This window comes from Suncus etruscus, chromosome 10 (assembly GCF_024139225.1).
Source record: "Suncus etruscus isolate mSunEtr1 chromosome 10, mSunEtr1.pri.cur, whole genome shotgun sequence".
NCBI classification, from domain to species: Eukaryota; Metazoa; Chordata; class Mammalia; order Eulipotyphla; family Soricidae; genus Suncus; species Suncus etruscus.
In genome coordinates this window covers 72,131,669-72,254,492 of record NC_064857.1, presented here as the reverse complement: position 1 = coordinate 72,254,492, position 122,824 = coordinate 72,131,669, and the positions used below count along the sequence as shown (strand labels likewise).

The window sequence follows — 122,824 nt, the reverse complement described above, 5'->3', positions numbered from 1 at the left end:
GAGAGAAATCACAAAACTGCATTTGGGGTTGGGGGAATCCCAGAGCCCAGTTGCAGGCAAGAGCCTTGTTGGTCTTTATCTTGTGATTCCTCCATATTTGTATCCTGGGGAATCACAGTTGGGAGCCTGGGAAGACTTTCTTTGTAACCCATCCACCTGGAGGACCTTTCCTTGTCCTTTCCTGTGTCTCTCTGTCCCTAAAAAAAGACCAGGTCTCCAAAGAGCCCCTTTCAGGAGGGTCTTCCTAGATGGGAAGCTCTGAGTGCATTTCAGCCTGGCTATTTCTGAATAGTTACTGTGTCTTGGGACCATGGAAGTGCTTTCTCCAACCCCCAACTGGGGAACAGTGAGTCTGCTCAGTGTTCTCAGTGAGTCTCCGGTTTTGGAGTCTCTGGGCTCCTCTAGAGAAATCGAAACACCAGAGCTAACTTTGTGACCTGACATTTAATTGCAGTTTTAACCAATGCTGGTTGAACCAATGCCAGTTCAGTTGTCACCTGTGTACTTTCGAAGTCCCAATGACCAGAGAAAGATGCCAGGATGTGGAACAGGCCAAGCTTCTCACCCCCACCCCCAAAGATGTGGGACAGAGGTCTCATAACAGATAATGTCACATCAGTGAAAAGTGCTTGCTTTAAAAATTACATCATAAACCCATGCTGCTGATATGTTTATGTATCAAAGTTTTAATCCTGCCAATCGTCAGCATTGGTACAAAACTGGGGAAATTTTTTCTATAAATTGAAAAGTAATGAAATTTGATCCAGTGAGTTTCTTCAAGCATTAAAAAAACATTTGTTCATTTAATAACTTCGGAGAAGATAACCACCTGTCCTTGGTTATCATTTAGAACCCATTTTCTCAACCCAAGGAAAAAAGTATCTGGGCTTGCCTAGTTATCAGCACAGAAGAGACAGAGTGAAAGGACAAGCATTCTAAAGATGCTCTACACTGGAAAATTTCTACCTAATTTTCTATTTGTCTTTTTTAGGTAAATAGGCATGTTTTATTTTTGTTTTCACTGTGATTTTGGTACAGGGATATACTTCTTTCATTTTAGGATATTTTCCCTCCCCCATTTTAGGATATTTTAAAAAGTATCAGTATATCTCTTTTTTTAAAAATGAGGAAAATGGCAACAAAAAAAAACACCAGTAGTCAAAGGCTTTCTAACATGAAAGTCTCTCTCTTTCACACGCACATACACACAGAGACATTCCTGCATTTTTGTAAGTTAATGCATTTCAAAGTCAACTACAGATGTCTTTCAGATGATCCACTTTGACCTTAGCTATGCAGGGTACCCTTAGTATATATATTCAACTTGAGTTGAGTTAAATGTATATTTATGTATGTATTCAGTACAGGAAGGGAAAATTCCCTGCTTCTGATAATGCTGATAAAAAGTGTCTATCTGATAACCAAAGTGTCATGACTGTCCCCCTTGTGTTGACCTCAGATTTTTGGAGGCTTCCTAGTTGTGAAGTAAACTACAGATGAGAGGAACAGATTGGACTCCAGCATGGTGGAAGCATTCTGAACAATAGTGAAAAGAGGAGGAAAACAGCTTTTGAAAGTGGAAGCTCAGTTCCTGGTGTGTGACCCCATAGTAGACACAGGCCCTTTGAGGAGTACTGTTAGGATTCCTAGCAGAGCCGAGCTGACTTCTTGTTGTTGTTGCTGTGATGATGTGTGAATGGGACATTTTACTAGGAAGAGGAGTGGAACATAGATAGCACAGTGAAAAGCAGAGAGCTAGGGACTGTTTCATTCTGATATTTAGCTGCGAGATGACTTTGTACCAAATACTGAGAGCAGGTCCCCTCTGAAACAACAGGAGGTTCTAATTGTTGAAGAAGGGCATACCACAGTCCTTACTTTAAAAAAAGTTCTTTCTAAATACCAACACCCTCTTCCCCAATGCTTATTTTCTTCCATTTCTTTCTTTGCAGGGAGTGGGGGTGGAGGAGGGACAGTCATTTCTTTCAGAGTCTTAGAATGAGTTATAAAATGCAAAATAATTATTAAAATAACATAAGGCCTCACCTAATTAGGTGGATGCAAAACTTTAACTGAGACAGACAGACAACTGGATGATCCCAGTGGACTGGAAACACTCACTGTTCTAAAATACCAAAAATAACTCTGCCAAGTGGGCAGCCAATGAAACTCTAACCCACACTCTCCTTACAGATGTTTCAGTCTGGTTAACTGGACTTAACCCAGCCAGTACCTTCTCATTGGAGTAAGTCTTTAAGGAAAAAGATGTTGTTAGAGGTTGGTTCATTCCATCTAAGTCTTCCACTGCTCCCTCCTGAGCAACCGGCATTTCACATAGAAAACCTTCACAGCTATATTTGCCTCAAACCATTATCGTGTGTCACATAGTGTCTATGAATGTATCTCATACATGTGTTCTCGTAGAGGAGACATGCCTTACCTACGGGTGTCTCCTGCACAGACATCTGCATACATAGTATATCCTTGCATACATACCGCCATCTGCTCTGAGAAATGTCACAAATGTAATATGTATGTGGCAGTCATATAGTGTATACTCATCTCATTGTCTGTTGTAAACTTGAAAACTCAAGTGCAGGAGGAAAAAAAAGTATCCCTGCATCTTCACTGAATACACAAGGAATCACTTTCATTCAGGCACCTCCAAGATAAACTTAACTGTCAAAAAAAAAAAAACAAAAAAAAAAACCTTAGCTATTATTTAATCATCTGTGTATGAATGGCATATGCTTGATGACTTCGGTTGAATAGCTTTATTCTGGATTTCTCATAACTAAAGCTAAATCCAAAGACCTGAAAAAAGGATACCAAAAAAAAGAAAAAAAGAAAAAAATGGGGAAAAAAGAAGAAAAAAGAAATTTAAGGGAAAAAATAGCAAAGTAAAAAAGCAAACTGATAGGAAAAATGGACTCTGATTTCCAGGTTGAGACAATAGTGACATGGTATTGTCGGGGCCAAGTGCCAGGGGTGGGGGGTAGTAATTTCTTTTAATGCTTGTCACATCTCAATGGCCTTGATGAATGTGAGAATATTTTAAGTTTATAATTTCCTGCTTTAATTTTGTTTTAATTGTTATGAAAGAAATTATGTGTTTTGTGTACCAGGAAAAAAAAATGAAGATAGTCAAGAGAAACATTTTTCCTTGTCTCTTTGGGGTATGACCCAATAATCTTAAGTATCATGAATATGATTAATTTATTGACATTTGATTTTAGTACACAAATGTATAGGGTTTGGGTAATTATTTAATTGTCCTTCCTTAGTTTGATTTTATTCCTTGTTCCTAATGTATCCAATAGAGACCATGGAGCATCAGAGATGCAAGATCCCTTTAGAATTCTCATCAAAGATTTGTTTGCTTTATAAAGCAATGAAATTCTGTTACAGACAGGGAAGAAATACAGGTTACAAAAAAAATGTTTTGAGGTATTTTTCCTTCTTGAATTAACTTTTAAAAAATAGTTTTAATGTGTATTAAATTATTTAATTTAAATTCACAGCCCCACCCAGAACCAGGCGACCTTCCCCCTTTTAATTATTGGGGCCCTCAGAGCCTTCTTAGTGTAACTTATTTATTTAACTTATTTGGCATCTGCAGAAGGTGCCCTGTATAGTTTATGTTTTTTATTTAAGACAACAGAGACCACTGCAGTTTGTTTGCTGTCAGAACAACCAAGCAAAGTGTGGACAAGCAATGACTATTCAGCCCGAGCCTGTGCATTCAGGAACCATAAGCCAAGACCCTGTTTTACCAGCCTGGACATCGGGGCTTCTATACAGAAACTGGAAAAAAAGAAAAGAAAAACTATTTAAAAAAATATCTTAACAGCAAAAAGAAAGGAACCCTTATACTAACTGCTTCCAAGAATGAACTCTGTGTGTGTGTAAAACAACCAAAAAAAAAAAAAAAAAAAGGAAGAAAAACCAAAAAAAAAAAAAAAAAGCAGAAAAAAAGGAAAAACTTTCTATTTCTAGTGAGAACCAAAGAAGGCTACCTCACTGACTTTTTCCATTTGTAATTTTAATCGTGTTGATGACACCAAAGATACCAAAGATTTCTTTCTCTGTGCGGTCTGCGGTCTGCTTGTGCTCTAGTCTGATGTCCCTCTCCTCTCTGACGAATGGCACACACTGCCACGCTCAGACACCCCCCCAGGAAACCCCACCTATGCGCCAACATCTGCTGATTTGGAACAGGATATTTTCTGTGTTGCTCTTGTGTGTTCCCCTCATCCCTCCCCATGTCCAGGGTACCAGTTCTACTGCTGCTACTGTAATTGGATTCCTCAAATTCCAGTTCCAAACTGGGTGGAGAAGACCAGTTGGAAGGAGTGGCCTTCAGTACTAGCGACACCCTCTTCCCCTTCATAACCCTCACAGTCCAGAACACCCAATCCTACTGCCTCCAGTCATTGAACAATAGGGCTAGATTGGGGCCATAAGAATCATGGAGCCCAACTCTCAGAGGCTGGAGGAGAGAAAAAGTTCCCCAAGCAAAATAGAGAGAAACTTTGGCTTCCTGCTCCCTCCACAGGAAATGAGCCAAGGTCCCCTCTATAAGAAATGGGATCCAGCAGGGCCTCAGGGTGGCATAGGGAACCAGTCCAGTCAACACTTTCTTTCACTCTGTCTGAATATAAATAGTCTCTGGTCTGTCCAATTAGAATCTCAGCAGCTTGTCCTATGACCTTGAGAAAGTGGCCAACTCGGCAATACTTGGGCTTGCCAAGGGCAGTACGTGGATCCAGGGTGACCCTTGAACCTCTTTGTTGCCAAGTCCTCTAGAGCCAGGCTTTGAATCAGGCTAAGGAGCTGCTCGCTTTAAGTTTTGTGAGTGGCATTGTTGTGGCTGCTTTTAGCTCAGTCTTTATCAGGGAAAGGAGAAGCCAGCTGTTTGCACCTGTGACTCTTCCCCCATTGCAGCTTTTCCTCTTGACTCTCAGAACTTTCCGTTACCCTTCAAAACCAGCTCCAGAGTTAGCGGAGTGCAATAAAGCCTCATATCACGGGCCGTGATTATTGTAAATGAAAGATGAGCCCAAATGTCTGAGGCCTTGAAATTGCCTGTTTAAAGAAATGATCATTTGAAGTGGCTTCTCTCTTCCCTTCTTGTGATATTAATTGGTCTCTAAATCTCTTTTGATCCCGTTCATCCAAGTGGTTTGTACATTAGCAGTGAGTGAATCTTTCTCAGCTTTGGGCCCAGAGGGTTTTCGACATAGCGAAGATCTCCTGTTCTTGAGCCTAATGAGTTTGCATCTCACATATTAAGTTCTATCTAAATTCCTAAGAGCTCATTTAGACAAAGAAGTGAAGGACAAAGATCAGCTTCTGTTCTGTGCTTCAGTCGAGTCAGGAGGCACAGGGACCAGCTTGGATACAGACTGGTATCCCCTTCTCTGCAGCACCAAACAGACACACTGACACTTTTCCCTTCCACTTACATGCAAGCTCCAAGTCCCATCTCCCTTCCCCCTGTGAAAAATACTTGCAAGGCCCTCCTTCCACACAGCAGACGACTTTGGTTTTCTCCACCCACCCGCCAAATTCCTCTTGAAAATAGAATGTTGAGAATCTGGGGGCACCACCCCCAAGACCACCCAGTCGTTGAGCAGCATAATATACCTCCCCCTTATACCAACCACCTCCCCTTACCCAGCCTTCCTCTGGCCAGACCCTCTGGGAGGGAATCTGGTGAGAGGGAGGCACAGACCAGTGAAACACAGAAGACACCCCCAATTGGCAGAGCTCTCCTCAGCAATCCCCAGCCTCATGCTTCACTTGCAAAGTGTGACGTAACCACGGGACGAGTGCCTTGCTTGAACCAAAGCAACGATTTAGCCAGTCTGGACCTCTCTGTGCTTTTTTTAATCCTTCCTGTGAATACCTCAGCTTCAACTGGGCCCCCATACAGTAAATTGGTGGGCTTATTGTACTGTGGTGCTTTGCAAAGCTACCCCACAAGGAACAAGATGTGTACTAATACCAAAGGTTCTTTCTCTCTCTCCTCCTCCTCCTCCTCCTGCCTTTCCCTCCCCCTTCTCCTCCCTTTTCTAATTCTTCATGGTTCCAAAGCTTTAATATGAACCTGGGCATGTTGGCAATGCAGACCGCACAAATTCCTTACCGACTTTTCTCAGATATACCTCATAGATAATAGTGTTTAGAGTAATGTTATTATAGCGTATGTAATAAATTATTCACTGTTTCTTTTGGTAACTGTGATTTAAAAAAAGAAAAAAGGAAAAAAAAAAGCTTTATACGTTTTAGGTTGTGCTTTTGTAATAGACGAAAAGGTGCGCTTAAAAAAATAATAATGTATGTTCATTTTCCCACCCCGTTTGGATTTTATTTATTCTGGATTGGGGAAAGTTGCAGAATGAGCCCAAAGTTTACAGTTTCATATTTTGCTGAAGAAACAATCTGTGTTCATTTGCTCTGTTGAAAAGAAAATAATTATTTTCTACCTTTGTGCTATTTGGTCTGAACAATAAATTGTTCCGTGTTAACAGTGTAGTATTATAATTAGCAACTGCCAATCAGTGCTATAATTTTATGCATGAAGCTAAAAAATTTAGCAGTGTGATGCATTGTGGTCTTAATAGCAACACTTTTCATTTGAAACTCGATCTTCCCTTTGGTTCAATGGACTTTCTTTATGCATGGACGCCTCTTGTTTGTTAGCCGTTGTGGAACAGTTGTGTATACATTAAACTGTGAAAATGTACACAGTTCAGCCTCAGACAGTGGTAATATTGGTTTTATTGGGAAATGTCTCACCTTGAAAATACCTTTCCATTCTGTTGGGATTTCCAAATGAGTCAGACTGAATTGAGTTCACGTTCTCTGAGAAAGGTCATTCCACTTCGGAGTGAACCAACTCAGAATCCATACATCAAGATCCTCAAAACCCAGGTGGATCACTCTATGTAAGAGGCATTTAAGAACAAGCATTGAAAAGTCACTCAATTCTACATTTTCTTCTTCCCACCAGAAGTTGTCATTTTGGCTTTATGTTGATGCCCTGGGACTCATTGGCCATGTATATGGGGAGCAGCTCTGGCCGCTCCTGGACCTCTGCTTGTGGAGAAGGCCACTTTTGTGGTTGGGTTCCACAAAACATTTTGGTAAATGGGCCAGTTTTTAAAGGGACACAATTGGCATCAATCTGAGTAAATGCTCTCTGACCTTTTTTTTATTTTACTCTGGGCAATTCCAACAAGTGTTCAGTGATCTGGGCAGAAATTGATGGCCATCCCTTCGTTACACACTAAGGGTCCCAGAATGGTTTTTCCTCCCCAAATTTAACTCTCACTCACCCTTCCCTGCCCAGCGCATCACTTTCATCCAGTGGGGAGGAAATTTTAAAACCCAGTTTACGGAAACCATCTTGATTTAAACTCCTTAATTACCTGAGGCCTCTGTCATTCAAAGATGTTTTTCATTTTTGAGGGTTTTGGTTTTTCTTTTTTTGTCCTTTTTTATTTTTCTTCATTGCAGGTCACTTGGGCAGACTTGTTCTTTCTTCTCTCTGGGTCCTGAGACCCATTCCCTGAATTCATATGCTTAACATAAAGCCAAATCAACAGCCAAGCACACTTTATTTTGCACAGGAGAGGGCAGCTTAGGAAAAGTGTGGGGAACACAACTTTGTGTGCAGAATACTGAAATCACCAACGGGAGTTTTCACAGTACCTGACAATGGGAACATAATGAGAATGCAGTTTCATTAATAATACAAGGAGACATATTTTCATTTGGCCTTATAAAATAGAGTGTGATAATGAAAGCTTTGTAATATATAGTCGGCTTTACTTTCCCCCCTTATTAATTTGCCAAAGATGGGAATGGATACAAGAATTTTAAGTTGGCTTTTGTAAGACAGTTAATGATTGTAATAGTGTTTAATCTTCCAGAAAGCTTTATGTGTTCTTCCGCAATAAGCCAAATCGATATTTGTTTCAGCGAAGTTCTCCTCACACTCACAAACCCACAAAGGATTCCTCCTGATGCACATATTGTAGTATCTACAAAGTTCAAGTGCACCTTCCATCCGAGGGAAACAGAGGGGTATTTGAGACATGCGCATGCCCAGCCCTGCCCCCTTTAAAAAAATTATCATGAGCAACGCATGGGTCTGGCTCACTAGGATTTGCCATGAAGACTTGTCATATGAAACTTGAGGTCTATTTTGTTATGCCATTTTGCTGTCTTTTTTTTTTTAACTTTGTGCAAAGTGCTATGTTGAATCAAGTGTAAGCTGAGTTTTCCAGACAACTGAAGTAGCTACATGGTGAATGTTATTTTGCTATTAAAGGGTTTTTACTCAATGCTTTGTGCCAGTGCATGTCCTTTTCCTCCAAGACACTATCCAAGACACAATCCTGCTAGACTTGGATTTCTCTCCTGCTCACAGAGGGAAGGTGGGCCTGGTCTGGGAAATGGAAGTCTAGGGATTGGAAAGTAGTCATTGGCATGAGGATGAGCTTTCCATCACTATCAGCTTTAAAAAGAACTGGACCAAAGATTTCCAATCTCACTCTCTGGACTCCAACATTCCTCAGATCTTAGCCTTGAACATAGGCCTGGGTAAAGACCTTTAGAAGGCCTTTAATTCAGGCTTTTAAGAAGACCTGAATTATTTTGGGAAAGAAAATCAGGGAGAAAAAAAAATAGTAACTCTAAAATCTATGGCCTGCTTACTTATAAGTTGAACTCTACCTGGCCAGGCATCTGGTCGACCCTATCTGCACTATCACTGAGGGTGCGTATTCTTCAAAGTATTCAGGTCTCCACACTTTTGTGGAACTCTTCCAAAATCTGAGGTTTACTCCCTACCCTTCCTCTGCATCCCAAGTTAGATCTTCTAACTAACTTTGGGGAATTTTTCAGTTATTTAAGGAACAACCTAGGCTACTGAATGTCTTTTTTTTTTTTTCATCTGAGCTATAATTTAGCCCTATCTAGAAAAATACAAGAAGGAAAGGAGACCACTACACCTTCTCTGTGCCTTGTTCCTGTCTCAGGGAGCCATATGCATAGCCTTGCTAGTGACCTTGCTTGGAGACAGGCTGAACCACAGTGATGAAACCAAGAATGTGACTGGGAGCTGGAGCAATAGCACAGTGGGTAGATTGTTTGCTTTCCATGCAGCCAACCTGGGACCAACCTGGGTTCAATCCCTGGCATCATATATGGTCCCCTGAACCTGCCAGGAATGATTCCTGAGGAGCCAGAAGTAATACCTGAACACTGCCTGGATGTGGCCCCAAAACACAAAACATAAACAAAAGAATGTGACTGGTTCATTCATACTAGAGATATATGTTCAATATAAAACTTGGGATTTTTTACCCTTTCCCTTGGTTTGGCTATTTGGACATTTAGCTTAGGGGTCAGATTATTGTCTAGGTAAGCTTTTTTTTACCCATTTATGACAAGGATCATGCTACCTGGAAAAAAATTAGTTAAGAAAGATTAAGTACTTGAAGACAAATTCTTGGGTAGGCCACCCCAATAACAAGCACTCAATTCAAATATTTTTTTCTTTCTCATTTCATTTTGTGACACACATTGAAATGGCATCAGTAAACTTGCTAGCATGGAAATTAGTGAGAAACCTAGCCAGCTGGTATACCTGGGGGGTGGACCACCTTCACCCAGTTATCAAGTTCATCTACATGTGGCAGACAGGGATTATAATGATGATGGAATGTTGGTGCCAGGTTCTCCTTTTATTGATCTCCAATATCCAAATGCTGTGTCTTCTTTGTGTGTGTGTGTGTGTGTGTGTGTGTGTGTGTGTGTGTGTGTGTTTTGGGTCACACCCAGCAGTGCTAAGGGGTTATTCCTGGCTCCAGGCTCAGAAATTGCTCCTGGCAGGTACGGGGACCATATGGGACACCAGGATTCAAACCGATGACCTCCTGCATGAAAGACAAACACCTTACCTCCATGCTATCTCTCCGGCCCCATCCCCTCAATTCTAAAGTAGTTCAGGCCTCTATTCCAAGGAGTCCAAAGAATATTTTGAGCAAAGATATTTAGTAACTGTGGGCCAGAGAAAGAAAGTATAGGGGCTAAAGCTTTTTCCTTACATGTAGCTAACATCAATTTGATCTCCAACACTATATATATAGTACCCAGAGTCACCAAGAGTGATCCCTGAGCACAGAGCTAGGTTTACCCCTGAGCATCATCAAGTGTTGCCCACCCCCAGAAAATAATTAGTGACTAAACAACAGTTCAATCTGTTGTCTTCTCCTTTGCTTTCCTAAAATAATTTTTCTTTCATTCTGATTCAAGAAAAATGCCAGTCAATTGGCTGCTTCCTATTCTAATAGCTTTATCCAAATGAATACTGTACAAGCACAATCTGTAAAATATTTGACCCATAAATTTTTACTAGAAAGGCTATCCTTTGACCAATATAAATGAGAGCAAGTTCCCCGGAGAGATAGCACAGCGGTGTTTGCCTTGCAAGCAGCCGATCCAGAACCAAAGGTGGTTGGTTTGAATCCCGGTGTCCCATATGGTCCCCCGTGCCTGCCTGGAGCTATTTCTGAGCAGACAGTCAGGAGTTACCCCTGAGCAATGCCGGGTGTGGCCCCCCCAAAAAATGAGAGCAAGTTCAAATATCTTTACTTTTCATGACTTTTCATTTCTGAGTCAAGTCAGTTTCATCTGTTTTCTTGTTTGAGACCCTGACCTCAGGTATCTTTATTTTGGGGACATTAAAAATGCCCTTTTATTTTACAGGCTGGCCCCTTGCAATTTGGATTCTTGCTTTTAATCTATTGGTTCCTTTCTAATGTTTATTAGGGATGCAATGTAGGGAGGGAGGAAGAGGTAAAGAATTTGGCCCCAGTTCTATTTAAAGCTTTTAAATGGAAGAAACTCATTAAGCCTCAGAGCCGTTAGCCCAGTCCAAGCTTTGCCACATGGCTTTTAGAACAGCTCTTCAAGATACCCAGCCCTGAGCAGAAACTGGGCTACTTCTCAGCAGTCTCAAGCCAAGATGACCAGGGACTTGAGGGTCAAAACCCTCTTGTTCCAGTTCCTCACTTTTAGTTATTCTTTCCTGGAAAAATCAGAGGGTGTGAGGTGGACCTTAGCCCCCTTCCCCTTTTGTTCAGCTGTGACTTTGACAAGGCCTTTCCCATATAAAATCATGAAAACACACCCTTCAAATTGGTTGTTCCTTGTGTTTTGAAAAAAGAAGACCCACACACTTGTTTTTCCATATTTCCACTGGCCTCTCACCTTGAACTAAGGATTTCCAAGGCCTGTCACAATCCCAACTTTTCTCTATTTCAGACGCAAAAATCAGACCCATCTGAAATATTTCCTGTGGATGAGCCACAGGTATATGTTCAGTACCCGCCCTCCAGATCCTGGTGGGAATGAGGGTCATGCCCTGTGAAAGGGCTGCTCATTCCTAGAAAGTGCCCAACCTTTGGGAAGAGACCTTTGAATGTTAACTGCCTTTTCAGTTTTGCTCATTTCCCACCCTGATGTTCTGTCTGCAACATTGCTTCCACTGGATTCTTTCTAGTTTGATTCCTATCATTAAACAGTAGTGCTGTAAATTCTGCGATTATTGTCAAATAAATTGCTTTCATTCGTTGACTCTGGCTCCACTGACTTCTTTCTCTCTTCCCACCAGACTGCATCTTAACATGGTTCTAGGGAAAAAAACAAACAGTGAAATTACTCTGCTCTGTAAGAGCTCAAACACGCTCTTGCTCTGACAGGCGCAGTTTCTAGACAACAAATTGGCCACCCATGTTTTTTAATCACAAAGGGTTAGGGCTCACCTTCAATCCTGGTGAGTTTCAGAGATAATCTGTCTTAATCTTTTTTTTTTTTTGGTTTTTGGGCCACACCCGGCGATGCTCAGGGGTTACTCCTGGCTGTCTGCTCAGAAATAGCTCCTGGCAGGCACGGGGGACCATATGGGACAACGGGATTCAAACCAACCACCTTTGGTCCTGGATCGGCTGCTTGCAAGGCAAACACCGCTGTGCTATCTCTCCGGGCCCTTAATCTTTTTTTTTTAATTTTTATTTTATTGTGAAACATTTTAATGAGACCACAGAGAAAGACTTTGGGGTTAGACAACTTAACATGCCTGGAATCCTGGTCTTTGTGTTGTGTGTCTGTGTGTGTGTGTGTGTGTGTGTGTGTGTGTGTGTGTAAATCTTTATTTAAGCACCATGATTACAAGCATGTTTGTAGTTGGGTTCCAGTTATAAATAAAATAACCCCCTTCACCAGTGAAACATTCCCACCACCAATGCCTCCCCTCATCTACCCCTGCCTGTATTCACAACAGGCATTCCACTTTTCTCATTCTTTAATATTGTCATGTTAGTTTTAGTGTAGTTATTTCCATAACAGAGTTCACCACTCTTTGTGGTGAGCTTCAAATTGTGAGTCGGTCCTTTCAGCCCTTCCAGCCCTTAATTCTATTGTCTCTGGGCCTTATTACAGTAATGTCTTTAATTTTTCTAAAAACCCATAGATGAGTGAGACTATTCTGTGTCTATCTCTCTCTCTCTGACTTATTTCACTTAACATAACAGATTCCATGTACACCCATGTATAAAAAAATTTTATGACTTCATCTCTCCTGACGGCTACATAATATTCCATTGTGTATATGTACCACAGTTTCTTTAGCCATTCATCTGTCCTAATCTTATCTGCATACAAGTTCACAGTGAACCAAACACAAAAAGGATGAAGTTATTGTCACTGGGTAGAAGACTCAAGAAAAATAAATTGGAGAACCAGGAGAACACATCTGGAATTGAGAACCTGCCATGGGGTAGTTACACAGCTTTGACCAAATCATGTCAATTATGGTGGGAAGGAAAAGAAGGAGCATAGAAATGAAGATACAAAGGTGGGCCAGAGCTATCATACAGCAGTTTGCCTTGCATATGGCCAACCTGGGTTCCATCTCTGGCATTCCTTATGGTCTCCTGAGCTCTGCTACGAGTGATTCCTAAGTGCAGAACCAGGAGTAAGTTATCTCTGAGTTTTGCTGGATGTGACCTAAAAAAAAAAAAAAAAAAAAAAAACCAGGGGGCCGGAGAGATAGCATGGAGGTAAGGCGTTTGCCTTTCATGCAGGAGGTCATCGGTTCGAATCCCGGCGCCCCATATGGTCCCCCGTGCCTGCCAGGAGCAATTTCTGAGCCTGGAGCCAGGAATAACCCCTGAGCACTGCCGGGTGTGACCCAAAAACCACAAAAAAAAAAAAAAAAAAAACCCAAAAAAGAAATGAAGACAGAGACCAGAAGCTGGTTCAAATGGCTGGAGTTTGCATGCAGGAGGCAGGATTTCCAGGCTCGATTCTGAGTAGTTTGTGGTCTCCTGAACATTGCCAGGAGGGCCTCCCCAAGCACCTGATGGTTACACTGTGCTGGTGTTTCCAAATCTCCAGTTCCCCTCAGGGAAGCCAACCAGGACTCATGCCTGGAACTCCACAAAGCTGGCAGCCAGTCAGTGTGGACTTCATAGACCACAGAAAGGCTGAGAGGAAGGGGCACAAGTAAGATTTCTTTTTTTTTTTTTTTTTTTGGTTTTTGGGTCACACCCTTTTGACGCTCAGGGATTACTCCTGGCTATATGCTCAGAAATCGCCCCTGGCTTGGGGGGACCATATGGGACGCCGGGGGATCAAACCGTGGTCCTTCCTTGGCTAGCGCTTGCAAAGCAGACACCTTACCTCTAGCGCCACCTCACCAGCCCCCACAAGTAAGATTTCATCTTTGGCTGCATGTCCTTCAAGTGCCCACGAGAGCAAATGTGAAAAGGCTACTCAGTAAGGGCTGCGAAATTGAAACCACAAAGAAAGCTTATTGTGTTGCTATGATCCCACTGCTCCAAATCCCTCTCCCAAAGAATGCTTTGGAATAACCTCTTTCGAGCTTGAAATGGTCCTCGGCTCAGCAGCATCATTGTTTCATTGTCATCATCTTCACCTTCACCTCTCTGCCTGGAGACCAATAAATCACCTTTTCATCTTCTCCTCCTGAGTTCAGAACTAATTCAGAAATAAGACACAAAAATGAAGCCAAGACTTTTTTTTTTCAACCTATGTTATTGGTAGATCTGAAGGACTTGAATGGGGAGCTAAGGGACTCTCTAAGACAATTCTCCTGAGTTGAACTTACTCCCCCCCCACCTCGCACCTCGAAACGACTGGCCTGCTTTGCCCCAAAAGTACATCCCAATAAACCTCCTGCACATGAGTCTTGAAATCTCAAAATCTGCTCCTGGGGAAATCTAACCTCAGGCACTTATATGCTTTCTCTGCTCCATTCTCCCTACCCCTCAAAACAACCCAGATACTTTAAGAATAGGAAGGAAAGGGAAGGAAATCAGAAAGACTAAGTTATTTTCTAAAACAGAATCTTGTAAACGAGCAAGAGTCAGAACTACCATAAAATGCTTAAGCTGTTTTCTACTCTTAGGCTAGGGAGATGCTTGAAGGGCTGCAGCACAGGCACTGAATGGAGGATCTCTGGGTGTGATTCCCAGTCCCCCATGGTCTCTGAGCACAGAGGGGAATGATGTCTGAGCCCAGATAGTAGAGCCAGCAAAACTGTTTCTATACTATTCCCCAGACAGCTTAGCTTTTGAAAAATAAAAATAGAAAATGGAAAGATTCTACTTTCTTGAAGTATCTAAGATGTGAACAGAATTAAAGATATCACCTTTGAGAGGCCAGATCAATAGCACAGCGGTAAGGGGTTTGTTTGCCTTGCATGCGGCCAACCCCACTTCAAATCTTGGCATCCCATATGGTCCCCTGAGCCTATCAGGAGCAACTTCTGAGCACAGAACCAGGAGTAACCCCTGAGCACCACCGGGTGTGACCCCCACAAAAAATGAAGATAACACCTTTGGGACCAGAGCAATAGCACAGCAGGTAGGGCATTTGCCTTGCACACAACAGACCCAGGTTTTATCCTCAGCATCCCTTATGATCCCCCCAAGACTACCAGGAAAACTTTTGAACACTGTTACCCCAGGGCACTGCAGAGTATGGCCCCAAAACGAACAAACAAAAAAATTACATTTCTACACCCTGGTTCAATGGTCAGCATCCCTGACTACTACCAGGTGTGGTATTACACCACCAGGAGTCATTTCTGAGTGCAGAGCCAGAAGTCACCTCTGATCATTGTGATTTGTGGCACCAAACCAACCAAACAGAGTCCATTTGAACAAATGAATAACAAATGAGCATTCAGAACTGTACTCTGGAATGGGAAGGTAGACTGGAGACCTCGAGCCCTCTCTGATGTGGGGGGAGAGGTTGTAAGCACTCACTTCTAACCATTAACCTGTCATGTCCTCACAGCTCCAATGAGCATGAACCAACCCCTGTACTTCCACTGAGTGTGAAGCAGCAACCTGGGCTGGAGGAGAATCACTCTGTCTGAGTGTTTCTAGAAAGCAAGGAGGTTCAGGGGCAGGATCTTAGAATTTTCATTTCCCTGGCACCCTCCTCTCTAAACTAAATCTAGGCTGGAGGCCAGAGTGATAGCACAGCGGGTAGGGCATTTGCCTTTTACACAGCCAGCCCAGGTTGGATCCCATGCATTCCATATGGTCCCCCAAGCTTGCCAAGAGTAATTTCTGAGTGCAGAGCCAGGAATAATCCCTGAGCCTGGCCAGGACTGGTCCAAAAAATAAAAAGTAAATAAAAGTAAATAAATAAGATCCAGGATATCCCACCCCACTTAGGAACCACACTGTTTTTTCACAACTACCTTTGATGTCCTGCATTCCAGAAAAAACTCGACTGGGGAATGATCCAAACACTTGCAGGGTGTAACTCCACCCTGGATTTAGGTGTGCCTACCTGAGACCCGCCCTTTTCTGGGAGGGGTCTTGGGAACCGGATATTAGGTGTAACCTTACCTGCAAGACCCCTCCCATTCTGGGGAGTGGTCTTGGAAGGTTATATAAAGCCTTTGACCCAGGGGATTAGGGTCTTTGCCCTTTTGGCCTTTGGCGGGCTCTCCCCTTTTGGTCTTTGACCAGCATGGAGGTCAAAGGAAGATGGCTGGAAGGAGTTAAGATGCAGGGCTAGATAAGAATGGCTGAATGCTTGAAAGGTTATGATAGAGACCACACATGTGGTGGATAGGGTATGAATAAAGCTGATGCTTCCTGATGCCTGCCTGTGAGTGAGTTCAATACCCATCGTTTTCCTGAACCCCAGACCCGCCGGTTCATGGGGGATGAAGCCATGTGGCCGGGGCCTAAGGGCAAAGGCCGCCACCCACCTCCATCCATCGCCATCCAGCCCCATCTTTAATTATTTAACACAACAGCACGGGTCTTTTTACTTTGGTGTGTGCGAAGTGTTAGGGACAAAGTTAGGGCCTAGGAGGTAGGGAGGTGTAAGGTAAAGCTTCCCTTGCATGCAGCCATCTGGTTTCAATTTTGTCTGGTTTTAATCTTGGTACCTCATAGGGTTCCCTGAGCACCACCAGGAGCAATCCTGAGCACAGAGCCAGAAATGAGCCCTGAGAACTACCAGCTGTGGCCCCAAAAGCTGAAACAAGAAAAGCTTTCCTCTTTAGGCTCTCTGGGTAAGAAACTCCATATGTTTCACAAGCACCTCGTTGTGCTCACATAAGCACTCACAGGAGAGAGTGTCACAGAAGAATGAGAGATCTCTATCTCCTTCCAAAGCTCCTGATCCCAACTAGGAGGCCCGAGACAGGCAGAATTTGGATCTAAAGCATATAAAGGCGTTTGAGGGTGTTGTATTTAATTGGGGGGGCACACCTGGTGATGTTCAGGGGTTACACCTGGCTCTGTGCACAGAGATCATTCTTCCTGCTGTGCTCAGAGGACCATTTGAGATGCCAAAGACCGAACCTAGGTCAGTAGCATGTAAGACAAACACCCACCATGATCCCTTGAGGATGTTCTCAATCAACACCCTCATTCCTGATCCATTTCCATGGGTTCCCAGATCCTCAGAAATCCCCAGCCTGGCTCTTCACAGTTCCAGCTGGAAGCACTCCAGTTTTGCTCAATCCTCACAGCCCATGTGGACAGAGCATCAGCTTCCATGGTTGGGGGCTCAGTGCTTCAGTTTTAGGCACCAACTACAGGCCTGTGACATGCTGGGTTGCCCTGAAGCTCCTCAGTCTCTCTGCCTCCGCTGGACACTTCTCCCAGAGCAACTCAGAGCTACAGGAGCTCTGATTGGACTTAAGCTACAGCCAGTTTGGTTCCTTCTTCCTCTTCCCTTCCCATCCTTGCCGCTACTGCTCTGGCTGGGTGTGCTTGGTGATGGGACTCATAAACTTGACTGTAATGCTCATGAGGGGAGGGTTCACAGCCCAATTGTGGAACTCGAACTCACCTGGCTGTTGGTTTCTGGGGTCACACACTCTGTGGAAGCAACTGGGGTCCCAGAGAATAGAGATGCAAATTACACACAGTGCAAGGCTGATGCCTTCCCAGGCCCTCAAGACTTCCCTGTCCTGATCTCTGCCTTCCTTCCAGTCTTTCTCTTAAAATGAACATGACAGCCCCACCCCTGACACAAAGACATTCACAGGTAGCTCCATTCACTTTACTATGTATGAAGCCACATGAGGGAAATTGGCGGCCCAGGGCTTCTCCAGACAAAGCCCAGGAGCCATGTGGAGGCCGGACCAAGCCCACCCATAGGCCAGCTATGTTCTCTACCCTTTAAGCCACACCCCCAGACTTCTGTTCACTTTGGGGATGGAAGAGGCCTCTCAAGCAGTGATCAGTGATCCCATTGGCAACTCTCACCCAACCTGTCCAATGGTTTACCACAAAGAATGTGGTGAGAATGCGGTGTACAGAAAACCCAGGACACTACAGCAGTTCTGGTGCCTTTCAGGGGTACACTGAGGGTGTTCAGAAGCCTCTGAGACAGCACCTGGTCATGCTGAGGGACCATATGATGCCAGGAACTGAACTCAGGTTAGTCACACACCAGCTGTGCTCCCAAACATCTATCTCCTAGGCCTCCATTCACCTTTTTTTGGCCTATCATCCTTTCAACACTCTTCCTTCCTTCTTTTACTTATCCTTTCCTTTGGCAGTTGACATGTCCAAGCTGGAGACCTCTGCTGTGCTTTCACACTTCCCTGCCCATCTGTCTGTCTGCCTCTCTGAAACTTACCCTATAACTCACCAACATTCTTGCGGCTCTGAGCTGCTGGGAAGCCAGAATCGAGTTTCAGATATTGCTGAACCCCCAAAATCCCCTAATAGGGTAGCAGAATTCAAGACAAGTGGAAGCTAATGAGAACAAATAAGAAAGGGGAGACTCTTTAGGGAGGGAAGTCAGGAGCCTCTGTGGAACCTTCAGTGGTGGAATGAATGGGAGAGAGTAGAAGAGCAAGTGCCCTCCTGGGAGCTGGGTCTGAGCCCTGGAGAGCAAGCCACACTATAGAGTGTGCTGGACCATAGAGTGTGCTATTCACAAGAGTGAGCTTTACCATAGAGTTGGCCATATCATAAAGTTTGATGTACATAGAATTGAGGTACCATAGAATGTGTCAAATCATAGAGCATGTCCTACCATAGAGTGAACCATTCTATAGAGTGTCCCCTACCATAAAGTGAACCATATCATAGAGTATGTCCTACCATAGAGCGAGCCATGCCATTGAATGTGCCCTATCAACAAGTGTGCCCTACCATGCACCATTAAGCTCAAAGGAGTGAGGGTGAATGGGCCAGGCCTGGCTGGACACAGAACACTTGGGCAAATGCCTAGAATGACCCCAGAGCTGCAGAGTAGATAGAGACTGAACTAAGAGGAAAAGGCTGATTTAAAGCCGGGCAGGAACCCGACAGTCTCCCAAGCCCTGACTTTTCTCCTATTCCCAATGAAACATCCAAAGGTGCCTTGTCTCTCCAGTGAGTTCCCCAAGGTCTCGGGTACATGTGCTTCCTGTCTGGGACCCCCCCTTTTTGAGAAATATCTACACAAGGATCCTGACAAGAAACGTCCCTCTTCTGTGGGCGCCCAGCTCTCTCGCCCCTTCCCTAGTGATGGTGATACAATATTTATTAAGGCTTAAATAGCGCCCTTAAGTGCACACGTTGATTTAGAGTGATGGAGTGTGTCGGTGCAGAAAACAGGAACTCAGCCGCAGAGCAGGGACCCCCAAAGGACAAGAAGATACATCATTAGCTAAAGACCCAAGCAGGCGAATGTCAGCAGCAGGAGAGTACAGCCCTTTAATTAGGGCTTCTTTTACACCCAGTGTTAAAACCGGCTTTTCATGCATGTGCTCTCAAAAGGTTCTCAAGGAAGAGCTGAGAAAATGTAACTGGCACAGGCTGACTTTAAGGGAAAAATAGTGTAACCCCTTCCCAAGTCCCCCACTTCTCAGAAAACTCCTTTCTAACCCTTTGTTCTTTCATCTGCTAAGTCACTGCAGACTCACCAAGGTGCTTAGTTCTCTGTTTTTTGATGCACCAGTGCAGAAGATGGTTTTTAAAGTCAGTTCCACTGGCTCTGGTTGCAGAGGGATTCACCCAATCCTGGCTCCCACCATCTCCCTCCCTTCCAAGTCTTCTGATTCTTATTTGTTTACTCTGTTCTATTAAATGATGTGCATGGGCCTCTATTTTGTCTCAGCTTCTTGACACAGCACCCCTTCTCTTCTCTGTAAGTTCCATGGAGAGACAACAATCCCCCCAGCCAGCCCATCCCCCCACCCGCTCACAACTTACTCCTGCCCCCTGGGGATCACCTTCCCGGTATTAACGATTACTCAGACCCTCCATTCCCCAGCTGTAATGAAGTCTTGTCTCTCAATCATACAATTGAAACTAATAATTTCACTACAATTAGAGGTAGGTGATGATATAATAAGTCACTGCTGACACCGTGTGATTAGAGACATTGAAAAAGAAACGTGTGAAACTGGGGAGACGGTACAAGGCTTAAATGCCTGCAATTTAAGGTAGGCAATGTACCTACGTTGAAATCTCCAGAACTGCATAAGGTCCCCTGAACACAGCCAGGAGTCATTCCTGAGCATGGAGGCAGGAATAGCCCAAGGAACTACCAAGTATTACCCAACCCATCCACCTCACCCCCATAGAACAATAAAGAGGGTGCTTGCCTTGATGCAACTGACCTGGGTTTGATCCCTGGCTTGATCCCATATGGTTCCTGAAGCACTGCCAGGTGTAATTCTTGAGTGGGGATTCAGGAGAACCCCTGAGTACCACCAGGTGTGATCTAAAAATTAAAACAAGAACAGGTCCCATTTTTCTCACATTGCATTTGAAACAAAATTTGTTTTTTGGTTTTTGAGTCACACCCAGGGGTGCTCAGGGGTTAATCCTGGTTCTGATCTCAGAAACCTCTCCTGGAAGGCTTGGGGGAACCATATGGGATGCTAGGAATCGAAGCCAGGTCAGTCAGTCACATGCAAGGCAAACGCCCTACCTTACCCATTATCCTATTTCTTTGGCCCCCAACCAATCATATTTTCTTTAAGTAGAAAGTAAACAAGGTGAGTCCTGGAAGACTGGAATAGTTCAGTGGCCTATAGCACTCAACTGGCAAGCATAAGGTCGGAAGTTCAGTCCCCAGTGCCACTGCCTGTGCTAAGAACAGACCTGATGGATCTGCAGCCTGTACACTCAAGAGATATGTGTGGCACCATGACTAAAGAAGTGCTTGGAGCCGGGAGTCTAGCAGGAGGAGGTTTGGCAGGCCCCCGCCATGCCGGAGGTCTGCTTGACCAGGCCTAGTGGGGGTGCGGGACTTGGGTAACCCCAGCACCCCTCTACCGCCTTGCTCCAGATCTCCAGGGCTTTCCCGGGCCACATGCCTGGGCAAGCCAGTGAGTTGGGTCCCTTGGTGGAGCTTGAAGGTACCCTAGGCCTTCCCCCATTATCCATTCAGCTCCTTAGGGAGGGTCTGGGTGGGGCTCTGAACTTCTGGCCTCCCAGCTTCTTGAAGTCACTGGTAATCTCTGTCCAGTCTATATTTTCAGAATCGCGCGGGGGCTATTGCCTCCGCGCACACAAGAAACATTAATAGTACTCACACAAGAAACATTAGTAGTACTCACACAAGAAACATTAATAGTACTCACACAAGAAACATTAATAGTACTCACACAAGAAACATTAATAGTACTCACACAAGAAACATTAGTAGTACTCACACAAGAAACATTAATAGTACTCACTATCATTGAATTATGTTTTTATGTATGCAGAATGTCCATTTTGTACTCTGCCCTTTTGCATACCCCTTCATAAGTTCATATTTCTCTTTAACTTCTTTAATTCCTATCATCATTACTCCTCATTTACCCTTTCTAACTTAAGTACTGTAGAGTCCTAAGTCTCAGACCAAAGTGGTGCCCTGGAATTAACACCCACCCAACTATTTTAAAAGGCATAAAAAAGACACTTATATGTTTTCAACATTTTACGGGTGTTTTCTTTGACGTCTATAAACTTTTGCTGAATATTTTCTTATACAGTGAAGATCCCCCCCCCATGTTTTTTATCTTCTCTTTGTGAACTGCTCAATATGGAATTTGGTGTGAAAGAATCCCTCAGTTTAATACTTATGTTTGAACCAAGTCATGGGTCTTGTTGGAAATATTCTTATGCCCCCATATATCTGATAGCACCACGTGGCTTTATTTCTTGTTTGCTTAGGCACACTAAAATGGGAAAATACTATACATACCAATAGGTTCTTATCTAATAGAGATGGGAACACACAAATCTTGTAGTACAATGAGACCTTACACCCTGAACATTGACATAAAGACCAGGCACAGGCCTCAGAAGAATGGGCATTCTCCATTCACCCCTTGATCTACAGAAGACATTTACAAAACATCCAAGGTTGTATATAACATCACCTGGTGGCATTCCTGTACCAGGGAAGACCCTACAGCTGCCCTGACATCTATCTACTCAAAAGAAACACCCCTTAACACTGAGAAGACAACAAGAACAATGACCTGCTTACTGGACAGGGCTTGCTGTATTGCCCCTTAATTGTGAGGTTTGTCTATAACATCACCTGGAAGCAATCCTCTACCACGGAAGACCCTACCACTGCTCAGACATCGTCCTGCTCAAAAGAGACTTCCCTTAACACTGAGAAGACTTAACAACAACAACCTGCTTACAGGAAAGGGCTTCCTGCATTGCCCTTTCATGGTGAGGTGAAACGAGAAGACACTCCACATCATGACTTCAATGTAGGACATACAGATTCCAGAATCTTTAATACAGAAACATGATACCAACAACAGAGACTGTGTGAAAAGTGTGTTGGCACTACGGACAATGTCTTGGATCGGACGATAACTTGCCTGAAGCCTAGAGCTGGTCTTATGCCAGGAAACTTCAGGGGTAGGATCTCTTTGTATTTAGGCCAAGGTTATTCCTTTCCATACCTCTCATATTTTGGTGGACCTATGCAAACAACAATTGCCACTCTAACAACGTTTTTACTGTGCTCCTTTGACTCTAATCCTTAAAACGCACCCACTTAAAATTTGAGGTTAACTTAAGCTAATATGCATGTACATGGAAATGTAAAAAATACTATGCCTCTAATGTTTAAGGAGTTACGTAAGTTTGATGGCTTTAGATTGCCTTGTGTGCTGTTAAGAAATATTATAATGTACTACAATCTGGGGACTCGAGGGACAAAATAATTGCACATGGATTCTGTTTTATTTTATCTTAACTTTCTTTGGCTGAAAGTTCAAAGTTAAGATATCAGCAAGGGGACTTCTTCTGAGAATTATGTTATGGGTGATTGTCCTTCCACTGTAACTTTACCTTGTCCTCTTTCTTTGCATCTTTTGTTCTCATAATTCAAAATAAAAAAATTAATAAAAAAAAAGAAGTGAGGGCCCACGGAGCACCACGCCCAGTAAATGTGACTCATGAAAGCACCCCCACCAAGCACACAGGCACCGTGTTGATTAATATCACAGACCAGTGAAGGGCCAGAACCATAGCACAGTGGGTAGGGCATTTATCTTGCATGTGGTTAACCAGAGTTTGATCTTTGGAACCATAGATAGTCCCCACAGCCCTGCCAGGAATCAACCCTGAGCACAGAGCCAAGAGTCATCCCTGAGCATAACCAGATGTGGCCACCTCCCTCCCCCCAAAAAAAGAAAAAGAAAATGAAGATGTGACATAAACTGTAGAGTCTCTCTTTACTTCAATGGGTAGATGCAGACAGAGGATGAATTAAAGATTCACCCTGAATGTCATTGTCTCCACTTGGAGTTTCCAGTGTGTTTTCTACCTACTAATATACTCCCTCTCCTTCCCCTCCCTCCCCTCCTGGTTACAGGGCTGGAATCCTGATCATTCTGGGAAGACAAGCTACCTCCCCCCCACCAAGATTCTGTTCAGATGCCACTGTGCCATTTGAATTTTAACTGGACATTTAGGGGCTAAGCAAGTGTCCCAGAGCTTGGGCTTAAGTGGCTGAAATGAAAATGTGCATTTATGCTTTGTTGTTAGCTACACTCTACCACTTCACTTGACAATGGGCCCTTCTCCTGCAGCTCTTCTTTCCAGCACCCATGACTCCTCACAGGGATGTTCAAGCTCTTAGGCTAACATTGGTTCTCCTTCTTTGTCTCTTGCATTTTTATCCTTTTACTATTTTTTCTCTATATCCTGAAAAAATTTCAACAAATTCTGCTTCAGTCTATTCATTAAATTATTTAAATTGGTAGTTAGATTTTTTTTTTGGTGTTCTGGGCCACACCTGACAGTATTCAAAGGTTACTCCTGGCTCTGAGCTCAGGAGTTATTCCTGGCAGGATGTAGGAACCATATGGGATACTGAGGAACCAACATAGGTTGGCTGCGTGTAAGACACATTCCCTCCCCACTGTGCTATTGCCCCAGCCTGGTAGTTAATTTTTTTTAATTTAGAAACTGTCCCCTCTCATATCCCCCATTGCAGCTGGCTTTTACTTTATGGATAGAGATTGGATGGGACATCCCCAAAAATGCTCATCAGATATTTAAAAATCATCATTCCCAGGGCACCTGTCACCTTTATGTGTATTCTTTTGCATATTTTTGTCCCCTGTACCCTTCCCATTGGGGGCTGCCTGGAGACCTTTATTAATGAAGCACCAGTCAGTTACTGAGAGGAGTCATGATATGTTTCCCTGCTGGGCACCACCTCCTCCACCGATGAGTGCAGTGTGGCTAAAAGCAAATGTGGTTCTAAAGAGGAGCTCAGTTTAGCTGTCCCTTCTCAGGGACACATCGTCAAGGCTTTAGGCCTTTAGGCCACGGTAGCTGTGCTCAGAATGTACTCTAAATTTGAATTTTATGGCTCTATGATCTCAGATCACTCCAGGTGTGACTCGGGAAACTGGATGTGGTTCCAGGGATTGAACTCCATTGAATCACAAGAGTCCAGTCTGCTGTACCAACCCTCTAGATTCTTCCTCTAGAGTTTGCTGTATGCAGAAAAGCCCTCTACACTCTTAAGTTCATGAAAAAACTATTAACAATAGCCAGAATCTGGAAATAACTCGAGTGTCTAATAGGTGAGTAGATAAAGAAACAGTGGTAGATCTACACACTGGAATATTTCGCAGCTGTTAGGAAAAATGAAGTCATGAAATTTTCTTATTCATGGATGGATATAGAAAGTTTTATGTGAGTAAAATGAGTCGGAGAGGGATAGACGTAAAACAGGGGTGGCGGACACGCGGCTCCCGGTTAACATGAACGCGGCTCTTTGCCTCTTATCATGATTTTGTATACTGTGGCTCTTTGCCAAGTTTGGATTTTGTTCTGCTGCTTCTGATGATGGACCTCTGAGGAGAGATCTCCGAGCGTCTCCCATTTCTCAGAAACAACTGCATGGGCCAGCGAGTGGGGGGTGGGGGGGGCGGACCCGTGTATCACATGTTGGGTCCCATCTGGCTGTTAGTTCTTAGTGTGGAGGACACAGCACACCCTCACCATCACTGCAGGATTTTTACCCTCACTCAAAATGGCAAAATGCAATATGTGTTTAATATATTATTGTTAAAATTAGATGCTTTTGTGTGAGTGTTTGTCTGTTTTGGCAGGTCACTGCGTGGTGTGGCTCTCTGACTCTCACAGTTTAAAATTTTGGCTCTTTGTGTCGAACTTGTTCGCCACCTCTGACATAGAATGATTGCACTCATTTATGAGATATATAAAAAATTGTATGATAATATTATACAGAACAATATTGACAAGGGCCAGGAGGAAGCTTGGCTTGCCCCAAATAGCAGGGGAGTACAATAAGGACAAAGAAGGGACTTACCTTCACTAGGACGAGAGTTGAAAATGATTATTGTGGACAAGAGCTGGCACAGTGTCTAAAATAAGAGAGAGAGAGAGAGAGAGAGAGAGAGAGAGAGAGAGAGAGAGAGAGAGAGAGAGAGAGAGAGAATATCTGCCACAAAGGCAAGAGGGAGAAGCGGGAGGAAGTCAGGGAGGAGGATGAGAGAGAAACTGGGGCTGGCAGGAAATGTGCACTGGTGAAGGTATGATTGAAAGTCAAACACGATCAACTTTATAACTGCATATATCATGGTAATTCAAATAAAAAAATTTAGTTTTACTGTAGGGCAACAGCAGGCTGGTGAGGAACCTTGGCATTCTCAAGCAGCTGCACTCACCTCTGGTGATGGCTCTGGTTTGGTTTCTTGTTAGACTCTCTCATAGAAATTAGTCTTTTGGCTAGAGATGTCCTCCCTGCTTTACATTCTTGGTGGTGTTTTGTTGGTTTTTTATTTATTTGTTTACTTTGGACCATATCCAGCTGTGCTCAGGGATTACTCCTAGTTCTGTGCTCAGAAATTGCTCCTGACAGGCTCGATGGACTATATGGAATAGCGAGGATTAAACCCTGATTGGTCACACACAAGGCAAATGCTCTACCCGATGTGCTATGGCTCTGGCCCTCTTGGTATTGTTTTTAGATATATTCATTTGCTGGGGCCAAGAAACAGTTCATCAGGGCACATGCCTGTATTACTCTGACCCATATTCAATTTTTAGTGCCAAACAATCTCACAAGCATAAGCTGATGCAGCCCTGGGGTCCCCAGACTGACAAGGTAGTCCAGGAATCGCCAGCACTTCAGAGCCTGAGTAGCCCCACATCTTTTAGGCTCTTGCATGGAACCACCAGCCCTGTTGACTGAAAATCATCAGTGGGTACCCAGAGTTGAGAAAAGAGGGAAGGGAAGGGGAAGGGGAAGAGAAAGAGAAGAGAGAGAAGTGAAGAGAAAAGTAAGGAAGAAAGAATAAATGAACAAAGAAGAAAAGGATGGGGATGGAGGGAGGGAGGAGGAAGAAAGGAAAGAACAAAGCAATGAAGGAAGGAAGGAAGGAAGGAAGGAAGGAAGGAAGGAAGGAAGGAAGGAAGGAAGGAAGGAAGGAAGGAAGGGAGGGAGGGAGGGAGGGAGGGAGGAACGGACGGACAGAAAGAAGAAATGACGAAAGGAAGAAAAGTAGGACAAAAGGAAAGAAAGGATGGGAGGAAGGAAGGAAGAAAGAAAGGAAGAAAAAAAGAAAGGAAGGAAGGGAGGGAGGGAAGGAGGGAGGAAGGAAGGAAGGAAGGGAGGGAGGGAGGGAGGGAGGGAGGGAGGGAGAGACAGAAAGAAGAAATGACAAAAGGAAGGAAAGTAGGACAAAAGGAAAGAAAGGATGGGAGGAAGGAAGGAAGAAAGAAAGGAAGAAAAAAGAAAGGAAGGAAGGAAGGAAGGGAGGGAAGGAGGAAGGAAGGAAGGAAGGAAGGAAGGAAGGAAGGAAGGAAGGAAGGAAGGAAGGAAGGAAGGAAAGGAGGGAGGGAGGGAGGGAGGGAGGGAGGGAGGGAGGGAGGGAGGGAGGGAGGGAGGGAGGGAGGGGGAGAGGGAGGAACCTTGCACAGAACCTCCAGCTACTGTGACAGGTGTTTGGATCTCTGCAGTGACTTGAACCTGCATCTCCAATGTGGCAAAGCCTCTTCTCGCCCCTATAGGATTGGAGGCTGTCTCTTTAGAGACAGGAGACCACCTGGCCGGGGCTCACCTGTAGTGCTACTGCTTAACTGCGGATGGGTTCAGGCGGCTGTGGGAAGAACCGGAAGCAGCTGCTGGTGAGCTCGAGTAGAACCAGGGAACATTCTGAGAGCTGGAAATGCCGATTTACAGAAGCTGCTCCTAGAACACAGCCTGGAATATGTCTGTCTGTCTGTCTGTCTGTCTGTCTGTCTGCCTGCCTGTCTGTCTGTCTGTGAGTGACTGTGTATGTGTCTATGGGTAGCTGTGTCTGTCTATGTGACTGTGTGTTTGTGGGCCACTTACCTTGGTGCTCAGGAGCTACTCCCAGTTTCATGCTAGGGGTTCCCTGAAGTACTTAGTGCCCCCCTACAGTGCCAGGGTCTGAATCTGGGCACACCCGCCCATGCTCTGTCTCTAGAGCCATCTCTCAGCCCCCAACACCATGTTCTCTCTATTGTTTTGTTCATTTCCAGGCCACACCTGGTGGTGCTCAGAAACCATGTGTGGAGCCTGGATTTGAACCAGGATCCTAACTACAGCCTCATGCTTTGGACCATCCTTTGAGCTCTCTCTCTTGCTCCCTGTGTTTCTGAGACTCTGGACTATGACTATGACTGGACAGTTAGTGTCTATAAGAATTATGGAAATTGAATTCGGGATACAGAAAACACTCATCTGTGTTCCTCTCCCTTGAAGACAGCCTAGAATGAGTCACTAAAATCAGTCCCTACTATGGGGCTGGAGAGATAGTACAGCAGGTAGGGTGTTTGCCTTGCATGTGGTGCTAACCCAGGTTTGGTACCCCAAGAACCACCAGGAGTGATTCCTGAGTGCAGAGCCAGGAATAACCCTTGAGCAACGGCCGGTGTAGTCTCTAAACCAAAATAAGTAAGTGTACTTATTTTATTTAAATAATTTATTAAATAATTAATTGCTATTTATACAAATTATCATTATAATGATCTATTAAATAAATATTTAATATTACATCATATTACTGTATTTTCTGGCATATAAGACGACTTTTGAAACAAAAAAAAGTCAACCGAAAATCGGGGGTCGTCTTATACGCCGAGTATATCCCGAAAAATGTTTCAATATGCCGCTAAACAAAAATTGTCTGAATATTGCCACAAAAAAAATTTTCCAACTCGATCCTGCACCAATCGCTGCAAGGCTTCTTGGACTGCCTCTCTAACTCAGCCAATCCAAGCAGGCTTTTTATGCATGCAAATTAGACAATGTTCTGGACCCAAATCTACACTGTAAAAAGCCTGCTCAGATTGGCTAGAGTCAGAGAGGAAGTCTACTACAGTATAACCTTTGAACCTTTGCTTGTTGTGATTGGCTCACTGTGGTACATACAGTTGCAGCACAGGAACGTTCTGTCTGATACAGCGAATATAGGCCTAAATCTATGTTTTAACTGCAAAATTAGGGGGTCGTCTTATATGCCCAGTCGTCTTACACACCGGCAAATGGGTATATAATATGACATATAATAAATATTATTTAGTAAAATGTTATCAAATTTATTTACTAAATAATTTGTTTTATTTAAATAAATGCTCACTCCCAAGCATCCTGTCTCTTTTTTGTCACTCTCCCTGCCCTCTAGGTGTGGGTCCCCTTTCTAAATGCATCTGAGAAGCACTCAGGTTGTGCCCCAACCACCTGGTTTTGTTGATCATCCAAGGAGCTCTCCAGAAGGTTTCTGATGATCACCACAAATGCTTAAGGCAGAACCGAGAGTTTTGGCCAAGGCCTTCCCTTTATCCCTGGCCTCTGCCCATCAGCTTCTGAGGTTTAGAGGGAGCCTCTGCCTAGGAAAGAGACCTCCATCCCAACAGAACCTGGCAAGAACTGCAAAGGGAATCATCCATGGGGCCTGTCACTCTTGGATTGAGAGACCTCAGGGCCAGGTGGGCCCAGGGAGTCACAGCAGCCACTCTGAGTCACTGTTACAACCCACCTCACCCAGGACCTGCCTGCCCCAGTAAGGTCTCACTGTCAAGTGTTCCTTGAAGGTCCATGTCTCTGTCAGCCCTGCCTAGTTGGCCTGGTGAAACCACGCAGGACTCTGACCCAAGACAGTTCTGGGCTCCTGCCATTTCCCCTGACTGAGTTCTGGACATTCCTTTTCACTGACCTCTGGACAGCTGACCATTTCCTCCCTCCCTGCTTCCTCCTTTCCTTCCTGCTTTCTCCTTTATTCTTCTCTCCTTTTGTCCTTTCCTGCCATCCCTCCTTCTTTCTTCCCTCCCCTTCCTCCCCTTCCTTCCTCTCTCCTTCCTTCTCCCTCCCCTTTTCCTCCCTCTTTTTCCTTCCTTCTTTCCTTCCTACCCCCAACCCCCTTGCATCCTTCCTCCCTTCCTTCCAAGGAGGAAAACAGAGCCCTGTCACTTTCCAAGCAGGCTGACACCAGAGGGCAGGAGATGTCAAGGGACAGCTGAGTTCCAGAGATCTGGCATGACCATGGGGTGTGTTTAGTGTGTCCTAGAGATGGTCCTGTCTCACTTTATAACCTTGGTAACCAGGGGGCGTTTTCCAAAAGTGCTTGTGTCCTAGAGGTGGTCCAGACTCTGCTTAGCAAGGAAGGATACTTGGGAATTTCTGCTTCTGCACCCTCTACCAGCTGCCCGCAGATGTTTCACCCCTGCCAGATATTCCAGGAAATGGAACTCTGTTTTTATGTGGGGGCCATCTTTGGAATCAAAACCCAACTGGATCCTAGATCTGCAGGGAAATAAAAATGTGTCCCCCACATCTCAAGGGGTCCTGTTTGGGTTTTCACTGGCTTATGGTGGGAATTTTTACATAAAATACTTCCTCCCTTCTTTCCCTTCTTCCTTCCATTTTCCCTTTCATCTCTTCTTCTCTCCTTCTTCCCTTCCCTCTTTATCCCCTCCTTCCTTCCCTCCTTCCCTGAAGTAGCTCACCCTAATTAATCATCACACTCTCCATAGTCTTTCCTGATGGCAAATTATAAAGGACTTACTGAGGGCTCAGAGGTGATCATGATTTGGACGTGTTACAACAACATATATAATTCAAAAGTATATAATGGCCTTGTCTGTTGGTTTACAACTTTCAACTTGGTTCCAAAGATCATTACTGATTTCTTTGTATCTTTTTTACCCAAAACAGAGATTCTCCTACTTAGCATGCATCCCCTCTCTCTGTCTGTTTCTGCCTCTGGTTGTCTGTCTCTGTCTCTCCATCTCTGTCTCTCCATCTCTGTCTTTCTGTTAAACTGTGTCTCTGTCTCTCTCTTTTTGTCTCTCTCTCTCAGCTTGACAAAACAGATTGCTACTTGGCCACGTGTATTTCATTCTCAGCTTTGCTAGGATTATTTCCTGTGGTGACCCTTGCCCCAGACCTGCTTTCCCTGGGTAAGAAATCTGACATTTGGGGCCATTACTCTTATTGGAAATGAAAAGTGAGGGTTTATTCCGTAATCTCAACTACTTGCTCTGATTTCATTTGGTGGCACTCAGAGGTCACATCAAGAGCCTCTCAGATCAAGGTGTTTTTGTTTCTTTTCTTCCGTTCCCCTCCTCATCCCGTCAGGAACCTGCATGGCCACTGTGGGCACCAAAGTCTCAGAGTGCTCAACCCAATCCTGGGCTCACTTAGCCTCCCTAGGGCCCGGGGACCCTCCTGTGAAGGGTAATGGCAGGAAGGGAAACCAGAATCTCTTAAAACACTGGATGAAAACAAACAGGGCAGTTGGGATCATATTACACATCACTTTGACAACAGGAAAAAAGCTCAAAGGCGGTAAAAGAGCATCAGAGACCATAATGGTCTGACAACTTGGTGGTAAAAGTGCTTGTGGGAGCAGTGTGGGAGCCGGCTGCCCCTGCGGTAGGAATCACAGCGTCCCCAGACCCGCAGGGGCGCGCTCAGAAGCATTACCGCCTAAGTGCTTGCTCCAGACTTCCTTGGCCACGCAGTGCACTCACTGGAGAACCGTAATTAGGCCTCCAGTGTGGGCCATATTCACACACTGTGCATCATCCTTAAAGATGACAGCGGGGGATGGGGTGGGGGCAGAGCGACAGCACAGCAGGAAGGGTGTTTGCTCACACACTGCCTATTTGGGTTCAATCCCTGGCATCCCATATAGTTCCCCGAGCCTGCCTGGCAGGAGTGATTTCTGAGTACAGAGCAGCCAGGAGTAACCCCTGAGTGCGGCTAGGTATGGCCCCAAACAAAACAAAAAAACAAATAAGCAAAAAAAGATGACAGTGGGGGAGAGATGAGCAGGGTGGGCCTGAGTCTTTCTCTGCTGTCACCCAGCACAGAACAATAGCAACCTCAATGACAAAACTACATCTTTTTTTTTTGGGGGGGGGGGGGGGTTTCATACCTAGCTGTGCTCAGGTGTTACTCCTGGCTCTGTGCTCAGAAATAGCTTCTGGAAGGCTCGGGGGACCTCGGGGGACCATATGGGATATTGGAAATCGAACAGGAGATTGTCCTGGGTTAGCCTCTTGCAAGGCAAAAGCTTTACCGCTGTGCTATCTCTCTGGCCCCACAAAAACACATCTCAATCATCCCCACTACGCTGGACCTACGGTTCTCCTCTAAACAATAGAATTTTGGTTGGTTTTGAAATGGAAAAGGAAAAAGCCAGACGAAAAAGAGACAGAAAGCAGCAGAGCAGGCAGCCTGTGATTCTGGAAGATTCCAGATCTATTCAGAGCTGAGGAGTCACTGCATGTGAATTGAAGTTATCCCTACTTTCTGGCCCTGGATGGATGCTGTGGCAGGTTGGGTGGTGCCTCAGTTGAGGGGTTCACATACTGGATCCTGAGGCTGGCTGGGCAGGCCCACCCTGAGTTGTGGAGCTGGCATCCCTGGCTGCAAACAGTGAGACTCTGAAGACTTAGACAGCACAGCCCCTGGCTTGCACATGTACCTGCTGCAAGTAAAGTTTTCGAAAAAGCTCTAAGCATTGATGATGCAGAAAAAATGACCCCAGATGTCCAGGCATTTCTTCAGATGTTTTGCCTCTTCACTTCTCCACCCCAAATTCTTCCCACCTGTAAGTTTCTGCTCATCAGAAATGGCATTTGTAGGAATTGGCAAAGGAAAGAACGTCTTCCTCGTGGTCCAACCTCAAAATGTCCTAGGTTGGCTGCATCCTCCATTCCCCCCCTCCCCACTGGCCTGTTATTTCTCCTCTGGGATGGGTGTTCCTGGAGAATAGACCTGAATTCGGCTAAGGTCACCTTTGTTTGTAACTGGAACCAAGGGAAACTATTGTTTCATCTTTTTGTGGGGATGGTGGTTAGGAGGAGAGGTACATCCAGTATTGCTCAGAGATTACACCTGGCCCTGCCAGGAATCACTTCTGAAGTGCTCAAGGGATCCAATGGGATGCTGGGGATCGAATCCAGGTCAGCCATGTGCCAGGCAAGCACCTTCCCCACTGTACTATCACGCTAGCCCTTTATCTCTTCTGAGCCCCCAAAGAGATGGACTACTTACTGATTGTTTTTCTCATCACTCAGAGCATTTAAGACGCACCATGACACCTGTCCCTTCCAGGTTGATCCCTGACCATAGGTGACCTCGGTTCATGTGACTTTATCTCAGGTGACAAGCTCCTTTCCTCAAGGACATGGTACCTTTTCTGGGTAACTCTCGCACCCAGCAGAAGGTCCTAAATCCTCTTGCAGTTGATGAAGTGTTGACACCATCACCTGCAGAAGTGGAGGCCAAGAAACTCTTGAAAAGACTTGAGAATTGCTTATTTTCTTTTTATAACGTTTTCTTTTATTATTTATTTCTTTACTTTATTTGGGGGGGATACACCCAGCAATGCTCAAAGGTTACGCCTGGCTCTGTACTTAGGGATCACTCCTGGTAGTGCTCGGGGGGATCTTATGAGATGCCAGGGACTGAACCTGGGTTAGCTGCATGCAAGGCAAATGTCCTCCCCTTGGGACTACTGCTCTGGTTCCTGAGCACCATTTCTTTATTAATTTGTCTCTGGAAATTTAATGAATTTCTTTCCTAATTTGTCTCTAGATTATCAACTCCCCACCTTGGGTCAGAGAAACAATCCATCTTTTCTTCTAGCTTTGGCAGAGGTGACTGAGGGAGGGTAGAAAGAGAGAGAGAGACAGAGACAGAGAGACAGAAGCAGAGACAGAGACAGTTGATTTCAAAGGAAGAAAAGGTGAAGAATCTCTAACCCACATAGTCTGTCAAATCAAACCCAGGTGATCAATCGCTGGTTGGACCTCAAGGAAGGTGCACATTTCCTTTAGGGATAAAAGCTTTTCAGCATTAGTTTTCTCTTTCTCATTACATTTTCTTAGCCACCAAAGCATCTATTGAATTTTCCCAAGTTTGAGAAGGGAGTTTCCTACCTTTTTACCTCATTTGACACTCCTGGTGCCAAGTGACAGGTGATCATTGCTGCTCTCTAAATTCTAGATCTACACTTTCCTATGAGCCTCTTAGCCAACCAAGAAGATATTTCTTGTCAGTCAGCAAGAAAAGATTGACTTATTCAAATCAGACTTTAGAAAAATGGCTTTCCTGGTCTTGAGAAGCAGGTGAATTCTCATGTGACAGTATAAAATAAAAAACTTCAGACACATTAAAATCATAGTTCACAAATGCTATATTTTGTAGCTATTAGAACATGTAGACAGGGGCCAGAGAGATAGCATGGAGGTAAGGTGTTTGCTTTGCATGCAGAAGGACGGTGGTTCAATTCCTGGCATCCCATATGGTCTCCTGAGCCTGCCAGGAGTGATTTCTGAGCACAGAACCAGGAGTAACCCTGGAGCGCCACCAGGTGTGACCCAAAAAAAAAAACAAAACAAAACAAAACAAAAAGAACATGTAGATAGTTATTAAGTGGATTCTCACATTGAAATAAGTCTCTGGGGGCCGGAGAGATAGCATGGAGGTAAGGCGTTTGCCTTTCATGCAGGAGGTCATCAGTTCGAATCCGGCCATCCCATATGGTCCCCCGTGCCTGCCAGGAGCGATTTCTGAGCATGGAGCGAGGAATAACCCCTGCCAGGTGTGACCCAAAAACCACAAAAAAAAAAAAAAAAAGAAAAAAAAAAAAGAAATAAGTCTCTGAACATAAAACAGTGATGAAATTCACAATAAAAAGAATGAAGTGATTAGCTCTCACAAAGACCATACGTGTGTAGCCATAAAAAATGTAAAATAAGGGCCCCGCCTCTTCCTGGTTTATACACACACACACACACACACACACACACACACACACACACACACACACACACACCCGTGGCTCCGCTAAGTCCTCCCAGCGGATCTCGGCGGAGCCCCTCCCCTTCCCCTCCACCGCCCCCAAATTTTAAAAAAAATGTAAAATAAGGGGACTTGAGTGATAGCACAGTGGTAGGGCATTTGCCTTGCACGCTGCCAACCAAGGACCAACCTGGGTTCAATCCCTGGCATCCCATAAGCCTAAGCCTGCCTGGAGCGATTTGAGTACAAAGCCAGGAGTAGCCCTGAACACTGCTGGGTGTGGCCCCAAAAGACAAAAACAAAACAAAAAGTTAAAAAGTAAAATAAGGAGCAGAAAGATGGTACAGTGGGTAGGCACTTGCCTTGCACTCTGCCCATCCAGGTTTGTCTCCTGGCGACATACATAATGTCCCCTCTTCTGCCAGAAGAGGTCCCTGAGCACAGAGCCAGGAGTAATGCCAAACATGGGTGGTATGGTCCCAAAACCAGAAAATGAAACAAAACAGTCAGCTGGAAAGACATTAACCATGTATATAACAAGCAAACGGTTAATATTCTGACCCTGTGAGGCATCCATACAAATCAATAAGGGAAAGAAATAGAGAAGTTAAAAATCGATAGATGATTTACAAAAGGGGAACCACAGAGGTCTGCCCAGAACACAGAAGGAAAGCTATTCCAACACAAAAATATTCAAAGAAATTAAAAAACAAAGTAGCTGGCCTCAACTTCTTGCTTTCACATCAGTGGGGGGAAAAAAGGGAAGATTGATAGTAGCAGGTGATACTCAGGCGAAGTGAGAGGAATACAAATGACGTGACCTTTCTGGAATGTGCTTCAGCAAAATGCGCCAACAACCTTAAAAATAATCATTTTTTGATTATTTTGAGCTAATTGTTCCTTTCTCCTGTAAATTTGTCTCCCCCTAACAAAAAGCCCCAAGGATGGGCTACATGCCCCAGGTTAAAAAAAAAATTAGTTTAGGTCTTAGAGTGCAGAGGGGGCTGCAAATATATACCCAGGAGAGATCAGAGTGTCGGGAAAGAAAAAAATGACAAATAACTGCTTGAGCCAGGCAAGTAAGCCAAGTAAATACTCATAACCCATAGAGTAAGAATGGGTTATGGCCTGGGTGTAGGCTCAAGTGAAACAAAACAGAAGATGAAATTGTCAGGACTTTATAGATTTAAGAGCGCCTGCTGATTAGCTTGAGAAAGACCCCACCCTCTGGTCCTCATGTACTTACTGCACCTTAAATGTCTCTGTCAACGTCAACCAACGGCAGCCTGGATGGACAGTGTACTTGGCAGCCTATGAGCCCACTGATGGCTGCCCTGGTCACTTAAAGCCTGGTGTGTGTGTGTGTGTGTGTGTGTGTGTGTGTGTGTGTGTGTGTGTGTTTATATGCTTGTTTTTGTTTCCTTCTGTATTTGTCTCATTCTCTGTATCCAGTCTCTGTGGCTGCCCTGGTCACTTAAAGCCCGGGGAGTGTGTGTGTGTGTGTGTGTGTGTGTGTGTTTATATGCTTGTTTTTGTTTCCTTCTGTATTTGTCTCATTCTCTGTATCCAGTCTCTGTTAGCTAGAGACCAAAAGTGCCAATTGGAGCTGGAGCGATAGCACAGCAGTAGGGCATTTGCCTTGCAGAAGCTGACCCAGGACAGACTGTGTTGGATCCCTGGCATCCCATATGGTCCCCCAAGCCAAAGTGATTTCTGAGCACATAGCCAGGAGTAACTCCTGAGCTTCACCGGGTGTGATCCAAAAATTTTTTAAAAAGTGCCAGTCTGACTGGCATTAGACACTTTTTGAGAAACCCAGAAGCCACTGAAACGTGACCTGAGAGGTCTATGGAAGGTACTAAAGAGACCTGTATCCAGGAAGGGAGTGGTAGAATTGTAGAAACAATTGGCACACTCAGAGGATGGGCTGTTGTAAAGCCAGTAACTGACTCTATTTCTTCCTTTTCTTTTCTTTTCTTTTTTTTGTATTTGGTTTGGACTCCACACCCAGTGAAGCTTAGAGGTTACTCCCAACTCTGTGTTGGGGGCAATGGAAAATCACTGGAGCCAGGGATCAAGCTTGAGATGAAACATGTGAAACATACTGAAGCCCTTAGACCTATTTTCCTGCCCCTAAAAGAGCACAGTTTGAGTGATTGTGTGTGTGTATGTGTGTGTGTGTGTGTGTGTGTGTGTGTGTGTGTGTGTGTGTGTGTTATTTCTTATGATGCCAGAGATCAAACCCAAGTCTTATGTTTACAGACAAGGGTTTAAAAATCTGAGTCGCATCCTCAACCCTGAACATAAATACTGTTTTTGTTGGTTTGTTTGGGGTTGGGGGGGACCATACCCAGATGTGCTTAAGGTTTACTCCTAGCTCTGTGCTCAGGGATTACTCTTGGCAGTGCTCAGGGAACCATATGGGATTCTGGGGTAGAACCAGACAAGAGCTAGGCAAGAGCCTTACCCACTGTGCTATCTCTTCAGTCCAAAATAGTAGCTTGTGTTCTTGTTGTCGTTTAAGATTAATGACAAGAAAAAACATCTGGGAGCTAATGTTAAATGAGAAATTTGTGTGCAACATAATCTAGAGTATGTGATATCAACTATATAAATATAGGCCTCGAAAAGAGTGGAAAGCAATGCCAACAGGGGTCTGTAGATCAAAAGGATAGATTCTTTAAAAACAAAACAAAACACCTCTTTATATGCTGAAGCGATAACACAGCAGGTAGAGCTTTTGCCTTGAATGCAGCTGACCTGGGTTCAATCCCAGACTTCCCATATGGTCCCCAGAGCCTGCCAGGAGTAATTTCAAGCACAGAGCCAAAGTCAAAACTCACAATACATCATAGACCTTATGAGTTGGTAGAAACGTGGAGATATTAGGAATCAGGCCAAATTCACTCTTCTGCTTTTGCAGCTTCCTGGAGTACACTGGAGTTGGTGAGTACCACCAGTGGCTCACACTTGAATCTGGCTTCATTAACACAAACTGCAGCACCAGCACCAACATATTAAGGGCCATGCCAGCCTGGCTCACGGTATTTTAACCCCATGGCTGTTAACACTATGTACCCCCAAATCCTGCAGGCTTCATCCTGGTGACCCCAGATGCTCTGCAATTTCCAGAGAGGCCAACAGAGAGATGCTGTCTCTATGTCCCAAGCCTGCTCCTGAGGGACACTGGAGTCTTATGTTTGAATCTGCAGGTTGTTCATTTTTTTTAAATAAAAATTTACTTAAATCACCATGAAATATGCAAAGTTATTCATGATGGAGTTTCAGTCCAACACCCTTTACCAGTGTACATTGCCTGCCACCATTGTCACCAGTTTCTCTCCTACCCTTCCCCTGCCCTCCTCTCCATAAGCTTCTATGAATGACATTTTTCTTCTCTTCTTCTTCCTCCTCTCCTCCTCCTTTTCTTCCTTCTTCTCTTTTCCCTCCTCATCCTCCTCCTTTTTCTCCTCTTCCTCCTTCTCCTTTTTCTCCTTTCACCTCCTCCTTCTTCTATGCTCACAGTACATGCCTACAAAGATGGGGGAGAGTTTGTGGTATCTGGATCTGTTCTGCCACCCCCAGGCTGCCCTCCCCACACATCCCATAGTCACTGGGACAACCCTGCAGCTGGGGAGCGATGCAGTGGCCACATCTGGCAAAGGAATCGAGCTCCCGTGTCTTGGTGTCTTGGTCACAAAGTAATCAAGCGCCCACTTCTACGGTACAAAACAGGCTTTTGGAAATTCACAGCAGAAACTCTCATTTTAAGGCTGAAGTGGGGGTGGGATGGGGGGCTCGGGGTTTTGTGGGGGCTAGTTCAAAGCCTGGCAGTTGCCAGCTGAGAAGCCTCGGGCCGAAGGACTCGGGGCATGTGGAGGAGGCATAAATAATAGATTTGGAAGAATCCATGATCAGTCAGAGTTGGACAGCACTGCCCCAGGCTAGATGGAGTTTCTGGGGACCAGCAGGGTGGGGGAGCAGGAAGGAGGGGCTCAAAGGGCAGGGCCTTCGGCAGAGGTGTGAGAGGAAGCCAGAGGGGGCTCAGGAGGGTCTCCCAGCTCTGTGGCATGTGTAAGGATGAGTGCAGGTGGCTGGGGGTTACTGTTGAGCTTCTGGCCCTGACAAGGCAGAATCTACAAGGCTGGGCTCTCTGGACTGACTTGCCAGCCAGGGGAGTGAGCCTTGGACAGATCTTCAGGTGGGCGAGTGTGTTTGGGTTTGATCCCCAGCACTGCAGAAAGTAAACGATGGTTTGTTACTTCCATTTCCAAAAAGAAGATGAGCATGCCTGGATCCACACAGAAGGCAGAGGGGTGAGGGGAGGCCAGGGACCAGGTGTCCCCAGGCTAGATGCAGAGTTTGACTGCAGCCCTGCTTCACTCTCTGCTTTGTTCCGCTCTAGTCTTCTCTGTTCACTTGTCCATTCGGGGAGAGTTGCTTCTTCCCTGCAGGATTCTCCACCTGGGACCCCTGCTAGCTGAAGTACAGTCAAGTCTTCCCCCTTTATGCACTTCACCTGGGCACCAGCAGCCTAGGGGGCCTTTTTGGCCTTTCTTCTCTACCTTTTTCTCTCACAGGAAAAGCCCACATTCTCCTTAGAATCATGATCATTCTCCTCTCCAAGTCTCCTCTTCCTGTTTTTGTTTCCATAGAAAGGAGCCCAGATGGTAGCACACGTAGGTTTCAGGAGCATCCCAGAAGTCACATGTCCACAAGGCACCAAGTTCCCCACTTAGAAGTCCAGCCCCACCTTGAGACAAGGTCCTTATCTTGCAGGGGTTGTGGGTAGAGTCACACTCAGCAATACTCAGGGTTACCCCTGGCTCTGCTTTCAGGAGTCACTCCTGGTTGTGCTCAGGGAACCATGTCTCGGGGTTTGGACCCATGTTGGGCCTGTGCAAGGCAAATGCCCTCCCCTCTGTGCTATGGCCCTAGCCCAGGTATTGTATCCTTTTGAAAAGTCACACAACCCCCTGTAGGGCCACTTAAGCTGGGAGTTAAGATCGGAGACATAATATAGCAGAGAAGGTACTTGCCTTGCACCTATGTTAAATCCCGGCATCCCATATGGTCCCCCTGAGCCCTGCCACGAGTGATCCCTGAGCACAGAGTCAGGAGTAGTGCCTGAGCACTGTTGGGTGTGGCCCCAAACTTGCCCATGGGAGAAAGAAGAAGCCTCTATGGATGGATCACTCTTATCACCCATGATGTTTTCCTCCTTCGCTACAAAACTCCATTGCAAAACTCCAGGGCCAAGCCTGACCTAATCGCATCTTTTCTTGCTGACCTAGAGCTGAAGTGCAGGAACTTCAGGGGAAGTCAAGACAGCAGACATCCCCTACTCTGCTTCTAGCAAGGCCCAGTGGCCCTAACCCCATCCCGGCTAGTAGTGGCAGTTCAGTCTCCAGGATCAGACTAGTGGGGGGCTCCTAGTCCTGTTTACCCTGCACCTCTGCACCCTCACCCAGATCTCTAGTGCCCCATGAGCACCCACTTGGACCCCAGCCCTCTGGCCCCCGAGAATGCCCACCTAGATCCGACTCTCCAGCCTCCATCAAGTGCCTGCCCAGATTCCACACAGCTCAGCAGTGACCAGGGTCAGAGCTGCCCTTTGTGTCTGTTGGTCAGGGCTCTCAAGGCTCTGTCTTTCTCCCCAAAACAATGTGCCTGGCTGGGGCTGGCGAGGTGGCGCTAGAGGTAAGGTGTCTGCCTCACAAGCGCTAGCCAAGGAAAGATCACGACCATGGTTCGATCCCCCAGCATCCCATATGGTCCCCCCAAGCCAGGGGCAATTTCTGAGTGCTTAGCCAGGAGTAACCCCTGAGCATCAAACAAGTGTGGCCTGAAAAAAAGACCAATGTGCCTGGGAGGTAATTGTGGGTCACAGGGCAATATCTAGTGAGCCAAGAAATTGGGTGTGGGGATCTGGCAACAGCACAGCAGGTAGGGCATTTGCCTTGCACACGGCTGACCCAGATTCAATCCCCAGCATCTCATATGGTACCCCGAACCTGTCAGGAGCAATTTCTGGGCAAAGAGCCCTGAGAGCTGTCGGGTGTGGCTCCAAAACAAAACAAAGAAAACAGATGAGAGGGGCCAAGTGGGAGGAACTGCCCTGCGGGCTCAGAAAAGGCCTTTGATGATCCTGTGAGGGTCCCAGGGCTGACACCAATCCACAGGGCAGGGTTCCAGGCCCAGTATGGGCTCTTGGAGGAACCAGGCAGAGCTTGGACTCGGATGGACATGGGTCTGGCAGGGAAAGTTGCACTGGATGGGCTGCTGGGATCAGATCCTGGAGGCGGGATGCCCAGCCTAGACTTCTGCAGGCTGCCTGTCCACAGCTGCGGGAAGTCACACAAAGGCTGAGTCTCAGGGTTTGGACATGAGCTTGAGGCAGGGGTTGGCCTCATCTCATCACTGTGCTCACACAGACTCTAGTGACAGTGTACACGGTAGCTGCTCAAAGGGTGCAACTCTGCCATAGTGCTCTCACATCTTTCTCACTGTAGCACTTGTACACACCAAGCTGTGGGGGTGTGGGGGTAGAGATCTCGGGGAGCTGGAGATCACACACTGTTGTTCTTGTTGTTTGTTGTTCTTGTTGGTTTGGGGGGCTATATCCAGCATTGATCATGGGTTACTCCTGGCTCTGAGCTCAGAAATTACTCCTGGCAGTCTCAGGAAATCATGTGGGATGCTGGGAATCGAACCTGGACCAGTAAGGCAAATGCGCTCCCCACTGTGCTATCTCTGGCACCAAGATCACATGCTCTGTAGCAGCACTGGGGATCCCAGATAGCAGAGCTGCCAGGCCCACATGTGGCACATATACACAGCAACAGGAGTGGAACTTGAGGTCTCATGCTCTGAGGAGGAGGAAGGGACATCAGCACTGCCAGGTGTTCCATGCCTGCACTCTGTGACCCTGAGCACTGCCAGGCATGCCCTTGTGGAGGTTAAACTCACAGAGGTGAAGAAGTGGATAGCTGGTCAGGCCCAGGGGGAAAAAGGCTGCCTCTGCACAGGCCCTGGCTGGTGGCTCTACCCACTTGTTCCAGCCACATTCTCCAGACAGTTGCTTTCCTCATTCACTCCTGCACCCTGGGACACACACCCCCCACCCAAGACTCTCCCACTCCCCAAGGCCTGGGTGCTTCAACTCTGCCTCTGGCCCAAACACACACACACACACACACACACACACACACACACACACATACAATGCTCAGGTGACATGTGGGAGAACAGGGGTTAGAAGTCAGGCTCAAGGGTCAGGCAGGTGCCAGAAGCCAAAGCTCTGTCTCCTCATGCAGCCTGGAACTCAGACAACACCCCCCCAAGCCAGGCCAGGAGAGTCTGTGTGCACGGCCCTTGGTGCAATCGCCTGACCATGGTGGCGGCCCTAATGACCCCAGCACTACTGGCCAGACCATCTGGGCCTGCGGCTGAGCAACATCGAGTGGCCTGACCAGCTTGCATTCCCACCAGCAGTGAATGAGGCAATATGGACAGTCTTCAAAAAGCTAGAAATTAAGCTTCCATATGATTCAGCAATACTACTCCTAGGGATATACCCTAAGAACACAAAAACACAATATAAAAATACCCTCTGCACTCTTGTGTTTATTGCAGCACTACTTCCAATAATGAGAATCTGAAAACAACCCAAATGCCAGAGAACAGATGAGTGGCTAAAGAAACTGTGGTACGGACCCAGAGAGATAGCACAGCGGCGTTTGCCTTGCAAGCAGCCGATCCAGGACCAAAGGTGGTTGGTTCGAATCCCGGTGTCCCATATGGTCCCCCGTGCCTGCCAGGAGCTATTTCTGAGCAGACAGCCAGGAGTAATCCCTGAGCACTGCCGGGTGTGACCCAAAAACCAAAAAAAAAAAAAAAAAAAAAAAAAAGAATAATCTCACTCATATGTGGGATATAGGAAAAACAAGAGATAGGTTGGTAATAATATCCGGAGACAATAAAGATTAGGAGGTCCAGCCCAGGGTAGAAAGCTGCCACAAAAAGCCATGAGTGCAGATAAAATAGAAAAGGATCTACAAGGACAATGATAGTTGGAACTGATCATTCTGGACAAGACCTCTGTGCTGAAAGGGGAGAAAGTGACATCAAGGCACCCCTCCATTAACAATAGTGCAGACAACAGTGTCAAAAAGGAAAAGGGGACCGGGGAAAGAGAGACAGACAGAGACAGAGAGAGAGAATCAAATATAGAGACAGGTGGAGGGGGGTGGGGTAGAAGGAAAACTAGAGACATCTGTGACAGGAAGGGTGCACCAGTGAAGGACCGTGTATAATGTATGACTGAAACATAACAATGAACAATTTTGTAACCATGGTGCTTAAATAAAGCAATTACAAAGATAATTAAAAGAATGTTTTTAAAGAGTGGCCTGAGCCTAGCTTGAGAGAGACGGTGCCCTTAAAAGCAACACAAGGGGGCCCGGAGAGATAGCACAGCTGCGTTTGCCTTGCAAGCAGCCGATCCAGGACCAAAGGTGGTTGGTTCGAATCCCGGTGTCCCATATGGTCCCCCGTGCCTGCCAGGAGCTATTTCTGAGCAGACAGCCAGGAGTCACCCCTGAGCACCGCCGGGTGTGGCCAAAAAAAAAAAAAAAAGGCAACACAAGGCCCACTCCCAGCCACTTAGCTCCCAAACATCCATTGGGATCCTCCCCACTATCTTTCTCCCTGTTTGCAGGCTGTTGCCAGCTCCCCTCTGAATACCCCCAAAACTCCACACTTTCTCTTCCCTTCCCTAGCTGCACTGCACAGCATCATTGACTGGTCAGCTTTTTTATTGGGGTGCCGCATCCAGAGATGCTCAGGGATTACTCTTGAACCTGAGTTCAGGAATCATTCCTGGCTGTGCTCGGGTGGCCATATAGGAATTCAGGAACCACTCCAATTGGCTGCATTCAGGTTAAACAAATGTTCTACTGTGCTATGGCACTAGCCCCTATCTTGTTCACTTTTTGCCTAGAACTCCTGATTCTCTTGTGCTTCTGAGTCCTGAAGCCACAGTCTCCTGAGTTGCAGATCAAGACTGTGCCCTGGCCTTGCCCTTAGGGTGGAGTGTAGCACTCTCCCCTTCTCCTTCCAGCCCTTTTCTCTCTCCACTGGGTTTGGGCATCCGGAGAGCATCTGGGGATGTCCAGGGTCCCCCTGGTCCCCCTCCTGCAATGCAGGACAGCCAGATGCACACCTCCCCCACTTCCTCCTGATGGAGCTCCCTGCCCTCCACCCCACCCCCACCCCCAGGAGCTGGCAGCCGAGCTGCTTTTCTGCGGCTCCTTTCTGCTGCTAAGGAACATTTTCCATGTCACTGGGGAGCCTAAATGCTCCTCACATGCATTTTTGAAAGACCTCGGAAACCTCTGCATAAATCAGTCCAAGTTCGTTTATGGTTTCAGAATATTCTGGATAATTTATTTGGTGTCAGTGGAGCCTGGACTGGGCTAGGCTCCTCCACTCTGTGGCCTGGACTCCTTTTGGGTTACCCTAAAAGGGGCGCGTTTCTCAATCTTCCAGGGAGAGTTTTCTTTTTTTTTTTACACCACCCCCTCACTTTGGACAACACCCACTGAGCCGAAGCTGAGTCCCCTGTGACAATCCCAGCAGCGGGTCCCACTCTTTCTTCCAATCCACGGTGGTTCTCGGGTTTCAGCTCGGCCAGACTGTCCTTCCTGAGCTCCCACCGGACACTTGACACTGTGGGCTGGCTCTGGGCCACGCACAGAAAAAGGAGCCTGCTTGTGGCCATGCGATGAGCAGAACATCTCACATCAGACACTTCCGGGCCATAGTCTTGAGCCAGCAGGCAGGTTCTGTGATTCTGACACCCACCCACCTCCTCCCCTTCTGAGGGAGGACACTAATGTGCCTTGTCACCTGCCTGGTTTGCTCCCTCACTGAATCATGTGATCACGCCTTACACTCCCATGCTTGGAGGACAATCAGAAATGACACCTTTATTGTATTCTCCTGATTTTATGGCTTGATGATCTTATGACCTTCCTGGGTCAGAAGTCATGGCAGGCAGTAGGCAGGGAGGTTTTCGATGTCACCTCTGAGCTCCGGAAGACAAACGGACAGAGACCCACAGGGGATGATCCATTTGAAAATGACCCTGGATAGAAGGTTGACTCAATCAGCCTGAGCACAAGGCCGCCTCCTTGCCTTGCCTTTTCACGGAGGGCTGCGCCTCAACTCCATCCAGGCGAGGAAGCCAGAAGAAAGAACCAGACCCATTGTGCCTGACTTATAAATCAAAGCTGGAGAGAGACAGGGGAAGGCGCTCACCACAGCTTCCAATGCAGGACCTGTGAGGTGTGGTTGAAAATGGGCTTTCCACCCATTCCGCCCCTTCCGTGCACAAGTAAGTACGCTCACACACTTACGTTCCACTCACACACACGTACACTCCACTCACACATACCATTCACTGCACACACACATGAACTCTATCTGTATGCATAAATTCCACTCACGTGTATGCACCCCTATGTGCATATATTCCATCCACATACATGCAGCTCACATGTATACACACTCCACTCACACGCATGTATACTCCTCATGTATGCATTCTACTCCCACAATACTCAGTCATATGAACATGCATACCACTCATGTGTGCACACTACTCACACATGCTACTCACATGAATGCACATGGCACAGGTTTACTCACATGTGTTCATGCAGCATTCTGCTCCCATGTGTGTCACCACAATGTACACACTACTTACATGTATATAGATATGCACATACTTGCACACAGCTCACACTTGACTCACATGAAGGAATACACCACTCAGAACAGAGGAGAAGCCAGACATGGTCTGTGGCACAAACGATGGCAACCCCACAGAGCGGATCCCGCTCTGCCAGGACAAGGGAACCTCATTTACCACCCACATGACCAACCTCTCAGCCCAGGCTGGGTCTGACACTTTCTCATGACCAGAGAGCTGCTGAGTGAGGAGGCAAGCAGGGGATGCTCCGCTTCTCTGATCAGTTTTCTTTCTGCTCGGAAAGTAACCCCCCAAAGCGCGTGGTTCTGGATGAGATACCGTTCCTCCTGTGGGGAGATCTTGAGGAATTTGAGACCAAGTGATACTTCAAGGCATTTGCCTTGCCTTTGGCCAATCCGTTTGATTCCTGGCATTGTGTATGGCCTCCCTTGGCACTGCCAGGAGAGATCTCTAGGCACAGAGCCAGATGAAGACGGATGTTGTTAGGACCTGAGTTCTGAACAAGGAGGAATGCCATTTTGTAAAGGCCACATGGTAGGCTTCTTCTCAGGTTCTGAGTAGAGAGAGACGCCATTTTATAAGAACCACATGGTCTAGGATGGTCCTCACGAGCCTATTTCCATAGATCCTGCCCCAATCTACCTGGCCATACCATCTGCCTATCAGGGAAGGACAAGGGAGCAGTAGGAAGATACCCCTAGATGTTTAAAGAGCATCAGGAATCTGGAACCTCCCTATATCCCTTCCCTATATAATCTTCCTCATGATCGTGGGCGGGGCTCATCTCCTTGGGGAGGTGGCCCTAGCTGGCCAGTGTGGGGTGGGTCTTGTTTGCTGATGGAGTAAAGTATTAAACTTTATTCCAGTTGTGTGATCTCTTCCTTCTATTCTGGATCCAAGCAGTGTAACCCCCAAACAAAACAAAATCTTGAGAAATTGACCAAATAGATCTGAGCAAAAGTGTGGCCAGAGTAATACTTCAGTGGATAGGTCATTTGCCTCGTACACACCTGACTTGGGTTCAATCCCTGGCATCCTATATGGTTTCCCGAGCCTGCCAGGAGTAAGCAAGCAAGTGAGCAAGCTTCTCCACCAAGGTGCAGAGGCGATGATGGCTGTGCTGCCTCCATGTGTCATGCAGACCCTGGCTGTGGTGATCACATATCCTTTTTAGCTTCGGGGGCTACAACTCTTTTGGTCGTGTTTACACACACACTGGAATGCATGTGCGCACGCGCGCGCGCGCACACACACACACACACACACCTACCTTACATGTGGTCAATCTTGGTTTGGTTGCTGGTACCACGTATTGTTCCCCTGAACATGGCCAGAGTGGTCCCTGAGCACAGAGTCAGGAATAATCCCTGAGCACAACAGAGTATGGCCCAACCCCCTCCTCCACACACATACACAAAGGGGTCTTACATCTTTAAGGGTCTCACCCAATCTGGATGGGGATTTTAGAAAAATAAAATAATATATACATTTACATATATATGTATATATATACATATATAAGAGGAGGAACAAGAAGGAAAAGAAAAAGCTGAAGCTTGAAACCAGAGTGATGGCACAGCCAAAGGGCATTTGCTTCACACATGGCCAACCTGAGATGGATGTGGGTTCGATTCCCAGAATCCCATATTGTCCCCAAACCTGCCAGGAGCTATTTCTGAACACGAAGCCAGGAGTAACCCCTGAGTGCCTCTGGTGTAGCCCAAAAACATAAATAAATAAATATTTTAAAGCTGATGCTCAAATCTTGTGATAAAAATAAAATCACCTTAGGGCTGGAGCGATAGTACAGCAGAGAGGGTATTTGCCTTGCACGTAGCCAAACATATAGTGCCATGAGCCTGCAGGAAGTGCTTTCTGAGCTCAGAGCCAAAAATAAACCCTGCGTGGTGCTAGGTGTGGCCCCCAAACAAAAACAAAACAAACAAATAAAATCACCTCAATAAGGAATTCTCTAGGGCTCTGCTTCTGCCTGTGAAAGCTTTGGGAATGAACCATCTCCCTAGGCACTGGACAATCCTGGTGACTCAGAGGTTTGGGGCAGGTAAGAAACAAACCTTCCCCACGTTTCAGGAGAAACCTTCTCTCTGCCATCCATGACCATCCACCCTCCAAATACACGAACACACACGCACACACAATGCACAGGCAAAGGAAGAGAAATCAGTAATGAGAGCCCACTAATGGATTGGCTTAAGTATAGAACAACATCCCATTGCTGTTGTAGAAAATAATCAATCAAGCACTTAATTTTAAACATAAAAGTCAGCTGCCAGGAGACTGTTAATAGAGAACCAAATAAATTCACAGCTGTAGGTGGGATTTCAAACCAGGTCTGCTTCCCCTATCCCCCATGCTCAGACCCCTGAACACAAAGGGTCTGCCCTGACCTGCAGGCTGCAAGGTGGAGGCTCCTTTCAGCTACGAGCCCCTCTCAGCGGGTCAGAGGCTTCAGGGTACGTCCTTTGTGTGCGGTGCTGCATTTTAGAACCTGGAGACTTAAAAATATCGAAGGGCAGCTTGGCCCGAGCCCAGGCTCTCAGCAGGCTCCTGGGCCTGGAAACCCTTCAGGAGGAGCAGAAGAGTTGAAAGCGCCCATCCTCACAGCCTTTCCTTTAAGGGCCAATTGTGTCAGCACTGCAGCTACCTGAACCTGGTGCGGCAGGCATGCAAGGCTTGAGGACCCTCAAAGCCAAGAGGGGTAGGTAAAGGCAATATAGATTGCACCCCAACACACACACACACACACACACACACACACACACACACAATTTTCAACCTTCTTTCTGCTTCCAAACAATTCCCAGTAACCGAGGAACAGAAGGGCCAACTTCCTAGTCTATGTCTCCTCCCATTGCCCCAGACAAGTCTGAGCCCCACGTTAAAAGCAAGTGTGATCGTGAAAGGCGGGGAAACATTGCTGATTCTCAGTTCCTGGCAGCCTTGCTAGTGTGCGAAACCCACGAAACATCAAACTCTTTCCAGACCTGAGCCCCAAAAAAGCAACATAGAAGTTCCACTTCCAAGAGTCACTGAGAACAATACAGAAATCTAGGGTGGCCAAGAGGGGAGTCATTGTGCGATGCCAACTCTAGGTCTTTGACCTATGTACGCATGCGCACACACACAGCAAGTTGTGTGTAGTGCTAAAAATATAGCACTTCATGTGATCTCAGTATTTTCTCTTTTTTTTAATTCTTGGTTCTGTTACCAGTACTTTTTTTTTTTAATAATTTTTATTTTGACCAAAGTGAATTCCAAATCTTTCACAGTAAGATCTCAGTATTCTTAAAATCTTCAAAAAATATCCTTTGGGGGCCGGAGAGATAGCATGGAGGTAAGGCGTTTGCCTTTCATGCAGAAGGTCATCGTTTAGAATCCTGGCATCCCACATGGTCCCCCGAGCCTGCCAGGAGCGATTTCTGAGTGTGGAGCCAGGAGTAACCCTGAGCGCTGCCAGGTGTGACCCAAAACCAAAAAAAAAAAAAAAAAAAAAAGGAAAATAGGGACTTAAGAGAGTACAACAAGCAGGGCATATGTCTTGCATGCAGCTGACAAGGTTTTTTGAAACTAAAAAAAATTTCAACAATTTAGACAGTTGAATGATAATGCCTCAATTTTGTATAAATTTACATTTAGGCCCTATAAAATTCTTGTAAAATACAGAATGGGATGGGGGTCTAAAAGATAGTATAGGGGTTAAGGAGCTTGTCATGCATGCGATCAACCCTGGTTCAATCCCCAGAACTACAATTCCCTGAACACAGTACCAGGACTGATACATCCAGGAATACGTCCTGAACACTCCTGGGTGTGACCCAACCCCCTAACCATGAATATGGAATGGCAATAAAAGATGTCCATGAGATATCTTTTGTAAATAAGATTAGATATAAAAATGGGAATATGGGCATCCTTATAGTATGTGTTTAAGTACATAAATATATATGTGTACATACATATATAATGTGAGATTCATAAGAATGCAGGTGAAAACTAGGGATATACCGTAGGAACACAAAAATGCAATACAAAAATCCCTTCCTCATTCCTATATTCATCTCAGCACTATTTACTATAGCCAGACTCTAGAAACAACCAAGATACCCTTCAATAGATGAATAGTTAAAAAAAATTGTGGTTTACATATACACAATGGAATATTAAGCAGCTGTCAGAAGAGATGAAGTCATGAAATTTTCCTATACATGGATGGACATGGAAACTATTATGCTGAATGAAATAAGTCAGAGGAAGATAGATACACACAGAATAGTCTCATTTATCTATGGTTTTTAAGGAAAATAAGACATTATTGTAATAATGCCCAGGGATGTGGGCCTGAAGGACCAGATCATGCTATGAAGCTCACCTCAAGGAGGGGTGAGTGCAGTTAGAACACTAACAACTACCAAGACCATGTTAATGAGAATGCCTGTCTCGAATACAGCCAAGGGGTGTGGGTGGAGGAAAATGGGGTACATTGGTGGTGGGAATGTTGCACTGGTGAAAGGGGATGTTCTTTTTTGTGACTGAAATCCAACTACAGTCATGTTTGTAATCACAGTGTTTAAATACAGATATTAAAAAAAATACGGTTGATTTCTCTTACTTTCTTTTCAGCTGCTTTTTAACTTTTTTTAATTGATAAAAGGAGCTCCAGGATGTGGCTCAGTGGCAGAGAACATACCTTGCACCCTGACTAGTGGGAGGCCCTGGCCTTACTCTGGCAACACACACAAAAATACATTCACATATTCAAGCATCCATACAGGGGCATGTGTATAGAGTCCATAATTAACTGTTGGAGTATTCGGTTCTTACTATATTCAGGATAATTATAGTAAGAACCAATTGTGACAACAATTAACAGTAACAAGGTGTTTTTAGGGGCCGGAGTGGTGGCACAAGCTATAGGCTGTCTTGTCTTGCGCTGGCTAGCCTAGAACAGACCATGATTTGATCCCCTGGCGTCCCATATGGTCCCCCAAGCCAGGAATAATTTCTGAGAGCATAGCCAGGAGTAACCCAAGCATCACCAGGTATGGCCCAAAAAGCAAAAAATAAATAAAAAGTGTTTTTAATTATAACCCAGGTCCTGAGTGCCGATGTCACAGACACCAAGGCAGATATTTCCCACACCGCCCACACACACATAACCAAGTGTCCATATTACATGTCCACGCATCAAACTGTCCCCTAACACAACTAGTGAGGATCATCACAGGTGAACTCCACCACCATAAAAAAGCAACGGAAAGGGAAGAGGCTTTTAAAGGTGCAAGTTAGCCACAAAGATCCAAAAGAGGGAACTAATGCCCACAAATTAATTAGGGGTGTGAGTGTTGGAGGGAGGGAGGGAGGGGTCCCATGGTCTCTGGGAGGAGGGAGTAACCATGATGAATATAGTGTTGGGATTCTGTACATAAGGTTGTAAACCACAGAATCGCCAAAATTATTTTTTAAATATTTCTTAAACTTTTGAAAAAAGGTATGAAAGCTGGAGAAGGGGCTGCCCCGGGTTCCTGCCCTGCAGATCATATGCCTCAACCTTGGGCCAGGGCTGTGGGTCCCAGCTCCAAGGCCCATGTTCTCCACTGATGCCCCACTGTCCTCCAGAGCTTCTCCAGTACCCTATTCTACTCGGATCCAGAACATTCTGTAGCATAGTACAGTTTCTGCACAGGAACAGAGCCCACGGTGTTGGGAAAGGGCTCCTGCTGGCTCCTCAAAGACAAGGGAAGGTTGCTCTGCTTCTCCCTGACCCCAGTGGCATCAGGGCATGAGACAAGAATCAACAGGTGGAGTGTTTTGCAGAACCAGCTGCTGAAGTCTGCATGTTGAAGTGAAGATCAGCAGCTCTGGACCTACTCACACCTTGCTTAGTGCTGTCTACTCAGATGGAAGTCAGAGAAATGCACTATTTATTTGTTGTGGGTTGGAAAATGAGACTGGATGTACCCCTAAGCTATCTCCAAGACTCAAATGTTGCTTTAAAATGACAGTCTAGGGGCTGGAGAGATAGCATGGAGGTAGGGCATTTGCCTTGCATGCAGAACAATGGTTCGAATCCCGACATCCCATATGGTCCCCCGAGCCTGCCAGGAGCGATTTCTGAGTGTAGAGCCAGGAGTAACCCCTGAGCACTGCTGGGTGTGACCAAAAAAAAAAAAACAAACAAACAAAAAATATGACAATCTAGGGGCCATAGTGATAGCACATGGCCAACACAGGATAGATCCTAGTTCAAATTCCAGTGTTCCAAATGGTCTCCCGAGCCTACCAGAAGTGACTTCTGAGTGCAGATCAGAAGTAACTCCTGAGCATAGCTGGGTGTGACTCCCCCACCCCCAAAGAAAGACAATCTGGGGGCAGAGTGATAGTATAGGGGGTGGGGAACTTGCCTGTATATGACCTGACCTTCCCAGGATTCAATCCCCAACATCCTATATCATCCCCTGAACATTGCCAGGAGTGATCTCGGAGTGCAGAGCCTGGAGTCAGCCCTGAACAATACCAGCTATGTCCCCAAACTAAAAACCCAACAAACAAAACCCCAAAAATGGCACCATAGGGCTGGAAGAGTTACAATTACACAAGCATTGCCTGGGCATAGTGCTAGGAGTGAACCCTGAGCATAACTGGGTGTGGCCCAAACCCTGTGTCCCCTCCAAAAAAACGACCCAAAAAACAATGAGCTTTTATTTATAAAATTGTCAGGGGTGGAGCAATAGCACAGTGGGCAGGACATTTGCCTTGCACGTAGCTGACTCGGATTCCATCTCCGGGATCCTAAATGGTTTCCTGAGCACTGCTCGGAATTTCCGAGTGCAGAGTCAGAAGTAAGCCCTGAGAATCATGGGTGTGGTCCCACAGATATTTTTTTTAAAGAAAACTGTCTCACTATTTACTGCCCTTGCCAAGCTACCCACACTCTACCCACTTAAATGGGCCTCCTTTTGCTGTGCTTTGTTCAGAGTCGAAGACAGACCCTCTAGTGCACCGTATGGCTGAGTCTGTTGGGTCCTGTGGGCCCCGGGTCCATCCCTCAGTGGCCCTCAGGCAAGGAGGCCCCATCTACCTGTGTTCTGGTCCACAGGTCTGGTCCACCTCTGCTGGCACGGATTGGCTAGATAATCCCTAATCTCACTGCCCTGGTGGACAGTTCCTCTGGGAGTAAAATGTGAGCAGAAAGGAACCGGCTCTAGATGGTGCTAATGCAGGCACAAGTTCTGTGTGGGGCTGGGCAGTGGCTACTGCTGAGTGGACAAGAAGTGACAGGAAGTCGCAGCTGAAATCAGGGGAAAGCTCGTGTTTCCCAGCCACATGAGTAGCACTAGAGACAGAGAAAGATGTTCAGGGCCAGAGCAAAAGCATAATGGGGAGGGTGTTTGCCTTGCACATGGCCAATCCTGGTTTTCATCCCCAGCATCCCATTTGATACCCCGAGCCTGCCAGGAATTATTGGGGGGGGGGGACAGGGTTTGTTTGTTTTTGGGTCACACCGGGCAGCCCTCAGGGGTTACTCCTGGCTCTGCACTCAGAAATCGCCCCTGGCAGGCATGGAGACCATATGGGGTGCCAGGATTTGAACCACAGTCTCTCCTAGATGGGCTGCATGCAAGGCAAATGCCAATCTGCTGTGCTCAAGTCCAACCAAGGAGTGATTTCTGAGCCCAGAGCCAGAGAGAAACGCGCACATTCATGGGGATCTTACTCAGAGGTGGAAAATGAAGCAACGAAAGAGGCCATGGCCACCAGAAAAAAAGCCACAGAGATGAAATCAGGGGTGTCCTGAGGAAGGAAAGCAGGCAGAGCATCCTATGGACAGTGCGGGACATGTCATCACTTCCTGCTACTGATGGAGGGTGTGGTGTGACATGCATACCCTGAAAACATGCAAACTTTTCCACTCTTGTAAGTCAATATTACCTCAGTCTATTATTTATCTGGACTTGGGAACATACCTGGTGGTGTTTGGGGCTGACTGTGCTCAAGGGTTACTCATGGCAGTGCTCAGGGGACATATATGATGCCAGGGATCGAACTAGGATCGACAACATGCAAGGCAAGCGCTTTACCCATTGTACTATTTCACCAGCCCCAGTGCAATCTAAATTAAAAACAATAACAACAACAACGAAAAACCAGGGCCAGAGAGTGAGCTCAATGGTGTGAGGACATGCTCAGACACCCCTAACTTTGATCCCTGGCATCCCCTAAGCACCACCTGGGGTGACCCTAAGCTTCCTGCCAGGAATGACAACACGGAAACAGAGCCTGAACAGTGGCGCAGCAGTAGGGTGTTTGCCTTGCACATGTGGCTGACCTAGGATGAACTGTGGTTCCATATAGTCCCCTAAGCCAGGAGCAATTTCTGAGCACATAGCCAGGAGTAATACCTGAGTGTCACCGGGTGTGCCCCAAAAGCAAAAACAAAACAAAAAACCAAAAGCAAACAATGGGGGGGAGAGAGGGGAGAGGGAGAGAGAGAGAGAGAGGGAGAGAGGGGGGGAGAGAGAGAGAGAGAGAGAGAGAGAGAGAGAGAGAGAGAGAGAGAGAGAGAGAGAGAGAGAGAGAGAGAGAGAGAGAAGTGTTTGCCATAGAGGCAGGCTAGGAGGGTGGAGGGAGGACAGGAGAGAAACTGGGAACATGGTGGCAAGAAATGTGCACTGGTGAAGGGACAAGTATTGGAACATTTATTTGATTGAAACTCAACCATCACCAAATTTTTAGCTTTAGATCACAGTAATTTAAAACATTTTTAAATTTTATTTTATTTTATTGAAACCATTGATTTACAAAGTCCTTCATAGTTGGGTTTCAGAAATACAATGAATCAGGGCCAATCCCACCACCAGTGTCGACCTTCCTTCACCAATGTTCCCAAAGTACATCCTATACCACCACCCTTTGCCCCCTGGACTGCCAGAATAAAAGGCCCAATTTAAGTTTAAATTGTTAAAGTTTGGGTCTCTTGATTCCATTGTTGTTGATTTTTACTTATTTAGTTCTGTTTTTGTTTTTTTTTTTTTTTTTTTTTTTACCTCCCTTTGAAACTAGCAGTTTTCTGCCCCAGCACCAGAAATCTAACTTTTACTGGGACATTTTTTAATTAAAAACATACACACACATGAATAAAATGAGGGGGCCGGCACGGTGGCACTAGAGATAAAGTGTCTGCCTTGCCAGTGCTAGCCTAGGACAGACCACGATTCGATCCTCCAGCATCCCACATGGTCCCCCAAGCCAGGAGTGACTTCTGAACGCATAGCCAGGAGCAATCCCTGAGTGTCACCCGGTGTGGCCCAAAAACCAAAAAAAGAAAGAAAATGGACTGAAGATTTATTTTTAATTTCTTTTCTTATAATAGTGTCTTTGTTTAAGCACCGTGGTTATAATCATGTTTGTAGTTGAGATTCAGTTAAAAAAATAAAAATAAATTAAAAATTAAAAACAAAATTAAATTAAATTAAATTAAAAAACAAAACAAATGGGGCCGGAGAAATAGCTTGGAGGTAAGGCGTTTGCCTTTCATACAGAAGGTTATTGGTTCGAATCCCGGCATCCCATATGGTCTCCCGAGCCTGCCAGGAGCGATTTCTGAGCGTGAAGCCAGGAGTAACCCCTGAGCGCTGCCAATGTGACCCAAAACAAACCAACCAACCAACCAACAAACAAAAAACCCCACACACACCAACCTCATGGGGGTCAGGGATGTGGTCCACTGCATTTAGGGGACCTGGTTTTGATCCCCTGCATAACACTTACAAGAGGACAGAGAGGGGCCGGAGCAGTGGCCCAGTAGTATAGGGCATTTGCCTTGCAAGAGCTGACCTAGGTCAGACCGCGATTCGATGTCCTGACGTCCCATATGGTCCAAGCCAGGAGCAATTTCTGAGCACAGAGCCAGAAGTAGCCTCTGAGTGTCATCGTGTGTACCCCCCCCCAAAAAAAAAAAAAAAGAGGACAGAGACAAAGCATACCTGTGCTTCAGGGCACTCAGCATAAGAACCCTGAGCTGTGCTCCAGGCCCAGTGTTCTGCCTCATGGCAGGGCCCAGCAGGGGAAGATGCAAGGACATGGATGAGCCCTGAGGGCCAGAGCAGACACAGCCACTGAGGAGAGTGAAGGGTGCAGTCCCCTGCTATAGCCCCCTAGTGACAGATCACATAGTAGTCTCTCTTTGCTGCTGGGGAGTCCTTCGGACTGGAGCTGAAGTGCCCTTTGAGCACCACGGGCCTGTAGGCATCTAAGAGGAAAATACCTGAAGATGGGCATATGACTCACAGTACTGAGCTTGGCTCTGCATCCGATCCCAGACCTGCAGAGGCCCAAGCATCAAGAGTGACCCCCAGCAGAGCAGCCCCTGAGCACTGCTAGATGTGGTCCACGCACCCCAAAATAAATTCACTGGCAGTGAGTGATTCAAGCTGAATTCAGGTTCTTGAGCCGATACTGGGACAGCAGATGTCTGTAGCTTATGATGTCTTGATAAAACGAAATCTAAATGTCACAACCACTGGGACGGGGAGAAACACTGTAAGGAGCTTGTGACCAAGATGTCTCCACTCTCAGGCACTCCCAGGAGGCTTGTTAGCACAGGATGAGGCACCAAATTGACCTGATGAACATTCTGTTACTGTTCTAGGAGCTATAAGAGAAACCGACCCCTCATCTTGTCCTCGGCAAGGCTGCCCCGTGAACCTGAATGTGGCCGACCAGGGCACTGACACCTGGCATGCTCAGGTTTCTCTAGCCAGCTCTGAGCAAACTGATAGATCGCTGTGGCCACTGTGTGCCAGGACATGGTCCCCTTGTCCTCTTGTTTCTGATGGGGGGAGAGGGTGTTTCTGTTCTGCCTGCATTTCACCTCACCATTGTCATGTTTGTAATGCATATCCACAGTAGATGCACACACCAGACACTGATCAATAATGTTTTCAGGGGGTGGGGGGGTACTTCCTTCTCTACTCACTGTTGTTCTTCCTGGGTGATGCTCAGGGGACTAGATGCAGTGCTGGGGATTGAACCGGGGTCAGGCACCTGCAAGGTAAGTTCCTTGTCCCCTGACCTATCTCTCCAAGCTTGTGATCAGTGGTTTTTAAAGAATGACAGCACAATTTGTTGTAAAGCTTTATATAATGGCCATGCCCCATATTTGAAAATAAAAAAGGTCTTGATATAAAAAAAATCAGTGGTGATTGGGCCAGAGAGATAGAACAGTATAGGAAGGGCACTTGCCCTTGCAGCCACATGGGTTTGGTCCCTGGCACTCCATATAGTTCCCGGACTCACTACCAGGAGTGATTCCTAAGTGCAGAGCCAGGTGTAAGTCAGCCCTGAGCACTGCTGGGTTTAGTCAAAGTCAAAAATATATTTAAAAAAAAGAAGAAAAGAAATGGAGAAGCTCCTTCTAGAACAGGAAAAACAACCTGCAAATGCACACCAGTCTTCTCTTGCCAGGTTACAAAGCAAATCTCTCCAAATATGGGCTTTTTTATTATTGCATTAATTTGGGGGGGGGCAGGAACCAAATTGGTTAAGCTGTAATGATGCACTCCCACTTAATAATACAGTAAATCCTGGGTACAGAAGATCCCGGGTCCTGCTAATATGTCACTGTATTAACTGACTTTAGAAAAAAAGTTTTAGTGCTGGAAAAAACAAATGAGAAAGGAATCATAACATCTTTGCTATGAAGCCCACAGAGATTTGGCTTTAATCCACAGAAATCCAAGTAACAGAAGACCAGATTCTGATCTCATTACTCCTACATTTCGAGAACATTTTTTTTTTTTTTTTTGCTCACAAATTCAAGGTGACAGCGGTGTTGAAGATGTCCACTGGGAAAGCGCACACGAGAGGCAATGGCAAGGGTTTTCCTAAGAATGACTCCTGAGAAAGAAGTCCGGGCTACAGAGTCCTACTGGCTGCATAAAAGACTCCTTCATACAAATACAAAGCAGCATAAAAGGGATCCCTGGAAATTTCACCCTGGAATCCTGGAGTCACATCAGGAGCCCCCTCCCATCCATGACCTCCCACACTGTCACCTTGTGGTATGGGGTCACCAGAAGCACTTCTGGCAATCTGTCCTCTATTGGGATTGGAGGTGAGGAAAGGGAGAGTACCATGAAAGGGGATGTATTCAGGGCCAAGGCAGCCCCAGCACCCCTCCCCAAATCCCAGTCAAAGGTGATCTAAGACCCTGAGGTGCAGGAAAGGACAGGGACAGTGCAAGTGACATCTCCGTCAACACCTTTCCACCTTTCTGTGCCCTGCAGGGGGCATTCAGGAGCACATGCAGGAAGCCTTTTAGGCCATAAAACCAGAGAACTCTATTCAAAACTATATGCATAGCTTAGGAGATAAAAACAACATGTTAAAATTTACTTTTTAAAAACGGCTAAGGGACACTCCAAGTGAGGAACTTTACTGAGAGAAGATACCTAAACTCTCACTGCTGGGCAAACTGAGCTAGAACAGCAGGACACATGAGTCCGGTCCTCTAAGAAACATTTACTCAGCGGCCTGTGGCCACACGCAGCCCAGTGCCCAGTGCCACCTCCTTCCTGGATTCCTCGGTGCCCCCTCAGTGCAGTCCTCCTGTGTCCGCAGGTGTCCAAGTCCCCCAGTGGGGTGGTCACAGCTGCTGGCTGGAGAAGAAGGCCTTGGTGTCCCTGCACACGGGATTCACGCAGAGCGGGCAACTGAGTGTCAGCTGCGTGGAACAGCGCTCGTTGGACTGGATGTGAGCAAGCACCAGGTCAGCCAGGGCCTGTGGGACATAGGACAGAAGCTGGGGTTCATCTGAGGCACGAAGGGGCTCCTCTCCTCAGGGCCCACCCTGCTCCCGGCAGCCCAGTCACCAGGGCTTGGGGGTGTTCTGAGTCTGATGTGGGCATCATTCCTAAAACCCCATCCACTTGGCCCAGTTGCTGCATAGACCTGGTGCTGAAAGGCTCAAGGAAGAACTGGGCCTGGTTGGAAGTGGAGGAAACGAGGAGACGGGCCCAGCCACTCCAAGGGGAGGAAGGGGCACAGGTAGAATTCAGTTTTATCTCAGGTACCTTGGAGAACAATGGATTTCCATTCAGGGACTCAGCGCGGCGGATGCTCTCAGCTCCACACTGAATCAGAGAGAAAGGGAGGGGAGAGAAAGGGAGGTAAGAGACAGTGTGACTTCACCCTGTGGTTTCACCAGGACAGCTATGAGGAAGTACACACAGATGCACAGGCTCAAACACACACACATTCACACACGATTACACACACATACACTAACACTCAAATACACTGACACTCACAATTCCCTTACACACATACTCACACATTCACTCTCATACATTCACACACATTCATTCATACATATGACACCTACCCAGTTATATACATATATATATATATGCATTCATAATTAAACACTCATTCACACACTCACACTCACAGATACACACCTACAACTCAGTCTGGTTCAAACGTGCTCCCAGAAGTGCTTCTCCCGGGTACACAGAGGCTGCCCTGTTACCGTCAACTCCCATCCCATCCCTGTTGCGCTGCTGCCCACAGATAGTCACTGCTCAAAGGTTGATTCTGACAGTCAAGTGCTCCAGTGCTCCCTGCCCGGCTCTCTCAGCCTCCCTCACTAATGTGCCTCCGTCTAAGAACACACTACTCAGGGAAGCTTTTACACCTCCTGTGACTCCTAGTGAAGACAGAAGTGTTAACCTGATGTATATTAAACTGAGACTGGATCCAATGTAGAGTTGTCCAAATATAGTACGTAGGCAAAATAATTTACAGTAAGAGCCTGAGCCCTGGGGCTGGAGAGAGAGTCCTGGAGCACAGGCTTTGCAAGCAGGAGACCCACATTTGCTCCCCAACAGCTTAGGGTTCCCCCAAGAAGCACCAGGAATGACCCATGAGCACTGAGCTGGGTGTGACCCAAAAACAAAAAAAAAGGAAGAAAGTACTGAGAATTATTTCACTATCACTCCCACTCCCCTCTCTCTTAAAATATACAGTTATTACTCCTCAAATAGTTGAGATATAGCTTATCGCCATTTTTTTTTTTTTTTTTTTGGTTTTGGTTTTGGGTCCACACCTGGCAGTGTTCAGGAGTTACCCCGGGCTCTGCACTGAGAAGTTACTCCTGGCAGGCTCAGGGGACCATATTGGATGCTGGAGATCAAACCTAGGTTGGCCACGTGCAAGGCAAATGCCCTACCTGCTGTGCTATTGCTCTGGCTCCCTGACCTTATCACTATTTTTTAATTGGGTAACTATTATTTCTCTTTCTCTTTATGAAATGCCAATTGTCTACTGTTTTGTCTTCCTTAAATTACCACAGACACCAAGAGATTGCCACTGGAAACATGTTGAGAGTCTAAATTGGGTCTTTTTCCCTTAAGACCACCCCAACTTCCGGGGGGTGTCAAAAACTGTGGAAAGCTCTTGATGGCAAGTTGGGAGTTTTGTTTTGTTGTGGTGGTGGTATGTTTTAATTTAGGAGGGATTTATCCCCACACTTGGTAGTGCTTAGTGTTAACCCTAAGTGAAATCACGCCAGGAGTCAGCCCTGAGCATCGTTGGGTGAGGAACACCTTTAAAAAATACTATTTATCGGGCCCGGAGAGATAGCACAGTGGTGTTTGCCTTGCAAGCAGCGGATCCAGGACCAAAGGTGGTTGGTTCGAATCCCGGTGTCCCATATGGTCCCCTGTGCCTGCCAGGAGCTATTTCTGAGCACACAGCCAGAAGTAACCCCTGAGCATCGCCGGGTGTGGCCCAAAAACCAAAAAAAAAAAAAAAACTATTTATCAAAAGATTAATATTATTTCTGAAAGTCAAGACTGAGCAATGTCTACTCTACAGTCTTCTGAACTATTACTTTCACTATTTAAAAAATCAACACAGGTATTTTCTATATGGGGGAAAACTGCAGATCACTTTTGTGGACGAAGTGAGGAAGTTGGGGTCAGCAATGCCCTGTGCCCCTAGCTCTGTCCTCAAGGTCCACATCTAATATCTTTGGTGCCACGGATTGAACTAGGGTCAGCCACAGGCGAGGCCCAGCCCCTAAATCCTGAACTATCTCTCCTACGTTCATACTATCTTCTATATTAACAAAACAAACAAACAAAGCTCTGTTGGCCAAGCGGCTTCTTGGGTGCACCAACACGGCCCAATTCCAGGGAGGCCAGGCTATGAGTCGGACTGAGTGTGGGCAGCCTGCAGATGCCAGCAGTGGCCGAGCAGTTTTTCTCGACTCTGAGTGATACGTCACATCCATCTTCCATTACCAGACACGAGGGCTGGCGTCTGTGATTTCAATAATCACATTGATCATGGCACGGCCGCCAACAGCTAATTAACTGCATTTGCGAGAGGGGTCACGGGAGTCGAGCACACGTGGCTGGTGTGTATCCCTGGCTCTTTGGTGAGTGACATCCCCTACCTTCCTGGAAACTGGAGAAGGGACTGTGAAGGGACCCAGGAAAGGCTCAGCAGCCAAAGGGAGCTCTAGAACCATAACATTTTCTTCCTTCTGAACAGTAGGAAGTGCAATGATTTATTTTTTTCTCAAAAGGAAAATCAGGGGCTGGAGTGGTACAAGTGGTGAGGCATCTACTTTGCCAGCACTAGCCTAGGACGGACTGAGGTTCAATCCCCCAGCGTCCCATATGGTCCCCCAAGCCAGGAGCTATTTCTGAGCACATAGCCAGGAGTAACCCCTGAGCGTCACTGGGTGTGACCAAAAACAAAAACAAAAAAAGGAAAAGGAAAAACAATTTTTATTCATTTCCCTTTCTTTTTTTTTTTTTTTTTTTTTTTTTTTGGTTTTTGGTTTTTGGTTTTGGGGGCACATCCGGTGGCACTCAGGGATTACTCCTGGCTCTGCACTCAGAAATCGCTCCTGGCAGGCTCAGGGGACTATATGGGATGCCGGGAATCAAACCCAGGTTCATCCCAGGTCAGCATGTGCAAGGCAAATGCCCTCTCGCTGCATTATCACTCCAGCCCCATATTTCCCTTCTTTTTAAAGGTGAAATTTCAGGTAATTTTAGGCCATGCTTGGGGCTGCTCAGGGTTTACTAATCCTGACATTGTGCTCAGGGATCACTCCTGGTAGGACTCGGGGACCCTGTGTCATGCATGCCAGGGATCATACCAGTGTCTGCTGGGTGCAAGGCAGACCCTTTCTATCTGTCCTACTTACTTCTCAGTGCCAATTATCTGTAGGCGACCCCTATATTTTGCCCTTTCATTTTTCCTTTCCTTTAAAAATAAGTTTTTTGTTTGTTTTGTTTTGTTTTTTATGGGTCACACCCGGCAGTGCTCAGGGGTTACTCCTGGTTGTACGCTCAGAAATCGCTCCTGACAGGCTCAGGGTACCATACAGGATGTCAGAATTCGAACCACTGTCCTTCTGCATGCAAGGCAAACGCTCTACCTCTATGCTATCTCTCCAGCCCCAAAATAAGTATTTTTTAATTGACTGAGATTCTGTGATGGTTTTTCACATGCATAATTCCAACAGCGCACCCATACCTCCATCCCAGGGGTGGGTGGGCAAACCCCTCTGTTTCTAATGCCCACAGGCATGTTCCAGGGAGACAGAGCCTGTAGGGTGCAGGGCAGGGGCTAATGCCTACCTCGCGGGCCAGCTCCTGGCAGCACTCAATGTCCAGCTCGTACAGCGTCTCGATGTGGTCGCTGGTGAAAGCAATGGGCACCAGGAGGACATTCTTCCGGCCCCTCTTGCACAGCCCTCTGATGGTCTCCTCTGTCTGAGGACCCAGCCAGGGCATTGGCCCCACCTAGGAGAAAGAGGGTGCTATTCCAGACCTTACTCCACATGCCCTAGGAGGGTGCCCCTCACCATAGCCTGGAACCCACATGTGGCCTCCCAAAAGCAAGTGCCCAGCTCAGCACCTGCCTGCCTAGGTCTCTAGACTGACCATCACTGATGGCACACGGAAGTCTGTCTCCTTGCAGAAGCTGGCAGAATGTGCATAATAATTTCGATTATGGTGACTAAAAATTATACACATGGGACTGGAGTGATAGCACAGCAGTAGGGCATTTGCTTTGCATGTGGCCTACCCAGAACAAACCCAGGTTCGATTACCAGCATCCCATATGGTCCCCCAAGCCTGCCAGGAGCGATTTCTGAGCCCAGAGCCAAGAGTAACCTCTGAGCACTGCCAAATGTGGCCCAAAAAGCAAACAAACAAAATTATACAGAGAAGCCTGAGAGGCAGTAGAGCAAGGAGGTTGCCAGCTTTGCACACAATAGACCCAGGTTCCATTCTGGGAATCCCATATGGTCCTCTGAGTACTGCCAGGAGTGACTGCTGAGAGTGCAGAGCCAGGAATAAGCCCTAAGCACCAACCAGAAATGGCTCCCAAACCAAAAACCAAAAAAATTATACACATATAGAACTTAAAAAGCCAAAAACACAAAGAAGGCTAGAGAGTCAGGACAAGGGTTAAGGTGTTTGTCTTGCATGTGGTTAACCCTAGGTCGAATCCTCAGCACCATGTCCCGAGCCCCACCAGAACTACCCCGAGCACAGAGCTAGGGGCAAACCCTGAGCATAACTGGATATGGTACAAAAACCAAAACAAAAATTACTTAATAAATGGAGGGGAGGGTTTCAGGTCTTATCTGCTTATAAGCCCTAAACCAAACTGTTTTCAGGCTACCATATGAGGCTCCCCAAAAGCTGGACTTACCTTGGACTGCCACACTAGCCGGTAGGGGTTGGAGAAAGCCAGCTTATCCATGACTCTCTGCACAGTGGCTCCCACCTCCTGGGGGTAGGGGTCCCCCCTGTTGACCACCTGCAGCACAGACAAACGGCACTCAGGGACTACTGGGTAGGGTTTTGGAAGCCTCAGACTCCCTCAGATCAGCTGGCGGGTAAATGCAAGAAATGGGGGACATACAGACACTAGAGACAGACTTCTTCAGGCCCCATACCCACAGAGGTACCGGCATTAGTCAGTGGAGGAACTGGCCATTTGGGGGGGGGGGGGGGCGGCAAGATCACATCCCCAAGAAGTGGACAAGGATGAAAAATAGAAGCTTAAAAATTGACAAATCCAGGAGCCGGAGAGATAGCACAGCGGCGTTTGCCTTGCAAGCAGCCGATCCAGGACCAAAGGTGGTTGGTTCGAATCCCAGTGTCCCATATGGTCCCCCGTGCCTGCCAGGAGCTATTTCTGAGCAGACAGCCAGGAGTAACCCCTGAGCATCGCTGGGCGTGGCCCAAAAACCAAAAAAAAAAAAAAAAAAATTTGATAAATCCTGGGGATGGAGCAATAGTACAGCGAGGAGGGCATTTTACCTTGAAGATGGCCATCCCAGGTTCGATCCCCCAAATGGTGCCCTGATCAGCACAGGAGTGATTCCTGAGTACAGATCCAGGTGTAAGGCCCGAGCATTGCTGGGTGTGATTCCCCGAAAAATGAAAAAGTTAAAAAAAAATAAAATAAAATGATCTCCCAGCCTGAGCCAACAGCCCAGGGTCTCCACAGGCTCCTGAGACTGAGACACAGCACTGAGGGGCTTTGGAGCCAGTAAAACAGGGCCTCTGTGGAGCCAAACCAAGCTCCTGTGAGCTGACTGACTGACTGACTTATGGCCACAGCCCCTCCCCAGACAGGGGCCAGAGGGGATGGAAGGGATGGAGGGGACAGGCAGGCCAAGTTCTGAGGTAGGTGATGGAGGGGTAAGAAAGAACGGGCCAGCCCAGTGCTCAGTCCTGGGTCTGCCCGGGACACCAGGAGGTGGCCATGAAGCCTTCGGTCAGCAGCCTTAGCTTTGACAGCTAGGCCATCTTGTCACCTTGGAGGGAGACACAAGGAGAGGGAGGATGAGGAGGAAACTCTCTTGATGGTCTTGAGTTCGATCCCTAGCAGCCTCCCAACCTCCCACCAAAACAAGACAAATAAAAAAAAAGGGGGGGAATTCAGAGCTTTTCAGTTCCATGTGCTGAACCATCAGGTTGAGCATCCCAACACAGCCGGCATCGACCATGTGTTGGTCTGTCACTGCCCAGATCAGAAATTTTTGTACATCCATCAACTTCCCAGTGACTGTAAAGGGACTCAGGGCCATATGACCACTGGAGTCACTGCTAGATTTCGAGAAGGGCATCTAGTCAGTTCCGATAGAGGTGGATCTGGGGTGCTGTGGGGACATGTGTGGGTGGATGGGGGGGGGAATCCTTCAGAACCCGCCCCTGCCACCCTTCACCATTAGCTCCCCCTCCCGACTCACAGACAGTGGCAGTGAGTGAGCGGAGAAGAGAATGACCACCTCGTTCCTCTTCTCGGGTGGGAAAAGCTCCAGCTCCTTCTGAATGTTCTCTGCAAAGCACTGTGGGGAGAGCAAGAGATAAGGACCATGGGGATGCGGGTGGGAGGAAGGGGAACAGCGGGTGTGGAAAAATGATGGTTCTAGGAAAGCAAGGGCAGGATGGGGGCGACTCTCCAGGAAGGGAGTATGCTTTTTTTGTAAAAACAAACAAACAAACAAACTGTGAAAGGCTCCATCTCCTCCCCCTGCTTCTCAGGCCTCTCATCAAAAAAAACAGCGCATCAGGGTCTGGGGCCCGGGGGGATTGGATGGGAAACTTCTAAAGCCCACTAATGACTCGCTGCACCGGCAGCAGCCCCTTGGGAGGACCAGGCTCGCCTGCAGATGGGCAGGAAAGCCAGCATGGGGGGTGGAGGGGAGCTGCTGTTTCCAGGCCTCTGGATGGCTCTGTGAGCAGGAAAGAGCTTACTGTGTCTTTCTCGACCTCCCGACACTAGCTTTCTCACCCACCACTCAGAAACGGTGGGCAGAGCTAGAGGAGTCAAAATCTGGTTCTATTTTTACCAATGCCGCCAACCTCCCCCCCCCCCTCCCCTCCGCCCCCTCTCCACCCTAAGCCCTTGGGACCTACACTGAGACAAACTTCACGGAATCCTTCCTAACAGTACAGGAAAGGGGACCCCTGACTGGTATGTTCCTCCTTTCTGTGCAGCTTTTTTAATTAATTTATTTTTCTTTTATTTTTTTTCTGTGCAACGTTAGTTTGCAAACACCCCAAGAGCAAGAGTGCCACAAACCTGGCTTTTATTGCTGTCTGTCTGCTCTGACAGCAGATGCTGTGCACCCTTCTCTTTGAGAAGACCATAGGCTCTTGATTTATTTATTTTTAGATTTTTAAACATTACTTTATTTAAACACTGGGGTTTACAAGGTTGTTCATAATACTGATGTGTTTTTCCCCACAGTTACAAAGCTGTTCCTGATATAGTTTCAGTCATAAATGTCCAATACCCTTTACCAGTGCACATTTTCCACCACCAGTGTCCTCAATTTCCCTCCTGCCCTCTCCCCTGCCTGTTTTGTTTTGTTTTGAGGCCACACCAGCTATGCTCAAGGGTTACTCTTGGCAGTGCTCAGGGGACTGTAGAGGATGCCAGCGATCGAATCTGGGTTGGCAGCTGCAAGGCAGACACCCTACCCATTGAGCTATCACTCTGTTACCCATAACAGACACCCCCCATCTCCTTTTTATTTTCCTTTTAGATTCTGCCCCCACAGATTCTCAAGATATTATACTGCACTTTAGGGTTTTTTAAATACCAAATGTGGGGGGGGGGGGTCTGGAAAGATGAATAATTGTCCAAGATTTCCCTCGTGAATAATTTGTTGTTACAGGCATGTATTAAATCATTTTGCTCACTGTCCATCGTTTAAAGGAAAAAAGATTTCTTATTTGAAAATAACTCCAGGCACGCCCCAGACTGACAAGGTGAAGATCAGCACAATAGACCCCATCCACACTCCCTGGATACATAGACTGTAACCGCCTTCCCACTTGCTCAAGTGCCTGCTGCGTGTGCATGTGTCTGTCCAAACACACAGCAGGCCTTTGTGAGCTGTCAGTGCACACGTGTGCACACGGCCCTTTGCATAGCTGCTGGGGAATGTATTCTGACACAATCATGGCACAATATTCCAGTCGGTGACCCTGAACCAGCCTCCTCCAAGCCCATCTTCCAACATCGCTATGGGCCTGCTGATGGCCCTAGTGGCATCTGCCCCGGAACTCAAAGACTAATGAGAGAGAGGAGAGACACCCTCTGAGCCAGAGTGTTCCAGCATCTAGTGAAAGGGATGGGGCGATGCCAACCAGAGGGAAGGATAAGTGGGTCTGATGGAGGAGGCCCAGCCTTCCAGCCTGGGTTCTGCAGCTGAGACAGAAAACACTACCCCTGAACTTAGCAGCTGCATCTCTTTCTCCACCAAGACCCCTAGGGAAGATCAGGCAGCAGCCTGAATATGGGGGCCCACCCAGGCTCCTAAACCCCATATCTGCTCCAATAACTAGAGGAAGCAATACTGTAGGGTGCTTGCCTCACATGTAACCAACCTAGGTTCGATTCCCAGCATCCTGTGAGCCAGCTAGGATTAATTCGTGAGTGCAGAGCCAGGAGTAACCCCTGAACACAAAAAACCAAGGATTAAAATAAAAGCACTATTTTTCTTTTCCTTTGGGGAGGGGGGGGATTGGGGCCACACCCTGTGACACTCAGGGGTTACTCCTGGCTATGCACTTGGAAATCACTCCTGGCTTGGGGTACCATATGGAATGCCAGGGGATCGAACTACAGTTCGTCCTAGGTTAGCATGTGCAAGGCAGGTGCCCTACCGTTTGTGCCACCGCTCCAGCCCCCAAAGGGCAATTTTTCATGTTAAGCTACAGTTCTGGTTTTGGCTTAGGGTTTGAGAGTTTATGTATGTATTTGAGGGCTGGAGTGATAGCATAGCGGAAAGGGCACTTACTTTGCACGCAGTTAACCCAGTTCCGATCCCATACAACCAATATGGTCCCCTGAGCCCACCAGGAATCATCCCTGAGTGCAGAGACAGGACTAAGCCCTGAGCAATGCCAACTGTAGCCCCCCCCCCCCCGAAAAACAAAAACAAATAAAAACAGAAAAAAATCTAGAGGCTGGAGCAATAGCACAGAGGGTAGGGTATTTGCACACAGCCGACCTGGGTTCAATCCCTGCCATCCCATATGGTTCCACTGTTCCTGCCAGGAACAATTTCTAAGTGCAGAGCCAAGAGTGACCCCTGAGTATGGTTGGGTGTGGCCCCAAACAAAAGTAAATAAATAAAAAATAGGGCCAGAGAGATAGCATGGAGGTAGATCATTTGCCTTGCATGCAGAAGAACAGTGGTTCAGATCCCAGCATCCCATATGGTCCCCTGAGCCTGCTGGGAGCAATTTCTGAGCATAGAGCCAGGAGTAACTCCTTAGCACTGCCGGGTGTGACCCAAAAAAAATCATCTAAAAACTTGTTCTTCCAAAGCTGCCCAGTTCTCTTCTTCCCATTTTACAGAAGCACAGGCAAAAACACAATCTGCAGGGCCCAATGCAAACTCTCAGCCCTCGTCAGAATGGAGAAGCTGCAGGCAAGCAGGAGCACTTCTTGAATCACATCTGACCCATCTGCGGGGCTTCCCCACCCCTCAACCCCCACTGAGGCCTCAACCTCTCCTACAGGTGGCAGATAAATGCTCCAAAGTTCCCCTTTCATTGTATGGAAGGAGACTTCCTAGGCAAAGAGGCCTTTCCATCCCTCTGCTTCCCCCACCCCTTTTCAAAGGGCTGAATTTTAATGCAAATCTAATTACTCAGTGGATTAGGGCAGGCAGATGCTGTGAGCTGCTGTGTCAGGGCTGGCCTGAAACAAGTACCTTCCCAGCCAGGCCGGGAACAGGCCACAGAATGAACTCAGTCACAGAGCAAGGGGCAAGGCCAGTTCCTGAGCAGAACCAGTGGCTCCATCTCCAGCAGGGCCCTTCTTCCCTCTGCTCCTTCAGGCAGCGCAAGCCTTGTACCTGCAGGTTGCCAAGTGCCATCTCCAGCACCTAGTGCATGCATGCCCTACCCGCCTACCCTGGCACTGTGGGCTATGACTTCCTGAGCCCAGTATTTCCAGAACAGTCCCCAGTTCCTGAGCACTGCGGGCAGATCCTTTCGTAGTCACGCTCTGCTGGGTTTCACTCTGAATGCTAAGCCCAGTCACCACCCAAGGCCTAAGAAACAGGAGGGCCAAGAGGAGTTGGCAACTGCAAGGGCAACGCCACCTAGTGGCCAAAGAGCTAAGGCATGCCAGGATTTTTTACAATATTTTAAAGCTGGTATAATATATGTAGATATTGCCAAGTATTCAAAGGATGAAAACATAAATCAGATTAATTTCTCCTACCTAAAATAACTAAAAGTAGGAGACTCGCTGAGGCTGGAGGGGAGAGAGAGAGCGCAAGAGAGAAAGGGGGGGGGGGGGAGTACAGCAGATAGGATCCTTGCTTTGTATGCGGCCAATCTGGGTTTGAACCCTATGTGGTCTCCTGAGCCTGGTGCAGAGCCAGGAGTGAGCCCTGAGCACTGCCTAGTGTGACCCCCAATAAACAAAAGATGGTTATTAGCTGATTATTCAATCTATAGATACAAATCGGTTCAAATACTTTTTGCACAGTGACTGAGCGAGTAGTGGGGAGGGAGCATTATCTCACCTTTCACACCTGGGTCGACCCAGTCTGGGTCAAGGCTCAAAAGCAAAAGAAACACTTCACACAGTCTTCACCAGGCCCCAGTGATGGTGAAACATGAACCTACCTTGGATGGTTTGTTGTAAAGACAGGAAGCTGCCTCCCCTCTACCCATTTTGCAGAGAGTCAGGCATGGCACAAAGCAGGGCACAGGCCGAGGGAGACCCAGAGGGTGAGGGTGATAAAAGGAGGGTCCGGGGGCAAGATGGGCTTACCTGGATGAGGAGAGGGTGCGTGGGCCACCGGTCTATGGTGCTCCACTTCATCCTGGGCTGCCGGCCCGCCTCTCTGTAGAACCTGAAAATGGCGTTCAGGCTACTGCCTGAACAAGACACAGGCTGTTGAGCTGAGGCTTCCACTCACAGGGACAGGGGAGGCTGAGAAAGGCAGCACTTCTAGGCCGTAAGGCCCGGCCATCCCAGGGATGTAGAACATACATACACAGATTTGCCCTGAGCAAATCTTACAGCTACCCTTGTTCTAGCTCATAGGTTGGAGACCCTCCATGAGCAGATCTCGACAATCCCACCGAGCCAGAAACACCTGCCAGAAACACCAAGCTGAGAGGTTTGGGAAATACACACCGTCAGTCATTCGATGCAAAAACCAAGTCTTCAAGCTAAAAGCATGTTCAATTCTCCCCCTGTGTCCAAGGTCAAGAGCCCTGCTCCAGGAAATGCAGGTGTGGAAAAAGAGGTGGAAGGCAGGCGCTTCCCAGAGCACTAACAGGACAAGGTTTGATTCCACAGTGTCCTGTTCCTCCTCTCTTTATTCCTTTATAGCTATTCTGTTCTATACAGCTATCATCTTAGCACCTTACAATTTTGTGCCTTCAGTATCCTGGGGCAGTTTTACTTCATGTCATGACATGAACCTTTTCAAAAACAAAACTCTGCAAAAAACAAAAACAAAATAAAACAAAAGAAATCAGACATCTTGGGGCCGGGCGGTGGCGCTAAAGGTAAGGTGCCTGCCTTGCCTGTGCAAGCCTTGGACGGACCGCGGTTCAATCCCCCGGTGCCCCATATGGTCCCCCAAGCCAGGAGCAACTTCTGAGCACATAGCCAGGAGTAACCCCTGAGCGTTACCGGGTGTGGCCCAAAAACCAAAAAAAAAAAAAAAAAAAAAAAGAAATCAGACATCCTTTCTTTTTTTTTTTTTTTTTTTTTTTTTGGTGGTTTTAGAGTCACACCCAGCAGTGCTCAGGGGTTACTCCTGGCTCCATGTTCAGAAATTGCTCCTGGCAGGAACGGAGGACCATATGGGATGCCGGGATTCGAACCGATGACCGTCTGCATGAAAGGCAAACGCCTTACCTCCATGCTATCTCTCTGGCCCCAGAGACATCCTTTCTTATGGTTGACTGGTAACATGGGTTCACTGAGATTTGCCCTGAGTAACCTTCTTATCTGCTCCTATGAACATAACAGGAGTTCTTTTGATGGAGGTCCAGCCCATAACGGGAATCTAATAAAATGTATTTCTGGGGCCGGAGAGATAGCATGGAGGTAGGGCATGCAGAAGAACGGTGGTTCGAATCCCAGCATCCCATATGGTCCCCCAAGCCTGCCAGTAGCGATTTCTTAGCGTAGAGCTAGGAGAAACCCCTGAGCGCTGCCGGGTGTGACCCAAATCCCCCCCCCCAAAAAAAAGTATTTCTATAGCAACACTGCAATGTCAAAGTTTAAACATGGCAGAAGGTACCCACACAATACTGCTTGTTCCAGGACCTGAAGAGCTGGCATCAAGCCCAGCTTGAAACCCAACATGAACCCCAACACAAGAATGGACCTTGTCTTCAAGCTCCACCTTGAACAAATGTTCCTAGATGTTTGCAGGTTTCCAGACTTCAAACCAATTGCCACATGAATCCAATGTGCTCTCAGACTTAAGACTCGGTGTCCAAAAACTAAGGAAAAAAACAGGAACAGAGCCAAGTGGAGTAGAGAACTTGGAGACCATGAATCTAAAAACTGTCCACCACCATCTCTCCAGCATCCTATAGGCAAACCTCACTGTGCAGGTGTGTGTCATTTTCACCATCGAGGGACATCAGCTCTGCTGGGTCATGTGGAAGCAGTCAATGAACCACAAGAAAAAACGGGGAGGGGGGCTGGATTTAAGCTTTAAGGCACCTGTCTTACAAGCAGCTGGTCTTACTTTAAAATTCCAGGAACCGCAGAGGGTCCCTCTGAGCACCAACAGAAGCAACCCCCAAGCACAGAAAAAGAAGCCCCCACTGAGTACTGGTGGGTAGGGCCCACTTTCCAGCCCCAGTCCAAAAAATAACTAAAAAACAGCCGTGGTGGGGGCCGGAGAGATAGCACGGAGGTAAGGCATTTGCCTTGCATGAAGAGGTCGGTGGTTTCGAATCCCGGCATCCCATATGGTCCCCTGAGCCTGCCAGGAGTGATTTCTGAGTGTTGAGCACTGCCGGGTGTGGACCCCCCCCCCAAAAATAAATTTAAAAAAAAAATAGCCTTAGTGATCCAAAACCTGATACTACAGGTAGGCATGCTTGCCTTGCACAGGCAACCTAGATTCAACACCTGCATCTGCCAGGAGTGATTCCTGAGTGTAAAATGACACCTAGCTATTAACCCAAAACAGAGACGGTCCCCCATCTTCCTCTTTCCAGTACAGCTCTTCCTTTGATACGTAAAAGTTCACCTGGATCTTACTCCACTCTGTCCTGCCTGGTTGTATTTTGTACTGGGTTGAATAAAAAGAGAGAAGTTCTGGCTTTTGTCAGGTTCAGGGAAAAGCAGATAGATCCCCCACAAAGTGAAGAGCCACAGACGCAATGACCCTGTCATCACTGGCTTGGTTTATTAATCCTTCACTGCTACCCTGCTTCTTCAGACCCGTCCACTTGGGTTAGAGATATGGTACGTGGAGTGAGCTCACAAACTCGGGGATTTTATTTTACACCTAAGCACAAAGCCAGGAGTCAGCCAGATGTGGTCCACACAACATCCCAAATTGATCTTATGTGGGCCAGAGAGATAGCACAGTGGTAGGGCATTTGCCTTGCACATGCTGATCCAGGATGGACAGTGGTTCAAATCCTGGCATCCCATATGGTCTCCCATGCCTGCCAGGAGCAATTTCTGAGTGCAGACCCAGGAATAACTCCTGAGCACAGCAAGGTGTGATCCAAAAACCAACAACAACAACAACAAATTTGCTCTAATGTATGCATAGATAGTAGCAGCTCCTGCCCCCAAGCTGGTTTCTCTCTCTCTCTCTCTCTTTTTTTTTTGGTTTTTCAGGCCACACTCGTTTGATGCTCAGGGGTTACTCCTGGCTAAGCACTCAGAAATTGCCCCTGGCTTGGGGGGACCATATGGGACACTGGGGGATAGAACTGCAGTCCTTCCTTGGCTAGCGCTTGCAAGGCAGACACCTTATCTCTAGTGCCACCTCACCAACCCCCCAAGCTGGTTTCTCAAGAGACACCCCCAGGGCTGCAAAGGCTTTGACACTGGGGGATGCTGACCTGCATGAATCAGGTGCAGACATTAAAAGCTGCCCATAAAAATATGGTTGAGGACTCGAGTGTAGGCTACCAGAGAAGCACACAAGGCTCATCATCAACTCAACAGCTGGACATCCTTAGTACCAGCCCGGTCGCCATCTACCACCCACCCTTTGGAACTCTCAGCCGACTGAACTGTCACTCAAGGAGCAGCTAAACCAGGCAATTTCAGGGGGCCTGGCCTAGCCACTGGTGCTTAGAATGGTTTGAGTCCTTGGACCCGGCTTACCTGTGGTGGAGCAGCTGTACTGAGGATACTGTGTGAAAGCAATGGCCCGCTCCAGCCCATCACTCTCCATCTCCTCGATGGCTTCTTCCGTTAGAGGATGCACATATCGGAAGCCGATGTAGTATTTGTGCGGGGCTAATGGTGGGCGGGGGCAGAAAGAGGAAAAGAATTTATCTTTGTGTGGGTTCTTGGGCACTGATGAACATCAGAACAAAGAACGGCTTGCAGGAGTCAAACTCAGACTATGCCTTGGGTCCTGGCCTACCCTTCTACCTCACACTGTGGTATCTGAAATGGAAGCTTCTGCTCTGGCTGGATACTAGAGGAAAGTATACTGGCTGGATACTAGAGGAAAGAACAAACTAACATTTGTTCTATTGGGGGCAAGGGGATGGCACACACCCAGCAGTGCTCAGGGGTTATTCTGGTTCTGCAGTCAGGAATTTCTCCTGGTGGACTTAGGATACTGGGGATCAAACCCAGGTCAACTGCCTTAAGATAAGCACCCTGGGGCTGGAGAGATAGCACAGCGATAAGGCATTTGCCTTGCATGGAGAAGGACGGTGGTTCAAATCCCAGCATCCCATATGGTCCCTCGAGCCTGCTGGGGGCAATTTCTAAGCATGGAGTCAGGAGTAACCCCTGAGCGCTGCCGGGTGTGATCCAAAACCCAAAAAAAATAAAAATAATAATAAGCACCCTACCTGCTGTGCTATCACTCTGACCGGTCCCCCCAGTAGGCACTCGCCTTTATTCTGCCTCTCATTTAAAGTCCCGCACCTTTCAGGGAGCAGGAGACCTCTGGAAGGTGCTCTTGAGGGCGGAAGCCAGAGTGAAGAAGAATCTGCCTTCTCATCAGCTCAGAGACAACCCTCAGCCTCAGGAACATGTTCCCTGAGTCCTGCTGGCCTGTCAGATAGAGATGAGTGGGGGCCATATTTGGAAGCAAGACAGGCTGTGGGCAGAGCAGATAAGGCACCTGAAAAGTAGATTAAAGAGCCTGCAGCCAGATACTTAGAGAAGTCTTGCTGTGCGTCCCTGCCCAAACTATTGAAAAAAGCACTCTTGGCTCTGCTACTGTGTCTGCCCAGGCCAAGTGAGCCCCAAAACCCAATCACTGGCCCAAGCTGGCTGCAGAGCAGCAGACTGGTGAAAACTGGAAAGGATCCAGAAAAAGGAAGGAAAGAGCCAGAGGCTGGGCCCATCACTATGAACATGAGGGCAGCCCTAGCCCTTGCAATCAGCCTGTTTTATCACAAAAAAATAAAAGTATCCTTTACTGAAGCTTTGCCTTGTCCCATAGGCAGCTCGTTTTTGTTTGTTTGTTTGTTTGTTTGTGAGCCACATCCAGCAACGCTCAGGGTTTACTCCTGGCAAGCTTAGGGAACCATATGGGATGCCGGGGATCAAACCTGGCTTAGTCCCAGGCTGGCTGCATGCAAGGCAAATACCCTAATTGTTGTGCTATAGCTCGGGCCCCTCCAGGATGATCTTGTGCCCTGTCCACTGATCTAGAGCTGGTCCAGCCGCTTTCCCTGCATTCAGGGTGAGGCTGAGGGATTAGAAATAGACCTGACCTTGCAGCCAGGAGAGAAAGTGGTGAGATGGAGCCCAGAGTTGCTGCACAGGACCTACGGGGAGAATCTGGCTCCAGGGAGAACAGCCATAGGCCTCATGGGAAGCTCTAAGTTTTACAGGGGCTCTTAGATTTGGGCTTTTCATGCAACAATGCTGCTGCTAATCTGTCTCCTCTCTGTTCCCAGGATGATTGCAGATGGAGTGGCACCCCAAGAAACAAACTTGCCTCGTAGAACCGAGTTAATGGGGCAAGTCTCTGTGAAGCCAGTTCCTGTCTCAGACTTTCTATGCTATGACTACATTACTGAAAGCACAAAACTGGTTCTTTTTTATTTTCTAGGGCCATATCCCAAGGTGCTTAGCGTAGTGTTTCAGAGATGCCCAGGTTCCAGGGATCAAGAACAGGTCTTAAAATATGCACCCATGGGGCCGGAGAGATAGCATGGAAGTAAGGCGTTTGCCTTTCATGCAGAAGGACAGTGGTTTGAATCCTGGCATCACATATGGTCCACTGTGCCTGCCAGGGGGCGATTTATGAGCCTAGAGCCAGGAGTAACCCCTGAGCACTGCCGGGTGTGACCCCCCCCAAAAAAAAAAACAAACATGCACCAAGGCCTTTGCACTAGTTCTTTGGTCCAAACCTTTCACTTACATATAGAGATATAGAGTTAGGGAAGGGGTGGAGCAATAAAAGAGCAAGTAGGGCATTTGCCTTGCACACAGGCAACACGGGTCAAATCCCTAGCATTCCATAAGGTCCCCAAAGCCTGTCTGGAGTAATCTCTGAGCACTGAGCCAGGAATAACTCCTAAGCACCACCAGGTGTGGCCCGAAACAAAATAAAACAAAAAAGAGTTTTAGGGATGGCAGGGTAGCAGGGATCAAACCCAGGACTACACACGTGGCAAGTGCTATACCCTGAGCCACGATCCTAGCCTGCATGGGACATTTTATCAGTTAGTCATCACTTCTGTCTAAAGATGACTCTGACTAGAAGGTGTGAGGTGGGTCACACCTAGCAGTACTCAGGGGCCATTCCTGTAAGGTGCTTTGAAGTGACCTCTGACTATGCTCAGGTGACCAACACATGTACCCAGGTTGTGAGCACAGCTGGCTGTGTGCCTTACATCCTTTGTGTGCTCAATCTCTCTGTCTCTCTCTGTCTCTCTGTCTGTCTCTCTCTCTCCCTCACTCCCTCCCTCCCTTTGGGCCCAGCTGGAAAGTGGGGTCAGCCAGCAAGGAGAACCCTGGTGTTTGGTGTACTGCCCTCCTTCCTGGGACCCCCGGAGAGGATCCCCACACCTTCCTCAGGGGGTCTAGAGATGGTTCCATGCCCTTCCAGGACAGAAAGCACCAAACTCCCCATGGCAATCTAAGACCTAAGCATGGCCCACAGAGCCTACACGAGCCATGGAAGCACCACTATACAGGAAGCTGCACTTGGCGCCCTGGAACGTGTTGATGGTAGCACCCACCTGTGGCAGGGGACAGCTGGTCTAGCAGCTCCACCATGCCCGCCCCCTGTGTGGACGTCCACCGCTTGATGGGAGAGCCGCCTCCGATCTTGCTGTACTGCTCTTGGATTTTGGGGGTCCGGCGTTTGGCGATGAATGGGGCCAGTTTACTAGATTAGTTGGCAGGGAGGGAGAGTGGGTTTTATTCTACTGCGTAACCTAAGAGACACAGGGGGTCAGCAACTGCCGTGCTGGTGGTCGACCCATACATGGTCGGCCATACACCCAACCCCCCAAATACAGCCTGCAGTAGTCCCCAAGCGCCCATCATAGGCCTCCAAGAAAATAAATTTGAACCAACAAAATGGAGCCGAAGACCAGAACAATAGCACAGTGGGGAGGGCATTTCCCTTGCACATGGCAGACCCGGGTTCAATCCCCGGCATCCCATATGGTCCCGGAGCCTGCCAGGAGCTATTTCTGAGTGCAGAGCCAAGAGTAACCCCATTACTGACCGCCCCCACCCCCACATAAAACCAGGACCCCAGCCTGGGCTGAGCCCTATAATGGATCATACTTCTGGAAAGGAAGTGTCATGAGGTCTCGGTCCAAGAAGAGCCTGAGCAGGAAGTCGTGCACATCTGCAAGGGTTTCCGGTCCTCCCATGTTCAGCATCAATATTCCAGTTTTGGGCTTCCTATGGGCAAGAAAAAGCAGTGACCAAGAGCTGGATCAATAACACAGTAGATAGGGCATTTACCTTGTATGTGGCTGACCTGGGCTAAATCCCTGGCATCCCATATGGTCCCCCAAGCCTGCCAGGAGTGATTTCAGAGTGCAGAGTCAGGAGTAACCTCTGAGCACTGTCTGATGTGCTCCCCCCACCAAAAAAAAAAAAAAGGGCAGTGACCAATGGCTCACACCCTACCCTCTCGCTGCAGGGTGGAACTGGGACTCTGGCCTGTGAACACAACATCTACTTGGTTCTAAGCAAGCAGCAGGAGAGAGACAGCCAGCCAGGGTACCTCACACCACCTGTGCTACCACCAGTATCCACTTTCTAAAGCTTCTGTGAGCATCTGGGCAAGCCCACGGATTTCTGGACCATTCTCCAGGTGCCTGAAAGCTGATGCTGGAGAGTGAATTACTCCCAGGCAGCTTTTGGTAACATAGCCAGGCACCTTATGTCTGCTCTCTGCAGGCTGAGACCATTCATTGTCTTGGACAGAGGTGACTTAAGTACTGTAAATACCATGGGAAATGAAGTACTACAGGTAAATATCGCTGGTGAATAAAATACTGCAGGAAAATCTAGTCAGCAAATGAAATACTAAAAGGTAAATGATCACACATAAATACCGAGTTCTATCCTTTCTCATATCTGGTGGTTCTGGATGTGACTGAGGATGAGGATGGTATCTGCAGGTAGTGCCAGGGTTCAAACCCAAGGCTCCCACAATCAAAGCCCAGCCCTTCGAGCCATTTCCCTAACTCCAAAGTTGGATTCTCAAATCCAAACCTTTAAACAAGAACCAAAGCCTGGGGCCGGAGAGATAGCATGGAGGTAGGACATTTGCCTTGTATGCAGAAAAATAGTAGTGCGAATCCTGGCATCCCATATGGTCCTCCGAGCCTGCCAGGAGGAACCCCTGAGCACTGCCAGTTGTGACCCCCCCAAAAAAAAAAAAACAAAAAAAAAAACAAAGCCTGTGGAGAGTGTATTACACCCCAGGGAGCCATAGTGTCCCCCGTAGCCTGGTCCCCTTCCCTGCCCCATCTCCCAGCATGTCTCTCCCTGCTTACAGCTGACTCGGGCCAGCTGAGCATTGCAGAAAGGTCTGCAGCCTCCACTAAGGAACTCCAGCTCAGGTGACACAGCTCAGCAGGCTGGAGCACAAGGCTCGCATGCAGAAGCCCCGGTTCAATCCCTGGCACCGCTTGGTGACCCAAACACCTCTGGCTATGACATGGTCCTCCAGTACCTCATCCGGTGTCAACCCCAAACCCAGCACCAGGGGATATGACTCAAAGTAAAATGGTCTCCAGACATGGACAAGGATGTTCTGGGGGCAAAATTTTCCCCCGCCTCCTGCTGAGAATCACAGATCAGAAGGAAGAGGCCTCATCTCCTTCCACATTCCTCAAGTGGTCATGGAGATATCCTTATCACCCACTCCACCTGCCCACCATCGAAAGTTTCATAAGCGGAGCTTTGTCTCCTATTTCTGTGGCCCGCACACACTTGATCCCAATCCAGCCCTACTTTCAGCCCTTCCATGTGGTCTCCGAAGCTGGGCAGGGCTCTCCTGGGATCCCTCTCTTCACCCTCCAACTCTGTGACTTAAAATAAATTAAGAGCATTGTGCCGTGGACGACTGCCAGGGAACAGATTACTGGGTAGGAAATCCGAAGGCACCCAGAACCCCGGAGTGGACACCAGCGAGGGCGGTGGGTGTTAACAGGATTAGTCCTGCTTTTCATCTCTGACACCTGAGCTCAGGACAAGAGCAGATTGAAATGGAGGTGAGCGGCCCACAGACCCTTACAGGGCTCTGAGAGCTCCAACGACCTTGCAGATCAAAGAGAGAGACGCTCTGAGAGGTCCTCAAGTGTATGCACCCGACCACGACTGTGCTGTGCATGAAGAGAGGGGCATTAGGGGCCCTGCCAGACACTCTCCAGGCAGACATGAGGGGTGGGTTTCTGTGGTGGGTTCCTGCCCTGCCCCACACCCACTACCCACCAGACCATGTATCTGGGACCACAAATCCTGTCGGTCAGCTTCCTTGCTTCCCTCTGTGTGGGCAAAAGGTATAGTGGACAAAAACACACTGAGACCTTTGGGCCCAAAGGAACTTGACAATGAACCAGGGACAAGGGACCCACACATTAGATTGTCCTTTATCCTGTTAACTGCAGTCATTCCATGCTGGTCTATATTGCCAGGATCAAGATAAAAAAAAAAATCGTAGCTTTTCATTACAAAACACATGGTATAACATGGTATAAACGTCATAATAAACTACGACAGAGGGCTGGAAAGATAGCACATGGGCCTTGGATTCGGCTGATCTTGGACGATTTCTATCCTCTGGCAATTCATGGGGTTTCCTGACATCAAAAGGGGGTCAATCTTGAGTATCCCTGACTATAACTAAGTGTGGCCCAATCCCTGCCCTTCATCCTCAAAAATAAAAGGGGGGGGGGGGGGACATACACAGATCAAAAATGACAAGAAAAGAATTGCTTTTCATGAACTCCAGACTAAAGGTGCCTTTAAGAAATCTAGATGTGGGGCCGGGTAGGTGGCGCTGGAGGTAAGGTGTCTGCCTTGCAAGCGCTAGCCAAGGAAGGACCGCGGTTCAATCCCCCGGCGTCCCATATGGTCCCCCCAAGCCAGGGGCGATTTCTGAGCACATAGCCAGGAGTAACCCCTGAGCATCGAACGGGTGTGGCCCAAAAACCAAAAAAAAAAAAAAAAAAAAATCTAGATGTGGGCCCGGAGAGATAGCACAGCGGTGTTTGCCTTGCAAGCAGCCGATCCAGGACCAAAGGTGGTTGGTTCGAATCCCGGTGTCCCATATGGTCCCCCGTGCCTGCCAGGAGCCATTTCTGAGCAGACAGTCAGGAGTAACCCCTGAGCATTGCCGGGTGTGGCCCAAAAAACCAAAAAAAAAAAAGAAATCTAGATGTGGGAGAGATAGCATGGAGGTAGGGCATTTGCCTTGCATGCAGAAGCCCAGTGGTTCTAATCCCAGCATCCCATATGGTCCCCTGAGCCTGCCAGGAGCGATTTTTGAGCATAGAGCCAAGAGTAAACCCAGGGGCCCGGAGAGATAGCCCAGCGGTGTTTGCCTTGCAAGCAGCTGAATCAGGACCAAAGGTGGTTGGTTCGAATTCCGGTGTCCCATATGGTCCCCCGTGCCTGCCAGGAGCTATTTCTGAGCAGACAGCCAGGAGTAACCCCTGAGCACCACCGGGTATGGCCCAAAAACCAAAAAAAAAAAAAAAAAAAAAGAGTAAACCCTGAATACTGCCAGAAAAAAAAAAAAACCTAGATGCTGGGCCAGAGCAATAGTGGCAATGGGAAAGGCCCTTCGCTTGCCCACAGATCACCAGAGTTTAATCCCCTGAGGAAACCGGGAATAATTCCTCAGTGCAGAATCAGGAGTAAGTCCTGAACACAGCTGGGTGTGACCCAAAAACAAAACACAGCTAAGTATCACGTAGGAGCCTGGAAGGCTGAGGGCAGTCGTGGCTTCTGCTTGTAAAAAGGTCAGTGTGGTGCCATGCCTGTCCCCATCCTCCCACATACAGGGCGGTGGCACAGAGCAGGCACTTTATCTCCCTAATGAATTAGGAGCCATATTATGTCCTTCAGAATTACGCTCACTGTTAACAGACAAAAAACAATGATTGGTTTACTGCAGAAACCCTCGGTCCATTAGTTACCCTTTATCTTGTCCAGGACATACCATTCATAGCCCTAATTGTGTTAGGTCTGTAAGTACATTTGCAGCGCACAGATGATTGGTATTTGACATCTTCCAGAACTGAATTCCTACGTGATTTGTGGACTGGGCTCAACTCTGTGACCTGGAAAAAAGCCCTGTAGAATTTAGGTCAATCTTGACCTTTTGAGATGGCTCAAAAGGCTGAGGTACCATTTCTGCCTGTATGATGTCCAGTTTTGAACTTCAGCACCACATGATCCCCTGAACACCCTGGGGAGTAACCAAGCCAAGTGCACCCCAAAGCACTGTCAGGTGTGGCCCAGAAACCAAATAAATAAGCTGGAGATAAAACAATCGCAACTAGGGCCAGAGAAATAGCAAAGAGGGTAAGACATTAGCCTTGCACGCAACCAATCTGGGCTAAACCAGGTTCCCTCTCCAGCATCCAATATGGTCCATCTAGACTGACAGGTGCGAGTTCTGAGCTCAAAGCCAGTAGTAACCCCTGAGTGCCACTGGGTATGGTCCCAAAACAAACAAAAACAATTCCAACTAGGGAGATAATAAAATCTATGAAAATTCAAGTAAAAGGGGCCAGAGCGATAGCGCAGTGGTAGGGTGTTTGCCTTGCACGCACTGACCCAGGACGGACCTGGGTTCAATCCCCTGCGTCCCACTGGTCCCCCAGGCCAGGAGCAAAATCTGAGCGCATAGCCAAGAGTAACCCCTGAACATAACTGGGTGTGGTCCAAAAACCAAAATAAATAAATAGATGAATGAATAAAATAAAAAACCTAAATGAAGCTAAAGTCATCTGTAGATGTGTTTGTGTGAGACTGTCTATATACATGTGTATGAGCAAAACCTGTCATTTTACAGCTCTGGGGGGCAAAAAGCTGGAACGTGTGCCAGCATGCACAGGCCTCCAGGTCCACTGCCCCGTACCTCAAAGCATAGACTCCTGAGCACAGCAGGATTTTGAGCCTCTCCTCCTCCTAGGATTCCCCAAAATCTTCTCTGGGGAGCCAAGAAATGGCTATCGGCACCGGCACAGACCTTACCTCTTCCCTGGCTGAGCTTGAGGTTGGGGATCTCGGGCACATGGGTTTGCTTTGGCAGCTGCGGCGGCTGACGCTGCACCTGACTGGCATCTCTGCAGCTGCTGGGCCCTCGAGCTGCCCTGCACCACTGGAACAGAAAGGAAGTAGGGGCATGAAAACCAGCTGGAAGGTACATCTCTGGGGGCTAGGAAGCTTGTGCAGGTCTTTCTCTCTCAGACAATTCATCAGCCTGAGGGGTAAGAGGTGAGCAGTGAGTGCAGCCACCACCCCCTCACCCTGTGGCAGGCAGGGTCGAGCTCTGCCCCCTCGGAACTGGGCGGTTCTCAGCCACTCACATGATCTCCTCCACCTGATGGACCCCAACAAGGTGGGCCCTGCAAGAGGCGCCTCCTTGTCCCCTCCCCCAGGGGCACAGTGAACAGTTCCCAGACCCCCAAGTTCATGACCCCATTCCACCAGACTCTCTGGTCACCCAGGACCCCAGAATTCCCCCCCCCAGCCCCATACCCACATCCTCTGCATGGCTCTTGCTTAGATCCACCCTCCAGGCACCTGGGTAGCCTGGGTCAGTAAGTCACCACAGAGGGTAAGGCAGAGGGTGGGGTCTGCAGACTAGCCATAAACATGGGTTGGGTGTATGTGTGCAAATGGTGACAAAAGCTGTGCGGACATGTATGTACAAGAACTGAATGTGGATAAGTATAAGGGCTGTATGTACATGTGGCATACATGGGCTATGTCTTTGGATGGGTGTAGACATGTATACAGGTGGTTGGAGTGTACATGGGCCAAGTGCGCAAGTGTTGAATGTACACAAGCTGTGTGTACATAGATGGTGTGTCCATAAGCTGAGTATACATGGGCCTATGTACATGTACACATGGACTTGTGTGCATGGTTGGTAGGTTGGTATACATGCATTGTGTGTACAGGGGCCATGCACACACAGGCTGTATTGCACATGTACATGGGTCCCTATGCACCCACCTGTCACAAAGGTTGTAAGTGTATGTTGTCTATATGTGCAGCTGTGTATATGGTTATTCCTGTATACATGTGGGACACAGGTTATGAGGGTACATTGTATACATGGACTGTATGTTCATGGCATGTATGTATGCATACATGAGCTATGTTTGTGCATGGGCCACAGGATGTGTGTACATGAGCTGTGTGTGACTGTTGGGAGAATCAGGGAAGCCTGAGACTGGAGGCTGCCCCCCAGATCCCCTGGTCACCCTGCTGGCCAATGTGCCAGAGAACCAGGAACAAAGGTTAGAAGGTCTGGAGAACCCAAGGTTACTGAGGGCAGTACATCCAGTGAAATAGGCCCAGAGGCCACAATGTGGGAATACTCTGCTCACCACCCTCCAACCAGCTGGCTCTACCGCGCCCACACTCTCCCCCCACCCTTCCTCCCAAGTCCCTGGTAATCCAACTCTAACTGCCATTTCCTGGGGAAGAAGACACCCCACTTCCCCCACCATCGAAGTCCTGGTGAGCAGAGTATGCTCAAGAACACATGTGCTGGCATTAGGCTCAATTATGCCTGAGTGATCAGAGCTACAAATGCTGGTTCTTCTGTTCTTAGTCACCCAGCACAGTGCAAAGCACTACCCTGTGCTCCATTTGTTTCCCAACTCTCCAACCAAGCTAGCTATATGAGCCTGCACTGGACAATCCTTCAAGTAGAGCATAGAGACTGACATATAGAGACACTGCTGCTCAAATGAAGTCTCAGACCAGCTTGCACTACAAATAAGCTCACTTCGAGACCTATGCATGGCCAGAGTGACCAGGTCTACCACCAGGGGAGATTCTATCAGATTCCACATGGTCTGAAAGAGTACTTGGCCCTCTGTGACCAGAGTGTGGTTCCTAAAGACAGATTTTCTCTAAAGAACCTTCAAAAGAGGGGACTGAGGGGAAAAAGGGAAAAACTCACAGCCAGTGTCCCAAAGGAGTACATGACCATGTCTTAGGGCAGCAGCAGTCTGGAGGGTTGGCTGCCACCAGCTACTGCCATGCCCTCTATGCCACATCCTCAGAGCACGATGCTGTCAATAGAACCAGGGTGCACACACACACCCCTCAGGACTTCTCTGGCTCTCCTTTCCCTAACAGAAAAGATGCTAGAGACAATAAGAGTGTCCCTAACTCAAGCATCAAGTTCAAGTTCACCTAGTTCAGGGTCTGCCCAAGTAAGTGATGTACTGGAAGAACCGGGAGTGGGGTGGGGGGTCGGGGGGAAGGTGGCAGGGTGCAGAAGGCTCAAGTACAGTTAGGGGGTGCTTCCCGCTTCCAGATTGTTTGATTAACAAAAGCAGTTTTCCATAGACTGGAGGGGACAGGTACAACTGGGACGATACATGCCTTGCAGCTCCCCCAAGTTCAATCCCCAACCTCCCATATGGTTCCCTGAGCAATACCAGGAGTGATTTCTGAGTGCAGAGCCAGAAATTAAGTCCTAAGCATCACAAGGGGTGGCCCCCAAACAAAATAAAACAAAGAGAAGATAGATTTACAGGAAGGAAGGTTAGGGTAAGGGGACACTTGAATGATTTTTTTCTCTCTGAAAAGGCCAAATCCAAGTTTTTTGGGTGGCCAGAGCAATAACAGTGAGTAGGGCATTTGCCTTGCATTCGGTCGACCCGATTTGATCCCTGGCGTTCCATGTGGTCCACTGAGCCTGCCAGGAGTAATTTCTGGACACAGAGCCAGCAAACAAAAAATAAAAATAAATTTGTTTGGGGACCCTCTGATCTAGTATCCAAAGAAAGACCAGTGATTTTCAACCTTTCTACCTCCTGCAGAAAAGTGAAATCAGGAGAAAATTTTACTTTATAGTAGGAATATATTTCACAAACTGCATAGGGCTAAAACTTAGAACAGGACATCTATCAAGAATACTTAAGGGCCCGGAGAGATAGCACAGCGGCGTTTGCCTTGCAAGCAGCCGATCCAGGACCAAAGGTGGTTGGTTCGAATCCCGGTGTCCCATATGGTCCCCCGTGCCTGCCAGGAGCTATTTCTGAGCAGACAGCCAGGAGTAACCCCTGAGCACCGCCGGGTGTGGCCCAAAAAACCAAAAAAAAAAAAAAAAGAATACTTAAGATAAGGGCTGGAGAGATAGTACATCAGGTAAGGTGCTAGTCTTGCACACAGCGGTGTGGATTTAATTTCCAGCACCCCAAGGCCATAGGAGAGATGAGCACAAAGCCAGGGTTAAGCCTGGAGTACAGAGCAAGGCCAGGTGTGGCAAAAAGGAAACACACTAAAATAGGATAGAGAGCAATAATTCCAACAGCATAGCTGAAGGTGTAGCAAGAGGTTAGTGGTAATAATTGACATAGGAAACCACTAAAATAGACATGTCTGTTTTCTGAAGACAGAGATCTGAGTGAAGATTCCAGATAAAACCACTGAGCTAAGCAGGGCTTGTTTGGACAACACACTGATCTTTCTCGCTTTCTCAGCTGTGAGACCGAGATAAGACCCAGCCTGGCTGGGTTACTGTCAAGATAAGGGATGAGATGGGGAGGTGGTGGTGGTAAAATATCAGAGACCAACCGCCCAAATAGTGCAGACATACTACATACATGCCGATGGCAAGAGGGGAAGAATATGGGGGCAGGAGGAAATATCCCCCAAATTCCATCTCACCAACACCCAGAAATGGGCCTTAGATTAAGAAGGGAGCGGTGCAAACTTTGCTTTTCCGTGACTTTGTTCACAAAATTCATGTGTAGCAATTTCCCCTATTTTATGGGGGGTGGGTTGGAGCCCCACTGGGCAGTCAGTGTTCAGGGATCACACCTGGCATGATCAGGGGGACCACAAAAGACGCAAGGGATGGAACCGGAGTCAGCCTGGTGCAGGGCAAGCGCCTTACCCAAACAAACACCTCTAGAAGCCCGGGTGCCAGATCATGGGGCATCAGGGCGGCCACACCTTCGGGGTAAGTGTGTCCCAGGGCAGATGCCAAGATTCCAGAGTCGGGTGAAGACCTTTGCAGAGCCAAACCTTCTACCCGGTGTCCCTACCGACAACCTCACGCCTCTGTGCACCGTTATCCCCACTTCCCCCACCCCACCCCATGCACCCCGGGGCGCGCAGCTGACCCAAGTTTCGGCCCTCCCACGGGTTCCTCTTCACCGCCACCACTTCTACTTACGCCGATCGCGGAGGAGGATACCTGCAGCGCGAAAGGGCGCGGCCATGTTTGTGCCTACGGAAAGCATTTCCCCGGGCAGCGCGGACCGTGCAACTGGGTTCCTCCCGGTTGGGGCAGCGCGCAGACTGCGACCCTTCCTTCCTTCCTTCCCGGACCCCTCCCAGAAGCACCGCGTCGGTGGCACCGCCCACACCCTCACGGTGCGCCCTCTCATTCGCTGGAAGTCCCGGAAAGGGCGGATTCTGTCTGAGGAAGACACACCTCCCGGAAGTGGACTTTCCTCTCGGAGCGCCCGCTCATTCGCTGGAGACCAAGTAGGGGGCGGGTCCTGCCTGCAAAAGACACACCCACCTAGGAGGCGGTCTCTCTTCGCCTTAGCGGGGAAAGAGCCACACCCCTGGAAGCCACCTCCCTTTTCCCCCGAGGCGTGCCCGTTCATTCGCTGGAGGCCTTGAGGGGTGTGGCCTGACAGAAAAAGACACGCCCCTTGGTGGCACGCACCCTCGCGGCGCGCCAGCTCATTCGCTGGAGACCGGAGAGGGGGCGTGGCCGTTCCGAATAAGACACGCCCCCCAGAAAGAGGACTGCAGGGCATGGCCAAGATAGTGTGTTAAACCGGTTTTTCTGCTGCTGGAGAGGTAGAATAGAGGTAGGGTGTTGGCCTTGCATGCAATGCAGAAGGACGGTGGTTCGAATCCCGGCATCCCATATGGTCCCCTGAGCCTGCCAGGAGCGATTTCTGAGCTTAGATCCAGGAGGAACCCCTGAGTGCTGCTGGGTGTGACCCAAAAACAAAAACAAGAAAACAGAACTCCTTGTCAAACTCCCTGCTTACAGCTGTCAGTCCAACCAAGGCAAGAATCGCTGCCACACTTTGGGATGGAACTTTCTAGGCATTCCCTTCTTTTATTTATGTCTTGGAAGGAAAGGAAAGCTACTTTTCCGTCTCTCTCCTATGCTTGCCTAACTTAGAGCATGGCTGCTCCCTACCTATTTTCAGAAAGGAATGATTAGAAAGGATCCAAATGCTGGCTAGACAGAGCTCAGGTGAGCGTATTAGGAAAAGCAAAAGTGAAGGAGCCTCTTTTTGTAGCCTTTTCCACAGGAGCGTCTCCTTCAAGCTTGATTGGTGCATCCTGAGCAGGAGGCCAAGCCTTGAGGCAGAGCCCTCTCAGGCATCAAGAGTTCATCAAATATTGGGGCCCGGAGAGATAGCACAGCGGCGTTTGCCTTGCAAGCAGCCGATCCAGGACCAAAGGTGGTTGGTTCGAATTCCGGTGTCCCATATGGTACCCCGTGCCTGCCAGGAGCTATTTCTGAGCAGACAGCCAGGAGTAACCCCTGAGCACCGCTGGGTGTGGCCCAAAAACCAAAAAAAGAGTTCATCAAATATTGAGCCTGCTGTGCGCTGAGGGAAAACTGTAACAGGCAGGTAAGAACATAGACATGTAGTGTTAGGAGGGAGAGCAAACAATTGCAACATGTAGTGTTTGGGATGCTGATGAGTATTAGAAGCATGGAGTGAGACCAGGGTTTTAGCTTTAGACCATGTGCTTTTTGAGGCTCTGGGTTTCTTCCAGGGCACTAAATGAAAAGGAATAGACCAGAGATGTGATTCAAGTAGTAGAGATCATAGGCCCTGGTTTATACCCTGGGCTCAGATACACCAATAGTTTAGAGAGATGGAGATGCTATTGCAATTTGTATCTCCCAGACACATAGAAAGTGAAAGAAGACAAGCCCTGTGGAAAGAAAAGTCTAGAGTGAGTTTGGGCCTACTTGGAACTACTCCAGGCTTGTGTTGAGGTTCTCTCCCAATGGCACTATAGAAACCACATATTCTAGTGTTTCCAACCAGAGTCATGCAAGGCAAGTGCTTACCTTACACTTACCTCTCTGAGTGCCTGATTTTTTTTTTAATTTAACTTAGTCCTCTCATAAGCCCAATTTTAAAATGTCAGTTTCCGGGGCCAGAGCGATAGCACAGCAGTAGAGTATTTGCCTTGCATGTAGCCAACCTGGGTTCAATTCCTGGCATCCCATATGATTCCCTGAGCCTGCCAGGGGAAATTCCTGAGTGAGGCCAGGTGTGGCAAAAAAAAAAAAATCAGATTTAATGAATTGCTTTTCCTATTCCTTATGCGATCTCTGCATCTAAGTAGATATTCCCAAGACATGGAGAGTAAAATTTTCAGCACTACTCTCATAACAAAAATTATGTTAGTTTTCGGTTGCCACTTAAAGAAGTTGTCTTTATATAAAATTTACCTATCTCCTAAAGTCTAAATCCATTACTTTTCAATAACTACATAAAAAGCTACACATCTGTGGAATAGGGAAGAACATAGATAAGAGACTTGCTTACTGCTGTACCATCCCAGGTGAGGTTGGCCTCTGACTGGGCTGCTCACTGGGCTATTCTGGATTGGCAGGGAGATCCTCTCTCTATGTGGTGGGTCCCAATAACCTCCACACCTGACCTGTGCCATACTAAAGCCCACGCCAGAACTCCTGAAGCATGCAGCCAATTAAGTACCCACGTGTCAAATCTACTCAGCAAGTTACATGCTCAGGGCTATTCTTCCTGTCATTCTGTGCAGACAGGCAAAGAAGATAGAAAACAACCTCTAGTTTAATCACTCTGCATCTTTCAGGGGGTCTAATGACAAAGAGTCACCCCAGCACAGCAGGAACACTAGAAAACCAATGGGGATCTACATATAAGATCGCCAAGCTCACTGAGTGAAAATAGTATCACCAAAGATATATACACCAGTATATCCTCAGTGTCATCCTTAGTGACAGGCACTATGTTGTGGATGTTCAGTTCCTCCTGGAGCCCTGGCTAAAGTCCACCCCATGCCCTCTGTCTCTCCTGCTAAGTAGAGATAACAGTGGTGTCCAGCCCCTCCCAGGGAACCACTGGTGATTAGTGACGAGGCATTAAGGATCCTCATCTTGCATCCTCCACCTTTGGGTAGCTTCACTTTGTACCTAACCAGGAGTGAGAAAGGAGCAAGCAAAGCATGCTTCTTTTAATACATTAGCACAATGACAAAGACGGGGATCCTGAGAAATAGTACAACGGGCAGGGCACTGCCTTGTGCATATAGCTGACCTGGGTCTGGTCCCCACCATATGGGATACGACCCCAAACCTTGCCAAGAGTGATCTCTGAGCACAGAGCCAGGAGTAAGCCCTGAGCACTGCCAAGAGTGACCTCAAAACCAAGAAAAAAGAATTGATACTTTATTTATTTCAATTTATTTCCATTTTATCTACTTATTCATTTTTCAGATTTCGAGGGGAGGGGAGGAGAAGATAGCTGTGCTCAGGAGTTACTCCTGACTCTGCTCAGCGCTTACACCTGCCTGTGCTCAGGGATCACTCCTGGCAGTGCCAGCTGTGCTTAAAGCTAGCATACTGGTGCCCCTTTTTAGAATTTTTTCAAAAATGTTCATGTATACTATTATGTAACCCATCTCCCCGACACCTGATTTGATAAAAACCTTTTAGTAGAACTTATTTGCTTACACTCATCAACCTCCTTCCATAATTGTAGCCTTAATTTCCTTACTTGCAAAAGAATGAAATGCCCGGGTCAAGATGATTTATATTCTTGCCTTTGTAGGTAGTGCTTGCCTTACATATGGCTGACAGAGTTGAAGTCTTGCTGCTATCCACAGTACCCCTGAGAACAGCCAGGAGTGATCCCTAAGCACAGAGATAGGAGTCAGTCAAAAAAAAAACACTGATGGGCCGGGCGGTGGCGCTAGAGGTAAGGTGTCTGCCTTGCCAGCGCTAGCCTAGGACGGACCGCGGTTCGATCCCCCGGTGTCCCATATGGTCCCCCAAGCCAGGAGCGACTTCTGAGCGCATAGCCAGGAGTAACCCATGAGCATCACTGGGTGTGGCCCAAAAACCAAAAAAAAAAAAAAAAAAAAAAAAAACACTGAATTTTTTAAAAATGATGTTTATTTAAGTACCATGATTACGAACATGTTTGTAGTTGGGTTTCAGTCATAAAAAATGAACATCTACGGGGCCGGAGAGATAGCATGGAGGTAAGGCGTTTGCCTTTCATGCAGGAGGTCATCGGTTTGAATCCCGGCATCCCATATGGTCCCCTGTGCCTGCCAGGGGCAGTTTCTGAGCCTGGAGCCAGGAATAACCCCTGAGCACTGCCGGGTGTGACCCAAAAACCAAAAAAAAAAAAAATGAACATCTACTTTCACCACCAGTGCAACCTTCCCACTACCAGTGCCCCCCATTTTCCTCGTCCCCCACCCCCTTCCTGTCTTTGAGACAGGCATTCTATTTCTCTCACTCATTACCATTGTCATGCTAGTTGTTAGTATAGTTATTTCTCTAACTGCATTCACTATTCTTTGTGGTGAGCTTCATATACTGGGCCAGTCCTTTTAGCCCTCATTTCTATTGTCTCTAGGTATTAATACAATATAATAATAATAATAATAAAATATTTTTTGTTTTTGGGCCACACCCAGCAGTGCTCAGGGGTTACTCCTGGCTATCTGCTCAGAAATAGCTCCTGGCAGGCACGGGGGACCATATGGGACGCCGGGATTTGAACCAACCACCTTAGGTCCTGAATCGGCTGCTTGCAAGGCAAACACCGCTGTGCTATCTCTCCGGCCCCATATAAAAATAATTTAAAAACCACTGGATGTGATTCCAAAACCAAAAAATTTTAAAAAAGACATCAATGTGTGCCTCCAAGTTTACTTGCTGAGGCTTCAACGATGCTTGGGGGACCACATCCAGCATCCCCGTCCATTGGCCTTCTGCAGCCATGGTCTTGCTAGCACTGACTGCACCTCCTCTTGCTTTTCTGTCCTCTTGCTTTTCTGATTTCCTTTTAGCTAGAATAAAAGTTTTGTGGGGGTAGTATGGCTTTGTGGTCCACCCAGGTTGACTAACTGACCTGGTTAGTCTAGAGCAGGGGTCTCAAACTCAATTTACCTGGGGGCCGCAGGAGGCAAAGTCGGGGTGACACAGGGCCGCATAAGGGATTTCACACACAAAAAAAGTCCTCAAACGTCATTATTAACAGTTTTAATGATTTCTTCTGAACATGAATAGAACATTGAGTGAAGATCACGAACAGTTCTTCTGAACATGGCATCTTTTGCCTATTCCTTGCTGCCAGAGACTTGACAGCGCTTCTTCTCACAAATCTGAACCACATTTGGCTTTAGAGAGGAAGCAGTTGAGACCCTCAGTATGGCTTGAAGATGATCATCATTAAGTCTAGACCTGTACTTTGACTTATTGAAGTTCAATGTGGAGAATAACTTTGCACACAAATATGTGCTCCCAAAAAGGCACATGGTGCGCTTGAACATTTGGGAAAGCTCAGGGAAGCTGGGGGGCAATTCTCTAAAAAATTGCCCATGCATGTCTGCTTTTCCACTAATCTCCCTGAACTTGGCTTTGAGATCAGAGTTGCATTGCAGGTCAATCAGCTCCATTTGAAGCACAGGAGGGGCATCTTACACATCAAAGGAAATGGGGTCCACAAAAATTTGCAAAGTGTCTCTGTGCTTTTTGGAGTTTGCAAATCTGTGATCAAATTCCTTCTCTAGCTTAAAAATAGCATCAACATATTTCTCACCACTGGATGGTATGCCTACATCCACAAGTTCTTTGCATGCTGGGAAATGGCAAAGGTTTGTCTGAGAGAGCTGAGATTTCCATAACACAAGTTTTGTGGAGAACGCTCTCACGTTGTCATAGGCAGCACTGATAAGCTGCCCAGGGCCTTGTAACATCTTGTTTAGTACATTCAGCTTATGTGTGAAGTCAACAAAAAAAGCTAAGTCCATGAGCCAGAAACAACATTCCCATCCTTCTCCATGAAGGCTTTCACTTCTTCTCTCAACTCAAAAAATCTTTTCAGGACATTTCCCCTGCTGAGCCAATGTACCTCTGTGAAATAGAGCACATCTCCTTATTCTGACTCCATTTCCTCTAAAAAAAAAAAACACGGAACCTCATGTGCTTTAAGCCCCTGGATCTGATTTGGTTGATGCATTTCACAACAGACATCACATTGTCACACAGCAGGCATTTACTACAAAGGGCCTGCTGATGGATAATGCAGTGAAGAGCAATGGCCTTCTCTATACCCTCCTCTTCAAGTTTTTTATGAACAAGTGCCACCAGTCCATTTTTCCTCCCCGTCATCGATGGCGCTCCATAGGTTATGATTCCAACAAATCTCTTTCATGGCAAATCTGCATTCTCAATGGCATCACAGATGCCAAAATATCTCCTTAATGGTGGTCTGGCCATGCATTGGAATTATTGTGAGCAGTTCCTCTGTCAATTCAAAATTGCAATCAATACCACAGACATAAATTGTGAACTGAGGGGGGCTGGAGAGATAGCATGGAGGTAAAGCGTTTGCCTTTCATGCAAGAGGTCATCAGTTCGAATCCCAGCATCCCATATGGTCCCCTTTGCCTGCCAGGAGCAATTTCTGAGCATGGAGCCAGGAGTAACCCCTGAGCACTGCCGGGTGTGACCCAAAAACCACAAAAAAAAAAAAAAATTGTGAACTGAGCAGTGCCTGTTATATCTATGCCCTCGTCAAGAGCAACTGAGTATGCATCAAAACATTTGGCTTTCTCACACAGTTGTTAAATATCAGTTGACATGTCAGAAATGCGCTGTGCCACAGTGCTGGCAGAAAGGCTGATTTTGCTAAACTGACCTTTCTTTTCCGGACAGATAATACTTGCAGCCTGTAACATGCATTTCTTTTTACAAACTCTCCTTCTGTGAATGGTTTCCCTGCCTTAGCAATCATCTCACTAACCATGTAACTAGCTTCGACTGATGCAACATTCTCTTTGGTTGCTTTCTTGAAGAAATCTTATTGCCTCATTAGACATGCTTTAAGACTGGCAACCCATTTGGCTCTCTCATTTCCTTGATTTTTGCACATTCCTCAGCATGTTTAGTTGAATGATGGCATTTCAAGTTGTATTCCTTGTGCATTGCAACTTTCTCTGAGCAAATAAAACATGTGGGGATGCCCCTGTGCTCAGCAAAGAAATACTGCGTCTCCCACTTTTCCTGAAATTGTCTGTGCTGATCATCAATCTTTCTCTTCACTGCAGGCTTTGATGAAGTCATGATGAAGGTATGACAAAATCTAATTCTGTAATAAACTTCTCTCCCTTTTCTCCCTTAGGCCTCCAAAAATGCAAGGGACAGCGGGCAAGAGCAGCAGAAATGACGTCTGTGCTAAGCGCAAAGTATTCACGATTATTCGCTTACTGAATATTCGGAATAAAAAATCACATTAGTAAGAAAAAAAATCACGGGCCCAAAAGCAAACAAACAAACAAAATCACAAAAAATCGCATTAAACATTTGCATACCCCGAACGAAACTGCTCAGGGTATGCGAATGTTTAATGCGATTTTTTCCTTACTAATGCGATTTTTATTGTGAATAATCGCAAATACTGCGATATTTGAAGGCTGGCTGCGGGCCACAAAATGTTGTACGGAGGGCCGCAAATGGCCGCGGGCCACGAGTTTGAGACCTGTGGTCTAGAGTCACTAGTGAATTCACTTGGAATCCCACCAAAAAAAAAAAAAAAAAAAGCTTCAAGGTGCAGCCCCTCCCATCTGCATCTACATCAGTTTTGGGGGGCCACACCCAGGGTGTGCTCAGGGATCACTCCTGGCATTGCTTGGGGACCATCGCTGGTGCTGGACTGAACCTGGGTCAGCGTGCATGCAGCAAACACCTTGCTCTCTGCACTATCTCTGGCTCTTTATCAACATTTCTCAGTCAGGTCATATGGCCCCATCTGGGTCCCCAAGATATTACAAAGGAGCCACAGGTGGAAGTTGCATAGTGTGGGAGAGTGCATAGCATGAGAGAACACAGGAAGGAAACCTGGTTGGAAGAGGGCCATGGCTGGAGAGAAACAATGATCCACTTAACTTCAGACTCCAGCCCCCAAGTCTGTTGGGTGTAAACAGGATTCGAGCTAGATGACACTAATGCACCCATGAAGATTAATAGTATGTAAGTGAAAGGGAAACTACATTCCTCCCTCTCCACTGAGAGAACAGTGAGGCTTATTATTTCTAATCTATGGCTAATTTTGTGAAGGCAGCTAGTATGAAAGCTTTCTGACAAGCTAATTTTGATGTGTTTATGAAGTGGACGCAGATCAAATGTGCTTTCGATGGGTCCTTTGCCAGACTGATAGAAAAATCTTCAACCCAGAATCTGTGACCTCTAAATATAGATTTATCAAGAAACCAGAGAAGTTCCTGAAAGGCTGAAAAAATGTGTGAATTAGGAGAGTGTCCACATATCCTTAGATATGGATGTGCACCTATGTACAGAGATAAATGCATCTCTTAACTGGCCGATGTATTTGTATTGTTGACAGAATTATAGACCAATTCCCTTAGCCAACAGAAGGCCAGAGGCGGGCAGCTCAGCTAAGTGGGTTCTCATGGCAGGAGTGGCTGCCGAGCCTGGTGGCTTCGTCAGTGCAGAAACCAAGTCCAGTCTGTCTGTGGTCCTAGCCCTAAAAAAATGAATTTGTTGGTTTCAGCTCAGTGCTTTGGAGAAGCGGCAGATTCCCTAATTCATTATTTGCCATGATTGGCACCTCTGAGCTTCATGAATTAATTTTCGGTTATTCTGTCTCCTTCAGCAGAAAAACAACAGGGCAAGTGAAGGCACAGCCAGTGCTACAGGAACTGTGGCTGCATGAGGCGAATGGACAGATGGATGCTGGAATGAATGCTGAGAAATCTGATTGTTCACACAGTATTTTTTGTGGGGTGGAAAGGAGGTTGGTTTGGGCCACACCTGGTGGCACTCAGGAATTACTCCTGGCTCCAGGGACCATATGAGATGCCAGAGATCGAACCTGGATTGGTCCGGGGTCTGCTGCATGCAAGGCAAACACCCTACTGATGTGCTATCACTCTAGCCCTGTCCACACATTTTCTGAACAGCAGAGGTCACACTCGGGCTACCAAATCCGGCCTTCACCTCAGCCCAGTAGTGACAGCCCTGCACGGCCACTACTGAGCTGAGATGTAAGGCAGGATTTGTGGGAAGGAAAGGGTTTTTTTTTGTTTTGTTTTGTTTTCGAGTCACACCCGGCAATGCTCAGGGGTTACTCCTGGCTCTACGCTCAGAAATCGCCCCTGGCAGGCACAGGGGACCATATGGGATGCCGGGATTCGAACCACCGTCCTTCTGCTTGGAAGGCAAATGCCTTACCTCCATGCTATCTCGCCAGCCCTGGAAAGGGGAATTTGACATTTAAAATAAAGGGCTCGAGAGAGATCCAAAGGCTGGGGATGTGCTCTGCTTGCTTGGAGGCCTGGGATCCAGCTAGTGCAAAGCATGGTTGGTTCCCTTCCCTGAGTACTGCTGGCTGTGAGAACCCCCCTCCATCTGGCCATCCTTAGAACCATCCAGATTTACATAGCAGGATCAGTACCAGGTATCTCTGGCAGTGAGGAAGGGATGCTGGAGGCCAGACAAAAGGCAGGAAACTACTCAGATAGTCCCTTTCCAGAAGGCTCCAACACATTTCTCTCACTATCACTCCTTTCCATTACTACTTAACATCACATCTACTAAAGTTGTAACTTCAACAGATCATGGAAACTGAGATTTTTTTTTTTGGTTTTTGGGCCACACCTGGCATTGCTCAGGGGTTACGCCTGGCTGTCTGCTCAGAAATAGCTTCTGGCAGGCACGGGGGACCATATGGGACACCGGGATTCGAACCAACCCCCTTTGGTCCTGGATCAGCTGCTTGCAAGGCAAACGCCACTGTGCTATCTCTCCGGGCCCGAGATTTTTTTTTTTTTAAATGTACAACGTGGGGGGCCAGTGACAGCACAGCAAAAGAGCATTTGCCTTGCACGTGGCTGACCTGGGACCGACCTGGGTTTGATCCCAGCATCCCATATGGTCACTCGAGCCTGCCAGAAGCAATTTCTGAGAGTGCAGCCAGGAGTAACCCCTGAGTGCTGCTGGGGTTTCCTCCAAAACACAATACAAAACAAAACAAAAGGGGCCGGGCGGTGGCGCTGGAGGTAAGGTGCCTGCCTTGCCTGCGCTAGCCTAGGACGGACCGCGGTTCGATCCCCCGGCGTCCCACATGGTCCCCCAAGAAGCCAGGAGCAACTTCTGAGCGCATAGCCAGGCGTAACCCCTGAGCGTCACAGGGTGTGGCCCCCCCCCAAAAAAAAAAACACAAAAAAATTAAGGGTATTAGAGACAGAGATGTTAAGCTTTAAAAAAAAATAGCAGCAAGGCATTTGATGTCTGCATTTATTGATTTGTGAAGAATACAGTCAATTGAGAACACATGACATGCATTTGAGGGAGAAAGTAACCAAATCTAAAATGAAGACATTTGGTGAGCCTGCTGAGGGTTAATCAGGGAAGTCTGAGGAAGGGGCAGGGATGACTCAAATGTCACAGCAATCATGATTCCTTCTTTGGAACTTATTTATTTTTAATTACTTAACTTAGGAGCGAGCAGGAAAAAAGATCAGTGTGCCTCTTTGGTTGAACTAATGCTAGGAAATAAGATGCTGATAAAAGGACCCCCACCGATCCCTGCTCAAAATGAAACTGCTCTTACTTCAAATAAGGCAATTCCATTTAGACATATCCTTCCAGGCCAATCTGGATGCGGCTATAGTCTTTAAAAAGATGAGTAATGCACAGGACTACTCACTTGTCCCGATATCCACTATTGATTATAATCTGTTGGAATACTAGCAGATTTTAATGCCAATTTCATACCAATTTTCCCCTAGGATGTCTAACTCATCAATATGCTAACTCATCTATACAGCAGGAATTCCAGTGGCACATGAAAGGACAGATGACATTACTAGAATGCCTTATTGGAACTGGAAATGGTTTAATCAAATATGGTTAGGACACAAAGCAGGTAACCTATAATTGGATAAGATGCTTAAATGTCTTCAGAACTGTGTCCCCCAAAATTTTGTGATGAATATTTTTCTTTTTTTCTCGCAGACAGAACATATCAATGTCACCGGTCAGTAAGGGGATCAGGATGACTCTATGGAGCATAAATAGCAGATGGAGACAGACACACCCCAGCGGGGTGCAAACCCCAGGTTCTGGTTTGTGTTATGGGCGCAGGCTGCTCCCTCCTGGTGCCTGGTTTCTGGACATGTCAGAGTAGGGCAAGGGGGCGGTCAGGGCTTGCAGCGCTGGACAAATCGAGGGTATAAGCACACATCACGGATGTGATACCGGTTCAGAATCCAGGTCAGGAATCGCTCTAAGCCCAATCCATATCCACCATGGGGACATGTGCCATATTTTCTCTGTTAAGACAGAAGGAGAGGAATAAACACACAGATTTAGAAATGCTTCTACAATAGTCGAGACATTCTCCTCTGAAGTGAGTTTCCTTACTGTCATGCCTACAGGGATCAAGCATGAAATAACTGAGGGTATAAAGCTAGCCAGGGGTTCAGAGCTGCTCTAGGAAGGAGAAATTTCAAATGTCTAAATGAAATGTCTATTTCATGACATGACATGATATGATATGAGAAAAATGAAAAGGCACTAGAAAGATCTAGTAGGATCTATTAGAATATGATCTACTGCCTGATTTTTTAAGAAGACAGTAATGTGCCACAGAAGAGAGTACAGAGGTCAAAATGCTTGTCTTGCATGTAACCAACACTGGTTTGACATCTGGCACCACATACGGTTCTCTGAGAATCACCAGAAGTGATCCCTGAGCAGAGTTAGGAGCAGAATAAGCCCTAAGCACCGCTGGGTATGGTCTATTTACCTCCAGTTCCCCCTGCTTCACACAAAAGTAGTAACAGGGCTAGGGAGATGGCTCAGAGGACAGAGCAGATGCTTCACAGGTGGAAACCCAGGGTCCAATCCCCAGCGGTATAACACATAGTATGAGCACCAAGTCAGTGCTGAATATGGTCCCCAAAAGCTGGATATGGATCAAATGGGTAGACTGAATGCCTTAAATACATCCTGGATTCACTCCCCAGCTACTCCCACCCCAGCACTATAGGCACTAGACCCTCCTCCCCAAACAATCAAGATTTCAACTTAATCAAATTACAAAAATGAAAGGGTTTTTTGGATTTTTTTGGTGAAGCAACAAGATAGCTTTTATGGAAACCTATTTAGACTGATGCAATGCGAGGAGAGAGAAAGATGCAAATGCTGGGAAGGGAATCCAGCCTTCTGGAGAGTAGAACCAGTTGAGCAAAGAAACAGAGATGTGTGAGCACTGTGTGTACACAGGAAAACAGGAGTGTGACAGGCATGATGGGTTCTGTTCTTTCAAGTCTGGTTTTACCTGATCTGTATACCAGTAATACGGAGTGGGGTCGATTCCTTCCCTTTTGTAGCCTGCCAAGATCTCATCACTATCCCAGATACGCATGGAGCCCCCCACAATCTCGCCGACATTGGGCATCAACACATCGACCTTTGGAGGCAAGAGAGACTCACAGTCAGTTCCAGACTAAATCAGAGCTTCAGCAAAAGCCCAGATCATGCGCCTGCCACTATGAACATGGGCACTTGGGGTCCTGGCTCTCATCCAACAGTTTAGGCCAAAGCCCAGGAGGGAAGAACGTGCCTGTTACTTTAAAGCAGCCATTCCATATGGACCAGGAAACACCCGCCAAGGGCTATGATTTCATTCCAGCGACAGTCCCCATCCCCTTCAAAAGCTCAAAGGGCTGCATCACATGCATAAATTATATATGGGAGCCCCAGGGTCCACCCCTGGCATTGCATGTGCCCTGGAGCACAGTGGAATGTGAAACACCCCCCCCCCCCAAAAAAAAAAAACTATTAACAGAGCCCCACACTTACAGATTCAGTGAGGCGGGCATCCTCGGGACATCGCTGCATGTAGAAGGATTTGATCTCCACAGGGAACCGACAAAGCAAGATGGGCTCATTAATGGTGTCTGTCATCAGTCGCTCAGGGGCTTCTGGGATATCCTAGGGTTACAGAAGACTTTATTTACAGAGGCAGCAGCCCTTCACCTTAGTACTGCCACAGGGTAGAAGACAGACAAAAAGACAGACAGACAGATAGACAGACACACACACTTTCAAAATGAATCATTTGGGGCCGGAGCAATAGCACAGCAGCCAGGCGTTTGCCTGGCATGCAGTCAATACAGGATGGACCCTGGTTCGATTTCCAGCATCCCATATAGTCCCCAGCCTGCTAGGGGCAATTTCTGAGTGCAAAGCCAGGAGTCCTGAGCTCCGCTGGGTGTGGCCCAGAAACCAATCAATCAATTAATCAATAAAAATAAAGTTTATCGCTGGAGCGATAGCACAGCAGTAAGGTGTTTGCCTTGCACGCAGCCAACACAGGACAAATGGTGGTTCGAATCCTGGCATCCATAAGATCCCCCAAGCCTGCCAGGAGTGACTTCTGAGTGCAGGGGCCAGGAGTGACCCCTGAGCGCCGCCAGGTATAAACCAAAAACCAAAAACAAACAAACAAAAATAAAGTTTAAAAATAAAAAAACAGGGGCTGGAGAGATAGCATGGAGGTAAAGCGTTTGCCTTTCATGCAAGAGGTCATCGGTTCGAATCCCAGCGTCCCATATGGTCCCCTGTGCCTGCCAGGAGCAATTTCTGAGCATGGAGCCAGGAGTAACCCCTGAGCACTGCCGGGTGTGACCCAAAAACCACAAAAAAAAAAAATAAATAAATAAATAAATAAAAAATAAAAAAACAGGGCCCGGAGAGATAGCACAGCGGCGTTTGCCTTGCAAGCAGCCGATCCAGGACCAAAGGTGATTGGTTCGAATCCTGGTGTCCCACATGGTCCCCCGTGCCTGCCAGGAGCTATTTCTGAGCAGATAACCAGGAGTGACCCCTGAGCACCGCCGGGTGTGACCCAAAAACCAAAAAAAAAAAAAATAAATAAAATAAATAAAAATAAAAAAGCTATCATTTCCAAACATGTGCACTTATGACACCAACTATTGGTCTCTCTGCAAAGTTCTGCCTCCTTCCACAGGGCACCTTAAGTGTACTCTTCTTGAGGAATGAAAAACAGAATCAAAATGGAAAACAAAGCACAACAAAACCCAGTCATGATCAAGACAGTGACAAGACAGTGCTCTTGAAGAGGGCCAGTGAGACTTGGTCCGTGTGACACACACACACAACACAACACATACACACACCCGGTCAGGCACAGATAATCAGCGAATGTTCCCAAAGAACACTGATCTGCCCACATGATATGTTACTAGGAGCACAAATCTTCACCTTCTTCTGCTCGCCAAACCCTTACCCACTTAGAATCAGTCGTTGTGCTGAGAAATGTTAAATGATGCAAGGAATCAAGTTCATCTATTTCCCTGAACGAAGTGTGGTAAACCACACAGAAATCTAGGCAAAGTCAGGAAACTCTTATTCTTTGGACAGATCCAAAGAACTGGACAAGAACTGCTGATCTGCTCCCCAGATGAAACTCAGCCATCAAGTGTGACCCAGACCCAGCCCAGAGTCCTGTGGAGCAGCAGGTAAAATCTTGTTCAGGAGAGGGGAAAGGAGGCACGGCCAGGGATGGGGCCCAATCTCTCTCCTTTCCTCAGCTTTACTATGGCACAAAGTTTCATGCAGTCCACGACCTGGAACTCCAATTATAGGGTGCAATGCAGGGAAGACACTGACCTGCTCAGGCAGATATGCCAGGACCTTGTGGGGCCCCCCTCATCACCCTACATGGTAGCTGGTACCTAAGGCAGAGACCAGGAGCCAGAAAGGGGTCTTAGACCTCCAGTAAGAACAGAGGCAGAAGCTGGGCCATTTGGGGATCTTTGGACTTTGAGCTTATGGTCTTGCCCAAAAGCCTCATCGAGCAACAGTGCTGGATCCAGCTACTACCGCCTAGTGCCACTCCACGTAGAGAAGCCAACAAAGTCACTCACACAGGCCCTGTGTTGATTTGTCCACTCTCAAGTGGATCTGGAGAGCTGGCTCAAAGGGTTAGACTACATGGTTCCCCTGGCAGGAAGCCAGAAGTAGGCACGAGCACTGCAGAGAGTGTCTCAAAAATACAAGCTAAACAAACATGCCCCTAAAATGCCAAAACTCAGCAACCAGCAACAGTCACTTCCATTTCACCAATGTTTAGATTGGCAAATGTTATGTATGGGAAAGCAGAAATCACAGTGGGGAGGACCTGGAAGTGTTATGATCTGCTCCCTCACATCAGGCAGGAAAGATAAACATCAGGAGGAGCTGGAGCAATAGCACAGTGGTAGGGCATTTTCCGTACACACGATTGACCCAGGTTTGATTCCTGACATCCCATATAGTCCCCTGAGCCCGAGAGGAACGAGTTTTGAGCAAAGAGCCAGTTCTGAGTGAAGAGCCAGGCGTAATCTCTGAGCGCCACTGGGACAAACATTGGGAGCATCCAAGGTTCTGTGATAAGTTCCAAAGCCCTCCCCAAGAAGAAGAAAGCTCTGAGTTCCAGCAAATCGCCAAGAGCTAAACTGTCACGCACAAAGGCCAGACAGGAAATCCTACCTCTCCAAACTCGTAGAAAGTTCCATCATCTTTCTTAATGTCATGCTCTTTCAGCCACTCAATAGCCTCTGAATAGTTCATCCGTCTGAAAGGCCGTTTGGGGGGCTTGAAGTTCTACAGTAGAAAGGAAAGAAAACTGTATAAATAGTACCATTAACCAATTGGGCCCGGAGAGATAGCACAGTGGCGTTTGCCTTGCAAGTAGCCGATCCAGGACCAAAGGTGGTTGGTTCGAGTCCTGGTGTCCCATATGGTCCCCTGTGCCTGCCAGGAGCTATTTCTGAGCAGACAGCCAGGAGTAACCCCTGAGCACCGCCGGGTGTGACCCAAAAACAAAAACAAAACAAAACAAAACAAACCAATTACATAGGGTATATATACCATTGACCAATAAATACTACCTATTTTAATTGCCACTTAAAGAAAGACATCATTTTCAGAACAACTCAAAACTTTTCCAGTTTGGGACCAGGAAACAATTTTCTACTCATTGCTAAAATAAACAAACAAACAAACAAACAAATAAATAGGAAAACATACGAACCTTCTTCCATGTAAGTTAAAAATACTATAAAATCTGAGGCTGGCAAGACCTGATCCCAGCACCAAGGGGCCCATGAACTCTGCCAGGGAAGTCCAAGCACAGAGCTGGCAATAACCCTTGCACATTGCCAGGTATGGTCACCAAAACCAAAACCAAAACCAAACCACTTCAAAATGAACATCAATGGCTGAGATCCAATTCCGGTTCTTGTGACACAAGTCACAGGATTTACAGAGCTACAAAAGGAAGGTTCAGGGGCCAGAGAGATAGCATGGAGTTAAGGCATTTTGCCTTGCATGAAGGACGGTGGTTCGAATCCCGGCATCCCATATGGTCTCCCGAGCCTGCCAGGAGCGATTTCTGACCGTAGAGCCAGGAGTAACCCCTGAGTGCTGCCAGGTGTGACCCAAAAACCAAAAACCAAAAAAAAAAAAAAAAAAAAGGAAGGAAGGTTCAAACGTGCAAACACAGAGTGATGCCACTCTGAATCATGGGGAGCAGCACCCCCAAGATCTGCACCTACCGGGTTGAGATCGTACACGATGCTGGCAGCGGGTGACTTCAACACTCGGTCCACCACGTCACACACCAGGTCCTCCAGCCGGTTCAGCAGGTCCTCAAAGGTGATGAAGGGGCACTCAGCCTCTACGTGCGAGTACCTGAACCAACAGCCATGCTCAGTGCCCCAGTGCTTTGCCACCACCTACAACCCGCCACCCTTGGGACAGGTTCCAGGCCAGCCCTGCCAGCCAGTCCCCACAATGCTGTCACCTGGGGTGCACCCTCGCTAATGGATCTGTTTCTGCACAGACAAAGAAATGTCCTGGCAATGAGAAAGCACAGGCCCTCCCACCCCTTGGCTAAACCCCAAGAGGCCACACATCCCTGCATCTCTGCCTCTAGCCTTTGCAGGGACCAACAACAAGGATCCTCTGGATAAGCTCAACTTCTGCAGGCCTTCCCCAGGCAAAACCCCTTCAGGCGCCAGAAAAGGGAGAGGAGAGGTCCATACTCAGCCAGGTGTCTCCGTGTGCGGGATTGCTCGGCCCGGTAGGACTGGGCAATGCAGAACACATCCCCCAGAGCTGGGAGGCAGGTTTCCAGGTAGAGCTGCGAGGACTGAGTCAGAAATGCCTCCTCCCCAAAGTAGTCCAGTTTGAAGAGCGTAGCACCGCCTTCCACTTGCGTCTGCACCAGCGTGGGCGGAGTGACCTATTGGGAGCAAGGGGGACATGGCACAAGTTACATCTGAAAAATAAAAAGGCCACATGCAAGGGCCTGGACGAACAGAGGTTGGTGCGAGGATTGGGACACAGCACGCAGGCAGGAACTGAGGTTTGGGCGCCAGCCAGCAACTTATGGTTGCCCAAAAGCTGCAGGGACAAGCCCTCCCCAACCCCATCCGTGCACTGTGTTCTGGAGTAGCACCCAAGCAGCACAGCTGGTGGCCCCAAAAGTCCAGGGAGGATACCAAAGAAAAAGGGACTGGACTGGAGGCCACTGGAGGCCCAGCCACACACCTCACAGTATCCCCTCTCGAAGAAGTGATCACGGAAGCACCGTGTGATCACGGAGCGTGCCCGCAGGATCTTGGACATGTTCTCGCCCCGGATCATCATGTGCCTGTTGTTGAGCTGCACATCGACGTCGGACTCCTCGTTGATCAAGTTGTCGGCTCCTCCAGCAGGAGCCAAGCCCAGCAGCTCCCAGAAGTCACAGATCAGCTCGTGGCCCCCCGGGGCCTGGGTTAGTGGAGGTGGAGAGAGGGAAGGGAGAGAGAGAAGAGAGATCAGGAAACAAACCCTCATTACTGTCTCGTCTGGGCTTGGGGGCCACACCCCAAGTGCTCAGGGCTGCCTCCTTATGCTCAGAGCTTGCTCTAGGCTCCATGCTCAGGGAACCCAACACAGTGCTAGGGATCAAACTGAGGTTGGCTGTGCACAAGGCAGGTGCCTTAAATCCTGCACTCTCCCTCTAGTCAAATCAATGTTACTGAAGACTTTCATTTAGCCCAAGGTTTGAAGGAAACTGAGATTTCTAGGAACCTTGCCCTTATTACACTTTTTAAAACAAAGACTCCTAATTCAAATTCTAAACATAAATTTTTTCCCCAGAATAGATGCAAATACCCTCCTTTTGCGGGGGTGGGAGGAGGAGGAAACAATGGGACTTTTGGTCTATTCCTAGTAGCACTCCTGGCTCTGCTCTCAGATATTACTCCTGGAAGGCTCAGAGGACCATATGGGATGCTATGGATTGAATCCAGGTCCACCATGTGCAAGATAAATGCCCTACTTACTATGCCATCACTCTGGCTCTGAAATACCTTTTTTTTTTTTTTTAGCCATACTTGGTGATGCTGGTACTGGGGACTGAACCCACCTGCTGTACATAATTATTTCTCTGGCCCCACAAACACCTTTTTTGAAAACTAGTAAAGCAGAAGCTCAATGAGCTGAACACAGGAGATCTTGGTCTGATCCCAACATTGATAGTGATTGCCCAGATCACTGCGAGGAGCAACCCTAACCCTGAGCAGGCAAAGAGTTAACTTTGAGGACAGAGTCTGTCCCCAAACCCATCCGTCACACTAAAAAAAAAAAATCATAAAAGCACAAACTAGAAAATAAACAAGAACCCTACAATTTGTAAGTATCTCATAGCTACTAACAACTGTTAACCATATGGTATACCTAGTCTTTCTCCAATAAGTCAAAACAAAACAAAACCAAACCATAGAACTGGAGAGCTAGGACTGTATGTAAGGTGCTCGCCTTGCATGGTCCCAGGTTCGTTCTCCAGGGTGGCATATGGTCCCTCAAACACCATCAGGAGTGATCCCTGAGTACAGAAGCACAGAGCCAGAAGCAAACCCTGAGCATCGCCGAGTGAGTCCCCAAACCAAATCAAATATCTCTTAATAACCACAAGGTTTAGCTGAAAGTTGTTTCTCTTTGGGACATTATTGATAGTAAAACTTAACATGCTTCCCAGCAAGACCTTTAAAAGCAATTCACGTCAGATGCCACACCCAGAGCATATTCATTTACCCTGGTGCAAGTCAGTACAGCATTAGGACCAGCAAGTTCACTTCAGAACCAATAAACTGCAATGCAATCCCACTACTTGCAGGGAAAACTGAAGTGAGCCTGACTTGAGCAAGTGTTTTTTTGTGTTGTTTTTTTTTTGGGGGGGGGAGGGGGGCCACACCCGGAGGTGCTCAGGGGTTACTCCTGGCTGTCTGCTCAGAAATAGCTCCTGGCAGGCACGGGGGACCATATGGGACACCGGGATTCGAACCAACCACTTTTGGTCCTGGATTGGCTGCTTGCAAGGCAAACGCCGCTATGCTATCTCTCTGGGCCTGAGCGAGTGTTTTAATACAGGTTATTTGACATGAACTGAGACCTGTCAGTATGTCAAGTCTATTGAGAGAACTCTCGGGGCTCCCCCTGCTGGTTGAAACATCACACTTGAGTGTGTTTTTTGGAGGGGGAGGAGGAAGAGGCCATTTCCCTGGGAGATGTTCTGGGTGAAAAGTGTGTGTCCCCACCCTGTGAGTCATCTCCCAATACACACCTATTTATTTCCTTTCCCATTTAATACAACCACAACTGCCAATATAGAGTGTGTCTAATGGAGGAACACAACCCTGAAAATCAGTGACATGGAACTATTTGGGGAAAAAAAAGCGGTTTCCAATTCTATTCAGAAAATTTCAGCTAAATCACTATTCTGGCCTAAAAAAAAATAATCTGGAGGGAAAGGCACAGCCAGCAATGCTGGAGGGGGTCCCTCCCTGGTCAAAGGCAACAATGAGATCTATGAAACTAATTTTTTTTCTGACAAGAAGGTAGCTTTTACATTCAACTAGCTCAAAAATTATTCAGCTGTCTACAGCCATACCACCCTGAACGCACTTGATCTCATCTGATCTCGGAAGCCTAGCAGGGTCGGGCCTGGTTAGTACTTGGATGGGAGACCGCCTGGGAATACCGGGTGCTGTAGGCTTAGAAAATTAAAAAACAAATTATTCAGCCAACAGCCATACCCCCACAGCGAGTGGTTATGTTATGGTCTAGGATGACTATTTGGGAATTCTAGAAAGTTGGCAACCCCAAATCATTACATCTATGTAACATAACAAGGATACACCACTGGAAAAAAGAACATGTCTGCTAAATTTAGCAAGTTTGGTATCTTTACATATTTAGAGACCAAAGTACCAAAAGTACCAAATCAAAAGCAGAAAAGCCAGTACCTTAATTCAGTAAAAATGAGGAATTCCACCCACTCACCTGTTTCCCCTTTGGGGTAAGGTTCAGCATCCCATACACCGCAACACTGCTCTCCGTGGATAGGAGCACCCCATTGTAACACTGGCACTGTAAATAAAAAAATAAGTCAAAGTTGTCCTAACAGTTCTAACATGTCCAAGAGACCTAGGTTGTAAGGAATCCATCTTTTTAATTTATTTTTGGAGTCCATCTTTTTAATTTATTTTTGGTTTAAGGACCACATCTGATGGCACTCAGGTATTACTCCTGGCTCTGCACTCAGAAAATTAGCCCTGGCAGGCTTGGGGGACCATATGAGATGCCAGGAATAAATCTGGATTGGCCGTGAACAAGACTGTGCTATCACTTTGGCCTCAAAGGAACCAATCTTGACTGTTTATTTTTGGGTCCCTCCCAGAGATATTTGGGGTTCACTCCTGTAGTGCTCGAGGAACTCTGGGTACCGGGGAGAGTTAGGTCACCAGCAAACACACCAATTTGCTGAGCAGTTTTGCCAGGCACCTAACCATCCATTTTTATTATTAATAGATATTTCTGAAGACTTACCTCTGTAGTAACATACACAAGTATATAAATACATACTTTCTCAAAAAACATACACATAAATACTAAGACAACATACCAAACACTATGTAGCCAAGGCCTGAGATCACCTCAGCTCAGTGGCACACCTTATCCCTCTTACACCTGAAGCCCTAGAGTGATTCTGGCACCACAAACACACAAAAGGGTGGGAAAGAGTTTTCAACAGGCTGGTATATTTAGGAGGTGCTGGTTTGACCCAGCCCCCAGTGCTACACTGTTTCTTGAGTATGGAAAAGGTGAACCTTTCGGTTGAAATCTCAGAGCTCTGGATTCAAAGAGTTATCCCGGTGATGGTCATCTACCTCAAGAAATGATCTGAGGGGCCCGGAGAGATAGCACAGCGGTGTTTGCCTTGCAAGCAGCCGATCCAGGACCAAAGGTGGTTGGTTCGAATCCCAGTGTCCCATATGGTCCCCCGTGCCTGCCAGGAGCTATTTCTGAGCAGACAGCCAGGAGTAACCCCTGAGCACCGCCAGGTGTGGCCCAAAAAAAACCAAAACAAAAACAAAAACAACAAAAACAAAAAGAAATGATCTGAGGGGCCAGAGTAAAAATACAGCACATAGGGGGCCGGAAAGGTGACACGAGAGGTAAGGTGTCTGCCTTGCAAACGCCAGCATAGGACGGACCGAGGTTCGATCACCCGGCGTCCCATATGGTCTCCCCAAGCCAGGAGCGATTTCTGAGTGCATAGCCAGGAGTAACTCCTGAGCTTCAAACGAGTGTGGCCCAAAAACCAAAAACAAAAAAAAAATTACAGCACATAGGGTGTTGTCCTTGCATGCGGGCCAAGCCAGGCTCAATCAGTTCTTCAGAAACTTCTACCAGTCAGCAAATAGGTCACAGTCATGTGACACATGGTGTCCCTACATAAATATCCATTATTAGTATAGGGGTAGAGGAACCTGCCTTTTACAACTGGAATAAAGCCCAATCAGGTTTAAACTCAAGCAGCCTATAGGGTCCCCCCAGCACTACCATCCGACTACTATCCTTGAGCAAAGAGCCAAGAATAAGTCCTGAACACTAGCTAGGTGTGCCCCCCCCCCACACACACAAAAAAAAGTATTCTGTAATAGAGATTTAAAAAATACCATTAGAGGCCGGAGCAATAGCACAGCAGTAGGGCATTTGCCTTACATGCAGCTAACCCAGCATCCCATATGTTCTCCTGAGCCTGCAAGAATGATTTCTGAGTAGAGTCAGGAGTAACCCCTCAGCACTGTTATGGCCCCAAATCAAACAAACAAACAAACAAACAAAAAACTACGCATCAAATACTTTATAAGGTATCTTATTTGTGAGCACTATTACAAGTAATGTTTTATTTTTGCCTTAATATAGTCTGCAAAATATTTCTATCTTTATAGTCTGAGAGTGTAAAAAATAACATCAAAAATCACCGGTTTAGGGGCCAGAGCGATAGCACAGCACTGGGCTTGACACGGCTAACCCGGGATGGACCTGGGTTCAATCCCTGGCATCCTATATGGTTCCCCAAGAGCCACTGAGTGTGACCCAAAAATCAAAATAAAATAAAATAAATATAAATAAAGCATGTGTCTTAAAATTTCCAGAAAGAGAATAAAAACAAACCTGAAAAAAATTCTAAAAAGTTCAATCATAAATAAATTACCAGATCATCAGACAAAACACACTGGAGGTAGCCTGTGCCATCCCGCAACACCAGGAACATCAGGTTCTTTCCTAAAAGAGAAAAATTTGTCCAGACTGTTATGAGAGAGCTGAAAAGTTCCCTAATGTACTCTCCTATCAAGAAAACTCCAGGGTTAAATGGTAACAGTTCCCTCTTCCCACACAGCCCCCCTTAGAAATAACCACCAGAAGTATGTCTGCTCAGAACCTGCAAAGGCAGTGTACAATCCTGGCTTAAGTTTCAAATCTAAACCATCACCTGGATCCACATCATCATGAGAAAGCAAAGCAGCAACGGGAAACCCTCTGTGGTCATGTGTGTGTGTGTTTCTGTCCATCCGTCTGTTCCACACACAGTAGAACCTTCTAGCAGATAGAGCTGGTATGCACTTGCTCTACATGCAAAGACCTGGGTTCGCTTCCCAGCACCACATGGTCCCCTGGCATCACTGGTGCTCATCCTGAATTGCTAGGTGTGGCCCCCAAAACAAAGCCAGCCTTTCTTTTTTTGTTGTTTTTGTTCTTGTTTGATATGGTTTGGCTTTTCGGTCACACCCGGTGATGCTCAGGAGTTACTCCTGACTATGCGCTCAGAAATCACTCCTGGCTTGGTGGACCATATGGAATGCCAGGGATAGAACCCTGGTCCGTCCTAGCGCATACAAAGCAGCTCCGGCCCCCAAAGCCAGCCTTTCTATTATGATCTGGCAGCTTATTATTGTGGTCTGGAACAATTTATGGGGGCTTGATCCTTGACACCACCAAAAACAAATAAAATAAAAGTGGTTGTGGGGAGGCAACTCCAGAACTGGGCCCATCTTCAGAGTGCAGGATCCCCAAGGCAGGACCAGCACTGCATGAGCACTGGACTGTGACCTCTCTGCATCAGGGAGTGCTACTACTGCTAATATCCATGGAAAACTTAGGAGAATGTGTTCCTAAATCCCAAATAAGCTACCAAATCATATCCAATAGGAATGTTCTTCTTTCAGATGTGGCAGGGTCACTGAACTTTGCAGTCAGTAGGGGGCACTATTGCTACCACAAAGAATCCCTCTTAACATCAGGGCCCCATCTCATTTTATAAAGAATTTAATAGTCTCTAATAACAAAACATATGCAAGAGAATGAAAGGAGAAAGTAAAACATTGTGTTTGTGGAAGGAGTTGAACACAAATATACCAATTATCAGTGCCAATATTACTTCCAATAAAGACTTAGAATAATATGAAGTAAGACAAATCTAGGAAATAAATCACTGTTTAAAAAAAAAACAACAAAGCATCAGAGTTGGGGGTTATTGCTCTAAGATTGGCTGCAAATGTCCCTCAGAGGCCTCAGGTTCCATCCCCAACACCAAACAAACAAAAACAACCAGCACCCCCCAAAAAAAAAGTACCCCTAAATATGTTTCTGTGGCGTCCATCTAAGACCAAGAATTAGTTAAATATATGATTATTAAATACCTAAAATTAAGATGAGAAGTGGTAGTCCAAGGGGACTGGCCCTTGGCTAAAAGCACCTGCCTCAAAAGCACTGATGACCTGAGTTTGATCCCTGGTCCTGCTCATGACCAAGTCCAGCCCCGAGGTGCTCCTGCCTAGGTTTCCCAGCACCACAGTAACATCTATAATGAGTGAGTTCGGGCATCATCCCCAGATGATTCCCCAGAACATCCCCACCAAGTAGAGGCAACCTAGGACACCAAAACAACAGTGAGGTGGAAATGAGGGCTGGGGGGGAGGCGAGCTGAGCCACCACTTGCCTTGGCGACGCAGTCTGTGGACCCAGCCAAACACCTTCACCCTCTGGCCTCGACAGGCTTCCAATGCGTGGATCTTCACCTGTAAATGAAATGAATGGCAGGAGTCAGAGATCTTGCACCAACCCTCCTGATGGGTGGCAACAAATTCATAGGCTCAAGATTCATAGGTAGCAGGGCCAGAAAGATAGCATGGAGGTAAGGCGTTTGCCTTTCATGCAGAAAGGCAGTGGTTCGAATTCTGGTCCCCCGTGCCTGCCAGGGTCGATTCCTGAGCATAGAGCCAGGAGTGACCCCTGAGTGCTGCCGGTGTGACCCAAAAACCAAAAAAAAAAAAAAAGATTCACAGGTAGCAAACAAATGCCACTGTCCATGTTTCTGTGGGTCAGAACCAAAAACCCTCACCACACTAGAGAGGTTTCCCTCAATGCCCAATGTCTCTATTGGTAAATACTATCTCCAAAAATCAGTGAATCAACGTATGCGCTACATATAGCAGTAACTCCCAGAACCCTTTCCCTGCACTCCCTGCTACTTCCCACATTCTGGAAGGCAAGCAGGAGGGCAGGTCATATGAGAGGACAAGGGTGAAGATACAGAAAGGGGACGAGGAGCTGACCTACTTTGGCTTTGGCATCAGGAGAGCAGGACAAAGGGCATAGTACCCTGTGCCCCACAAATGAAGGGTGGGGCAAGCCCTAACTGCATCTTTCATGGGTCATTTCACTGACTCAAGAATTAATCTACTGAAAGGGTCATGACAGGGGCCGGTGAGGTGGCGCTAGAGGTAAGGTGCAGGCGCTAGCCAAGGAAGGACCGAGGTTCGATCCCCCGGCATCCCATATGGTCCCCCCAAGCCAGGGGTAATTTCTGAGCGCTTAGCCAGGAGTAACCCCTGAGCATCAAACGGGTGTGGCCCCAAAAACCAAAAAAAAAAAAAAAAAAAAAAAGGGTCATGACCATCCTGAACTCCGACTTCCTTACTCTGGCGGAGACCCAGGTACTCTGAAGGTATCAAAAGCACCTCCTCTGCTGGGTTCTACTATAAACTTTATGATAAAAGGAACCTTGGAAGAACAAAGCAATAATCCAGTGGGTAGGGCATTTACATATGGCCAAACTGGGTTCCATCCCCGGCATCCCTTATGGTCCCCTGAGCTGGCCAGGAGTGATCCCTGAGAACAGATCCTTAGCTAGCTGTATGCGACTCCAAAACAAAAGTAGAATCTTAGAAAGAATCAGTCTAATTTGAAAGCACAGCCCAGCCCATCATCTCTTCTATTTTTTTTTTTTTTTTTTTTTTTTGGTTTTTGGGCCACACCCAGCATTGCTCAGGGGTTACTCTTGGCTGTCTGCTCAGAAATAGCTCCTGGCAGGCACGGGGGACCATATGGGACACCGGGATTCGAACCAACCACCTTTGGTCCTGGATCGGCTGCTTGCAAGGCAAACGCCGCTGTGCTATCTCTCCAGGCCCCCATCATCTCTTCTAAAAGGCCAATCGATGAGGGCCAGAGTGATAGCACAGCAGTAAGGTATTTATTTGCCTTACACATGGCCAACACAGGACAGACCCCGGTTCGAATCCCAGCATCCCATATGGTCCCCCGAGTCTGCCAGGAGCAACTTCTGAGTGCAGAGCCAGGATTAACTCCTGAGCAGCACTGGTGTGACCGCCCCCCCCCAAATAAAAACAAGCAAATAGGGCCCGGAGAGATAGCACAGCGGCGTTTGCCTTGCAAGCAGCCGATCCAGGACCAAAGGTGGTTGGTTCGAATCCCGGTGTCCCATATGGTCCCCCGTGCCTGCCAGGAGCTATTTCTGCAGACAGCCAGGAGTAACCCCTGAGCATCACCGGGTGTGGCCCAAAGACCAAAAAAAAAAAAAAAAAAAAAAGGCAAATAAAGGGTCAATCAAGAGAATTGACCCCCCCACTCCACCCCACAGAAGAAACCCCAGTGGGTCTCATACGCTCACATGGCAAGCCCACCAAGGTTTAGCCCAGTCTGCACAGGCATCATACATACACATTTGGGCTCTGGAAGGCTCGGGTCATTTTTAATGGTGATCTTCTTGGCTTCCTCCAGGTTCTTCTCTCTTCGCAAATTGTCTTCTGCCTGATTTGAAGGATAAGACAGGATGGTGGTACTGTTATTTTCTGGTGTGCATATTATGGAGGTTATCAAAACCACAACACTGCTCAGTCTTTTGGGTCCCCCAGAAGTGTTCCAGGGCCCAGGGGCTACATAGGACCTGGCCATGCAGGCCCAAGATTTTAGCACATGGGTCTAACAAAGTGATGCTCTTCAGGCCACTGGGACTAATATACAGTGCTGCTCAGGATTCAACCCAGGCTCCTCACCAGCAAAGGTGTGCGCTCCAATTCCCGAAACTACTTCCCCAGGCCGCCCTAGTATTTTGAACTCCAAGAATGTGGAGAAGGTGGAAGGAAAAAGACAGCGCTGCCCACCTCTTTCTTTTCCCGTGATTCATTCTTCATTTGCTCCCGGTGCCACATTTTCTTAATGTTCTTCATCTGGGATTTGGAGATGACATCCCACCGCTGGAGAGAGACAAAGACATTTAGCCTTTCCTGACAGCTGCGTCAGGAAACTAATGCTAATGAAAATGTGTCATAAAACATTCTGAGATGTGTGTGGTGCATCCTACCTCGTTTTCTTTCTGTGAGTCGACATAAATGGTGGGAAACGGTTCTTTTCCTACTGTCATCAGAGCCTGGAATGGGATGGGAGGGATGTTTCTTTAGAACTGTGCAATATTTCAAATCCAGGCAATGCCCAAGGAGGAATTCAACCACTTAGAAAATAAATTAAGGTAGCTACCAGAGTAGATCAAATCCATGCCCACACAATAGCCCTTCCCCATGCTCAAAAGTCAATATTGGCAGAAAGTCTGGTTGAAATACTAAGGACATTTTGATGAAAGTAGAAGGCCCTTTTCAAAAGTTTTCAAGCATGTCTGGTGACTCAGTACAATTTTCTAGCAAGCAACAAGTTTTGGGGGTTTTCTTTGTTTTATTTTTAGGTCACACCCAGTGGTGCTCAGAGCTTACTCCTGTTTCTGTGCTCCAGAATCAGGAGTGGGCTTGGAAGACCATCTGGGATGCTGGGGATTGAACTTGGGTCAGCCCACATGGCAGCCAAGCACCCTCCCTGCTGTACTAGTACTCTAGCCAAAAACAACAGGTTTTAAGTAAACATAGAAACCCAAATATCTAAAATTCTGTCTCAGAAAACAAACAAACAAACCCAAAAACCAAAATGGCAATAACAGTGACATATACAAGAGGCTGTTTCACTTAACTTGAAAAAATTATTTCCCTATGTAGAATTTTAGTTCTCTTTATCTTTCCTTGTCTCCCTTCTCTTTTTAGCCAACGTCAGTTATCTAAGACATGTCAGTTATGACCAAGATTTTATTCTCTTCATTAGAAGTATGTATAAAAGGATACTGATTGGGGCCAGAGCAACAGTCCAGTGGGTAAGGTGCTTGCCTCGAGTGCGGTCAACCTCAGTTTGAGCCCGACACCCTATCATATGGTCCCCTGAGCCCACCAGGAGTGATTATTCCTGAGTCCATAGTCAGGAATAATCCCTGAGCACTATTGAGTGTGCCCCCCCCAAAAAAAAGAAGGCAAGAAAAAAACTTATTAATCTAATTACAACTTTCAATGGCTGTGTCAGACCTGAAAAATGCCTTTTTCAATATTAGTCCTTAGTCATGGTTCTCTACAGCATTCTAAACTGGAATCATCTAAAAACACCCCCCAAGTTCATCTTAGTAAGTTCTAAAGCTTGATCTAGGGACATCTGAAAAGCATTAGACTTCCTGACAGTTGGTACTGATCCTCTTGATTCCTGAAACTGAAAATCCCGGGACCGGGCAGTGGCGCTAGAGGTAAGGTGCCTGCTTTGCCTGCGCTAGCCTTGGACGGACCGTGGTTTGATCCCCCCCGTGTCCCATATGGTCCCCCAAGCCAGGAGGGACTTCTGAGCGCATAGCCAGGACTAACCCCTGAGCATCACCGTGTGTGGCCCAAAAACCAAAAAAAAAAAAAAAAAAAAGAAAAGAAAATCCCAAACAATAATTCCATGATTCTGAACAGCCTAGTATGGAGTCATTCTGCCAACAATCACCCAAAGCTGACGATTCGATTCGTGTGGGAAAACCACAAGAGTAGACTGCAAAGGCCAGAAGTAAAAGATTTCTCTGCAGTGCTGAAAAGTGAGCTTCATGGTCAATGCACCCCAGTAGACAGAATAAGAAGAGAGAATTTACTGTCAGGACTCAATGCTGACTTACACAAAAGCTACAGAATTGACATAAATGGGGGCTGATCAGGCAGCAAACACCGGAAGGCAGATGTGGGTCCAAGCAATTCCTTCTGATGGCCAAGGAGGGTGTCCCACCAACTTCCCATGGCCACTGTAGCCATTCTCATTCTTGGCTGCAGCTTGGAGAAGGACATAGTTTTGTGTGTGTGTGTGTGTGTGTGTGTGTGTGTGTGTGTATTAGTTGTGTGTGTCTTTAACCTTTTGTGGCAGGAGCCACACCCAACTATGTTCTGGCTCAGGATTTATTCAGGACTTTGAACACAAGAATCAACCCGGGGAGGTAAGGGTAGGGTGTAGTGCTGAAGGGGACCATATGAGGTGCCAGGAATCAATCTTGGATCAGCTGTGTGCAAAACATGTACCCTTCCTGCTGTGTGTGTGTGTGTGTGTATGTATGTATGTGTATATATGTGTGTGTGTATGTGTGTGTGTGTGTGTGTGTGTGTGTGTGTGTGTGTGTGTGTGTGTGTGTGTGTGTGTGTATTATAGCTCTGGTCCTAAGAGGCAGTTTTTTAACTGGGTGGAAGGGGAGGCCACACCTAGTGGTGCCCACGTCTTACTCATGGTAGTACTCAGGGGACGATATGGAGTGCCAGGGATTGAAATTTGGAGCAGCTGCATGCAAGGCAAGTGCCCTACCTATTGTGCTACTGTTCTAGCCCCAGGAGGCAGCTTTAAAGGAGGCACATAGACCCCCATCTCCACCTAAACAGTCACCCAATTCATGCTCAGTCCCAGCACCCCAGCACCCTAGTACCTTCTGCCTGCACCAGGCTTTCATTCAAGTCTGCTTAAAACACGCTGCATTCATTCAAGCACCCTGAGTCCAGAGAAATACAGCACACAATTATAGATATACTCTGGTATCCACACCAGTAACCCGGAGGCTTGGATTCCTAAGTATCTGGTGCTACTGATATCAATCAGGTTTTTCCAACATGAGGTTCAGACTAGCCAACACTGTGGTGATTGTGCAAAGGGCCTCTTAGGAATCAGTCTGGAAAAAAATCTATTCATACGCTCATTGTGACAGCTGACTACTTTAACAAGAATGGAAGAACCAGACATCAAACTAAGTTAAAATCTTGAGGGTAGGGTGTTGTACAGTTAGGAAGAAATACATTTTTTAAATGTCCAAATATCTAATATATCTTAAAAGCTGCCTACCTGTCCACATTCCTGACTTCTCCTAAATATTCTCTTCAAAATATAGCATCTGAAGTAAAAATTCTTGGCGGGTCACGCTCTAACTGACACAAATCATTACTCAATGCAAAGTCACTTTGCCTGGGAGACAGTACCTTTAGGCCCGTTTTAAATGGCTTCTCCTTGGTTCCATCCCCGGTAGCATCATTCCCCTCGCGGTCCGAGACGTAGAGCTCTGTCGATTCACACAACGAGAATGTGTTATGTTTTGGGGTAAGTCACCCCAAACGAACTGGGGAACCCAGTTAATTCATTCTTTGCAAATGAAACAGGCGAGATGAGAACAAATAACCAGTCCAAAAGAAGTGACACAGCTCTTCCCCTCCACTGCGATGACACCTATCTCATGAAAACATATTAACGACAAATTTCTCTTTTCAAAATGAACTTTAAGCATTCTGATGTGTGATCTAACTTTCATCTACCTGCGCCCCCAATTAAATAAAGCAAGTAGCCCAGGCCAGAGAGGAACCCCAGATGTAGTTCTTCTAAAAGGCTGGGGTGGCCCAGAGGGCTAACCCTGAAGGCTAAAACTATAGAGCTTGGGCACCGACTTCTTCCTTTTCTTGGAAGGAAAAAAACCACCTCCCATCTTGAAGGGTTGTGCCCAGAGTGAAACAGTATGACAATGGCTAGCTAATCCGAGAGACAGGTGCCAGGGTGCAGAAGTCCAATACACAAGGTTCTCCTCTGGTCTTTAAAAGAAATCGAAACCCTGGGGGCTAAAGAGGCAGCAAAATAGGCTGCTTCTAGCCCAGCTAGCAAGCCTGGGCGGTGACTTGACTTCCTCGACCTTTCAGCTCTTCCTTTTCCAGCTGCCCCATGGAGGCCTCAGGCCAGAAATCTGGAAGTGCACGAGGAAAAGTGGGGACAAAAATGAGAATTTTACATACAGATCAAAGTTTCAGACCTGGGAACCCCAGATCGGATTTGGGGAGAGGGGAGAGGGAGGGAATCTGACTATGCATGGCAGGGCCCAGATCAGATTTGGGGGGGATCTGACTGTGCCTGGCAGGGTCCGAGCCTCAACACAATCCCAGGATTCAAGAACTGGGCACGTGGGACCCAGGAAGCCAAGGCCAGACCGGGAAGATGCAACCCAAGGGAAGTGGGGGTCGGCGTGCGGGCCCTCCAAGTCCCTCTCGGGGAGCGCCCACACTCAACCAACAGCCGCGTTACAGCCGCGCCAGGTCCCCACTCACCGAGCACCATTCCTGCGGTGGCCCTGGTCACTTCCAAGGACGACACCTACGACACGCCGCCGCCTACCACCCCAACACGCACCGTCTGCTCGCTCCACTCGAGCGTTGCATCATCACAGCGCCCAGCCCTGGTCGCTCCCCCCGTGCGTCATCGAATGGCGCTATGCCATTGGCTACGGGATGTGGGCACGCGTCGCCGTCGCGGCCATCTTTAAACCGGGCAAAGGCCCCTTCCGGCTCCGGCGCTCTGCTAAGGGATGCTTAGTTAGGAAGGTGGTGGAGTAGCTGTAGGTTGGGTTGGGTTGGGTTCTTCAGTTTTCTTTTTTTTTTTTTTTTCTTTTTTTTTTGGTTTTTGGGCCACACCCGGCATTGCTCAGGGGTTTCTCCTGGCTGTCTGCTCAGAAATAGCTCCTGGCAGGCACAGGGGACCATATGGGACACCGGGATTCGAACCAACCACCTTTGGTCCTGGATCGGCTGCTTGCAAGGCAAACACCGGTGTGCTATCTCTCCGGGCCCCGGTTCTTCAGTTTTCTAACTATCCCTTCCAGAGTTCCTTGGGTCTAAGCAACTTCATGCCCAGCTGGAGGTCGCTCAGGTCCTTTTGCCAAACTAGAACAGGCTGTTTTGTTTTCCTTCGCCTCATCTGCTCAGCCCACTCCCAGATGCTGACCTGCTTGTGAACTTGACGTCATACGCTATTGACGTCATCCTCAAATCTTAGAGCTCCCGTGACCACCAAGTGGGGTGGCAGGGTTGGGGATGAGATGAGGGATCTCCAGAGTTCTTTGAGGTTATTTCAGTTGTTGTAACCGGACCCAGATTGTAGCTCTATGGTAGATAGAGCACATTCCTGGCATGTGTGTTAAAACAAGACAAAAACTGTCACCTGCATTGGCCTGTTTGAACTATGGAAAATATGAAGTCGATGAAGATACTTGGGGCCAGAGGGATAGTAGAGCAGGGAATGTGCTTGCCTTGCACCCAGCCGGCCCAAATTCCATCCCCAGCACCTTACACTGTCTCTCCAGCCCCCACCAGAGTATCGCTGAGCATTGCTGAGTGTTCAAAAAGAAAACAAAATAAATTAAGATGCTTTTTCTTGGGGCCTGAGAGATAGCATGGAGGTAAGGCATTTGCCTTGCATGCAGAAGTTTGGTGGTTCAAATCCCAGCATCCCATATGATCTCCTGAGCCTGACAGGAGCGATTTCTAAGCGTAGAGCCAGGAGGAACCCCTGAGCACTGACGGATGTGACCCAAAAACAAAAACAAACAAAAACGATGCTTTATCTTTCTAATTCCTGTAAGTGAATGTACTTCTTTCTGTGTTAACTTGGACTTTGGTATATTTCCATCGAAAGTTGCAGGAATGGAAAGTCAATCTTATCTGGGCATAGGCTTTCTGGGTTCACCTTCCCTCACAGAAAAGAATTTCAAAAAGAGACAAAATAGTGAAGCAAGATAGTTGCTACTGGGCCCGGAGAGATAGCGTTTGCCTTGCAAGCAACCAATTCAGGACCAAAGGGTTGTTGGTTCGAATCCCGGTGTCCCATATGATCCCCCATGCCTGCCAGAAGCTATTTCTGAGCAGACAGCCAGGAGTAACCCCTGAGCATCGCTGGGTGTGACCCAAAAACCAAAAACCAAAAAAAAAAATTAGTTGCTACTGAATGAAATTTACTTAGAAAGACCTGAGGGGGGCTGGAGAGCTAGCATGGAGGCAAGGCATTTGCCTTGCATGCAGAAGGACTGTGGTTCGAATCCTAGCATCCCATATGGTCCCCCTAACCTGCCAGGAGCGATTTCTGAGTGTAGAACCAGGAGTAACCCTGGGTGTGATCCAAAACAATAACAACAACAAAGAAAAACGTGATGGGGGTGTCAAGAGAGGGAACTTGGTGACATCGATGGAGGGAAGTTGACATGGTGACAGGTTTGGTGCTGGAACCATTGTATATCTAAACCTTAACTGTTGGTAACTTTGTAATCACCATGTCTTAATTTAAAAAAAAAAAAAGTGAGGGAAGAGAAAGACAAAGAAATACTTTGTTCAAGAGAGAGCATAGGCTTCTCCAGAGTGGAAAAAGCAATCAAAGGCATATTTTGGAATGAGGCATGATGTTTAAGTCTCTCTCTTTTCTTTTTTCTTTTTTTTGGTTTTTGGGTCACTCCCAGCAGTGCTCAGGGGTTACTCCTGGCTCTACGCTCAGAAATCTCTCCTGGCAGGCTCAGGGGACCATATGGAATGCTGGGATTTGAACCACCATCCTTCTGCATGCAAGGCAAACACCCTACTGCTGTACTATTTCTCCAGTCCCCAGGTCTCTCTTTTTAACCCCTGTATTACATCACTCACCTTGTCCCTTGGTGCTCACTCCAGTATTTGACTTCCTGGGTCCTGTCCCTTGCCATCAGCTCTTCTTCAGTGTCTGATGGTCTGGACTTGTCCCTACACTATTTTCTGTCCAGTTCATGCTTGCCTAGGCTGAAATCCTAGTTGTTGAACTGTTCCAGGAGTTCCCTAATGTCTGAGCTTTCCTTAAGTCTAAGGTGTGATCCCTGTGCTAAGGACGTGTTGCTGGGCCTTTCTCAGAATGCTCTCAGCAGTTCCCTGTTGCCCAGGTTTTTCTTAAGTCCCCTGTTACTGCTGTGTGTGTGTGTGTGTGTGTGTGTGTGTGTGTGTGTGTGTGTATGTGAGAGAGAGACAGAGAGAGACCAAGAGAGAGACAGAAAGGAGATGGACAGATAGACTGATAGACAAACAGAGACCCTGGCTGGGAGTGTCATTTACCTGCTTTCATCTGCCATGCCCAATCATCCCATTATCTATTTTTATTTTCAAATGGGAAAGATTTAAACTGACCAGCTAAATTACCTGGTTCAACTGAAGCTCCACCCTCCCACTCCACCAGTTTCTTTGATGGCTGAGCAAATGTCCGTTGGGATTCTAGAATTCTGGGAGACAAACATGACCAGAAAGCAAGGATAACTAAAAAGTGTTCACTAAATGTCTGTGGAACATTAGTGGAAATATTCTATTAATATAATGAAACAGTCTCTTATATCCATAGTGGGATATAGAAAAATCTGGACAGGGCCAGATCGATAGCACAATGCTCGGGCATTTGCCTTGCACACAGCTGACCCAGGATGGACCTGGGTTTGATCCCTGGCATTCCATATGGTCCCCCAAGCCAGGAGGGATTTCTTAGCGCATAGCCATGAGTAACCCCTGAGCGTTACCAGGTGTGGCCCCAAAACACACACACACAGAAAAACCTGGACAGAAGAACTATTTACAATGAAATAACTGCACAGCATATTCTTTTTTTTTTTTTTTTTTTTTTTTTTTTTTGGTTCTTTGGGCCATACCCGTTTGATGCTCAGGGGTTACTTCTGGCTAAGCGCTGATAAACTGCCCCTGGCTTGGGGGGACCATATGGGACACCGGGGATTGAACCTCGGTCACGATCTTCCCTTGGCTAGCGCTTGCAAGGCAGACACCTTACCTCTAGCGCCACCTCGCAGGCCCCTGCACAGCATATTCTTATCTAAAAGCTTTGAAGAGATAATGCAGATATTCTAGATGTTGGCCTTTCTATTTCTTATCCCTAGAGCTAGTGCTGGAATCTAGACATTTCCACTGGTGAAGAGCTATTTTTTGAATCTTTATTAGAGTTTTCACTGGAAACTTCTTTACTCAAGAATGAGGAATCCAAATAAGCTTTCTGGAACTTTAATGACAGTAGAGAGAGTAGAGAGAGAACTTTAATGGAGTAGAGAGAGGAACTGGAAATGGGTCCTTCCAGATAGCTCACAGTCCTTGGTAAATTTGGTCCCATTAAGTTTTTGGGTTTATTTTGTTTGTTTGTTTGGGTCACACCCAGCAGTGCTCAAGGGTTTCTCCTGGCTCTATGCTCAGAAATCTCTCCTGGCAGGCTCAGGGGACCATATAGGGTGCTGGGATTTGAACCACCATCCTTCTGCATGTAAGGCAAATGCCCTACCTTCCTGCTATCTCTCTGGCCCTCATCCATTAAGTTTTAATGAATACTAGAATACCCAGTGAATATGAAAGTTCCTATATTGGTGCATGGGGCTCAGAAACATGATTACCAAACTATGAGTGATGGAAAGAATGGAGGAAACAAACATGCTTCTGTAGTAAGGAATATTGAGTAAATTAACTTGCAGCATAGAGAGCTTCATAGGGACTGAGGCCCAAGTTCATGTATGTAGGATTTTGGGCTGGAGTGATAGCATAGCGGTAGGGCATTTTCTTTGCAAGTGGTCAACCCAGGACAGGCCCGGGTTTGGTTCCTGGCATATACCATATGATCCCCTGAACCTGCAAGGAGTGATTTCTGAGTTCAGAGCCAGGGTAACCCCTGAGCACCACTAGGTGTGGCCAAAAATCAACCCCCCACCAAAAAAAATAAAGTATGTAGGGTTTCAAACTGGCTATTCTGAAAAAGACCAGATGCTTACTAAGAGCAAGCAGGGTTATTTGACATACACACCTAGATAAACTTGTGGCCTTTCTGACTGGACCTCTCTGGCTGGGCCTCAAACAATCGCAAATCAGGGAATTTATACTTTATTGGTCCCACATAATGTTTCCTGTAAAACAAAGATGCAAACAAAGTTAAAAACAACAGACAGATGGCCTGGGGATGGAGGTATCAGGAGGGCAGGAGACTGGATTTGGTGAGAGTCCTGATAAGGAGAACAAATGGCTTAGGGAGTGCTGGGAAGATATGGGTGATGAGGCCTCGTGCAGCTTTCTGTAGTATTTCTCATCAGGAAGACTATGGCTCTCATGTCTCTGATCCCTCCACATTCCTGACACAAATACTTTTTGGATGTCCATCATTTTTTGAAGATTATAGGATAACTCCTCAGTTGTCACAAGACTTTAAGGAATAACTGAAAATTTTTTTTCCTTGGGGGGCCACACCCAGCAGCCTCAGAGATTACTCCTGGCTCTGCACTCAGAAATCGCTCCTGGCAGGCTCAGAGAACCATATGGGATGGGGAATTGAATCCGGGTCTGACCCAGGTCGGCTGCATGCAAGGCAAATGTCCCACTGCTGTGCTATCGCTCTGGCCTAGCAACTGAAACTTGATCTTTTCCAGGTGGGTAAAATGAATCTAGGGACCAGAGTGATAGCACAGCAGGTAGGGGGTTTGCCTTGCATGTTACAGATCTGGGCTCAATCACTGGCATCCCATATGGTCCCCTGAGCACCAGTAGGAATGACCCCTGAGCACAGAGCCAGGAGTAACCCCTGTGCATTGCCAGGTGTGGCCCCCAAACAAATAGACAATAAATAAATAAATCTAGTCAGGGTATTAACACAAAGAGCAATGGAGGACCATCAATGGGGGGGGGGGGGTGTCCATGAAGGGATAAACCAGAAAACTATGGAGAAAAAACTTCCAACAGTAAAGTTGCTGGGACCTTTCCTACTGGCAATCTAACCATTTCTGCTGCTCAGAGAAGGTTTACTCAGGGAGTTTGGCATTAAATAGGATTCTACCTTTAAGAACAGACATTACCTCCCCCAAGGCAGTTAACCCCTCAAGGCCTCAACTCAACTGCAACTAGAGAATCAAGCTGTCTTTGGGATGGAACTAAGGGGACTGGGTGTGGTGTCTGCAAGGCCTGCCTTGAACTGCTTTGCCAACCCCATATATTGGGTCTGTGATAGCTGAGAAAAGTTCTCCTTACAGCTGTTCCCATGGCTACAAGCTGTTTCCTTCAGCAGCTCTCCTCATGAATGAGGCTTGCTACCAGCCGAACCCAAGTTTCATTTGAATTAATCATATCTCTTTATTAGATCTAACCTCTGCAGAAAGGCCAGTTACTGAAACCAAGTTTTCTTGGTTTTCTTGGTGATCTGTAAAATAAATCCCCATGTTGTGAAATCACTGCACATGCAAATTTCCACCCCCAGGCAAACTGGTCTGAAGAAGCAAGGTAACAGTGAAGAATTAATAAACTAAGCCAGTCAGGAGAGAGTCATGGACTTAGTCTGCACCTCGTGGTCTCTCTATGTGTGCCAAAGTCAACTGCCCTTCTTTATTAGACCAATATCAATTCACCAGGAGGGGAAGGTCAAGTGATCCAGATGGGCTTTTACATATCAAAGGGAGAGGTTTAAAGGAAAAAGGAAGATGGAGGAACACTTTTGTTTTGGGTTGACTAACCCAAACAGTGTAATCTTACAATCTGGGTATCATCTTATAGTGATAGACTAACTGAATGGGTTGACCTTTCTCCTGATAAAGATTATCTGTCATTTCGAATGAACATAGTGAGAAATATACA

General features: G+C 47.1%; 2 protein-coding genes and 1 non-coding gene across 3 annotated transcripts; 1 reads left to right on the top strand and 2 right to left on the bottom strand.

Annotated features, from left to right (window-relative positions):
• Positions 1-57,437: 57,437 nt before the first annotated feature.
• FECH (ferrochelatase) lies at positions 57,438-85,393 on the bottom strand. Its single transcript, XM_049782100.1, has 11 exons — positions 85,266-85,393; positions 81,092-81,218; positions 76,154-76,273; positions 75,598-75,746; positions 72,545-72,679; positions 68,993-69,099; positions 64,437-64,535; positions 62,888-62,995; positions 61,804-61,968; positions 58,219-58,278; positions 57,438-57,926 (listed from the first exon to the last, which is right to left on the bottom strand). Exons 1-11 carry the CDS (start codon positions 85,330-85,332, stop codon positions 57,792-57,794), a joined length of 1,272 nt encoding a protein of 423 aa, XP_049638057.1. The 5' UTR covers positions 85,333-85,393; the 3' UTR covers positions 57,438-57,791.
• Positions 85,394-95,604: 10,211 nt separating this feature from the next.
• On the bottom strand, positions 95,605-116,614 carry NARS1 (asparaginyl-tRNA synthetase 1). Its single transcript, XM_049782054.1, has 15 exons — positions 116,492-116,614; positions 115,385-115,464; positions 112,399-112,464; positions 112,199-112,291; positions 111,756-111,845; positions 109,732-109,810; positions 107,947-108,017; positions 105,726-105,812; positions 102,948-103,169; positions 102,440-102,639; positions 101,951-102,086; positions 100,884-100,997; positions 98,190-98,321; positions 97,666-97,797; positions 95,605-96,655 (listed from the first exon to the last, which is right to left on the bottom strand). Exons 1-15 carry the CDS (start codon positions 116,499-116,501, stop codon positions 96,524-96,526), a joined length of 1,644 nt encoding a protein of 547 aa, XP_049638011.1. The 5' UTR covers positions 116,502-116,614; the 3' UTR covers positions 95,605-96,523.
• LOC126021491 (5S ribosomal RNA) lies at positions 105,320-105,438 on the top strand. Its single transcript, XR_007500003.1, has one exon. It is a non-coding gene; the product is annotated as a 5S ribosomal RNA (ribosomal RNA).
• Positions 116,615-122,824: the final 6,210 nt, after the last annotated feature.

Bases quoted from the DNA above. Each gene is read 5' to 3' on its own strand.
- FECH (XM_049782100.1), bottom strand. From the start codon at position 85,332: ATGCTTTCCGTAGGCACAAACATGGCCGCGCCCTTTCGCGCTGCAGGT. The intron at 64,536-68,992 runs GTAAGCCCATCT...CTCTCCCCACAG, and splicing joins CGCACCCTCTCCTCATCCAG to TGCTTTGCAGAGAACATTCA. The intron at 62,996-64,436 runs GTGAGTCGGGAG...TCTGTGCTGCAG, and splicing joins CTCACTCACTGCCACTGTCT to GTGGTCAACAGGGGGGACCC.
- NARS1 (XM_049782054.1), bottom strand. The intron at 108,018-109,731 runs GCAAGTGGTGGC...TTTCTCTTTTAG, and splicing joins CCACAGACTGCGTCGCCAAG to GAAAGAACCTGATGTTCCTG. The intron at 98,322-100,883 runs GTAGGATTTCCT...CTGTAACCCTAG, and splicing joins CTTTCTACGAGTTTGGAGAG to GATATCCCAGAAGCCCCTGA.